The sequence below is a fragment of the Bufo gargarizans genome, chromosome 8 (assembly GCF_014858855.1).
Source record: "Bufo gargarizans isolate SCDJY-AF-19 chromosome 8, ASM1485885v1, whole genome shotgun sequence".
Taxonomy (NCBI): domain Eukaryota; kingdom Metazoa; phylum Chordata; class Amphibia; order Anura; family Bufonidae; genus Bufo; species Bufo gargarizans.
Window position 1 is genome coordinate 158279660 of NC_058087.1, and position 121896 is coordinate 158401555.

Consider the following 121896-nt stretch of genomic DNA (forward strand, 5'->3'; position numbering starts at 1 on the left):
GATGGTGGCTTCCGTCTTTTGGGTTCCAAAGTAACCAGATCTGTTATGGTACATGTCCATTACCATCTTGGCATCTCTCCGAGGCACCACTATCTGATAAAGACGCTCATAGGTGACTGGATCAAGCGTTCTTCTGAGGAGAGGCAAAGTAGCCACTGGAAAAGTAATCCAATAGTTCTCCGATAACGCTACTCTCTGCTTGTAGTTGAAGCCAGAACTCTTTCTCAACTGGAGGTGAGGGATCACTGGTCCTTGGAGCATTAGAGGCTTTGTAGGCCTGATGCTCAGTGCGTAGAGCTTCCTGCCGTGCCAATCGGGAGTAGAACATTGGCATTTCCATATATTCCCACTGATCATCTTTGGAAATTAGTTCATTCTGTGCAGGTAGCCTGGATAAGGCGTCAGCTAATTTATTTAGCTTTGCATGTCCGGTACTTGATGGTAAAGTTGAAGTTTGCCAGTCTAAAGGCCCATCTTTGTTCTAAGGCTCCCAGACGTGCAATGTTCAAATAAGCCAGTGGATTATTATAGGTAAAGATGGTGAAAGGTGTGGCCGCTAGATAATCCTTGAACTTCTCAGTTACAGCCCAGACCAAGGCCAGTTTGAAGGAGCTATAATTATGGTAATTCCTGCTCCGGTTCTCATAACAATCTGCTGGCCAAGGCGATGACTCTTTCAGTCCTGGCTTGTGTCTAGGATAGGTTTAGGAACCGTACTTTCTTACTTGCGTCTGTATAGAGACAAAAGGGTAGGCTATAGTCAGGATAGCCCAAGACTGGTGGCTCAGTGAGTTTTTCTTTAAGCAGCTGGAAAGCGATTTCTTGCTCTTTATTCCATTCTACTGGTATTTTAGCATTCTCACCGCCTTTGGCATGACCCTTCAAAAGCTCCTGGATGTACTCAGAAATTTGAGTGACGTGTGGAATAAATATCCGATAGTAACTCGCAAATTCAAGGAAGCTCTTGACCTCTTTGATGGTCTTAGTAGTGGGCCAGCTTTGTACAGCCGCTATCTTATCAGGGTCCGGTTTCACGCCTTCCGCACTCACATGTCCCAGATATTTAACTTGGGGTTTCAGCAAGTGACACTTTGAAGGTTTGACTTTCAATCCATGTTGAGCCAGAGTCTGGAATACATCTGCTAAATGCTGTAAATGGTCTTCATAAGTCTTGGAGTAGACGATCATATCATCAGTACAGATTCAAAGTTTTTGTGTCCAAGACATCTTTCATGAGTCTCTGAAATGTTCCAGGGGCGTTGCACAGCCCAAACGGAATGTCGGTGAACTCGAACAGACCCATTGGGTGAAAGTGTTTTTTTTTTCTTTATCTTCCGGTCCATGGGGACTTGCCAGTAGCCACTAGTTAGATCCAGGGTTGAGAAATAAGCAGCAGATCCTAGGGCTGCTAGAGACTCTTCAATTCGTGGCAGGGGGTACGCATCTGTCATGATCAGTGTGGGGGGGAAACTCCACACTGAACACAGGAGGGAAGGGGAACAGTAACTGGGCCTGGAAACTAAGGAAGAAAAAGGTCACCTCCTAGACAACCCTATTCCGGGCCCTACCTATCAATATGAATAGACTTTAAAGATAGTAATATTCATAAGCAGGATACCTAGGCCCTGATTTCCCTATAAGGCCCTGGAATAAGTATAGGACCAGAGACAACCCATTCCTCCCCAGATGGATGAATGGAAGTCTCTTCTCAGGCCCAGATACAACAACAGGGAATATAACAAATACAAACAAATGCAACACTTAACTTCTGTAGAGATGGAAGAACAGGAACACCAGAGTGGATATCACACCAGCTCAGCCAAACCCAAATTAAGCTATCAACCGCATAGTCAGAAGGGTGGGGTGAGACTATAAAGGTTAGAAGTGATGACAACTGAGCAACAGCTAAAAAAAGGGAAATGGTCATTACCTTATCAACACTGAATCAAGAGAAATCAAAGAGGCTGTTAGATTCGTCCACACTCAGTCAATCTCCTTGATTTCCTGACATCAGTCACCTGAGGGACCATGACAACATCCTTGTGTGTAATGTTGTTAATTTTGCGATAATCCATGCAGAAACGAATGGTTCCGTCCTTCTTCTTTACCAGGACCAAAGAGCAGCCCAGGGGCTGTGACTATCCTGGATGACATTAGCTGTCTTCATGTCCTGAATCTTCTTCATCTGATGGTATAGAGCTGGAGGCACAGGCCTATATCTTTCCTTAATTGGAGGATGAGTGCCAGTGGGAATTAGAGATGTCGCGAACATAAAATTTTCCGTTTGCGAACGGCAAATGTAAATTTCCACAAATGTTCTCGAACGGGCGAACCGCCATAGACTTTAATAGGCAGGCGAATTTTAAAACCCACAGGGACTCTTTCTGGCCACAATAGTGATGGAAAAGTTGTTTCAAGGGGACTAACACCTGGACTGTGGCATGCCGGAGAAGGATCCATGGCAAAACTCCCATGGAAAATTACGTAGTTGACGCAGAGTCGGGTTTTAATCCATAAAGGGCATAAATCACCTAACATTCCTAAATTGTTTGGAATAACGTGCTTTAAAACATCAGGTATGATGTTATATCGATCAGGTAGTGTAAGGGTTACGCCTGCTTCACAGTGACAGACTAAACTCTGACAGACCAAACTCCCTGTTTAACGCACCGCAAACAGTCCATTTGCACAACCGCAAACTCCCTATTTGCACAAGGTTGGATACCAAGCTAGCCATGTCCCATTCCTTGTCCTCACTGACGTCATTGAAGGTCTCTTCCTCCACCTAGCCACATACAACACTAAGGGTCCCTGAAAGGTGACAACAAGCCCCCTGGGACGCCTGCTGTGGTTGGTCTTCCACCTCCTCAAAGCCACCTTCCTCCTCTGACTCCTCTTCTTCAGACTCCTCTCTCTGCGTTGCCGCAGGTCCAGCAATCGATGACGAGATGGCTGCTTCTGGTGGTGATGGTGACCACAACTCTTCCTCTTCATGCTCATCTATGGCCTGATCCAGCACTCTTCGCAGGGCACGCAAAGGAAGCAGCAGCGGGTACAACATCATCATTATCACACCGTACGTCCATGTGTGTAATGCTGCCTGACTGAGACATATCCCTGTTATCTACATCCTCTGGCAATAATGGTTGCACATCACTCATTTCTTCCAACTGATGTGTAAATAACTCCTCTGAGAGATCAAGTGAAGCAGCTGTGGTGCTAGTGTTGGTGGTGGCTGCAGGCGGGCGAGTGGTAACTTAAGAGGTGCTCGAAGCTGAGCTGGAGGAGGATGGTGCGTCAAGGTTCCGAGCGGAAGCTGTAGAAGATTGGGTGTCCTGTGTTAGCTAGTCAACTATGTCCTCAAAACTTTTCGAGTTCAGGGTACGTGGCCTCTTAACACTGAGCATTATTCTAGGGCCAAAGGGAATCACAGCACCACGACTACGACGGCCCCTGCGGGGTGGCCTGCCTCTGCCTGTCATTTTTTTAGATTAGTTTAGTTGTACTATGCGTGCAAGCTACTGTGACACCAGATATGAGTGGCACTGTGCACTGGCAGTAGTTGGCAGAGTAGACGCTGCAGAAAAGTAACTGCTATTATATTACAGACGCTTGCAGAAAAGTAACTGCTATTATATTACAGTCAAAATTGTGTTGTTTTTTTTTTTAAATGCAAGCTACTGTCTGTGACACCAGATATATGAGTGGCACTGGCAGAAGTTGGCAGAGCAGACGCTGTAGGCCTAACACACATGCTTGCAGAAAAGTAACTGCTATTATGTTACAGTCAAAATTTCTATTTTTATTTTTTAAATGCAAGCTACTGTGTGTGACACCAGATATATGAGTGGCACTGACAGAAGTTGGCAGAGTAGATGCTGTAGGCCTAACACAAGCTTGCAGAAAACTAACTGCTATTATATTACAGTCAAAATTTTATTTTATTTTTTTTAATGCAAGCTACTGTGTGTGACACCAGATATATGAGTGGCACTGGCAGAAGTTGGCAGAGTAGACGCTGTAGGCCTAACACACACGCTTGCAGAAAACTAACTACTATTATATTACAGTCCAATTTATTTTTATTTTTTTATGCAAGCTACTGTGTGACACCAGATATATGAGTGGCACTGGCAGAAGTTGGCAGAGTAGACACTGTAGGCCTAACACACACGCTTGCAGAAAAGTAACTGCTATTATATTACAGTCAAAATTTTATTTTATTTTTTTAAATGCAAGCTACTGTGTGTGACACCAGAAATGAGTGGCACTGGCAGAAGTTGGCAGAGCAGGCGCTGTAGGCCTAACACACACGCTTGCAAAAAACTAACTGCTATTATATTACAATCAAAATTGTGTTTTTTGTTTTTTTAAATCCAAGCTACTGTGTGTGACACCAGATATGAGTGGCACTGGCAGAAGTTGGCAGAGTAAACGCTGTAGGCCTAACACACACGCTTGCAGAAAAGTAACTGCTATTATATTACAGTCAAAATTGTGGTGTTTTTTTTTTAAATGCAAGCTACTGTTTGTGACACCAGATATATGAGTGGCACTGGCAGAAGTTGGCAGAGCAGACGCTGTAGGCCTAACACACATGCTTGCAGAAAAGTAACTGCTATTATATTACAGTCAAAAATATATATATATTTTTTAAATGCAAGCTACTGTGTGTGACACCAGATATGAGTGGCACTGGTGGCACTGGCAGAAGTTGGCAGAGTAGACGCTGTAGGCCTAACACACACTCTTGCAGAAAAGTAACTGCTATTATATTACAGTCAAAATTGTGGTTTATTTTTTTTAATGCAAGCTACTGTGTGTGACACCAGATATGAGTGGCACTGGTGGCACTGGCTGAAGTTGACAGAGTAGATGCTGTAGGCCTAACACACACACTTGCAGAAAGGCACATAGTAGCATAGTACATAAGGCCGAAAAAAGACATTTGTCCATCCTGTTCGGCCTGTCATCCTGCAAGTTGATCCAGAGGAAGGCAAAAAACGCCTGTGAGGTAGAAGCCAATTTTCCTCACTTTAGGGGAATAAAAATTCCTTCCCGACTCCAATCAGGCAATCAGAATAAATCCCTGGATCAACGATATCTCTCTAGTAGCTATAGCCTATAATATTATTACGCTCCAGAAATACATCCAGGCCCCTCTTGAATTCCTTTATTGTACTCACCATCACCACCTCCTCAGGCAGAGAGTTCCATAGTCTTACTGCTCTTACCGTAAAGAATCCTCTTCTATGTTTGTGTACAAACCTTCTTTCCTCCAGACGCAGAGGATGTCCCCTCGTCACAGTCACCATCCTGGGAATGAATAGATGATGGGATAGATCTCTGTACTGACCCCTGATATATTTATACATATTAATTAGATCTCCTCTCAGTCGTCTTTTTTCTAAAGTGAATAACCCTAATTTTGATAATCTTTCAGGGTACTGTAGTTGCCCCATTCCAGTTATTACTTTAGTTGCCCTCCTCTGGACCCTCTCCAGCTCTGCTATGTCTGCCTTGTTTACAGGAGCCCAGAACTGTACACAGTACTCCATGTGTGGTCTGACTAATGATTTGTAAAGTGGTAGGACTATGTTCTCATCACGGGCATCTATGCCCCTTTTGATGCAACCTATTATCTTATTGGCCTTGGCAGCAGCTGCCTGACACTGGTTTTTGCAGCTTAGTTTGCTGTTTATTAAAATTCCTAGATCTTTTTCCATGTCAGTGTTACCGAGTGTTTTACCATTTAATAAGTATGGGTGACTTGCATTATTCCTTCCCATGTGCATAACCTTACATTTGTCAGTGTTACTTTCACACTAGCGTTCATAGGTCCGTTCGTGAGCTCCGTTTGAAGGAGCTCACGAGCGGACCCGAACGCCTCCGTCCAGCCCTGATGCAGTCTGAATGGAGCGGATCCGCTCAGACTGCATCAGTCTGGCGGCGTTCAGCCTCCGCTCCGCTCGCCTCCGCACGGACAGGCGGACAGCTGAACGCTGCTTGCAGCGTTCAGCTGTCCGCCTGGCCGTGCGGAGGCGAGCGGATCCGTTCAGACTTACAATGAAAGTCAATGGGAACGGATCCGTCCGTCCGCTTGAAGATGTCACCATATGGCTCAATCTTCAAGCGGATCCGTCCCCCATTGACTTTACATTGAAAGTCTGAACGGATCCGCTCAGGCTACTTTCACACTTAGAATTTTTTCTAAGTTATTAATGCAGACGGATCCGTACTGAACGGAGCCTCCGTCTGCATTAATATGATCGGATCCGTTCAGAACGGATCCGATCGAACGCTAGTGTGAAAGTAGCCTCAAACCTCATCTGCCACTTATCTGCCCAGGCCTCCAATCTATCCAGATCGCTCTGTAGTAGTATACTGTCCTCATCAGTGTTAATTACTTTACACAGTTTAGTGTCATCTGCGAAAATTGATATTTTACTATGCAAGGCTTCTACAAGATCATTAATAAATATATTGAAGAGAATAGGGCCCAATACTGACCCCTGAGGTACCCCACTAGTGACAGTGACCCAATCTGAGTATGTACCATTAATAACCACCCTCTGTTTTCTATCATTGAGCCAGTTACTTACCCACTTACAGACGTTTTCTCCCAGTCCGAGCATTCTCATTTTATATACTAACCTTTTATGTGGTACAGTGTCAAATGCTTTGGAGAAGTCAAGGTACACGACATCCATTGATTCGCTGCTGTCAAGTCTAGAACTTACCTCTTCATAGAAACTGATTAAATTTGTTTGACATGATCGATCCCTCACGAAGCTATGCTGATATGGCGTTATTTGCTTATTTCCGTTAAGATGCTCTAACATAGCATCTCTCAGAAAACCTTCAAACAGTTTACCTACAGCAGATGTTAAACTTACCGGTCTATAGTTTCCAGGCTCTGTTTTTGGACCCTTTTTGAATATTGGCACCACATTTGCTATGTGCCAATCCTGTGGGACATTCCCTGTCAATATAGAATCTGCAAATATCAGAAATAAGGGTCTGGCTATGACATTACTTAATTCCCTTAGGATACGGGGGTGTATGCCATCCGGTCCTGGCGATTTGTCTATTTTAATCTTTTTAAGTCGCTGTTGCACTTCTTCCTGGGTCAGACAGGACACTTTTAATGGGGAATTTATTTCATCATTCGGCATGTCATCTGACAGTTTATTTTCCTCAGTGAATACATTGGAGAAAAAAATATTTAACAGCTTTGCTTTCTCCTCGTCGCTCTCTGCGACTCCCCCCTCATTACTCTTTAACGGGCCGACACCTTCAGATTTATACTTTTTAACATTTATATAATTGAAGAACATTTTAGGGTTAGTTTTACTCTCTTTGGCAATTAATCTCTCGGTCTCTAGTTTGGCCGCTTTTATTTGTTTTTTACATGTTCTATTTTTTTCCTTATAGTTTTTCAGTGCTTCCGTGCTACCTTCCTGTTTTTGTGTTTTATATGCTTTCTTTTTGTCATTTATTGCTTTCTTTACAGTTCTGTTTATCCACATTGGTTTCTTTTTGTTCCTTAACCTTTTATTCCCATATGGTATGTACCTCTCACAATGAGATTTTAGGATGCTTTTAAAGATATCCCATTTTGTGGCTGTATTTTTATTTGTGAGGACTTTATCCCATTTAGTTAGGCCTATGGCCTCTCTTAGTTGGCTAAATTTCGCTTTTTTGAAGTTTGGTATTTTTGTTCCTCCCTGTAGAAACGCTCTTTTGACTTATAATTGGAAGGTTATTACTTTGTGGTCACTATTTCCCAGGTGTCCCCCAACCTGCACGTCTGTTGTTCTGTCAGGCCTATTGGTTAATACTAAGTCCAGTATGGCCGTCCCTCTAGTCGGGTCCTGAACCAGTTGGGAGAGGTAATTGTCTTTGGTTATTGCCAAGAACCTGTTTCCTTTATGAGATATACAAGTTTCAGTTTCCCAGTCTATATCTGGGTAGTTGAAGTCCCCCATAATAACCACCTCATTATGATTTGCCGCCTCGTCTATCTCGTTTAGTAGTAGATTTTCTGTGGACTCTGGTATATTAGGTGGTTTATAGTAAACTCCTATTAGTAATTTATTATTGTTTTTAGCGCCATGTATCTCTACCCACAGTGACTCCACATGTTCATGTCCCTCACTTATATCTTCCCGGGGTGTGGGCTTTAGACAGGACTTTACATAAAGGCAGACCCCTCTCCCTCTCCGGTTTTGACAATCCTTTCTAAACAGACTGTAACCTTGTACATTAACTGCCCAGTCATAGTCATCATCCAGCCACGTCTCAGTTATTCCCACTATGTCATAGTCCTCCTCACACATCACTAATTCCAGTTCACCAGTTTTATTAGCCAGGCTTCTGGCATTAGTATACATACATTTGAGAGGTTTATGTATATGTTTTACTCTAAACCTTTCCTTCTGAACTGTTCTAGTCCCTCCTTCCATTCCTCCCCCAGTCTCACTACCTTGCCCCCGGTCTCTATCTGCACTATCTTCCCATCCTATAACATAATTACCCTCCCCCCAGTCCCTAGTTTAAACACTCCTCCAACCTTCTAGCCATCTTCTTCCCCAACACAGCTGCCCCTTCCCCATTGAGGTGCAGCCCGTCTCTACGATAGAGCCTGTAGCCGATAGAGAAGTCGGCCCAGTTCTCCAGGAACCCAAACCCCTCCTTCCTACACCAGTTCTTGAGCCACTTGTTAATTTCCCTAATCTCCCGCTGCCTCTCTTGTGTGGCCCGTGGTACAGGTAGTATTTTGGAAAATACTACCTTTGAGGTCCTTGCCCTCAGCTTTTGACCTAAATCCCTGAAATCATTTTTAAGGACTCTCCACCTACCCCTAACTTTGTCATTGGTTCCGATATGGACCATGACCGCTGGATCTTCTCCAGCCCCTCCCAGTAATCTGTCAACCCGATCCGCGATGTGTCGAACTCTAGCGCCAGGAAGACAGCACGCTGTTCGGCGATCACGGTCTTTGTGACAGATTTCCCTATCTGTTCCCCTAATAATTGAGTCTCCCACTACCAGCACCTGTCTGGCCTGCCCTGCTCTCCTGGTCCCCTGCTTACCGGAGCTGGCATTCCCCTGACTGGCAGAGGAAGTGTCTGGCTGTGGCAGTGCCATCCCTGGACTGACATCCCCCTCATCTGCCAAACGTGCAAACTTGTTGGGGTGTGTCAGATCAGGGCTAGCCTCCCTAGCATTTTTCCCTCTACCCCGCTTTCTAACTGCTACCCAGCTAGCTACCTCACTTTCCTCAGCCTCCTCTCTGTCACCCTCCCCCTCATCTACCCCAAAGAGTGCTTGCTCTGTGAGAAGCAAACTCTTTTGCAAATTGTCAATGCCTCTCAGTGTTGCAACTTGCACATTTAGAGACTCGATTAGCGATTCCAAACGGGTAATTTGCTCACATCTTGAACAAAGATATGCACCCTTGAACTCCTGTTCCAGGACTGCATACATCATGCAAGATGTGCACTGGACTGCATTGTCAATTGTGCAACACATACTAAATGGGGATTACACCAGCAAAGCAAAAAATACAATATAATGTAGTACTAAGAAACTGACTAATTACAGTCCCCCACTGAAGTCCCTGAATCTAAAGTCACTTAATCTGAAGTCACACACTTACGCAACCACACTTAATCAACCACGCGTCGCGGTCAAACTCGCGTTATATATCTCCTTATATAAATAAATATAGATGCAGCTCACTACACCAGCTTGGTTTGTTTCCCCTCTGAGGGAAAAGTAACTGCTATTATATTACAGTCAAAATTTAAATTTAAATTTTCTAAATGCAAGCTACTGTGTGTGACACCAGATATGAGTGGCACTGGTGGCACTGGCAGAAGTTGGCAGAGTAGACGCTGTAGGCCTAACACACACGCTTGCAGAATAGTAACTGCTATTATATTACAGTCAAAATTGTGGTTTATTTTTTTTAAATGCAGGCTACTGTGTGTGACACCAGATATATGAGTGGCACTGGCAGAAGTTGGCACAGTAGACGCTGTAGGCCTAACACACACGCTTGCAGAAAAGTAACTGCTATTATATTACAGTCAAAATTGTGGTCTATTTTTTTTAAATGCAAGCTACTGTGTGTGACACCAGATATGAGTGGCACTGGTGGCACTGGCAGAAGTTGGCAGAGTAGACGCTGTAGGTCTAACACACACAACTTGCAGAAAAGTAACTGCTATGATATTGCAGTCAAAATTTTTATTTTTATTTTCTAAATGCAAGCTACTGTGTGTGACACCAGATATATGAGTGGCAGTGGGCAAGTGGGCACAGTATACGCTGTGAGCCTGACACACACGCTGGCAGGCAACTGCAATTAGATTACAGAGGATAAAAAAATAAAAAATAAAAAGCAGACTGATGTACTAGCCCTAAAAAGGGTTTTTTGGGGTGCTGTCATGATGCTGTCCTTACAGCAGAGATCAGATTAGTCTTTCAGGACTGGAGTGGACACTGAATACACTGGCCTAGCTATCGATTTCCCTATTAAATCAGCAGCAGCTACACTGTCCCTCCTCTCACTAAGACTGCAGCTTCCGAATGAATCTAAAATGGATGCTGTCCAGGAGGTGGGAGGGTCTGGGAGGAAGGGTATGCTGCTGATTGGCTGGAATGTGTCTGCTGACTGTGAGGTACAGGGTCAAAGTTTGCTCAATGATGACGAATAGGGGGCGGACCGAACATCGCATATGTTCGCTCGCCACGGCGAACGCGAACAAGCAATGTTCGCCGGCGAATAGTTCGGGACATCTCTAGTGGGAATAGTGTGTTTTATTAAGCTTGTTTGACCATAGTCCAAGGGGTGTTTGCTGAAGACTTGGTGGTGCTCCTTGGCTAAGTCCAACACACCTTTGAGTTGTTTGACTGAGGTCGTGGCATCTCCAATGTGTAGTTTGGCCCACCAAGGTTGTTCAGACAGATCTTTGGCTGCCTGCACTGTTTGAAGCGACTGCTGCACAGCAGCAGTAGGGAAATCCAGGACACCTTGTAGATGGACATGATTTAGACTCGCCAGTGGAGAAAATTTCTTTAGTTCCACAGTTTCATCACTTAGATGTCACGGTGGGGAGTGGGGGAAACCCCCCACCGTACAATGTAGGGAAAATAAGGTAGCAGCATAGCCTGTAAACAGGGAAAAGGGAGCTGGAAACCAACTAAGCATCCCTAAATCCTATCCCTGACCTCCTGACTGTATGATCTGCCCTCGATAGTAGGGGGGCTCATACTCTCGAACCTGGGCCCTACTGACCCTAAAGGTCCCTGCAATATGGTATCAGAATATTGAGACAACCGATTCCTCTAAGACACGGAGGAACCGGAGTCTCCATCAGGCCTAGCAACAAAGGGGAAGAAAGCAGCCAGCAGTGCATGACACGACAGGTAAGTGTCCAGTAGCAGAAAACACCACTGCCAACAGGACCAACATGGACACCTACCTGACACAGCTGCAACAGGAACTCGAGCCGTCCACGCCGCAACCACAGGGTCATTGTAATGCGCATAGGCCCAAACACACACACCAGGCAGGACCCAGCACGAACACCAAACACAGAATCTAGTAGAAACAACCTGAACCACAATGCGGCATGAACCATGGCGGCACCAGGCTGCACTGCTTATAGCTTCCCTACTGGGGAACTCCAGGGACCCCCTTCCGGAAGTTAGGACATACAAAGGATATGTCTGGCATCCATGCTGACCTGAAACACCAAAACAGGCCAGACATGAAACACCAAACCAGACATAACAACAAACCCCAAACATAAACCCACACCAAACATATAACAAGTGAGGTAGGGTAACAGCAACAGACACAAAGGGGTGACATCAGAAGACATCAGGTGACATCGGTGTCCCATAAGGAAGCCCTCAAAGACTGGGCAGATGAAATAACACCAGCTCCTCAAGACAATGAAGACAATCTAACCTCAGGCTCACAACTCTGAAAAATAAGAGCCAAGAGACCAAACCCAGCTCCACCTTGCACACACATTAACATAGTAACATAGTACATAAGGCCGAAAAAAGACATTTGTCCATCCAGTTCGGCCTGTCATGCTGCAAGTTGATCCAGAGGAAGGCAAAAAAAACCTGTGAGGTAGAAGCCAATTTTCCTCACTTTAGGGGAATAAAAATTCCTTCCCGACTCCAATCAGGCAATCAGAATAAATCCCTGGATCAACGATCTCTCTCTAGTAGCTATAGCCTGTAATATTATTACGCTCCAGAAATACATCCAGGCCCCTCTTAAATTCCTTTATTGTACTCACCATCACCACCTCCTCAGGCAGAGAGTTCCATAGTCTTACTGCTCTTACCGTAAAGAATCCTCTTCTATGTTTGTGTACAAACCTTCTTTCCTCCAGACGCAGAGGATGTCCCCTCGTCACAGTCACCGTCCTGGAAATGAATAGATGATGGGATAGATCTTTGTACTGAGCCCTGATATATTTATACATATTAATTAGATCTCCTCTCAGTCATCTTTTTTCTAAAGTGAATAACCCTTATTTTGATAATCTTTCAGGGTACTGTAGTTGCCCCATTCCAGTTATTACTTTAGTTGCCCTCCTCTGGACCCTCTCCAGCTCTGCTATGCCTGCTTTGTTCACTGGAGCCCAGAACTGTACACAGTACTCCATGTGTGGTCTGGCTAATGATTTGTAAAGTGGTAGTACTATGTTCTTATCACGGGCATCTATGCCCCTTTTGATGCAACCCATTATCTTATTGGCCTTGGCAGCAGCTGCCTGACACTGTTTTTTGCAGCTTAGTTTGCTGTTTATTACAATTCCTAGATCTTTTTCCATGTCAGTGTTACCGAGTGTTTTACCATTTAATAAGTACGGATGACTTGCATTGTTCCTTCCCATGTGCATAACTTTACATTTGTCAGTGTTAAACCTCATCTGCCACTTATCTGCCCAAGCCTCCAATCTATCCAGATCCCTCTGTAGCAGTATACTGTCCTCTTCCGTGTTAATTACTTTACATAGTTTAGTGTCATCTGCGAAAATTGATATTTTACTATGCAAGCCTTCTACAAGATCATTAATAAATATATTGAAGAGAATAGGGCCCAATACTGACCCCTGAGGTACTCCACTAGTGACAGTGACCCAATCTGAGTATTTACCATTAATAACCACCCTCTGTTTTCTATCATTGAGCCAGTTACTTACCCACTTACAGACGTTTCTCCCAGTCCGAGCATTCTCATTTTATATACTAACCTTTTATGTGGTACAGTGTCAAATGCTTTGGAGAAGTCCAGATACACGACATCCATTGATTCGCCGCTGTCAAGTCTAGAGCTTACCTCCTCATAGAAACTGATTAAATTTGTTTGACATGATCGATCCCTCACGAAGCCATGCTGATATGGTGTTATTTTCTTATTTCCGTTAAGATGCTCTAACATAGCATCTCTCAGAAAACCTTCAAACAGTTTACCTACAACAGATGTTAAACTTACCGGTCTATAGTTTCCAGGCTCTGTTTTTGGACCCTTTTTGAATATTGGCACCACATTTGCTATGCGCCAATCCTGTGGGACATTCCCTGTCAATATAGAATCTGCAAATATCAGAAATAAGGGTCTGGCTATGACATTACTTAATTCCCTTAGGATACGGGGGTGTATGCCATCCGGTCCTGGCGATTTGTCTATTTTAATCTTTTTAAGTCGCTGTTGCACTTCTTCCTGGGTCAGACAGGACACTTTTAATGGGGAATTTATTTCAACATTCGGCATGTCATCTGACAGTTTATTTTCCTCAGTGAATACATTGGAGAAAAAAATATTTAACAGCTTTGCTTTCTCCCTCATTACTCTTTAACGGGCCGACACCTTCAGATTTATACTTTTTAACATTTATATAATTGAAGAACATTTTAGGGTTAGTTTTACTCTCTTTGGCAATTAATCTCTCGGTCTCTAGTTTGGCCGCTTTTATTAGTTTTTTACATGTTCTATTTTTTTCCTTATAGTTTTTCAGTGCTTCCGTGCTACCTTCCTGTTTTAGTGTTTTATATGCTTTCTTTTTGTCATTTATTGCTTTCTTTACAGTTCTGTTTATCCACATTGGTTTCTTTTTGTTCCTTAACCTTTTATTCCCATACGGTATGTACCTCTCACAATGAGATTTTAGGATGCTTTTAAAGATATCCCATTTTGTGGCTGCATTTTTATTTGTGAGGACTTTATCCCATTTAGTTAGGCCTATGGCCTCTCTTAGTTGGCTAAATTTAGCTTTTTTGAAGTCTGGTATTTTTGTTCCTCCTTGTAGAAACGCTCTTTTGAATGATAATTGGAAGGTTATTACTTTGTGGTCACTATTTCCCAGGTGTCCCCCAACCTGCACGTCTGTTGTTCTGTCAGGCCTATTGGTTATTACTAAGTCCAGTATGGCCGTCCTGAACCAGTTGGGAGAGGTAATTGTCTTTGGTTATTGCCAAGAACCTGTTTCCTTTATGAGATATACAAGTTTCAGTTTCCCAGTCTATATCTGGGTAGTTGAAGTCCCCCATAATAACCACCTCATTATGATTTGCCGCCTCGTCTATCTCGTTTAGTAGTAGATTTTCTGTGGACTCTGGTATATTAGGTGGTTTATAGTAAACTCCTATTAGTAATTTATTATTGTTTTTAGCGCCATGTATCTCTACCCACAGTGACTCCACATGTTCATGTCCCCATACACACCAGAAATGGGAAGGGAAACATCCTTAAAGGGGAAGTGAACACGCATTTATAACAAACAACGCGTTGCCACCGGCAACCATCATGCGCGGTGAAAGTGTCACAGCAAACTACCACCAAGTCGTGACACTCCCTCCCCTCAAAGCCCTCCCCAAAACATAATAGGGAATAAAAGTGCAGATTCGGCATCAGCATGTCCCTCAAAACTGCCGCCAGCCCGCCAGGCCCCTGGCAGCCAGCCAACAAGCAGTCAGGAGAAACCGTACTGAACACCGCATCAATCTCAGACACAGTTCACACTCTGGGCAGCTGCCAGCAAGCATTCCCCAACTAGCACAAAGCCAGTACACAAAAGGAATGTTGCCAGCAATAAGCCCAAGAGCAAGGAACCACCAAGAACAGACGAGGGGACACACCAACACAAGCAATGGTTCAACAACAATGGCAACACCTGCTACCAAGAACCGCGCCATAAACGGTAACTCCCCTTTCACCCTCCGGACAATAAGCATGTGCGCCAGAAAACAGCAGGCGACACATTCTGAGCCCTCTTCCGAAGGCTATAAAACAGAGTGGCCTTTATGGGACATACTGTCACGGTGGGGAGTGGGGGAAACCCCCACCGTACAATGTGGGGAAAATAAGGTAGCAGCTAGGCCTGGAAACAAGTAAAAGGTAGCTGGAAACCAACTAAGCATCCCTAAATCCCTGACTTCCTGACTGTATGATGGTAGGGAGGCTAATGACCCTGCTGACCCTACCGGTCCCTGCAATATGGCGTCAGAAGGTAGAGACAACCGATTTCTCCAAAACACCAAACAGACCAGACATGACACACCAAACCAGACATAACAACAAACCCCAAACATAAACCCACACCAAACCTACAAGAAGTGAGGTAGGGTAACAGCAACAGACACAAAAGGGTGACATCAGGTGGCATTGATGTCCCATAAGGAGGCCCTTAAGGACTGGGCAGATGAAATAGCACCAGCTCCTCAAGACAATGAAAACAATCTAACCTCAGGCTCACAACTCAGAAAAATAAGAGCCAAGAGGCCACACCCAGCTCCACCTTGCATACACATTAACACCAGACACACCAGAAATGGGAAGGAAAAAAGCCTTAAAGGGGAAGTGCACACGCATGCATAACAAACAACACGTTGCCACCGGCAACCATCATGTGCGGCGAAAGTGTCACGACAAACTACCACCAAGCCGTGACATTAGATTGACCAAGCTCCTGGCGACTCGGACAAGAGGGTGATCCTGTAATTGCAGGGGCTCCACGAGGGCCTGATAATCCTGACCTCACACCCCAATGCAAGCTCGGCACCACATATGGGTCTCTGCTCCAGGTGGAAGTCTAATACTGTAGGTTGAGCATCGCTGATGCGGACGTGGCAGATTTCTCCCTGTCGGTTACTGAATTTTTGTTGAGCAGTTAGCACTTAAAGGGTCTGGCTTATGACACATTGAGTCGTCCTGGGTGCAGTTAGCAGGGTTTTCTTCAAGGCTTCTTGCACTTCAGTGTAAAAGTTACTGATTACATTCATCCCAAGGACAACAGATTCTTCATCGTCGTCTGGAACTTGGATCACGACTACTCCCTGGTGTAGGAGTTCGGTATCTTCGATCTGTAAGGTGGGTTCCCAATAACCTAGGACGGGTACCGTTTGGCCGCTAGTAGCTATGATGTGGATCCAGGATTCTGGGGGTTGTGTCAGTTAAGCTCCTTTCCGGCATATTTAAAATGCTGATCGGAGGATGGTAGTTACTTGAGATCTGGTGTCGATCAAAGAAGAAAACGTTACTCTGTTGATGCTAACTTTAATCACATGGCGGCCTCCCACATATCTAGGCATGAAGGCTGGATCTTTGGGACCTAGCATTCTTCCTCCTGAGGGGTGGTCCTTGGCCTCAGGGGATATTTGTTTAACTGCCAGCAATTATCTTCAGTGTGTCCATACTTCTGACAATACTGGAATTTCAGCTTTGTGGTGTGTCGGTGCCGAGGGCTTGACAACCCACTGATCAGTCGGCGTTGATCCACTCGCGGATTGGGTGGAGGACAGTCTCTTGGCGTAGTAGTCCCTCTCTGGGCCTTGGGTTGCTGTTACAGTCACTCTAGTTGTTTCCTCATCCTCTCCATATTTTCAGCTAGGAGGGCAACTTGGGCAGTCAGGGCTGCCACAGCATCTGGGACAGGTGTCTGGGCCCCACACTCTATCTGCCCGTGGGCACCGGATCGCAGTACGGGCTAGACCTTCTTATCTTCAGGTGATTCAGAGTAATGATTTACCCCCAGAATGCCAATAGCAAGCTCCTTAAAATCTTGGTACGGGATATCCGGGTGCTGGACTGACAGCATCTTCAGCTGGCGTTTGAGAGGTTCATCAAGGACACCTTCGATAAACTGATCCCTGAGGGTCTGATCTTGTCCCTCAGCTTCATGGGCATCAATCTAGATAACTGCCTGCAAAGCTTCTTGCAGGGATAGGGCAAAGTCTCTTAACAACATTGTGGGCTACTGTCGTTTCCCAATCAAACGCATCTTCAGTTCAGAGGTAGTCCTAGTGTCAAAGGTGGTACTGAGTCGGTCTAGGATCTGCTCAGCTGCTTTTCGCTCCAGCTAGGGCCAGGACTTGACCTCCCAGAGCGCAGATCCTTGTAACTGACCAATCAGGATTTCCACTTTCTGGTCCAGGGATACTGGATATAGCTAAAACGTAGCCAGCATTTTAGCACGGAATTCCCTGAGTGAATGGGATTCTCCTGCTTAACGTGGGCGCCAGTGTGCTCCAAAGTTATATGGGATGGTAAGAGGCATGATGCATGCGGCTGCCACAGGTTCAACTGATTGCTATCTTGTTCACTGTCAGACATGACTTTTTGGTATTTGCTACCAGACTAGAGAGGTAAATGTAGGCTAGATTGCCGTTTTTTGTGCGAGTTGCTATGAACAACTGCAGTGGAATTGGTGCATGGCTGCTTTAAGAGTTGCGCAGAGTTGCAGAGTTTGTGCAATTTTGGGGAGTATAATACTCTGGCAGGCAAATAACAGTCGCAACAGTCTTTAATAACTTTACTTTCCCCATTAGTACTCACTCAGATCTCTGGACGGAGTTTCTCGGGATCCTGTGCAGAGAGAATTGCATTTGCCCTTTTCTAAGATGGCCACCGCTTCACTTCCTGTAAGGGTGTCGTTGATTTCCTTTGTCTTCCCTGGTGCTGGCGTGAACTGGAGGTGAAGGAGGAGCTGAATCTGTGTTGTACTCACTCAGCCCTGATATGTCAGCAATATTAAATAGGAATGTTTTCCTTTCTGCTTGTTGCTGTTGTTCTAAGTCTGTCTTTCACTGTGATTCCAGGAACTTCTTGTCCTGCCTGGATTTTATGGCGAGCTCAGTCCCTCAGGGACGAGCGTCTGCTGTTTCTCTCTACAGCATGGCATACAGGAACCAACTAGTTCTCCTTAGACCGTACTGTCTCCTCGGAGGAGAGTGTCTAAGAGAGCTAGAAAGCCAGGTTCCACCCTCTGTAAAGTAGCCCTGCCAAGTCTGCTGCCACCTGCTGGGGAACCAGGTTATCACATGAACAATACAAATGCATAAGAAGAAATGCACACTACATGGAGGACCTGAGAATAAAGATATAAAATGAAATGGTTATTGCATATACAGACATAAGCAGGGTGTAGAAGTGGTAATGCCACTTGGGGGCGTTACACATGGAAAAAAATACATTCATGTGCATGAGCCCTAAGTTGTAATGCAATTTTCCTCTCTAGATGATGAAAGCTGACGATGGCACTCTGAGTATACTAGCCAGCGAAAGACTCTCTCTCCTTATTCTCTTGCTAACAGCTATAACCTGGCACTTTGGCTATAGGTGTCCACTTGTGAAATCCAGGATGGTGATTGTTCCTGTCCTGAACTGTGGGTGATGGGTGTCTTAACATGTTTTCCCTCACCTGCAGTGTGTAGTCTGTATACCTGTAGTGCTGATCACTCTGCCGACTTTGTATGCTATAGCTTGCAGAGCTTCTGTGGCCTGGGACCCTGCAACTCCCTGGAGTAGCGGTTCTCACAGAAGAGCTGGATCTCTAGTCCTAAAGGCCCTTAGAGCAAGAGGAGATGGACATGCTTCCTCATTCCAGGATTTCCAAGCTAACTCTCCTTCCTGACATGAAGTCGGACCAGCCCCCTCCTAGGGTAGCTCCATTCCCACTGCCACCCATATGCTATCTGCTGGTGTAACAATGCATAGTATGGCAAAAACATTACAAACTTTAAATTACAAACCCATACTTTGCAGATACCCCCAAGTCTGGGGTACTGCACCAATGGTGACATGCATGTAGACAGCAACATTATACTTCCGGTCCAGCTGGAATGAATGCGGATGAGGCAGCTCGCCACTGGCCCCAGAATGCCTGTGGTATGCAAGACTTTTTTTTTTTTTTTTTTTTACTTTTGTACCCTACCTATTCATTCTAACAGGGTTCAGAGAACCCCTTTAAGGTGTAGTAAGATTCCTACTTTGTCTATCATTGATTATTCAGAACCAGACAAAGAAGCACTAATACAAATATATAAAGGGACCCCTGTGATGATGATAATGAAAAATAAGATTTAATTAATAACTGAACTATTGAAATGGAAGAAAAGTTAAAGTGTGGCAGGAAATGCAGTAAGAAGAAAGATTTGTAACTCTCAACCTCCATCTGTGCTTGCTTATGTCAGTGGAAGCAGATGCAGACTTCCCAGCCCATATTGGTGCTGTAAATTATAAAGAACATACTGTAGCATATAATGTCCAGATTTCTACATACGTGTTAGCGTTACATGCTGAGAATTGTGCAGATGGATCCCTGTAGGCTTTATGACTCATAATCCTACATTCTCTGACAATTTCATGAGCTGCTGTGATGTGTGTTATGAACTGTAAAAGCATTGTGGTGAATGCTAATGTGACACTGTACACTATACTAGCACACAACCCATGTCATATGGATATACTGTGGCTCTTAGTATCCAAGGCATGCTTTGATTTTTTTTTTTTACATTCGTAGTCTATCAGTTACCCATAGTTGCCAACTATTTCAAATTTGCAGTGAGTGGGACAATCTCCAAATACCCCAAATTTACCAACAGAAGCATTGGTATGTATGAATTATGATGACTATTTTTGTTATACTTTCATTCATGCAGAGAGTTTACACTTGAGGCATACATTTTTTCATACTCAGCTGCATACCAAACCATATATACATGTGACTTGGACTGACAGAAGACACTCCCCATGAAATCAGACATTACAGAGTAACTAAACACACAACAATTTAAACAAGAGGAGTGAAGTCTTGCTAATGAGGTGATAGGGGTGGCACCAAAGGTGAATAAAGCATTTATGTTGTACACATAAAGTGGCCCTGGAAAAAAAAAAAAAAAAGAAAGTGGCCCCATCTTGTAGGCAGGTACAAATTGATAGAAGGTGGGCCAACACAAGTAGGTAGGGATAACAAAAGCTGATGAGGTCTAAAATACTTTAGTGCAGCACAAAATACTGTCCCAGGAGAAACAAATAGCACAGTGCAGCACAAAATACTGCCACCCTCACCACAGTATTCAACTGTATCGCTGTCCTAAGGACGGTGATACAGTTGAGTTCAGGAGGACACCTGCAGCCATTGGTCAGATAGATAAGTGTCTGATGCTCCCAGCATTAATCACTGCTGAGAGCACCAGATTGTTATGTACCCAGCCAGTGGCTGTGAGGAGGGCTCAGGTGGCCTCTTGGGTATGGGCCCACCGGGAAGTTTCCCTGTGCGGTCAATGGCAAGTTCACCCTTGGTTGTACAAATTGTCCGGCCACCCTAGAGCCTATATATACCTTTAGAAGCAATTTTTCTAGCTGTGTGACTGGTACTTTTACTTTGTGCCATCATCTAATAAACCTTATCTCTAAACTAGAGAGGTCATAAACACTTATTTAAGCCACATTGTTATCAGTAAGATAGAACTGAGCTATAGTCAGGGTTTAGGAGGTCATATAGCAGAGATAAGGAGCCTGTCAGCTCCTAGTCTGACAGAAAAGACAGAAAATCCAAAGGGTGCTATTAGAGCATTTCAACTCTGTACAGAAAAAAAGGACTCTGAATTAAACTAAACAAAGAAATACCATCACTAAGCCGCACCTCCAAAAGTAAAACATAATTTATTGAAACATATTTATTAAAAACATTGATACATGGAGCAGACCCCACTGATGGGTAAAATCATGTGCAAAATGACATCCAAAATCACCCTGGAATATACAATAATGAAGCAGGATAACAATAAAATGCCTGCAATATCCTAGGTAATATACTTATCACAAACACAGTGGTAGCACATGGAAGATCTGAAACCCTTTAGTGTGGAGAGCAAAAAATCCTCACACGTATCGCCAGTGCATAGACTAGCTTCCTCAGAGGTCCATGTGAATCTTATAGTCATCATAATTACTCTATAATTACGTAAGGCTGTGGTCAAACCTGTAAGACAATTAGTGGGGAGGGAACCAGGGAAAGGCGCCAATGGATATTACCTAGATACTCCCCGGTGCATGGTCCAAGCGCAGCTGCAAGCACCGGTGAAGACCGGCGTGTTGGAAAAGCAAGTGCGCATGCGCAAGATGGCACCCAAAACAGAAGTCGACGATGTGATGTGTTCTAAAAAGCGGGAACGCATCACAGCCCCGACGTCAAGCAGGGGCGCCAGACCGCGCCGATACATCCAATGGATCGCAAAAGGCAAGGACAGGTACTATTAGTTCAGACATGCGAATGGAGCATATGAATCCGAAAATACCTATCAGTCAACAAGCCAATTAGGAGAACTAAATTAATATCCAGACATAGTTCAGTGTTTTAAATACCATATGCAAAGTGACTACATGATCATATATCAAAAAAAATTTAGGTGAACAGAATGTGCAAATCAAGGGCCATAGTAGACCGCAGTCAAAGGAATAATTTATACATATGTACATAATAAACAAAACATGATCAAAAATAATAAACATGGAAGGCATCAAAATTTATGATGATAAAGTCAGAATAACCATCACCCTCGCATGATCCACAAACAAAACAAATTATAAATAAAAGCATAAATAAATGCATAAATAAATAAATAAGTAATGCCGTGAGTTACATTATTACCCATTGGCTAGGTTCGTACTATTATACACCCCAACCATGCCCTAAGCACCCTGCACCTATATCCTTAAATCCTAGATATTGAGTTATTATTATGAGGTAATGAACGAATGAATGAGTAAATACATATCCTCTAACTCAGAACTTCGACGACCCAGGGGATGGAGGACCATGCACCAGGGAGGAGAGGGCCAAGAAAGCAAGCGCTGGAATAGGAAAGGAGCAGCTGAACACACAAATGGACATAAGGTAAATATTTAGTTAATGATAAGAGAAGGGGGGAGAGAAGGGACATTACATGTATATACTCCATCATAATAGTAATATATAAAAATGTATTATATGTAGATCCATAAAATATTCAAGATACAAAAAATAAAGCAAATACAAAAAAGTGCCCCAATAGGGAGAGCGGCAAAAGGGGTTGTATGTGCTCCAGTAGCCAAGGGTTATTAAAGTGCTAAGTGCCATACTGTGTAAATTTACATATACACACAGACAAGGGACGGTGATAAGAGGAAACAGGACGAGAATATCCGCAGCTTAGTAAGTCCTGCATCCTTGTGTCATCAGGCCTTTTAACCAAAAAAGTGAACAAACAAATAAGAGTGAAAAAAGCAAAATAAATAATACATGGGCCTATTCAAACTAAAGGAGCCTATGTATAGAAACCAGTGAAAGTGAGTTCCTCGTTTAGACCGCCTGGGAACTGTGAACCAAGGTTAAATATCCACCTTGATTCAGAACGGAGCAACCTCTTAGAGATATGTATACCCGTAATATTGCCCCGAGCAATGTCCAACCCTACCACTCGTAGATCATCATACCTACCTTCATGGCAATCCAAAAAGTGGGTCGCCACCAATGTTAGAGATTTCTCCCCCTTGCTTCTATCTCGTGCTGCCAACCGAATGCTCGATGTGTGCTTTTGTACTCTTCCTATGTTCCTGCATAGTCTGGCCCACGTACAGTACAGACCAAAAGTTTGGACACACCTTCTCATTCAAAGAGTTTTCTTTATTTTCATCACTATGAAAATTGTAGATTCACACTGAAGGCATCAAAAGTATGAATTAACACATGTGGAATTATATACATAACAAAAATGTGTGAAACAACTGAAAATATGTTATATTCTAGGTTCTTTAAAGTAGCCACCTTTTGCTTTGATTACTGCTTTGCACACTCTTGATGAGCTTCAAGAGGTAGTCACCTGAAATGGTCTTCCAACAGTCTTGAAGGAGTTCCCAGAGATGCTTAGCACTTGTTGGCCCTTTTGCCTTCACTCTGCGGTCCAGCTCACCCCAAACCATCTCGATTGGGTTCAGGTCCGGTGACTGTGGAGGCCAGGTCATCTGGTGCAGCACCCCATCACTCTCCTTCATGGTCAAATAGCCCTTACACAGCCTGGAGGTGTGTTTGGGGTCATTGTCCTGTTGAAAAATAAATGATGGTCCAACTAAATGCAAACCGGATGGAATAGCATGCCGCTGCAAGATGCTGTGGTAGCCATGCTGGTTCAGTATGCCTTCAATTTTGAATAAATCCCCAACAGTGTCACCAGCAAAGCACACCCACAACATCACACCTCCTCCTCCATGCTTCACAGTGGGAACCAGGCATGTAGAGTCCATCCGTTCACCTTTTCTGCGCACAAAGACACAATGGTTGGAACCAAAGATCTCAAATTTGGACTCATCAGACCAAAGCACAGATTTCCACTGGTCTAATGTCCATTCCTTGTGTTCTTTAGCCCAAGCAAGTCTCTTCTGCTTGTTGCCTGTCCTTAGCAGTGGTTTCCTAGCAGATATTCTACCATGAAGGCCTGATTTACACAGTCTCCTCTTAACAGTTGTTCTAGAGATGTATCTGCTGCTAGAACTCTGTGTGGCATTGATCTGGTCTCTAATCTGAGCTGCTGTTAACCTGCGATTTCTGAGGCTGGTGACTCGGATGAACTTATCCTCCGCAGCAGAGGTGACTCTTGGTCTTCCTTTCCTGGGGCGGTCCGCATGTGAGCCAGTTTCTTTGTAGTGCTTGATGGTTTTTGTGACTGCACTTTGGGACACTTTCAAAGTTTTCCCAATTTTTCGGACTGACTGACCTTCATTTCTTAAAGCATGGATGTCAAACTCATGGCCCTCCAGATGTTGCAAAACTACAACTCCCATCATTCCCTGATAGCTGAAGTATGCCCAGGCATGATGGGAGTTGTAGTTTTGCAACAGCTGGAGGGCCACGAGTTTGACATCCCTGTCTTAAAGTAATGATGGCCACTCGTTTTTCTTTACTTAGCTGCTTTTTTCTTGCCATAATACAAATTCTAACAGTCTATTCAGTAGGACTATCAGCTGTGTGTCCACCTGACTTCTCCACAACGCAACTGATAGTCCCAACCCCATTTATAAGGCAAGAAATCCCACTTATTAAACCTGACAGGGCACACCTGTGAAGTGAAAACCATTTCAGATGACTACCTCTTGAAGCTCATCAAGAGAATGCCAAGAATATGCAAAGCAGTAATCAAAGCAAAAGGTGGCTACTTTGAAGAACCTAGAATATGACATATTTTCTGTTGTTTCACACATTTTTGTTATGTATATAATTCCACATGTGTTAATTCATAGTTTTGATGCCTTCAGTGTGAATCTACAATTTTCATAGTCATGAAAATAAAGAAAACTCTTTGAATGAGAAGGTGTGTCCAAACTTTTGGTCTGTAATGTATATCCTGTTACAGGGGCACAGAAGGGCATAGACTACATTCCTGGAACGGCAATTAACATAGTGTTTTAAATACACCCTACAGTTCTCTCCATAGGAAGTTGTCCGAATTCAACATGAATTGGCAAATATTGCAGTCCCCACAGGGATATGTACCTCTCAATGTACCACCACTTCCCGCGGTACCTCCCGGGCGTTGGAAGTGACTGCGTACTAGGGTATCTTTTAGGTTAGGCGCCCTCCGTGCTATGATCCTGGGTTCATCATCAACATGTAAAGCAAGTTTGCCATCTGACATAGCCTTTAACTAAATAGTAGATATAACGCTGCATAAGCTAGTCACCAGCCAATATCTGTAGTGCTTCTGAGTGCATGAGGTGTGGTGGATAATGTTGGATGAAGAATTTTGTTCTGAGGAATAACGTTTAATGGAGTGAATGAAGACGATTTAACTGTGATAGACCACCCTAAAAAGATGTGTTTTCTAGGGAGTGCCTAAAACTATGGATGTTGTGAATTAACTTAAAGTGTATCTGTCATTAGATTTGTACCTATGAAACTGGCTGACCTGTTGAATGTGCACTTGGCAGATGAAGATATCTGTGTTGATCTTATGTTCACATATGGCTGCATTGCTGAGAAAAATGATGTTTCCATATATGCAAGTAAGCCTCTATGGGCAACGGGGGCGTTGCCTTTACCCCCAGAGGTAAAGCAGTGTGGAGGAGGAGAGCAGAGCTGGCGGAAGTTAACCCCCGCCCATCCAGCCAATAGGAATCGATCCTGAGAGGTGATGTCACCGCCACCTCTCAGGATCTAAGGATGGTGATTGGTGGTGTATTATCACACCACCGATCACCATCCTATTACGGGTTATCAGGTCGCTGGAGACCCGAATGACCCGGAAACGCAGCAAACCGCAGGGCTGAATTGACCTGCGGTTTGCTGCGATCGCCAATATGGGGGGGAGTTCCTACTGGAATATTTCAGCAGGCACTCTGTTCCGACCACCGCCCGCCGGTGATCGGAAATACACAGAGCAGGTTTGTACGCCCTGTGTCCTTAAGGACTCGGACATCAGGGTGTTCAGGTACGCCCTGTGTCTGTAAGAGGTTAAAATAAATTGTGTGGTGCTGTGAGACCACCCCAAGTCTTAGAAAATAAATAAAAAATCCAATAAAAATGCTAGTAACAATGCCATAAAAATGCTGCAGGCTACTGTCAGCTTTAAAGGCAGGGGTGCACCTTTAATGAGGCGAGGTGAGGCATTGTGTAGAGGCCAGTGTGGGGGGGCAGCTTGTGAAAGACTTGCCTTGCCCTGACAGACAACTGGCGCCCTGCACTATATGCCCACCGCTTTTGTCCAGTTCACAGTACTGATGTGGGATCGCTGTTTCGGTCACTCCGTGTAGCTCAGGACATGTTACATGGCGCACTGCTCTATTGAGTGGAGCAGCACTACTGACCTTGCTCTCCTCTGCCTCTTACAATATAGCTGGTTCCCACTCACCATTTCAGTTTTGGCCTCAGGCAGCAGAAAGGCTAGGTGCACCCTGCTTAAAGTGGTATTCCTATCTGGGACTATTTCCGGCAGTCCCATAGAGGTGAATGGGGAGGTGGCCATGCATGCGAGGAGCGCTCGCCATTCACCACTACGGGACTTTAGCAAATAGTGAATAGAGAGCACGAGGCACACTCTTCTTTACTTGGGTGCCCCATTCTCTAGGAGTGGACCCACACCTGACATCTATGGCATATTTGTTAAGGAATATATTAATATAATGGACACTTGCTTGTCACTTACAGAATGGTGTCTGTCCGAGAGACAACCCCCAGTATGCATTCTATGACTGAAACAATTTCCAGCAAAAACTTGAAACTGTCAGAAATTCCTTTAAGTCTATCATACATATGTCTTAAACGTATTTCCTGTTTACATTCCTTCTTGCTAAAAAAACAATCATGTGAGCCCACTCCTCCCACTTATATGGAGAGTATATAATGTGAAGCCCCTAAATTAGAGTTATGCTTTGACCTTATATAGAGTGTCAGTGTTATTTCTCTCGCCGTGCATGCACATATCTATACTATCTAATTTGGAGCAGTGTATCAACCTACCTGACCATTGATCAGAACCAGAACAATTTGGCACCCAACGTGGGGCTCGAAGGGTGGATCCCCTGTTCCCATAACCCCGGAGATTAGACGTAGGAGGGGCGCACTAATAGACATCGGGATTGCTACCTGTGATATGAGGTAAGAAAACAGAGTACTTGCCTATACTGTGTCCCCTGGTGTAGCCTCTTGTCATCTGTCTGAGGAAGGGGTGCGGCGGCAGTTGGGGCGCCTCTGAGGGCACGCAAGTAAGAACCCCACAGTAAATGATGAGATTTTGATACACTGTGTTTTATTTGTTGTTCTGACGTCGTTATGACCTTGAGCACCTGTGTATAAACTACCAAGTTAAAAAATAAGGAAGCCTACCTCATTGGCCTACATCGCAGTACAAACAGAGGCGTCTGCCCGGATAGTAGAAGGGGAGGAGGTGGTCAGAACCGGTCCAAAGGTGTACTACGTGTCTGACTCAAAGAAGAACTCAGGTAGTTCATGTCATGGAACCATGAACCAGACGTACAACAAGAGATAAGTGGGAATAAGAAGGCTTTATTGAACATCAAGCTGTAAGCAAAAGTCCAAACGGATGGCTAAACCGAAGCAGGGTCTTGCGTAGCCAGAGGTCAGGAACCAGAAGGGTAGTCAGACGAAGCCAGGATCAGGAACCAGCGGGGTAGTCAGACGAAGCCAGGATCAGGAACCAGCGGGGTAGTCAGACGAGGCCAGGATCAGGAACCAGAAGCAGCAGCAGTCTTAGAAGCATGTGAACACAGGAGGACCAAGCAAGGAACTGAAGCCACAGACCTCCTATATATATGAGCTAGGCATCCAGCTCCTCCCAGTGGGAAGGAGAAGCCGCAGGGTGGGAGGCTACAAGAAACCCAGAAACCAAGATGGCCGCCAGCACATGTCAAACGAAGGAGAACAGCAAGAAGGTAAGACCATGACAGTACCTCCCCCTCAAGGGCCCCTCCTCCGCGGAGTAAAGAACGGTTTCTGAGGGAAGCGTGCGTGGAAGGCTCGGAGCAAAGCAGGAGCATGGACATCTGCGGAGGGAACCCAGGAACGCTCCTCTGGACCATAACCACGCCAATGGACCAAAAACTGCAACCGACCGCGGACCAGGCGTGAGTCCAGGATATTGCTCACCTCATATTCCTCACGATTGCCCACTTGGACCGGACGGGGCCGAGGAACCGAGGAAGTGAAACGATTACACACCAATGGCTTCAACAGGGAGACATGAAACACGTTGGAGATCCGCATGCCAGGAGGAAGCGCAAGGGCATAGGCTACCGGGTTTACCCTGCGAAGCACTCGGAAGGGACCAACAAAGCGAGGCGCCAGCTTGGGAGTGGGCACTCGAAGGTTGAGGTTGCGGGTGGACAACCATACACGGTCTCCGACCTGGTAGGAAGGAGCGGGCGCTCGTCTGCGATCAGCCTGGAGTCTCTGGCGCTGCGCAGAGACCTCAAGGGACCTCTGGATCTGTACCCAAGAAGCACGTAGGACGGAAAGGTGATCCTCCACAGCCGGAATATCCTGGGGAGAGAATACCTCCGGTAACACGGCAGGTTGGAACCCATAATTGGCCATGAAGGGAGACGTCCCAGAGGAAGAGTTCACCGCCGTGTTCCTGGCAAACTCAGCCCAAGGCAGGAGGTCAACCCAATTGTCTTGGTGATCGGAGACATAGCAACGAAGGAATTGCTCCAAGGCCTGATTGGATCGTTCTGCGGCCCCATTGGACTGAGGGTGGTAGGCCGAGGAGAAAGAGAGATGAATCCCCAACTGGGAGCAAAAGGCGCGCCAGAACCTGGACACAAACTGACTCCCCCGATCCGACACAATCTCCTTGGGCAAACCGTGCAACCGGAAGACCTCCCTGGCGAAAATCGTGGCCAACTCTTGTGCAGAGGGTAACTTCTTGAGAGGAACACAGTGGCACATTTTGGAAAACCGATCCACAATCATGAGAATGACCGTATGGCCTCGGGATGCAGGGAGGTCCACAATGAAATCCATCCCCAGGTGTGACCATGGGCGCTCCCCGGTGGCTATGGGTTGCAAAAGGCCCAACGGAAGGTGCCGAGGGGACTTACTCTGGGCACAAACGGAGCATGCCGCTACATATGCGGCGATGTTGGAACGTAGAGAAGGCCACCAGAACAGACGTGAAACAGCCCAGGACAGCTGATTATTTCCAGGATGCCCCGCGGCCTTGGAGTTATGGTAGGTTCGCAATAACCGAGTGCGCAACTCCTCAGGCACAAAACATCTGCCGTTGGGTCTCCCAGAGGGAGCACCAGATTGAGCCGCCAAAATCTGCTCACCCAGGGGAGAGGTCAGACTGGTGCGAATGGCGGCCAGGATCTGATTCGGAGGTATGACCGAAGTCGGAATCGACTCCTCCCTGGACAGCTCGGAGTACTGCCGTGATAAGGCATCCGCTCTGATGTTCTTGGAACCGGGTAGGTAGGAGACCACGTAATTAAAACGTGACAAGAACAGAGCCCATCTGGCCTGACGTGGTGTCAATCTCTTGGCCTCAGAAAGGTAGGTCAGATTCTTGTGGTCCGTCAGGATGAGAACCGGAACCACCGAACCCTCGAGCAAGTGCCTCCATTCTTTAAGGGCCTGCACGATGGCCAATAACTCCCTGTCACCAATCTGATAGTTGCACTCCGCGGAAGACAGTTTCCGGGAGTAAAACCCACAAGGAAGCAGAGGACCCTCTGGTGTTCTACACTGAGACAGAAGGGCGCCTACTCCCGTCTCAGACGCGTCCACCTCGAGGACAAAGGGCAACCCAGGGTTGGGATGCGACAGAATCGGAGCCGACACAAAGGCGGACTTTAGAGCCTCAAAAGCTCGGATGGCCTCGAGCGGCCAGACCTGGAAATTACTGCCCTTCCTGGTCAGATCCGTGAGAGGCTTGGCTAGCATAGAAAAGTCCCTGATGAACTTCCGATAATAATTGGCGAAGCCCAAAAAGCGCTGCAGGGCACGGAGACCACTGGGCTGGGGCCACTGTAAGACAGCCGAAACCTTCTCAGGATCCATGGAGAACCCCTCAGCGGAAATGATGTAACCTAAGAAGGTTACCTGGGATCGGTGAAATTCGCATTTCTCAAGCTTACCGAACAGCCTGTTCTCTCGTAACCGTTGCAACACTCGTCTGACATCCATAATGTGGGCCTCCATGGATTCAGAATATACCAAGATGTCATCCAAATAGACCACCACACACTGCTGCAACAGGTCACGGAAAACATCGTTGATGAATTCCTGGAAGACTGCGGGCGCATTGCACAACCCAAAGGGCATAACCAAGGATTCATAATGACCGGTCCTGGTGTTAAACGCGGTCTTCCACTCATCGCCCGCCTTGATCCTTACCAGGTTATATGCCGCCCTCAGGTCGAGTTTGGTAAAGACCGTGGCCCCTTTGAGGCGATCGAACAGCTCGGAAATCAAGGGTATCGGGTAAGCGTTCTTGATCGTGATGCGATTGAGACCCCTGTAATCGATGCAAGGCCTCAACTCACCGCCCTTCTTTTTCACAAAGAAAAATCCAGCCCCTGCCAGGGACGAGGATTTGCGAATGTGTCCGCGTGAAAGCGCCTCCCTCACGTACTCCTCCATGGCCTCATTCTCCGCTACCGACAGTGGATAGACTTTGCCACGAGGAGGAACGGCACCAGATTGTAACTCTATGGCACAATCGTATGGGCGGTGCGGAGGTAGGGCAACCACGCGCACCTTATCGAATACATCCCGGTACTCTTCGTATTCAGGAGGCAACAGAGAGTCCGAGGAAGTACACAGCAACTTGACAGGCCCATGGATGCAACTAGCCCCACACTGCGGTGACCACGAGAGGATCTCGGCCGATCTCCAATCGAAAGTCGGATTATGCTTCTGGAGCCAGGGGTACCCCAAGACCACCGAGTAGTGTGGAGACGAAATCACCTGGAGACAGACCGACTCTCTGTGAACGGCACCAATGGCTATCCCCACTGGAAGGGTCTCATGAGTCACGTGTGGCGGCAGAAGGGGTCTGCCGTCTATCGCCTCAAGAGCCAGTGGGGAACCTCGAGGCTGCAGAGGAATGGAATTGGCGGCAGCGAACACACTATCAATGAACAAACCACCAGCACCAGAGTCCACCAACGCCTGGGTCGTCACCGAGCCCCCGACCCAGGAGAGGACAACAGTGATCAGTGGTTTGTCAACACGGGAAACCGGGGACGAGGAGACTCCACCCAAGATCTGCCCCCGACAGGATCTCAGGTGCGAGCGTTTCCCGGACGGTTCGGACATGCCAACCGAAAATGCCCACCGAGACCACAGTACATGCATCGGCCCTCGCGTCTCCTGGAGTACCCTCTCCCCCTCGGACAGGCGAGCAAACCCCAGCTGCATGGGTTCACCCCCAGACAAGTCATCCCCAGGAGGCGTGGGAGGAGAGGGAGGCACGGGTGGGACAGCAAACGTAGGCGCCAATCTGTTAGAAGGCCTCCGCAGGCTCTCCTTAAAGGAAGGTCTCTCCCTGAGTCTGGTGTCAATCAAAATCAGGAAAGAAATAAGAGACTCGAGCTCCACTGGTAGGTCCTTAGCTGCAACCTCATCCTTCAAGGCATCCGAGAGACCATGAGAGAAAGCAGCGACCAGAGCCTCATTATTCCAGCCCACCTCTGCTGCCAGGGTACGAAACTCAATGGCGTATTCAGCTACGGATCGTGATCCCTGTCTGATGGACATAAGGAGCTTCGCAGCAGAGGCAGCACGAGCCGGCACATCGAATACCTTCCGAAGAGAAGCAACAAAACCGGAAAACTCGGCAACCACCGGATTGTTGTTCTCCCATAAAGGGCTGGCCCAGGCCAAGGCCTTGTCCGAGAGCAGCGAGATCAAGAAGCCCACCTTTGATCTCTCAGTAGGAAAGGCATGTGGCAGCAACTCGAAATAAATGCCCACCTGGTTAAGGAAACCTCGGCACTGAGTTGGCTCTCCCCCAAAGCGCTGTGGAAGGGGGGCAGAACCGGTCATACCCCGAGACACCGCAGGCGCAGCAACAGGTGTCGGGGTAGACTCTGGCGCAACAACCGGAGCGGCAGTAGGAGCGGGCCCAGGAGCGACAACCGACCCATCGGCAACGGAAGCGAAATGAGCCGTGCGTTCAAGCAGGGTTTGCAACGCCACAGCGAATCGACCCAACAGGTGATCCTGCTGATCAAGTCTGGCAATCAGCGTAGGTAGCGAGGATGGCCCTGTACCGTCAGAATTCATGGCTTGGTCCTAATGTCATGGAACCATGAACCAGACGTACAACAAGAGATAAGTGGGAATAAGAAGGCTTTATTGAACATCAAGCTGTAAGCAAAAGTCCAAACGGATGGCTAAACCGAAGCAGGGTCTTGCGTAGCCAGAGGTCAGGAACCAGAAGGGTAGTCAGACGAAGCCAGGATCAGGAACCAGCGGGGTAGTCAGACGAAGCCAGGATCAGGAACCAGCGGGGTAGTCAGACGAGGCCAGGATCAGGAACCAGAAGCAGCAGCAGTCTTAGAAGCATGTGAACACAGGAGGACCAAGCAAGGAACTGAAGCCACAGACCTCCTATATATATGAGCTAGGCATCCAGCTCCTCCCAGTGGGAAGGAGAAGCCGCAGGGTGGGAGGCTACAAGAAACCCAGAAACCAAGATGGCCGCCAGCACATGTCAAACGAAGGAGAACAGCGAGAAGGTAAGACCATGACAGTTCAGGAACACAGGGTACAAGCACAGGTTACAGACTAGACCAGGAGATATTACATTATGGGAAATGTTGAAAGTGTCCCGAATGGATGCTGCTCACCGGAGCAGTACGTGGCGGACAAGAGAGGGAAACGCTTCACAAAGTGTTAACCCAGGTTAGATAAACATTATGAGATGTGTAAAGGTGGCACTCTTTGTGTTGATACATGGAGAGCATTGTTAAATGAGAAGAAAGGTAAACTTACTGATGACAAAATAGTAAGTGCAGTGGAGGTGTGGCTTGACTGCAGCAAAAAATTTGAACGGACAGGGGGAGAACAGACATATAATGAAAAGACAGGAATGCCTGGTAACTTACCCGGGCCCGGGCAGCCACAACCTTATAATAATGGTGTCATCAAGAAGAAGGGGGGGTGGACCTGTGCCGTATGTGGGCAACAGAAATCTCCCTCCCGTGTTATGTGCCTCTCATGTGGTGTTCCATGCCCACATAGCCACATTCTTGTAGTTCCCCGGAACCTCCTCCCCACAGCTCTACGAGACACCGTCATATTCCCAGCCGAAGCCCACGGCTGGACTGTTAACCCCCGGTAACCCAGATACCATCGTCCTGCCTGTAAGCCCACAAGTTCAAGCACTCTATCCCATGATAAATCCTGATGGCACATTCAGTCTGCCACCGCAGGTTATTCAAGTGATGGTCGGGAAGAAGGAGGAGGATAGGGAAGAGGATGATGGGGATGAGAATCCAGCAGAACCTTCCCCCGTGCATACAACTTTCCCCTCTACTGCAGATATGACGGCGTTCAGATTTGACCGGGGAGGAGTGGCGGATACAGTATGAGTTACATGAGATAAAAGAACAGATGAAGAATGCGGCAGGAGAACAGTCAGAATTTTTTAGATATGCAAATGAGACAATTTTATCCAAAGCAATACCCAAGGGGCCACCTAGATATGTGTCATTAACACCAAATCAGCTGTATTCAATTGTCAGTCAGTTGCCGGACCCCGAGACCCATCCCATGCCATTTTACCGTGAATTAGATCAAATATACAAGATATATGGGTATACATGGTCAGATCTACAAAGTATAGTAGAGAACAAAACTGGACAATACTCAGGCCTCATTCTGGAGAAACTAAAGAAGCCAGAAGGTGGATATGATGACTGTACCTCCGGATCGGGGTATGACTTCATGACACAAATGGAAAAAAGGGGCGAAGGACAAGTTAGCTGACTAGTCATCCACGCTGCAAGACATGACTCAGGACAGGATGGAATCAGTGGAAAAATTTGTGCAGAGAGTGAAACACAATTAATGGGGTTCAGCGTGAACGAGCCCGTACACATGAGGCTTCTATCACGTTCCTTTGTTGAGGGTCTGAGACCAGACATCAACAAAGCACTAACCACATGTCGCCCCGAGTGGAAGGCTTTACCCATAGACATACTCGAACAAGTTGCCAAAGGACTTGAAGGGAACAAGAGAACCAGGGCGACTGTGATTGCCGTCATACCTACTATGGTTGTGGAAAACCGGGACATATAAAAAGGAACTGTTGCAGTTGACACCTCTGGCCCTCCTATCAGCGATGGCGACAGCAACAGCAGCAGGAAAGCATTCCACCGCTTCTACTAGCCAACCAATAGGACACCGGCAAGCCAGTGTCGGGAGGGGATAACACCTACATGGCGGTTCACACCCCTGCCACCCCGAGTGACACTCGATGAAGCGGGAGAAAGATTGTCATTTCTTGTAGACACTGGTGCAGCCCGCAGCGTCCTCTGTGAAACCGCCGCCCTCCCATCCTGGCTCATAAACATTCAACTACCGTGTTCGGCGTTAGAGGGGGTTGTGCAACACAACCCAATCACAAAATCCCTTTCCATCACCTCACCACATCTGCGCTTACCCAACGGCATCATGACCCAATTCATTGTTAGCCCGACTTGTCCCTTTAATCTTCTAGGGGCGGATTTCCTCCAGAAAATAAGGGCCAACATACAATTTCAGCAAGATGGAACAGTACTTTTTGGGGCACAGGGTTGTCCCGAGGAGTACTGTTCCATCTGGCTGAAATTGTTGCCTCCTAATGGCCCTCAGAACAATCAGTGACAACATTGTAACTCCACCAAACAAAGATGTGTTGAACACCATATTACCACATATCCCAGAATGCCTTTGGGCTAAGGGGCCCTAAGATATAGGACACCTGAATGTCCCTCCTGTCTTGGTGCTCCTAAAAGACCCTAACGTGCTGCCTTTCAAGGCCCAATACCCGCTGTCAATGCAACAGCAGGATGGCATTACGCAGCAGGTACGTGCCCTGTTGCAAAATGGAGCATTAGTGGAGACCACGTCTCCGTGTAACACGCCCCTGTACCCGGTACGGAAAAAGCCAGAGAGAGGTAAATCCCCGACATACAGGATGGTACAAGACTTGAGAGCAGTCAATGAGGCAACTGTATTAGAAACCCCTGTTGTACCTAATCCACACACCCTGCTGTCTGGAATTCCACCGGTTGCCAATACCTTCACTGTGATTGATCTGGCTAACACTTTCTTCTCTGTTCCTCTAAAAGAAGATTGTTAATATCTCTTCACATTCACACATGCAGGCAAGCAATACACTTGGACTGTGATACCTCAGGGAGCATAGAATAGCCCCTCATGCTTTAGCAAAGCCATGTCCTCCGTTCTCCAACCATGGCAGGCAGACAACCTGGAGGTCGAACTCCTACAATACGTGGATGACCTCCTCCTTTATGCTTCAAGCTTTCAGACATGTCTGGCCAGCTCAATCTCTCTCCTACAGTTCCTGGCCAAATCAGGCTGCAAAGTATCTCAAACCAAACTCCAATTGTGTTTACCCAAGGTAGTCTTTCTTGGCCACTGTATTGCCCAAGGTACAAACCGGATTCCAAAAAAGTTGAGACACTATACAAATCGTGAATAAAAACTGAATGCAATGATGTGGAGGTGCCAACTTCTAATATTTTATTCAGAATAGAACATAAATCACTGGACAAAAGTTTAAACTGAGAAAATGTACCATTTTAAGGGAAAAATATGTTGAATCAGAATTTCATGGTGTCAACAAATCCTAAAAAAGTTGTGACAAGGCCATTTTCACCACTGTGTGGCATCTCCCCTTCTTCTTACAACACTCAACAGACGTCTGGGGACCGAGGAGACCAGTTTCTCAAGTTTAGAAATAGGAATGCTCTCCCATTCTTGTCTAATACAGGCCTCTAACTGTTCAATTGTCTTGGGCCTTCTTTGTTGCACCTGAGGAAGATGCGCCAAATGTTCTCTATAGTTGAAAGATCTGGACTGCAGACTGGCCATTTCAGTACTCGGATCCTTTTCCTCAAGCAGCCATGATGTTGTGATTGATGCAGAATGTGGTCTGGCATTATCTTGTTGAAAAATGTAGGGTGTTCCCTGAAAGAGATGACGTCTGGATGGGAGCATATGTTGTTCTAGAACCTGAATATATTTTTCTGCATTGATGGTGCCTTTCCAGACATGCAAGCTGCCCATGCCACACTCACTCGTGCAACCCCATACCATCAGAGATGCAGGCTTCTGAGTGTTGATAACAACTTGGGTTGTCCTTGTCCTCTTTGGTCCGGATGATATGACGTCCCAGATTTCCAAAAAGAACTTCGAATCGTGACTCGTCTGACCACAGAACAGTCTTCCATTTTGCCACACTCCATTTTAAATGATCCCTGGCCCAGTGAAAACACCTGAGCTTGTTGATCTTGCTTAGAAATGGCTTCTTCTTTGCACTGTAGAGTTTCAGCTGGCAACAGCGGATGGCACGGTGGATTGTGTTAACTGACAATGGTTTCTGGAAGTATTCCTGAGCCCATTCTGTGATTTCCTTTACAGTAGCATTCCTGTTTGTGGTGCAGTGTCGTTTAAGGGCCCGGAGATCACGGGCATCCAGTATGGTTTTACGGCCTTGACCCTTACGCACAGAGATTGTTCCAGATACTCTGAATCTTCGGATGATGTTATGAACAGTTGATGATAATAGATGCAAAGTTTTTGCAATTTTTCGCTGGGTAACACCTTTCTGATATTGCTCCACTATCTTTCTGCGCAACATTGTGGTAATTGGTGATCCTCTACCCATCTTGGCTTCTGAGAGACACTGCCACTCTGAGAAGCTCTTTTTATACCCAATCATGTTGCCAATTGACCTAATTAGTGTTAATTGGTCTTCCAGCTCTTCGTTATGCTCAAATTTACTTTTTCCAGCCTCTTATTGCTACTTGTCCCAACTTTTTGGGGATTTGTTGACACAGTGAAAATTTGAATCAACGTATTTTTCCTTTAAAATTATACATTTACTCGGATTAAACATTTGATCTGTCATCTACGTTCTGTTACAAATAAAATATTGACATTTGCCATCTCCACATCATTGCATTCAGTTTTTATTCACAATTTGTTTAGTGTCCCAACTTTTTCGGAATCCGGTTTGTAGTAAACACCTGACGGATTCCAGGAAAAAGGTGGTTTCAAACATACGGATACCAGACACTCCACACCAATTGCAGACCTTCTTAGGCCTCATTTCCTACTGGCGACCCTGGATCCCCGATGCATCAGTGCTGATGCAGCCCCTATATGACTGTATTCCCCAGAATGTAACCTCTCCGTTCCAGTTAACAAGGGAGGCTAATGAGTCCTTTGACAAGTTGAAGACAGCAATTGCAACTGCTCTGGCCCTTGGGATTCCTAACTACAGCCTTCCATTCAGGCTGTATGTCATGGAACGTCAAGGTCACACTACTAGAGTTCTTACCAAACTCATGGTGGACGCAACAGACCGCTGGGCTACTACTCTAAGTGCCTTGACCCTGTAGCCAGAGCTGCCCCTTCCTTTTGTCAGAGCTGTCCATGCTGCCAGCTCTCTCTTGGATGTCACATCTGACATTGTGCTTGGGCACCCCCTCACTATTTTGGCTCCGCATGACACCTCTGCCATCCTCCAGCAGACACAACCCAAACACCTCATTGCACAACGCCACCTCTGGCTGCAGTGTAGTCTGCTCCTGCCAGATAATGTCACCATTCAGAAGTGTCACATCCTTAACCCTGCTACACTCCTTCCTCTTCCAAAGGGGAAGTATACTAGAGATTCAGGAGAAGCTTCTGAAGATTTTATTGATCTGCATGCTGAAGAAGATCTTCAGGAAGAAGAACTATGGACCTCAACTGACTCTCTTTACCAGGAACAGGATCATGATTGCATCACAAAGATGGAAGCTGAAGTAGGGACACCACCATCGGTCCAAGACACTCCTCTGACAAACCCTCATTGGATTCTCTTTGTGGACGGCTCAAGGTACACCTATGACAAAGGGAAATTCCATACAGGCATGGCAGTTACTAGTGAGCATGAAGTGCTGTGTGCAAGACAATTGCGCCCAGACCAGTCAGCACAGGAGGCTGAACTCTTTGCCCTCACTGAAGCCTGCCTCATGGCAAAAGATTCCACCGCTAATATCTACACGGATTCCAGATATGCCTTTGGAGTGGTTCATGACTTTGGACTAATATGGAAGGCATGGGATTACATCACAGCCGCAGGAACCCCAATCAAAAATGCCTCAGCAATAGCGGCCCTAATGGCAGCAGTACTCCTGCCCACTCAAGTGGCAGTGATCAAGGTAAAGGCCCATACACAAACTGACACTCCTGAGGCCAGAGGAAATGCCCTAGCTCAGTGGTGGTGAACCTCTTCGAAACCGAGTGCCCAAACTGCAACCAAAAACCCACTTATTTATCGCAAAGTGCCAACATAGCAATTTCATATATCTTCCATGTACTTTATCATTTAGCTATAATAACCTGCCTACATTCAATGTGCTGCCTGTGCTGTTCATAGCATGTCCTGCACTGATGAATGGCAGGAAAAGTCTAAGGCATATTGGTACACCATAGACTTTCTCCATGGTGCGGGTGCCCACAGAGAGGGCTCTGAGTGCCGCCTTTGGCACCCGTGCCATAGGTTCGCCATCACTGCCCTAGCTGATCAAACAGACGAAGAGAGCAGCAATGGAGGAGGAAGGAGCCCAGACAGATCAGATCCTGAAGTACAAGAAGATCTGGAGCAAGAGGAAGTCACATGGGACCTACTGAAACAAATGCAGAAACAGGCCACTCTCAGGGAAAAGTTGGTTGAAAGAGTCAGCCCTCGAAGAAGAATCCGGACTCTGGACAGAGTATGCCTACCCAGAACTCTCTATTTCCTAATAGCCGCAATAGCTCATGGGCCCACCCACCAATCCAAAACCATCATGAAAGAGTTAATTGATAAAATATGCGTGGCCCCAGGCATCACCCCCATCCTGGTGAGACATATTCAAATATGCCTCATCTGCGCAGAGTGTAATCAGGTAGAACCGAGCCCACGCCCTGAAAATGTCTCCCAGAGGCCTTATATCTCTTTCAGAGCATACAAATCGACCACATCCAGATGCCAATGAGCCAAGGGTTTCAATATGTGCTGGTAGTGATAGACTTGTTCTCTGGGTGGCCAGAAGCCTACCCTGTCCGAAATCAGACAGCACTACTACTGATAAAAAAAATGATGCAGGAGCTTGTCTGTAGGTTCGGAGTCATTGAGAGTGATCAGGGCCCAGCATTCACTGCCAGATTAACCCAAGAAGGCTGGGAAATGGTAGGGTCGCACCTGGCGTATCACACCCCCTACAGGCCCCAAAACAGCAGCAAAGTTGAAAAATTGAACGGGGTGTTGAAGTAAAAAATGTTGAAGATGACCAGGGAGACAGGGCTCAATTGGGTTCAGTGCTTGCCTATAGCACTCTTATCAGTTAGGCACACACCAAGGCCTCCACACAAACTGTCACCATACGATATCCTATTTGGGACAGGGCCTAGAATAGTAACATAGTATATAAGGCCGAAAAAATACATTTGTCCATTCAGTTCGGCCTGTTATCCTGCAAATTGATCCAGGGGAGGGCAAAAAAAACAACAACTGTGAGGTACCAGCCAATTTTCCCCACTCCAATAAGGCAATTAGAATAACTCCCTGGATCAACAACCCCTCTCTAGTAGCTGTAGCCTGTAATATTATTACACTCCAGAAATTCATCCAAGCCCCTCGTGAATTATTTTATTGTACTCACCATCACTACCTCCTCAGGCAGAGTTACATAGTCTCACTGCGCTTACCGTAAAGAATCCTTTTCCATGTTTGTGTACAAACCCTCTTTCCTCCAGACGCAGAGGGTGTCACAGTCCTGGGGATAAATAGATGATGGGAGAGATCTCTGTACTGTCCCCTGATATATTTATACATAGTAATTAGATCTCCCCTCAGTCGTCTTTTTTCTAAAGTGAATACCCTAATGTTGATAATCTTTCAAGGTACTGTAGTTGCCCCATTCCAGTTATTACTTTAGTTGCCCTCCTTTGAACCCTCTCCAGCTCTGCTATTTCTGCCTTGTTCACAGGAGCCCAGAACTGTACACAGTACACAATGTGTGGTCTGACTAATGATTTGTAAAGTGGTAGGACTATGTTTATGCCCCTTTTGATTAGGGATCGACCGATTATCGGTTTTACCGATATTATCGGCCGATATTAGGATTTTGACCACTATCGGTATCGGCATGTATCTTGCCGATATTCCGATAGCGTATGGGGAACACAGATCGCGCTGCTCACAGCGCTCTCCGTGTTCCCTAAGCAGCACAGGGGAGAAGGAAGCAGTATCTCCCTCCCCCCTGTGCTGCTGCTGCCGCCAATGAGAGGAAGGAGGACAAGAGAAGGGGAGGGGTAACGGCCACTGCGCCACCAATGAAGAGAAATCTCTCATTCATTCAAATTGAACAGGAGGTGGGAGCTGGCTGCAGAATCACATAGCCGGCTCCCGACCTCTATGAGCAATAGCTGCGATCTGCGGTAGTTAACCCCTCAGGTGCCACGGATCGCAGCTACCGCTCATAGAGGTCAGGAGCCGGCTATGTGATTCTGCAGCCAGCTCCCGCCTCCTGTTCAATTTTAATAAATTAGAGATTTATCATCATTGGTGGCGCAGTGCGCCCCCCGGTATTAATCATTGGTGGAGCAGTGCGCCCCCCACCCCCACATTAAAAACATTGGTGGCACAGTGCGCCCCCCCACCCAAGCCCCCCCAGTATTAATTATTGGTGGCAGTGGCCACAGGATCCCCTCTCCCCTGCTCCTCCGATCGGAGCCCCAGCAGTGTAATCCTGGGGCTCCGATCGGTTACCATGGCAGCCAGGACGCTATTGAAGCCCTGGATGCCATGGTAAGCTCCATGCTGCTGTGTGCACAGAGCACTGAGCAGCAAGGACAGTGTGAGCTCCTATTCACCCTGATAGAGATCTATCAGGGTGACTAGGACAAGGGTTCTAGTCCCTAAGGGGGCTAAAAGTTAGTAAAAAAAAACTAACTAAAAAAAAGTTAAAAAAAGAAATAAAAATATTATTAAAAATATTAAGCATAAATGAAAAAGAAAGATTGACCCAAAAAAACTACACATTAACAATAAACATTAATTTTCAGCAGATTTGTGTAGGAATTTTTAATTTTTTTTTCAATAATGAAAATTCCCAGAATATTAGTATAAATTATCGGCTATTGGCCTGAAAGTTCACAAATTATCGGTATCGGCCCTAAAAAATCAATATAGGTCGATCCCTACTTTTGATGCAACCCATTATCTTACTGGCCTTGGCAGCAGCTGCCTGACACTGGTTTTTACTGCTTAGTTTGCTATTTATTAAAATTCCTAGGTCCTTTTCCATGTCAGTGTAACCCACTGTTTTACCATTTAATATATACGGGTGATTTGCATTATTCCTTCCCATGTGCATAACCTTACATTTGTCAGTGTTAAACCTAATCTTCCACTTCTCTGCCCATGCCTCCAATCTATCCAGATCCATCTGTAGCTGTATAGTGTCCTCTTCAGTGTTAATTACTTTACACGGTTTAGTGTCATCTGCAAAAATTGATATTTTACTGTGCATAAATATATTGAAGGGAATAGGGCCTAATACTGACCCCTGAGATACTTCGCTAGTGAGAGTGACCCTCTGTTTTCTATCATTGAGCCAGTTACTTACCCACATACAGACATTTTCTCCCAGTCCAAGCATTCTAATTTTATATACTAACCTTTTATGCAGTACAGTGTCAAATGCTTTGGAGAAGTCCAGATATACGGCATCCATTGATTCGCCGCTGTCAAGTCTACAGGGAGTGCAGAATTATTAGGCAAGTTGTATTTTTGAGGATTAATTTTATTATTGAACAACAACCATGTTCTCAATGAACCCAAAAACTCATTAATATCAAAGCTGAATATTTTTGGAAGTAGTTTTTAGTTTGTTTTTAGTTTTAGCTATTTTAGGGGGATATCTGTGTGTGCAGGTGACTATTACTGTGCATAATTATTAGGCAACTTAACAAAAAACAAATATATACCCATTTCAATTATTTATTTTCACCAGTGAAACCAATATAACATCTCAACATTCACAAATATACATTTCTGACATTCAAAAACAAAACAAAAACAAATCAGTGACCAATATAGCCACCTTTCTTTGCAAGGACACTCAAAAGCCTGCCATCCATGGATTCTGTCAGTGTTTTGATCTGTTCACCATCAACATTGCGTGCAGCAGCAACCACAGCCTCCCAGACACTGTTCAGAGAGGTGTACTGTTTTCCCTCCTTGTAAATCTCACATTTGATGATGGACCACAGGTTCTCAATGGGGTTCAGATCAGGTGAACAAGGAGGCCATGTCATTAGATTTTCTTCTTTTATACCCTTTCTTGCCAGCCACGCTGTGGAGTACTTGGACGCGTGTGATGGAGCATTGTCCTGCAGGAAAATCATGTTTTTCTTGAAGGATGCAGACTTCTTTCTGTACCACTGCTTGAAGAAGGTGTCTTCCAGAAACTGGCAGTAGGACTGGGAGTTGAGCTTGACTCCATCCTCAACCCGAAAAGGCCCCACAAGCTCATCTTTGATGATACCAGCCCAAACCAGTACTCCACCTCCACCTTGCTGGCGTCTGAGTCGGACTGGAGCTCTCTGCCCTTTACCAATCCAGCCACGGGCCCATCCATCTGGCCCATCAAGACTCACTCTCATTTCATCAGTCCATAAAACCTTAGAAAAATCAGTCTTGAGATATTTCTTGGCCCAGTCTTGACATTTCAGCTTGTGTGTCTTGTTCAGTGGTGGTCGTCTTTCAGCCTTTCTTACCTTGGCCATGTCTCTGAGTATTGCACACCTTGTGCTTTTGGGCACTCCAGTGATGTTGCAGCTCTGAAATATGGCCAAACTGGTGGCAAGTGGCATCTTGGCAGAAGAAAGCTTGACTTTTCTCAGTTCATGGGCAGTTATTTTGCGCCTTGGTTTTTCCACACGCTTCTTGCGACCCTGTTGACTATTTTGAATGAAACGCTTGATTGTTCGATGATCACGCTTCAGAAGCTTTGCAATTTTAAGAGTGCTGCATCCCTCTGCAAGATATCTCACTATTTTTGACTTTTCTGAGCCTGTCAAGTCCTTCTTTTGACCCATTTTGCCAAAGGAAAGGAAGTTGCCTAATAATTATGCACACCTGATATAGGGTGTTGATGTCATTAGACCACACCCCTTTTCATTACAGAGATGCACATCACCTAATATGCTTAATTGGTAGTAGGCTTTCGAGCCTATACAGCTTAGAGTAAGACAACATGCATAAAGAGGATGATGTGGTCAAAATACTAATTTGCCTAATAATTCTGCACTCCCTGTAGAACTTACCTCCTCATAGAAACTGATTAAAATAGTTTGACATGACCGATCCCTCATGAAGCCATGTTGATATGATGTTATTTGCTTGTTTTCATTGAGATCCTCCAAGATAGCATCTCTTAGAAAACCTTCAAACAGTTTACCCACAATAGATGTTAAACTTACCGGCCTATAGTTTCCGGGGTCTGTTTTTGCACCCTTTTTGAATATTGGCACCACATTTGCTATGCACCAATCCTTTGCAACACTCCCTGTCAGTATAGAGTCTGTAAATATCAGAAATAAAGGTCTGGCAATGACATTACTTAATTCTCTTAGGATACAGGAGTGTAAGCCATCTGGTCCTGACGATTTGCCTATTTTAATCGGAACAGTATTTCCCGCAACAGTTGCAAATGCACTATGAATCTGTTGCCAAATATGTGATAGCTCTGAGTAATGTGCATTTTTTTTTCAAAAATGAAAATTCCCAGAATATTGGTATAAATTATCGGCTATTGGCCTGAAAGTTCAACTTCACAGGGAGGTACTGCTCCTCTTACAGCAACCTGTCCACTGAAACAAAGAATCAGAGGGTATTTTGGGGGGACATCTATTGGATCTGTAGAGACGGAAAAATAAGAACTAGGTTAGAAGGCAATTGGTCCAGTGAATGCGCCCTAGCGAAAGCCATAATGCCCCTTCATATACTAGAAGATGACCCCACAGTTAGAGGGTATACTCAAAAAACCTATTTAGGGAGATTTAGTCTCCCCACAGACTAGCTTTGACCCACATGTGTATACAGACACAATAGGAGTCCCAAGGGGGGTCCCCAACGAGTTTAAGGCCAGAGATCAGGTGGTAGCTGGATTTGAATCCCTACTCCCAATAGTAACAATCAACAAGAACGTTGACTGGATAAACTAAATATAATCAGCAAAGATTTTTAAACTACATCCGTGATGCCCTAAAAGGAATTGCAGAACAGTTAAAGGCTACTTCTGCTGTGGCCTTTCAGAACAGGATGGCCCTAGATATGATCCTAGCTGAGACTGGGGGAATTTGCAAAATGATTGGGGAAACTTGCTGCACCTACATCCCAGATAACATTAGCCCCAAAGGGAAGGTAACTGAAGCAATAAACAAGCTTACTAACCACTCACAGGAATTAAAACATAACTTAGGGATAACAGAACCATGGGTTTTAGAAAGAATGTTAATAGCAGCACAATGAAAAAATGAAACCTTTCTTGTGGTGGTGCCAGCAGTGTTGGGAGCCAGTCTGAAGATTCCGCTTGGATGCGTCATATATGTCAAAAAACCACAGCACTCACTTGTCTTCAATTATGCAGGATTTATTCACCAACAAAAATGCGATGTTTCGACCGTCATGGTCTTTCTATCTCAAGCAACAGAGAAAGACCATGACGGTCGAAACGTTGCATTTTTGTTAGTGAATAAATCCTGCATAATTGAAGACAAGTGAGTGATGTTGGTTTTTGACATATATGACAGAACCATGGGTTTGGTACTTTGGATGGTTAAAAAATTGTAAATCTTTCCTCACTCAGATAAGTATGTTGATAGTCTTGATGCTAATATTAATGTCAGTAGTATTATGTTGCATTGTACCGTGTCCGAAAAATATGTGAAAAAATTGTGACTTCAACTACTGAACAGCCCATCATGCTGCTATATGGTGAAGAAGAAATGGAAACCAAAGAATTCAACACAAGTTCTCCCACCAGTTACTATGTCGTACCGAGATAGGGAAAAATGAATCCCAGGCTATCATAAGTCCGATTAACCAGGAGTCTACTCAAAAGGGGTAGGTTGTCGCCACTGTGGGTGAAGAGGATTGCGAATGGTATTCCCAGGGGTTCACTAGGCAGGGAAAGTTCTACAATCAAGAATCCAAGGGAGGACTGTTATGGAATATAATGGACACTTGCTTGTCACTTACAAAATGGTGTCTGTCCGAGAGACAACCCCCAGTATGCATTCTATGATTGAAACTATTTGCAGCAAAAACTTGAAACTGTCAGGAATTCCTGAGTCTATCATACATAAGCCTTAAACTTATTTCCTGTTTACATTCCTTCTTGCTAAAAGACCAATCCCGTGAGCCCACTCCTCCCACTTATATGGAGGGTATATAATGTGAAGCCCCCACCTAATAAATTAGAGTTATGCTTTGCCCTTATATAGAGTGTCAGTGTTATTTCTCTCGCCGTGCATGCACATATCTATATAATTTGGAGCAGTGTATCAACCTACCTGACCATTGATCAGAACCAGAACATATTCTATCCACATGTGGCCAATGTCTGAGATGGCCCAATGTCTAGGCTGAATTGACACCGTCAGGGCCCATTCACGCGATTCTCCATTTTGCGGAATGGAACATCTGGCCCATAAAAGAACAGTCCTATCCTTGTGCGCAGTGGCGGATTACAATAGGGACGTTCGGGTCGGCAGCCCCGGGCCCAGCACCGCTGGGGGGCCCAACGCTGACCCGAACGCCCACATACTGCGGCGGGGCACGGGAGCGCATAGCTCCCTGTCCCGTCGCCGATCACCGGCATTCACCGCATAGGCCTCAGGCCACAAGGCCTGAGGCCTATGCGGTAGTGAAATCCCGGCGCAGGCGTGCGTGATGACATCATCGCGTGCCTGTGCCGGGACGCAGCACTGTGACGCGCCTGACTCATCCCGCCCGCCTTCCTCTGCGAGCAAGCGCCTGGCCCTGGACATAGGTGAGTATTTATTTTTTCATTTTTTGTTCATTTTTTATTTTTTTATTTCATTTGCCTACTTTGGGGGGGGGGGGGGGGACACAGGAGGACCTATTAGGGAAGATAAATCGATTACATGGGGGGGAATGTGGGGGCTGTATGGGGCCAAATTATTATAGGAGGGAATACTATGTGGGGGCAAATTACTAGATGGGGCAGTGTGGGGGCAAATTATTATGAGGGAATACTATGTGGGGGCAAATTACTAGATGGGGCAGTGTGGGGGCAAATTATTATGAGGGAATACTATGTGGGGGCAAATTACTAGATGGGGCAGTGTGGGGGAAACTATTGTGTGGGGGCAAATTATTATGGGAGGGACTACTATGTGGGGGCAAATTTCTATCTGGGGGTAGTGTGGGGGAAACTATTGTGTGGGGGTAATTGCTATGTGGGGACTATGTGGGGGCAAATTACTATGTGGGGAAAACTATTGTGTGGGGGCAGTGTGGGGTAATTGCTATGTGGGGACAGTGTGGGGTAATTTCTATGTGGGGACAGTGTGGGGTAATTTCTGTGTGGGGTAATTGCTATGTGGAGGCAAATTACTATGTGGGGCAAATTACTATGTGGGGCAAATTACTATGTGGGGGCAGTGTGGGGAAAACTATTGTGCGGGGGCAAATTATTATGAGAGGGAATACTATGTGGGGACAAATTACTATGTGGGGGCAAATTATTATGAGAGGGACTACTATGTGGGGGCAAATTACTAGATGGGGCAGTGTGGGGAAATTGCTATGTGGGGGCAAATTACTATGTGGGGGAAACTATTGTGTGGGGGAAATTGCAATGTGGGGACAGTGTGGGGTAATTTCTGTGTGGGGTAATTTCTATGTGGGGACAGTATGGGGTAATTGCTATGTGGGAAAATTGCTATGTGGGGGCAGTGTGGTGGAAATTACTATGTGGGGGCAGTGTGGTGGAAATTACTATGTGGGGGCAGTGTGGTGGAAATTACTATGTGGGGGCAGTGTGGGGCAAATTACTATGTGGGGGCAGTGTGGGGCAAATTACTATGTGGGGGCAGTGTGGGGCAAATTACTATGTGGGGGCAGTGTGGGGCAAATTACTGTGTGGGGGCAAACTACTATATGGGGGCAGTTTGGGGGCAAATTACTATAGGGGGATTACTATGTGGGGGCAGTGTGGTGGAAATTACTATATGGGGGTGTTGCTATTGGGGAGGCACTATAGGGGCAATTCTATTATTTCTGGGGACACTATACAGGGATTATTGCCTGGAGCACAATAGAGGGTGGTATTATTACTGGGGGTCTCTAGGGGACATTATAGCTGCTGTGGACACTATAGGGACATTTGGGGTAATTTATCAAACTGGTGTAAAGCAGAACTGGCTTAGTTGCCCATAGCAGCCAATCAGATTCCACCTTTCATATTTGACAGCTCTTTTGGAAATCCAGTTCTACTTTACACCAGTTTGATAAATTACCCCAATTATATCTTTCAGGGTCACTATTTTTTCAGCAGTATAGTTCCTGGGGCATTGGGGAGCACAACGGGCACAGTATTGGGGGTGGCAGGATGACACTGTGGGGACACCAGGATGAGGAGGTTGATGGAAAAATTGAGGAATCTAACGTGTCTGTGTTACAAACTGTAGAGACGAGATGCAGCTAAAAGAATTTGCCATGGTGGTCTGGGTCAAATGGAGGAGAAGAGGAAAGAGAAGGTCTACATGACAGGAGATGTCACTGGATGTAACAGGTATGTGGTGCTGTATTCTCCTCCATGTCTTTTTTATTACAATTATATGTATTTTAAATTTGACGACCAAATTTTTCAGTTTAGGACCCAATTTGGGTATTTTTTTTTTGTCTGAAGATGTCATATGGCCTAAGAAGAGACTGTGGCGCTCATAAAGCACCGCAGCCTCTTCATACAAAAAAAAAAAAAAACTAAACTAAAATGGGGGGGGGGGCCCAAGTTGGGGAGACAGCCCCGGGCCTATCATGCACTTAATCCGCCCCTGCTTGTGCGTAATGTGGACAATAATTGGACATGTTCTATATTTTTGCTTATGCCACAGAACGGACATACGGATATTTGCGGCCTCATAGAAGTGAATGGGGCTGCATCCGACCAGCAAAAAAATGCGTATGTGATGCGGACAAAAAATACCTTTGTGTGCATGAGTCTGTGGTGCATGGTCGCCCATACACATTGATAAGTCTCCCTGACATACCTATGCTTTCAGTAATAAGTCTATGTACGTGTATTGGCACACACATTTGGTTGCCTGGGTCCCCCAGCACTGGGTGTATGTGACCAAGCAGTGGGACCCCGGAATGTGAGGGCTTCCCCTGTAGGACTTTGTACAGGACCGGAGCTCTGACTTCTGCCGCTGCTCCGGTTCCCGCCTCTTTCACCTCAGCCGTGTCCCGCCCCGTGTACTAGGACCCTGGTAATGCAGGTGACTGAGGCTGTAGGATGCGGCTCGTCACTTCTGGGGGTGACCAGCCGTGATGACATGAGGGGGTGGTGTGCTGATGTCATAGGGGGAGGAGGACAGGAAAAGCCCTGAGGGACAGTTTTCTTCCGAGACAGTTTCGGAGCTGACTGCGAGTTGTTTCCTGCGCTCTGCTCCCAGGTTAGTGAATGCGGACACTCCTGTGTAATGGCGTGTATCGGTGCGGGGTTATACATGCCACTTGCGTAAAGTTCAGACTGTGAGGAGGCTGCCGCCCTTACCGCTGGGATCCTGCCGGTGTGTGGTGTGGAGCAGGTGCCCGACTATTGGAAGTTCTGAGGGCTGGAGCCGGGTCTGTGCAGTATGGCTGTGGGGTGACTTCTTGTGTAGTATGGACTGGTGGGTGGATGTGTTATTGTGGCCTCTAGGATGCGGGTGACCCCCACCATATATCCATGGTGGAGGCTGCACAGTGTTCCCGTCCTCTTCCGTGTGTCTGCTTACCTCCTCGTCCCACTCAGCGCGTCCGCTCGCCCTTCCCGTCCTCGTCCCACTCAGCGCGTCCGCTCGCCCTTCCCGTCCTCGTCCCACTCAGCGCGTCCGCTCGCCCTTCCCGTCCTCGTCCCACTCAGCGCGTCCGCTCGCCCTTCCTGTCCTCGTCCCACTCAGCGCGTCCGCTCGCCCTTCCCGTCCTCGTCCCACTCAGCGCGTCCGCTCGCCCTTTCCCGTCCTCGTCCCACTCAGCGCGTCCGCTCGCCCTTTCCCGTCCTCGTCCCACTCAGCGCGTCCGCTCGCCCTTTCCCGTCCTCGTCCCACTCAGCGCGTCCGCTCGCCCTTTCCCGTCCTCGTCCCACTCAGCGCGTCCGCTCGCCCTTTCCCGTCCTCGTCCCACTCAGCGCGTCCGCTCGCCCTTTCCCGTCCTCGTCCCACTCAGCGCGTCCGCTCGCCCTTTCCCGTCCTCGTCCCACTCAGCGCGTCCGCTCGCCCTTTCCCGTCCTCGTCCCACTCAGCGCGTCCGCTCGCCCTTCCCGTCCTCGTCCCACTCAGCGCGTCCGCTCGCCCTTCCCTCCTCCACGGGTCAATAATGGAATTCTAAGATACTCTGAACTTAAAAACACAAGTTTGCTGAACACTAGGCATAAGCATTTGATCTGCGAGATCTGACCACTGGGGCCCTACTGATCAAGAGAACAGGGGCCCGTGCCTCCGTATGAAAAGAGTTGGCAGGTCCAGCAGTCGCACCATTCATTCTCATTAGGACTATCAGAGATAGCCCGGTCGGCGCAGGCGCAGTGAGGGAAGGACGCTCGGCGGCTGCTGGCTTCCTCACTGCAGACACGGCCGGCGGGAGGAGAGCAGCGCTGCCCTGGCCCTGTCAATCAAGAGAAGAAGGGTGTGAAAAGAGGCGGGCAAACTGAGCCTCTAGGAGCAGGTGCAATGCCCCCTCCCCCCTGCTCCTATAGGCTTGTTGTTTTTTTTTCAATAAAGGCTTCAGGCAGTGAGATGGCACTAATATAGTTATGTTCAGCTCACATTAGCACCTCACTAGTATCAGACAGCTTAATACCCATTTTTCAGGTGATAGAAACCCTTTAAAGGGAGCTATGTAGCTGGGCTAAGCCCACCACAGCGGGGGCGCTCTTACTCAGCTGCGACACTCTCTGGCTAATACAGGGGTTCCAAGTAAGACAAGCCTTTTAATTGGGGGATTAATGCAGGTAATAAAGAGCTAAATAATAGCTCACACTTTTTCTGCAGTAGAGATCAGTAATATGGTTATTATGCAGTAACCACTAGAGTTGCATCGGGTATCAAAGTATCAAATCGCAATCGATAGTTTTAGACCTGGATCGATATGATACTGGTTTTACTATTTAACGATACACGGCTGCGCTGCCTAGTATGAGTTAGAGAACATGGCACGCGTCGCTCTCAGCATTTAGCATGTTTTCTTCAGCAGAACAGTGTAGAAGGAGGCAGTCCCTCCCTCCCTTCCCACTGTGGCCACTCTGCCACCAATGAAGATGATACTGGGGGGATGGGGCATACTGCGCCACCAATGACTATAGTTATTACATACCCGACACCCTGTCTCAGTGCAGCCTACTCCAGAATAATTATAGTCATTGGTGGCGCAGTGCGCCCCTCCAACTTCAGTATCCCAGTATTAACCCCTTAACGCAAAATACCCTGCATGTACGGCAGGGGATGCTGTGCCAGAACGCATTCCTCCGTACATGCACGGCGGGCTGTGCCCGCCCGATCACTGCAGGGGTCCGCCAGTCCCTGGTAGCCGGGCCCCTACTGTATCCGCCGACATCGCTGTTTACAGTGATGCTGGCGGATTAACCCCTTCTATGCCGTGGTCAGTGCTGACCGCGACATTGAAGTGGTATGCGGCGGGTGAAGGAGCACATCAGGTCCCCGCGCTGCTGTGCGCGGGGACCCGATGTGTGACAAGGCAGCCTAATGCTGTGCAGAGGCTGCCCAATGCCTTGCATGGCATCGGGACCTGCCTTCTACGGGTGCCGAGAAAATCCAGCCCCAGGCTGGGTCTCCTAGGTAACCTGTTAGTGTATGACTCTGTGTAATACACTAACAGGCAATGCATTACAATACAGATGTATTGTAATGCATTGCAGAGGGGATCAGACCCCCAAAAGTTCTGACCCAGAGTGGGACAGATATAAAGTTTAATATATTTTTTTTAAAGTGTTTTTAATAAAAAAAAAAAGAAAAAAATGATTTTATAATAAAAAATAGAGAAAACAAAACAAGAAAAAAACACATATATTAAGTATCGCCGCATCCGTAACGACCTGACAACATAGAACTATCGCCCCAAAAAAAACAAAAAAAAACCTATGGCTCTCAGACTATGGGTACACTAAAACATGATTTATTTTTTTGTTTCAAAAATGCTTTTATTGTGTTAAATGTAAAAAACAAAAAAAAATACATATTAGGTATTGCCGCGTCCGTAACAACATGCTCTATAAAAATACCACATGACCTAACCCCACAGGTGAACACCGTAAAAATATTAACCACTTCAACCCCCCTAGCTGAAACCCCCTTAATGACCAGGCCACTTTTTACACTTCTGCACTACACTACTTTCACCGTTTATTGCTCGGTCAGGCAACTTACCACCCAAATGAATTTTACCTCCTTTTCTTCTCACTAATAGACCTTTCATTTGTGGTATTTCATTGCTGCTGACATTTTTTACTTTTTTTGTTATTAATCGAAATTTAACGATTTTTTTTTTTGCAAAAAAATGACACATTTCACTTTCAGTTGTAAAATTTTGCCAAAAAACGACATCCATATATTAATTTTTCGCTAAATTTCTTGTTCTACATGTCTTTGATAAAAAAATAAATAAAATGTTTGGGTCAAAAACAAAATGGTTTGGGTAAAAGTTATAGCGTTTACAAACTATGGTACAAAAATGTGAATTTCCACTTTTTGAAGCAGCTCTGACATTCTGAGCACCTGTCATGTTTCCTGAGGTTCTACAATGCCCAGACAGTAGAAAAACCCCACAAATGACCCCATTTCAGAAAGTAGACACCCTAAGGTATTCGCTGATGGGCAAAGTGAGTTCATAGAACTTTTATATTTTTTGTCACAAGTTAGCGGAAAATGATGATGATTTTTTATTTTATTTTATTTTTTCTTACAAAGCCTCATATTCCACTAACTTGTGACAAAAAATAAAAACTTCCATGAACTCACTATGCCCATCACAAAATACCTTGGGGTGTCTTCTTTCCAAAATGGGGTCACTTGTGGGGTAGTTTTACTGCCCTGGCATTAGGGTTGGGCGATATACCGGTATCACGATATACCGCGGTATTAAAAAAACGGCGATATGGCGATATCGCCGTTTCCTAAAGACCGCGGTATTTTGTGACGTCATCAAAGAGGTCAGCGCACATTGAGCGCTGACCTCTTCTAAACGTGCGTCCGCCCGCTTCTACCAACTCGCCTTCAGGAACTGACTGATCACTTACCGCCCGCCCCTGCACCTTGCTCTTCCTCTCGCTCCTGGCCTGCCTCCTTCTTGCTCCGCCTCCCTTAGTCAAGTCTCCACCCACCATCTGACATAATCACCGTCGTCACCCACCAGTGCCGGGCGCCGTGTGAGTACTGTGTGAGTACTGTCTCTGGAGAGACTTTTCCTGCGGCTGCTTCACTAGTGCGTTCTGTCTGATGACAAAGTTATAAACTTACTACTTCCCGCAGCGGCCGCCCCGGCTCTCCCTCCTCCTCGCTCCCATAAGACCTTAATATAACGCTCCTTGTGGTCCCCCCATACAGTGCAACGCCTCCTTGTGGCCCCCCATACAGTGCAACGCCTCCTTGTGGCACCCCATACAGTGCAACGCCTCCTTGTGGCCCCCCATACAGTGCAACGCCTCCTTGTGGCCCCCCATACAGTGCAACGCCTCCTTGTGGCCCCCCATACAGTGCAACGCCTCCTTGTGGCCCCCCATACAGTGCAACGCCTCCTTGTGGCCCCCCATACAGTGCAACGCCTCCTTGTGGCCCCCCATACAGTGCAACGCCTCCTTGTGGCCCCCCATACAGTGCAACGCCTCCTTGTGGCCCCCCATACAGTGCAACGCCTCCTTGTGGCCCCCCATACAGTGCAACGCCTCCTTGTGGCCCCCCATACAGTGTAACGCCTCCTTGTGGCCCCCCATACAGTGTAACGCCTCCTTGTGGCCCCCCATACAGTGTAACGCCTCCTTGTGGCCCCCCATACAGTGTAACGCCTCCTTGTGGCCCCCCATACAGTGTAACGCCTCCTTGTGGCCCCCCATACAGTGTAACGCCTCCTTGTGGCCCACCATACAGTGTAACGCCACCTTGTGGCCCCCCATACAGTGTAACGTCTCCTTGTGGCTGCCCCCATACAGTGCAACGTCTCCTTGTGGCTGCCCCCATACAGTATAACGTCTCCTTGTGGCTGCCCCCATACAGTATAACGTCTCCTTGTGGCTGCCCCCATACAGTATAACGTCTCCTTGTGGCCCCCCATACAGTATAACGTCTCCTTGTGGCCCCCCATACAGTATAACGTCTCCTTGTGGCCCCCCATACAGTGTAACGCCTCCTTGTGGCCCCCAATACAGTGTAACGCCTCCTTGTGGCCCCCAATACAGTGTAACGCCTCCTTGTGGCCCCCTATACAGTGCAACGCCTCCTTGTGGCCCCCTATACAGTGCAACGCCTCCTTGTGGCCCCCTATACAGTGCAACGCCTCCTTGTGGCCCCCATACAGTGCAACGTCTCCTTGTGGCCCCCCATACAGTATAACGCCTCCTTGTGGCCCCCCATACAGTATAACGCCTCCTTGTGGCCCCCCATACAGTATAACGTCTCCTTGTGGCTGCCCCCATACAGTGCAACGTCTCCTTGTGGCCCCCCATACAGTATAACGTCTCCTTGTGGCCCCCCATACAGTATAACGTCTCCTTGTGGCCCCCCATACAGTATAACGTCTCCTTGTGGCCCCCCATACAGTATAACGTCTCCTTGTGGCCCCCCATACAGTATAACGTCTCCTTGTGGCCCCCCATACAGTATAACGTCTCCTTGTGGCCCCCCATACAGTATAACGTCTCCTTGTGGCCCCCCATACAGTATAACGTCTCCTTGTGTTTTTTTTTCTTTTAAACGGGTATTTATCGCGATATATATCGTTATCGCGATAAATTTTTTAATATCGTTATCGTCTGAATATTTTTGATATCGTCCAACCCTACCTGGCATTTTAGGGGCCCATATGCGTGAGAAGTAGTTTGCAATCAAAATCTGTAAAAAATGACCAGTGAAATCCGAAAGGTGCTCTTTGGAATGTGTGCCCCTTTGCCCACCTAGGCTGCAATAAAGTGTCACACATGTGGTATCGCCGTACTCAGGAGAAGTTGGGGAATGTGTTTTGGGGTGTCATTTTACATATACCCATGCTGGGTGAGAGAAATATCTTGGTCAAATGCCAACTTTGTATAAAATAATGGGAAATGTTGTCTTTTGCCAAGATATTTCTCTCACCCAGCATGGGTATATGTAAAATGACACCCCAAAACACATTCCCCAACTTCTCCTGAGTACGGCGATACCACATGTGTGCCAATTTTTTTTTTTGCAGCCTAGATGCGCAAAGGTGTCCAAATTCCTTTTAGGAGGGCATTTTTAGACATTTGGATCCCAGACTTCTTCTCACGCTTTAGGGCCCCTAAAAAGCCAGGGCAGTATAAATACCCCACATGTGACCCCATTTTGGAAAGAAGACACCCCGAGGTATTCAATGAGGGGCCTGGCAAGTTCATAGAATTTTTTATTTTTTTTGGGCATAAGTTAGCGGAAATTGATTTTTTTTTTTTATTGTTTTTTTTCTCACAAAGTCTCACTTTCCGCTAACTTGGGACAAAAATTTCAATCTTTCATGGACTCAATATGCCCCTCAGCGAATACCTTGGGGTGTCTTCTTTCCAAAATGGGGTCATTTGTGGGGTGTTTGTACTGCCCTGGCATTTGAGGGTCTCCGCAATCATTACATGTATGGCCAGCATTAGGAGTTTCTGCTATTCTCCTTATATTGAGCATACAGGTAATGAGATTTTTTTTCCGTTCAGCCTTTGGGCTGAAAGAAAAAAATGAACGGCACAGATTTCTTCATTCGCATCGATCAATGTGGATGAAAAAATCTCTGCCAAAAAAAAAAAAAGAGGGGAAAGGCGTCTGCCAGGACATAGGAGCTCCGTCCAACATCCATACCCACTTAGCTCGTATGCCCTGGCAAACCCGATTTCTCCATTCACATCAATCGATGTGGATGAATAAATCATTGCCGGGATTTATATATATATTTTTTTTTATATACAAAGTGTTTGCCAAAGCATAGGAACACCGCCACCTCCTCGGCTCATATGCCTCGGCAAACGTATCTTTTACTGCAGAGGAGAAATCTCGTCTTGCAGCGCCGCATACACCGACTTGTGTGTAATCTGACAGCAGCGCAATGCTTCTGTCAGAATGCACATCAGTGCTGCAGCTAGTCGATCGGTTGGTCCACCTAGATATAAACTTTAACTTTTTGAACTGAACGTTAACCTTTTTGCTTACTGGTGATTTTTTTTTTTTTGTTGCAAATCGCCCAAAGATGTGGCGAAGTGCATTATGCACTTTGTCCCAGGTGAAAGGAGAGGTTTGCAGCAGCTCTGTGTGTAAATGGGCCCTAATAGCCCTGTGTGCCTGTCCTGGTGAGATGTGATCCCTATGCTAGGTGTACCTGTGTGTGGTACTTCCGGAAACACTCCCCTAAGCATAGGGCAGGGTGGTCAGGGCAGTCAGGACAGAAATAGCGGGTGTCACGCCTTATTCCACTCCTGCTACAGACACGACATCTTTTTCGGGGTGACGGTTGGGTTGAGGTACCAGCAACGACATTGGGGAAATGTCGCTCGTTTAGATGGCTAACTACACTGGTGGATGGGGCCACGGAACCTCCTGGGTACAGGAGGATCTCGATGATCTCTTCCTGAAATTTGAGGAAGGATCGTGTTCTCCCAGCCTTACTGTAGAGAACAAAACTATTATACAGAGCCAATTGAATTAAATATACAGACGCCTTCTTATACCAGCGTCTGGTGCGGCGGGACACTAAATACGGAGACAACATCTGGTCATTGAAGTCCACCCCTCCCATGTGAAGGTTATAGTCGTGGACTGAGAGGGGCTTTTCAATGACACGGGTTGCTCGCTCAATTTGGATTGTCGTGTCTGCGTGAATGGAGGAGAGCATGTAAACGTCACGCTTGTCTCTCCATTTCACCGCGAGCAGTTGTTCGTTACACAAGGCAGCCCTCTCCCCCCTTGCAAGACGGGTGCTAACGAGCCGTTGGGGGAAGCCCGCGCGACTAGTTCGCGCTGTGCCACAGCAGCCAATCTGTTCTAGTAACAAATGCCTGAAGAGGGCCACACTTGTGTAGAAATTGTCCACATAAAGATGGTACCCCTTGCCGAATAAGGGTGACACCAAGTCCCAGACGGTCTTCCCATTGCTCCCCAGGTAGTCGGGGCAACCGACCGGCTCCAGGGTCTGATCTTTTCCCTCATAGATCCGAAATTTGTGGGTATAGCCTGTGGCCCTTTCACAGAGCTTATACAATTTGACCCCATACCGGGCGCGCTTGCTTGGGATGTATTGTTTGAAGCCAAGGCGCCCGGTAAAATGTATTAGGGACTCGTCTACGCAGATGTTTTGCTCAGGGGTATACAAATCTGCAAATTTCTGGTTGAAGTGGTTTATGAGGGGCCGAATTTTGTGGAGCCGGTCAAAAGCTGGGTGGCCTCTGGGACGGGAGGTGGTGTTGTCGCTAAAGTGCAGGAAACGCAGGATGGTCTGAAATCGTGTCCTGGACATAGCAGCAGAGAACATGGGCATGTGATGAATTGGGTTCGTGGACCAATATGACCGCAATTCATGCTTTTTAGTTAGACCCATGTTGAGGAGAAGGCCCAGAAAAATTTTAATTTCGGAAGCTGGGCATAAAAGCTTCCCGGGTTGGCGGTTGTAAATTGTGTGGCATACCGATTTGTTTCTGCCACAACTAAGTCCAAGAGCTCCGCAGTCAAGAACAGCTCAAAAAATCCCAGGGCCGAACCGATCTGAGCTGTCTCAATCCGAACTCCAGACTGGGCGGTGAAAGGGGGAACTACAGGTGCGGCTGAAGTTGGGGACTGCCAATCAGGGTTTGCCAGCACCTCAGGGATTCTAGGGGGTCTCCGGGCCCGTCTTTGCGGTGGCTGCGACGGGGTAACTAATGCACGTGCCACCGTACCAGCTTCAACTGCCCTTATGGTGCTCGCCACTTCACCATGTTGTACGGCAGTGCTGGTACTAGGTCCAGGATGGGCTGCGCTGCTGGTGTATGCCTCACCACGTAATCCGACAGCGCCAGCCCCACTCTGCTGCCCTTGAAGCGGATCCTGCGCAACCTGTGGTCTAGCGACATGGGGTCGGGTACGCCTGGTGCTATCAGGGATCTCAACCTCCTCGTCTGAACTTTGAGTCAGACTGCCACTGCTTTCTACAGGTTCATATTCTGACCCGCTAGATTCATCAGATGAGGGTTCCCATTCCTCATCCGACTGGGTCAGAAGCCTGTAGGCCTCTTCAGAAGAATACCCCCTGTTTGACATTTGGGCAACTAAATTTAGGGGTATTCCCTGAGACTACCCAAGAAAAAAAGCAAGCCTGTCTTACAAATGGGAGGCTAGCGAAGTACCGGAGGCCGCTGCGGTTGATAAAAAATATCAAAACAGATTTTTTTATCGCCGCAGCGCTTGTGAAGTGAATGTGCAGTGATCAAAAAAAAAAAATTTTTTGGTCACTGCGGCGGGGCGGGCGTGGGTGAACGCACGTGTGGGCGACCGATTAGGCCTGATCGGGCAAACACTGCGTTTTGGGTGGAGGGCGAACTAAAGTGACACTAATACTATTATAGATCTGACTGTGATCAGTTTTGATCACTTGCAGATACTATAAAAGTACAAATGCTGATTAGCGATACGCTAATCAGCGAATAAGTGACTGCAGTGCGGTGGGCTGGGCGCTAACCGATCGCTAAACTACCTAACCAAGGGGCCCAAACTATCCCTAAAACCTAACAGTCAATACCAGTGAAAAAAAAAAAGTGACAGTTTACACTGATCACTTTTTTCCCTTTCACTAGTGATTGACAGGGGCAAGAAGGGGTGATCAAGGGGTTAATTGGGGTGCAGGGGGGTGATCTGGGGCTAAAGTGTGCTGTTTGGTGTACTCACTGTGAAGCCTGCTTCTCTGCTGGAACCAACCGACCAAGAGGAGCAGGGAAGCCATTTAACACATCATATTTACTAATATGATGTGTTATATGGCTTCTGATTCGACATTTTAAAAATCGCCAGCCCGCCAGCCACGATCATTGGCTGGCATGCTGGTGACGAAATGGTTCTTGTTCATTTGCCGGCCCGCCATGCGCATGCGCGGGCCGGCTCAGTCCAAAATCTCGCGTCCCGCGAGATGGCGCACAGATGCGTCCAGGAGAAATAAATCAACCTCCTCCCGGACGCATCCGTGCGTTACATGGTCGGGAGGCGGTTAAATGACGTCACCTCACATCACAAAACGTGTAATAGCAAGCGATCAAAACGTCATACGCACCCCAAAATTGTACTAATCAAAATCTCATCCCTCAAAAATGATATACTACCTAAGACAATCGCCCCAAAAAAAAAAAAAAACTGGCTCTGACTATTGAGATACTAAAACATGATTTATTAATTTTTTGTTTCAAAAATATTAGTGTATAAAAAAAAAAAAAAAGTATACATATTAGGTATTGCCGCGTCCGTAACAACCTTCTCTATAAAAATATCACATGATTTAACCCCTCAGGTGAACACCGTAAAAAAATTAAAATGGTGTCAAAAAGTGTAATGCCAAGCGATCAAAAAGTCACAAGCACCCCAAATTGTACCAATCAAACCGTCATCTCATCCCGCAAAAATTGAGCCCCTACCTAAGACAATTGCTCAAAAAATAAACTATGGCTCTCAGAATATGGAGACACTAAAACATGATTTTTTATTTTTTTTTGAAATGCTGTTATTGTGTATAACTTAAATAAAAAAAATAAAAAAAAAAGTATACATATTAGGTATTGCCACGTCTGTAAGGCCGGCTCTATAAAAATATCACATGACCTAAGCCCCCAGGTGAACACCGTAAAAATAAAAATGGCATCAAAAAGCAATTTTTTTGTCGCCTTACATCACAAAAAGTGTAATACTAAGTGATCAAAAAGTCATATGTACCCTAAAATAGTACCACTCAAACCGTCATCTCACACAGAAAAAAATGAGCCCCTACCAAAGACAATCGCCCAAAGAAGAAAAAAAATCTATGGCTTTTAAAATATGGAGACACAAAAAAAATATTTTTTTTTTTTTTATTTTTTTTTTAAAAATGCTTTACTATGTAAAACTGAAACAAACAACAAAAAAAGTCATATTTGTTAATGTCGCGTCCGTAACAACCTGCTCTATAAAAATAGCTCATGATCTAACCTGTCAGTTGAACGTTGTAAATAACAAAAATAAAAAGTGCCATAACAGCAATTTTTTTTTTTTTTTGTTGTTACCTTGCCTCACAAAAAGTGTAATATAGAGCAACCAAAAATCATATGTACCCTAAAATAGTACCAACAAAACTGCCACCTTATCCCGTAGTTTCCAAAATGGGGTCATATTTTGGGAGTTTTTTTACTCTAGGGGTGCATCAGGGAGGCTTCAAATGTGACATGGCAAGTTAAAATTATTCCAGTGAAATCTTCACCCCAAAAACCATATAGCATTCCTTTCCTTCTGCGCCCTGCCGTGTGCCTGTACAGCAGTTTACGACCACGTATTGGGTGTTTCTTTAAACTACAGAATCAGGGCAATAATTATTGCGTTTTGTTTGGCTGTTAACCCTGTTGCTTTGTTAGCGGAAAAAAAAATGATTAAAATGGAAAATCTGCCAAAAAAGTGAAATTCTGAAATTTCATCTCCATTAATTCTTGTGGAACACCTAAAGGGTTAACAACATTTGTAAAATCAGTTTTGAATACCTTGAGGGGTGTAGTTTCTAAAATGGAGGTGCTTTCTATTATGTAAGCCTCACAAAGTGACTTCAGACCTGAACTGGTCCTTAGGCTACATGCACATGACTGTTCCGTGTTTTTTTTTTTTTTTTTGCGGATAGGATGCGGACCCATTCATTTCAATGGGTCCGCAAAAAATGCGGACAGCACACCATGTCCGTTCCGTAGCCCCGGAAAAAAAATAGAACGTGTCCTATTCTTGTCCGTTTTTGAAAAAAAATTGATGGCATACGGATGTCATCCTTTTGGCGGACCGCAAAACACGTGTGTGTGTGTGTGTGTGTGTGTGCGTGTGCGTGGCCTTAAAAAGTGGGTTTTGGAAATTTTCTGAAAAATTTCAATATTTGCCTTTAAACTAAAAAATAAAATGGCATTCACAAAATGATTCAAACATGAAGTAGACATATGGGGAACTGGTTACGAGTGTATTACTGTAGTACAGCGGCGGCATGAAGCGCACGGCGTCATAGCAACCAGTGACGCCGTACGCTCCTGCTCGCAGCCGGAATCCAGGCCGGGTTACCACAGACCGCTCACGGCCGTGTGCATTCGGCCTAATGCTGTGTAATAAAGTATAAACCATTTCTGTACAACTTATAGATGTTGAACGTTTGTAGGAAAATATTTCACGTTCTGCAAATGCTGATTTCTCTGTACAAAGGGAAAGATAAGCTATCACTTATTAATCCGTAAAAAGGGAAATTGCAACGTGGTTATAGCAGCAATAAACCACAAACTGAACGCACAAGAACATGACCATGTCCATGCAGATCTTTCTTATTTCCCCTACGCCCATGACAGAACCCTTGAGAGACCGCCTCCATCATCAGGACAGGAAACAGAAACTTTTGTGGAGAGCTCATAAGGAGGGGCTCTGCCCCTATAGCCCCAGTTCCTGTCTTAAGGATAGGACATGCGGTGGAGAGCTTAAAGCATTAGGCTGCAGGAGCCTAGCGTAAGTTTACCAGTGTGGGTTACCTGGTGCGGCATAAAACTCCACTAGGAGCCGCCTGCCAAGTCTGGTGCAGCATCCTTCTGGGTCTCTGACTTTGGTTTGTCAAGCTGGTGTTTCGGTGCACAGACGGGAGTTACTGTGAGGTAGCCCCGGCACGCTGGATCCTCTTGGCAGTGTCTTGGAGGTCCTGGGCCTATACCTTTCTGCTTCCGGTAGCCTTACAGAAGCTAGGGGAGATTTCCTTCTTTTGTAAGCATGCTCCGTGCTTGAACCGGAAGATGCGGGTCGTGACTTCCAGTATTTGGAATGCAGGTTGGTTCCGGTTACCAGCGTTCCGGAAGGGAAGCTGGTACATCCTCCCCATAAAGGCCGCATTTGGTACGCCGGCAGGGACCCGTCCTGGGGTGTTTCACCTCCTTATCGTGTGCGCTCAGAAGGATCCCAGCAAGCCTGCAAGCATCCGCAGGGGCATATGGACGCTCTATCCGGAGACATGGAAGAAGACAGCTGTCAGCGCGCTGGTGTACAGGATGGCCATAATGGCAGACTGGTATTCCTGGTGGGGTAAGGGGGTCAATCCCCACCTTTTTGTATTCCTCCCTGTTGTGCCTAATGGGGTATATTTTCTTATTTTGTTTTAGAATACTAAAGAGGCACCTAGGAAAGCCACTGCTAAAATTAAAGGAAGAGAGTGTGCAGAAAAAAAAGCTTGTTTCTTCCTGGTCTAAAATGTTATGTCAGCATTGTGCTAATAAGGTGGTAGAGGAGGAATCCCCACCATTACTTCAGAGCATCAAAGAGATTGTCAAATCTGAAGTCTCTGATCTGATTCTATCAAAATGTTTAAGAAGTGCCTACCTTCCTCTGCTACGGGCAAGCAAGGTCATTCTAATATCATATCTGATAGTGAATCTTCTGAGGAGAATGAGCAAGGGGAGATCCTAGATAGTTTAAGTTCTTCCTCGGATGAAGAATCCTCAGGTAGACCTTTATTCTCCCCTGAGGGTATGGCTTCCCTACTTAAAGCTATTAGAACCACGATGAAGGTGGATGAATCCAGAGAACAAAAGTCAGTTCAAGAGAGAATGTTTGGGGATCTGGGTCACAAAAGATCTAGAGCTTTTCCGTTAAATGAAAATTTAAAGCATTTAATTCAGAAAGAATGGAAGAAACCGGATAAGAAGTTTTTTATTTCCAGAAGTGTAAAGAGAAAATATTCTTTTGATGAGGGCGAGTCATCCTGTTGGGAAAGGCCTTCTAAACTAGATGCCCCTATTGCGAAAATTTCAGAAATCTGCTTTGCCTTTTGAGGATCTTGGCGCTTTAAAAGACCCGATGGATAGACTGGCTGAGCTGTACCTTTAAAAAGGTTTGGGAGGCCTCTACTCAGGCCTTTAAAGGGAACCTGTCACCAGTTTTATGGTGTCCTAACTAAGAGCAACATAAATAAGTGACTGATTCGCTTAGCAAAATGCTGGGTTACTTTTTTTAATTGACCCAGTCAATATGCCAACATTTTGTATTGAAAAATTCCAGCTCATAATGATGAGTCATGAATATTCATGAGCTCCTGACTCTCCCCGCCCACCTGTTGCTGAATGACAGTTTGTTTCCATATGAATCAGCAGCAGATGGGCAGGGGAGTGGCTATAGCTCTGAATTAAATATACGCTGGACTCGAATCGGCTCATTGGCATGCAGCATCTTTGTGTGTATATTATGAGGTAACCATCTGTCACACCAGTAAGTGAATACATCTAAGGTACTTTTTAGTAGTTAATGATTGTATATAATTAAATTATAATCAAATATCCACATGACAGGTTCCCTTTAAGCCTAATAAAGCCACTACCTCCACTGCCAGGTCATTGAAATTGTGGCTTCAGGATTTATAATCCCACATCCAGAATAAGACCTCTTAGGGACCAGCTCCTAGTTTGTTTTCCCCACAATACTTAAAGCGGTAGACTTTTTTTCAGATGCATTGGCCGATGCATTAAGATTAAATACCAGATCCGCTGCTCTTTCCAATTCAGCTAGAAGAGCGATTTGGCTGAAAGGATGGTCTGGGGACACAAGTTAAAAAAGCAAACTTTGTTCTATCCCATGTCTGGGATAATTTCTGTTCGGTTTAGTTCTGGATGACCTCTTGGAAAAAGCCTCTGATAATAAGAAGGGTTTTCCCGTATCTAATCCCCCTAGGAATCAGCAGTTTTTTCCCAAAAGATTTGAAGTTTCGATAAATCGAATAAACACCAAAACAGGTGGGGAGAAAACAAGGGTAGAAGGGATAGAGGTTTCCTCTTTAATTCCCAGTCCTTTTCAGGCCCCAAGTCTAGTCAACAATGACGGTTAGTCATCTCCCCACATGATAGTATCTATTTTTTTTTTTTGGGCTTGGGGAAAAATTTCTGCAAGCCCCTGGATAAATGGTATCATGAAAGACTGTTTTTGTCTAGAGTTTATCTCTCCCCCACCAGAAAGGCTAAAATTTACAAGTTTGACTCAAACTTCAGCAAAAGACCTAGCACTGAAGGAGGAAGTGTTTTCCCTTTTTAAAGAAAAATGTCCTAGTTCCCGTCCCAGACTCAGAAAAAGGAAGAAGGTTTTATTCTTCCCTTTTTCGCATACCCAATCTGGACAGTTCCTTCAGAATGATCATAAATCTGAAAGACTTAAATCAATACCTCGTCTACAAAAAATTCTGAATGGAGTCCGTATAGTCGGCAATAAAGCATCTTTCAAAGGACTGTGTTATGGCCACCTTAGACATAAAGGACGCTTACTACCATGTCCCTTATTCATGCTGATTTCCGAACATACCTCAGAGTAGCTGTGTCTATGGAAGGTCAGGTGCATCATCTACAGTACAGAGCTCTTCCATTTGGAATTTCCCAGGCTCTGAGGCCTTTTACAAAGTTAATGGCAGAGGTCATGGCCCACATAAAGGAAAAATACATTCTCGTTATACCTTAATTAGACGACCTCCTGATAGTAGCAGAATCTGTGGAACTTCTATACTCTCGTCTGCTGAAAGTGGTAAACATTTTAATAAATCTCGGATGGCACAAAAACTTTGAAAAATCCAACTTAACCCCTTCCCAACAGTGTTTCTTTCTAGGGTTTATCCTAGATTCAGTAAATCTATGGTGCATCCTCCCTCAGCACAAAATAGACAGATTAAGAGAAGACGTGCGAGTCTTGATGGCCTCAAAAAAATCGAACTATCAGGCAGGGGATGGCAGTTCTTGGCAGAATGACCTCCACAATACTAGCAGTAGGTTGGTCCCTGTTTCGCTCCAGGACGCTTCAGTGGCAGATCCTAAAAGAATAGCAAGGATCGTTGTCCCCGCTGGATACCCCTCTTCCCCTTACCCCACAGGTGATACAGTCCTTAAACTGGTGGCTACAGCCTTTAAAAACTGTCTCAGGGCCTCCCCTGGATTCCGCAAGAATAAGTAACCATAACCACGGATGACGGTCCAACCGTATGGGGGGCATTCTGTCAGTACGGGGTGCTGCAGGGAGTTTGGAGTCTAACAGAAAGCCAGGATTCCCAAAATGTCTGAGAACTAAGAGCTTTTCTGCCCAGATTAAAGGGAATAGGAGTAAAGATATTATCAGACAATGCTACGGTGGTCTCCTACCTAAACAGACAAGGAGGGACAAGGTCAGAGCTTCTTATGTCCTTAACCACGGAAACTTTCTATTTAATCATTCCTTTTAACAAAGCAGTACACCTGAAAGGAACAGAAAACAAGGTCGCAGATTACCTAAGCAGAAACCATTTGGATCAAGGAGAATGGTGCCTGAATCAGGAGGCCTTCAAGCAGATAGTTCACCTTTGGGGTCATCCTCAGACCTTTTTTTTTCGCAACCAAGCAAAACAGAAAATGCAGTCTCTACTTTTCTCTGAATCCAAGAGATTCGCTTCAAGTATAGACCCCTTCTGCCTTCCTTGGCTGAATCAACTTCTGTATGCCTTTCCTCCTCTAAAACTTCTTCAAAGGGTATTGCAGAAACTGATGCAGGAACAGATGAGGCGTATTCTAATGGCACCCTTCTGTCCAAGAAGGACTTGGTTCTCTTGGCTAAGAAACCTATCCCTGACAGATCCTTGAAATCTTCCGGACAGGCAGGATCTGTTATTCCAGGGACCTGTCTATCATCCAGAAGTAAGGAACCTTCACTTGGCAGCTTGGCATTTGAGGGGGAAATATTAGAAAATAGAGGTCTATCCAAAGAGGTAATTTCCACCCTTTTATCCTGTTGTAAGGAGGTAATCTCCACTATTTATCTTAGAGTATGGAAGACTTTCTTAAGGTTTTCTGGGGCTCCCGTTGATCTTTTGAGTCCTTCCCCTATGCCTAAGGTTCTGGAATTCCTTCAAGAAGGCCTCGATAAAAACCTTAGGCTTAGCACCCTTAAGGTACAGGTCTCTGCTTTGAGTGCCTTTTTTTGATTGCCCTATTGCCACTCAATCTTGGATTAGGAGATTTTCTAAAGCGGTTAGTAGGATTAAGCCTGTAATCAGGTCTTCTGTTCCCCCGTGGGATCTGAATCTAGTCCTGTCTAGGTTGATGGAGCCTCCTTTTGAACCACTGCAGGATTTACCCATTAAAATACATTTTAAAACTGCCTTCTTGGTGGCCATCACCTCTGCTAGAAGGGTGGGTGAGATTTCGGCCTTTTCAGCTTCCCCTCCCTATACTAACATCCTGGAGGATAGGGTGCTTCTTAAACCAGACCCAGCGTTTCTGCCTAAAGTGGTCTCTCTCTTTCATAGGTCCCATGATATTGTTCTCCTATCTTTATGTCAATCCCCTAAGAATGAGAAAGAGAAAATAAACTACATTGTCTAGATGTCAAAAGATGCCTGTCACATTAGGCTAGTTTCACACTAGCGTTCGGCTGTCCGCTCGTGAGCTCCGTTTGAAGGGGCTCACAAGCGGACCCGAACGCTTCCGTCCAGCCCTGATGCAGTCTGAATGGATGCGGATCCGCTCAGACTGCATCAGTCTGGCGGCGTTCAGCCTCCGCTCAGCAGGCGGACACCTGAACGCTGCTTGCAGCGTTCGGGTGTCCGCCTGGCCGTGCGGAGGCATGCGGATCCGTCCAGACTTACAATGTAAGTCAATGGGGACGGATCCGTTTGAAGATGCCACAATATGGCTCAATCTTCAAACAGATCCGTCCCCCATTGACTTTCAATGTAAAAGTCTGGACGGATCCGCTCAGGCTAATTTCACTCTTAGCCATTTTTTGACAATATAATGCAGACGGATCCGTTCTGAACGGAGCCACCGTCTGCATTAATATGAGCGGATCCGTTCAGAACGCTAGTGTGAAAGTAGCCTTATTTAAATGTCACCAGTCAATGGAGAAAATCCTCCAGACTGTTTGTACAACTTGGGGGGGAAAAATAGGGGTATAGTTACATCCAGGACTCTAGCCAGGTGGATAGTAGGTGCTGTCCTTTTGGCCTATTTCTCAGCAGGGCAGGATTCCACTTTTTAGGTTTCGGTGCTCATTCAACCAGATCAGTTTCTGTTTCATGGGCAGAAAGGGCTAATGCATCTTTAGAACAGATCTGTAGGGCTGCCAAGTTAGATTTAGACTCTAATGATCGTCTTTCCTTCGGAAGGTATTACAAGCGGCGGTCATCTTGTGCCCAAGTGATGTTTGTGTTAATTTGCTCTGCAAATGGACCCTTTGAAGTCAAGGGGGCAGCGGTCTTGATGGTAGAAGTCAAGCTTGCTGCGCCCCAGTCCCATCTCTTCACTCATGATGGACTTCTCTGTGCTGAGGGTAACAGACATGATGGTCCTAAGATCCAGCGACGTCTGGCACAGAGGTGTCCATCAACTGTGAAGAGGTGGCATTGGGGCGCTGCAAGCTTGACTGCTGCCCCTTCCCTTCAGTCGGTTTGCATAGAGTGCGAGGGGGGGGGATAAAGTGTCCATCAGACAACTAAACACAAATATTATTGGGGCACATGCTACTAAAACTGTGAGGCACTCTGGGGGGTTGGGGGCCATTATGGTGGTGACAGGTTCCCTGTAAAAGCATCGCTAATGCCTTAACCGTGTACTGATTTAATATCATCATATATCACACACTGTATACTCTCCTGCATGGTATAGTATATCCGTATGTTATCAGCAGCGTTTGTTTCCTCAGCAGTCAGCACATTGATTCTCGCCTTCCTGTCTCCTGTGAAAACACATCTGTCGTGTTTGTAGTTTCTTGTGGATGGCTGCTCTGGCCCCCTGTAGACAGCTGTTCACAAGAGATGACGTATGTGTATATGGTCTGCAAGGTTGTAGGGAGCGCAGAGCCTTGACTTCTGTCAATGCCTGGCACTTGTCGTCTTTGACATTTACAGGGAATGTCTTCCTCCTCCACTCTGCAAACAGAATGTTTTTGTTCATGCTCTTCATGTCATTGAAAGTTGACAAGGTATGCTGTTCTGGAGAGAGGCAATGATAACCTGCAAAAAGTTCCACATTTGGCCTCCTGCACTTGATTGAATTTTGGCCCATTCTTGTCTGTTTTGCGAACAACAATAGCCAGTGAAGGGAGTGAGGAAATATGGACGGTATCCATATTTTGCATATCTGCAGTTTGCAAAACAAATATGGTTGTGTGCACGAGGCCTTACTTTTTATGTGATGTTGCCTTTTGTAAAATGGCAGCATGTCCTCTTCAATACAGTCATGTAAAACATCAGAATTTTTCTGCTTCCTCAGCGCTTGCTTACACCCTAGAAATAGAGCGGTGTGGTGGGAGCGGGTCCTTTAAAACGTAGAAATTTTATATTTAAGGGCTCGCTCACACGACCGTGCCGTTTTTTTGTGGTCCGTAAATTGCGGATCCACAAAAAACTGATGCCGCCCGTGTGCCTTCTGGAATTTGCAGAACGGAACAGGAGGCCCATTATAGAAACGCCTATTCTTGTATGCAAAACGGACAATAGGACATGCCTCATAATTTTTGCTTGGCCACGGAACGGAGCAACAGATACAAACAGCACACGGAGTGCTGTCCGCATCTTTTGTGGACCCATTGAAATGAATGTTTCCATATAAGGAATGCCAAATACGGTCCACTCCTCCGTCTAGATTGCCAGGGCTAGACATCTTTTCTTGACCTAAAGGTCTTGTATGTCCTTACAGGGGCACAAAGTGTAAAAAAAATAAATTGCCACCACTTTTCGCACTGTATGTTGTAGTCCCACCCCCAGCTACCATGACCTATACATCCCATATATAAAAATGACTTTTATGGAAAGGGGACGTACTAGAAAAATAAATATTTAGGTTGCTCAGTGTGCTATTAACCCGTAGAGGACCAGTGCTGTACATGTCACTGACAGCCGGGCCCCTGCTGCATATGCTGGCATCAGTGAAAACAGCAATGCCGGCGTATTAACCCCTTGTATGCCGCTGCATGCAGAGGGTTCGGGTGCCCTCCGCATCTCCATCGGGTCCCTGCTCTGCAGTGACAGGGACCCGATGGCTATGGAAGGCATCGGGCTACCTTCTCTGCCATCGGGGCTTGCCTTCTATGGAAGTCTGTGAGATCCAGCCCTTAGGCTGGGTCTCACAGGCAGGCTGTCAGCATAAAAGCTGACAGCCAATGCATTACAATACAGGTTGTATTGTAATGCATTGCAGAGGGGACCAGACCCCAGAAGTTGAAGTCCCTTTCCCCCCCCCCCCCCAAAAAAAAAGAAAAAAAAGAAAGCCCCTTTCTCAAAATAAAACACCTAAAATTGTAAAAAATAATATAATAAATAATAATAAAGAAACAGGCACATTGGGTATTGCTGCATCCATAACAAAACTGTGCTAAAACAAAACACCAAGTGATCATAAAGGCGTATGCCCCCCAAAATAGTACCAGTCACCTCATCCTGCAAAAAATGAGCCCCCACATAAAACAATCGGGAAAAAAAAAAATGGCGAGTTTTCCACGCGGGAGCAATGCCTGATGTGAATGCATTGCACCCGCACTGAATCCTGACCCATTAATTTCAATGGGGCTGTGTACATGAGCGTTGTTTTTCACGCATCACTTGTGCGTTGCTCGAAAATCGCAGCAGGTTCTATATTCTGTGTTTTTCACGCAACGCAGGCCCCATAGAAATGCTTGCGATTTTCACGCAGCCCCATTCAAGTGAGGATGCGGTGCGATTTCCACCCATGGTTGCTAAGAGATGATGTTAGTAAATAGGGATGAGCAGCCCCGGATCCCATTAAAGTCAATTCACTGTATTTTTTTCCTTCTAACATGGTTATGAGGGAAAATAATAGCATTCTTAATACAGAATGCTAACTAAAATGTACATTGAGGGGTTAAAAAATAAACTCGCCTCATCCACTTGATCGCGCAGCCGATATAGTCTTCTTTCTTCGGGACCTGCAAAAGGACCTTCGATGACGTTATCTCAGGTCCTGCTGAATGAAGATAGAAGGCCCTTGTTACCGGAAAAAAATGGATTCAAATGGAAAATCTACAATAAAAGTGAAATTCTGAATCTACATTTTCCTTAAATTCTTGTGGAAGGGTTAACAAAGTTTGTAAAAATCAGTTTTGAATACCTTGAGGGGTGTAGTTTCTAAAATAGGGCCATTTATGGGTGGTTTCTGTTATGTAAGCCCCACAAAGTGACTTCAGACCTTTGCTTTTAAGCCTTCTAACGTCCCCAAAAAATAAAATGGCATTCACAAAATGATCCAAACATGTAGTCGTCATATGGGGAATGTAAAGTAATAACTATTATATGAGGTATCACTATTTGTTTTAAAAGCAGGAAAATTGAAATGTGGAAAGTTGCACATTTTTCCCTTTTTTTTGTTTGTTTGGGGGGGTGGGGGTAAATTTGGGATTTAAAAAAAAAATGCAAATGAAAAATATTGACCACTTTAATGAAGTACAATCTCAGAATGGCCTGGATAAGTAAAAGCGTTCCAAAGTTATTACCACATAAAGTGACACATGTAAAATTTACCCAAAACGGCCTGGTCCTTAAAGGGGTTTCTATCATCAGAAATTCTGTTATGTAGCTGACTGACATCTAGCGATGTGCTAATGTCAGCAGTACAGAACAGCGTGCTTTATACTTTTGTCCCTGTCGCTGTTCTCCTAAAAATAAACCCACACTTTTTAAATATGCTATGAGTCTCTAGGTGCTATGAGGGCGTTGATTCAGCACCCAGAGGTTCGGTCTACTAACCATTTATCCCGCTCAGGTCCTCCGTTTAGCCCGCCCCGCTCCTCTTGAGTGATGTCCGAATTAGCTGGATCTCTGAAGAAATCCTGCGCCTGCGCCATTTACTTCTGGATTCGGCGCAGTGAGTGAAGGACGTGCTCCTGGTGTTGGCTTCCTCACTGCGTCTGCGCTGAGTGAGGCCGGCACCAGGAGCGCGTCCTTCACTCGCTGCGCCTGTGCCGAATACAGAAGTGGACAAGGCTCGTACAGGACTGTATGACAGGTCCTAGGCTGCACATTATTTCACTTCACATTAGTGCTGTTGCATTGCCTCTACCGTACTTCAGGACTTGTTCTCACATGTAGCCAATCTGAAGCTGAGATGTGGGGGGAGAATTCTTAAAATGAATTGAAACTGAGGGAGATTTAGCAAAACTGGTTCCCATAGCACCAATCATCCACCTTTCATTTTTCGGAGCTTCCTTGGAAAATGAAAGGTGGAATCTGATTGGTTGCTGTGGGCAACTAAGCCAGTTTTCCTTTATAACAGTTTTAATAAATCTCCCCTCATATCAACCAATCACAGCACGGCTTTTATTTTATAATGTGCACTTGAAAAATGAAAGCTGTGCTGTGATTGGTTGCTGTGGATAACAAAAAATTTTCTCATTTATACAGTTTCATAAATCTGCCTAATAGTATCTTTGTTAGGGTTGGTTCGCACCACGTTTAGCCCTCGGCTAGGCTTTCCATGGGAGATGTACCAACAAAAAGAACTGTATTCAAACGTATACCTCAATAGCTCCATCCACTTTAACCCTTTCCTGCCACTCCAGAGTAAAATTATGACAGCGGTGGGGCGGTTTAAAGATGTTTTAAACAGCAGGCACCTGGACCTAATGTATACGATTGACAATAACGTCGATTGCATAAATTTAACCCCTCAGATGCTGTGGTAAAATGTTATTGTGGCATAAGGGAGGTCAAAAACTGGGAGCGTGCGCTCCTGATTGTGCACCGGCTCCCCCTAGCGAATATCAGGGGAGCCGGATTTAGTTCCTCGGCTGCCTCTGTACTTCTGAGGGATGCGAGGCTGCCGCACATCAGGTCATATGGAGAGACTGCCTGTGGCAGGGCTCCATATAGAACACAGTGTAATCTTAGACACTGAATGATTGATTGCTTGTTAAAGAGGACCTTTCACTTGTATAAACTATGTGAACTGAGTATGCTGCCATATAGAGCGGCGCCCGGGGATCTCACTGCACTTACTATTATCCCCGGGCGCCGCTCTGTTCTCCCGTTATAGGCTCCGGTACCTTTGCTCCTTAAGTTATAGTAGGCGGGTCTTCCCTTGTCCTGTGGGCGTCTCCTTCTCCTAGGCTGCAGCGCTGGGAGAAAAAAACCTCCCAGGCTGTGCGCTGTGATTGGCCAGCGCTGCAGCCTAGGAGAAGGAGATGCCCACAGGACAAGGGAAGACCCGCCTATTATAACTTAAGGAGCAAAGGTACCGGAGCCTATAAAGGGAGAACGGAGCGGCGCCCGGGGATAATAGTAAGTGCGGTGAGATCCCCGGGCGCTGCCCTATATGGCAGCATACTCAGTTCACATAGTTTATACAAGTGAAAGGTCCTCTTTTTAAAGTTCCCTAGGGGAACTATTAAAAAGTTTTAAAAAATTCAAATACATAAACTATTTAAAAAGCAAAAAACATTCCCGCTTCCCTCTACATTGTATGCAACCGTAATTGGTGCCATTAGAAAGTACAACTTGTCCCGCAAAACAAGCCCTCTCTGTGAAAACAAAAAAAAGTTATGGCTCTCGGAAGGCTGGGAGTAAAACAATGAAAAAAACAAAAACAGAAAGTTGCCTAGTCCTGAAAGGGTTAATGAGGAAAGCAGAGCCTGAATGGACCCCATGTGACCTGCTTTCTGTTAGTCTGTTGGGGTTATTTATTAAACTGATGTAAAGTAGAGCTGGCTTAGTTGCCCATAGCAACCAATCAGATTCCACCTTTCATTTTTAAAAGCTCCTTTGGAAAATGAAAGGTGGAATCTGACTGGTTGCTATGGGCAACTAAGCCAGTTCTACTTTACATCAGTCTAATAAATGACCCCCATGTCTTTTTCTGACGGACATATGATGTGTGTTATCACAGGTTATAGTGATCTAATGCTGCTGGACCTTGGATTTACCAGTGATCTGCTCACAGAAGCTTTCTGGCAATGCATCATGTCCTCCCTACTTGCTGCACTCCCCCATCAGACAGTGGAAAAATTCTAACATTTAGCAGGAAGGTAATAGAAAAGTTAAGTCCTGCTGTGGAAAATATCTTCCAAAATGTTTATACAGTATTTCATTGGTGACATCTGTAGATATGGAGATGCTAGTTTTTCTTCCTGATATATGGCAGGATTCGTCAGTCTCCTCGGCACTTGATGGGGATCCTGCTGACTATTCAGGATGGTTATCAGAAGCAGAAAGTAAAGCTTGGACGCAGCATGTATTATTTAGCAGAGAATTCTGTCTCACTTACCCTGGGATTATTTACTCTACGATGTCCCTGCGGTCTTGGTATCCAGGTAGCTGTAGTTCTATATATTTCCCTGTCTACAGCTGATGTAACACTATCAATAATAATAGTAAAACAACACCAGGGAGGTGATCATTACCGTAATCTCTAGTGTCACTATTGTTCTAGACTGAACTGGTAAGATGGTGGCTCATCATAAGTGTTTCTGGTTAGCCAGAATCCTACTCCACACTGATGATGGCAACACCCCAAAACAGCTGTCTGTGGATAGATAACTGTTTTCGGTTTTCCCCGTCACATCCTTAAGGCTTGTAAAAGAGCGGGATCTTGGCATAGGGGCCACTTAATATGGTGGATCTGGTGATCTCTGTAATGAGGACATCCTTCCTTTGAGGAATATCTGGCTTTCACTGTGTTGGAGACCTATAACTGGGGCTCCACAGTTATTTTGCATTATAAGAGTTTGTACTGGCTCTGGCTTCTATCTGCCATCACCCTATGAGTATTACCGCCCAGGACGCAGAGGCATGTAGACAGTGCTTTCAGATACAATTGTAAATCTATTGTAAAAATTGAAATGGAATTTGAAAATTGACCATGAAGCAATTGATTGACAAAAAAGTAACAATGTATATAATGGTCGCCTTCAATTGCTTGGGGGACTTTCGTCTGTGAAAACGGCCAACATAGGACATGTCCTTTTTTTGTGACTGCTGTTTTTTATGTGATTTGGCCAAAAGACTCCAATGGTTCTGAAAACGGGCGTGTGACTGTAGACATATACTTCATAGTAGTTTTATGAGGCAGTTGGCTATTTTGTGTTTGATATTCCAAACTAGCAGAGTTCAGCTTTTGGAATCTTGCAGTAAATGATTATTGACGGCCATCTGGGATTTTGATGTGAAACTGGCTCACAAGGGATCTCATTGTAAGCTGGGGGTAGGATTAGGAATGTTACATTGACGCAGTGTGTTTTTATAATGGATTCCAGTGACTCATAGGTGACGTCATACCACTGTGCAACAATGATTTTGCTACTGAGAGAAAAACTTGATTTATACTAAAATGAGCGCGCTGATTCCAAATATGAACTCTGAATTTGCCTGACACGTCTAGATTTTAAGTTATACATGCAAAGCCTATTCAGTTATAATATTAATGCATTATACTGGAGATAATCCAATGGACATGTCCAGATCTGTTCGGATGCACTCAGGCTGATGTCAGCAGTAAGTACCGTATTTTTCGCCCTGTAAGACGCACTGGCCCATAAGACGCACCTAGGTTTTTGAGGAGGAAAATAACCAAAAAAATATTTTTAACCAAAAGGTGTGCTTTTGGTGGGTTTGAACTAATGGCGGTCTGTGCATGACACTATTATGGGGGATCTGTGGATGATGCACTGTTATGGGGTGGGGGATTTGTGGATGGCACTGTTATGGGGGGAGCTGTGGATGGCATTATGATGGTAGGGGGGAATCTGTGGATGGCACTGTTATGGGGTGGTGGATCTTTGGATGACACTGCTATATGTGTCATCCACAGATTCCCCCCCCCCATAACAGTCCCATCCACAGATCCCTCCCCCATCATAATGCCATCCACAGCCCCCCCCCCCTCCCCCCCCCCCCATCATTATCCCATCCACAGAGTCCTAGGGAGAGGCTGTAGTAGGCGGGGAGAGCGGCAGGGCCGTGCAGGCACTGTACTCTGGCTCTGCTGCTCAGTATGTACTGTATTATACGTAGTGTTACTCATCATATCTAAACTGAATAATGATGCCCTCCCCCTGCTCCCCATGTGTACCGTACTTACCGGTACACATGTCACGCTCCTGTAGTAAGCACTAGCAGGCACAAAAACTGCTTTTGTTTGGTTGATTCTCTGCATATTTACCGGGTACCCACTGGATCTCTCCTGGACCCCATTGGTAGTCAATTGGATCCGGCGGGCAAGCGACATTATTTGGCAGTGCCAGATCCAGAGTTTTTTTGTTTGTTTTTTCCTATAACACAGCAAGGGTTTACAGAAAAACTATTTGATTACCCTGATTCTACAGCTTACAGAAACGCCCCACATGTAGCCTGCTGTATGGGTACATGGCAGGGCTCAGAAGGGCTGGTGCGCCATATGTTACATTTGAAAAGACCCTGAGGTACTCCTTCAGTAGAAAATAAAGTGTCCCATTTTGGGGTACTTTCACACTTGCAGCAGGACGGATCCGACAGGCTGTTCACCCTGTCGGATCCGTCCTTCCGCTATTTTGCCGTGCCGCTGCTCCGTCCCCATTGACTATAATGGGGACGGGGCGGAGCTCCGGCACAGTATGGCAGTTAGCTGTGAGAGGCCGCCAGACTAAAAAGTCAGACATGCAGGACTTTTAGTCTGGCGGCCTTTCGCCATGCACTGCCGTACTGCGCCGGAGCTCCGCCCCCGCCCCCATTATAGTCAATAGTGACGGAGCGGCGGTCCGGGGGCACGGCGAAATAGCGGAAGGACGGATCCGACAGGGTGTCAGCCTGTCGGATCCGTCCTGCCGCAAGTGTGAAAGTACCCTTAGAAACTACAAGGAATTTAGTTTTTTTTTTTCAAGTGGTATATTAAATGCTTTGAACAGGTGTTTCATAGAATTTAGAAACTTGACCATGAAAATAAAAAATTACATTTTGTACAATAAAATGTTGCTTTAGCCCCAGATTTTTCATTTTCACAAAGGGTAACAGGAGAAAGGGCATCTCACAATTGGTAACCCATTTTATCTTGAATATGACCAACCTGCATATGGGGTGGTAAACTGCTGTATGGGCACACCACAACATTCAGAAGGGAAGGAGCCATTTGGCTTTTTGAGGGCAGATTTCACTGGAATGGTTCGCTGTGCCATGTCACATTTGCAGAGCCCCTGAGATTCCAGTACTATGTAAAACCCCAAAAAGTTCCCCATTTTGGAAACTGGTTTTGGTATAATGATTTCGTTGACCACATAGGTGCTTCATAAAAAAATTTAAGATTGGGACATGAAATTAAAAATTACATTGTATTTCAGTGTAGTTTTAGCCACAATTATTTCATTTTCACAAGCGGTAATAGGAGAAAAGGGACACCAAATGTTGCTACATAATTTTCCCCTGGTATGACAATAGCCCCTATGTGGTTATAAACTGCTGTTTGGGCACACTACAGGGTTCAGAAGAGAGGGAGCATCATGAGCCATGGGTTACAGTGCCAGTGTGACGTACATTGTAAAGTAAATTGTATAGATATTTAGTGAAATGTAATATGTAATTGTAGAGTGGCAGAGCAATAACAATAACAAAATGTCAAGCCAGTGGCGGAGGACAAGTAAGACCTAATGTAACTGAGCGAGATGTCATTCCTAGATTTGATATGTGGAAACGTGATCAGGAAGCATTAGATGGAAGCGGAGGTCTGCAGTCATTATACATGTTTTGCAGTTTAGAAACATCCATACTTTATGAAGATAAATTCACATGATTTAGTTTGACTGATATGTTTAACCCCTTAATGACTGGGCAATTTTCAGTGTTTTACTCCCAGCCTTCCCAAAATCTTCTAATGGCACCATTTACGGTTGCATACAATGTAGTGGAAAGCTGATGGGGTGGAATTATAAAAAAATAAAGTCCACCACAGTTTTATGGGTTTTGTTTTTACAGCATTTCCTATGTGGTAAACCTGTTACTTTTATTCTCGGAGTCGGTACGATTACAAGGATACCACATATGTATATATTGGGTTTTTTTGTTTGCGTTTTAATACTGAAAAAAAAAAAACTTGGGGAAAATAAATGTGCCCCATATTTTTTAAGACTGGTGTTTTAGACGCCACTCTTAATAAAGCCCCATAGCTGGCGGTAGATGCACCAAAGTTATGAAGAGGCACAGGCCTCTCCATAACTTCTGCGCATCCAGCGCCAGTTCTAAATGTAAGACAGATTCTGAAATATTCTTCAGAATCTGAATAGTAAATGACCCCCTATTTTTATTTTTTGTATCCTCATAATATGACCCCCCCCATAACTTTGGACCACGGCATCAGAGGGGTTAAATGTATACAATCGACGTTTTCATCAATCACATAGGCCTCTTTAACATGGGCGTCCCGGATTTGCTCCGGATGCGTCACGCGTGCATTGCGGGAAACCCGCGCGAGTGCGCACACAATTTCAGTCAGTTTTGACTGTGATTGCGTTGTTCAGTTTTTATTGCGTGTGCGCAATGCGTTTTGCACGTGCGTGATAAAAAACTGAATGTGGTACCCAGACCCGAACCGTGACTTCTTCACTGAAGTTCGGGTTTGGGTTAGCTGTTCTGTAGATTTTATTTTTTTCCCTTTATAACATGGTTATAAGGGAAAATAATAGCACTCTTAATACAGAATGCTTACTAAAATGTCGATTGAGTGGTTAAAAAAATAAATGAACTCCCCTTATCCACTTGTTTGCACAGCCGGCATCGTCTTCTTTCTTCTTTCAGGACCTGCAAAAGGACCTTTGACATAATCGCGCTTACCACTTCTTCCTTCTCCACTGTGCTGCTGAGGGAACATGGCGCGCACACTGAGGGCAGCGTGCTCAATGTTCTCTGATACTAGGCTGTGCAGTAGCTGTAAAAGGCGAATCCCGGAATTGAATCGATAACGGTACAAAAGTATCGATTAGGTACAAGAGCTGACAGTGCGACCTATAACTGGTTTCTTCAAACGTCTGGTAACATGGAGAGGGAAGCGGATAACAATTCTTGAGTGATCACTCAAGTCTTTCTAAAGCCTCATTCACACGTCCGTGTCCACGCTCAAATCCGTGAGCAGGTGGTCAGTGAAGCTGTCCGTGAAGGATCCGTGCTATGTCCGTGTGTGTGTTTTTTGCCGTCCATGTTGGATGAGTGTTTCACTGATGCTGCACAGCTGAAAAATAACTTTCAAAGCATCTCTTAATGATCCGTGGCATCCGTGTTGCATCTGTGGTTTTTCACTGACCCATAGACTATAATGAACGTGATGGATCTGTGAACATGGACAAAATAGAGCATGCTTCTGTGCTAAAACCTCTGACCCACGGACCGTGCAAAAACACTGATGTCTGAATACACACATTAAAATGAGTGGGGACGTGTGCTGTCCGTGTGAATGAGGCTTAACTGGCATGTGTGCTACAGAGGTCATGCATTGGGTATTCCAGGATTTTAATATTAATGGATCAGGATAGGCCATCTATCTGATCGGCCGGGATCTGACACTCTGCACCCCCACCAAGCAACTGTTCTTTAGCTCCAGCTATCCGTTGAATAGGAGCAGTGCTGCAGTAACTAGCTCTGTCCAGTACATAGTGAAAGGAGTGGTGTAATTCCAGCATCAGTTTCCAGCAAATGATCGGCAAGGGTGCAGGGTGTCAGCCCTCCTCCGATTAAAATAGTGATGGTGTATCCTGAGAATAGGATATCAATATTAACCACTTCAGAACCTCTGTTGTACATGCACTCACCCCTCAAATGCCACAACATCTGAGCGGTGCCTGGACAGCTTTCCTGTGCCGACATCAAGGGAGCCACATGTTCATCACCTAGGGGGACTATAGCAAAGATCATTCCTCTAGCCACATCCCAAAATGCCAGTACTATTAAAATTTATAGGTATTTATTCTATACGTTGAATGTCATAATGGAGGAAAAAAATCTAAATGGCCAATTCGCCTTTTTTTTGTTGCTTCACCTCTCAACACAATTTGAATAAAAAGTGATTCAAATGTCATATATGCTCCAAAATGGTATCGGTCAAAACTACAGATCACCCCACAAAAATGAGCACCCACACAGCTCCTTAGATGTAAATATAAAAAAGTTATAGGGTGGGAGAATATGGCAGAAAGGCCAGTTTTACTGCATAGGGAAAACCTTAAAAACGCCATAAAACTGTGGTGGAATTGCATATTTTTTTTCCAATTCCCACTACATCATATGCAATATTAGATGGCGCCATTAGAAAGTACAACTTGTCCTGCAAAAAAAGTAAGCCCTCCGACAGCTATGTGAATGGGAAAAAAATGTATTCAAGTTTTGGGAGGTAAAAAAAAAACAAAAATGCGAAAACTGAAAATAGCAGGGTCCCCAAGTGTTAAAATCATGGAATATTCTGTTTAATATCAAGCAGTTTTACCCCTTTGCATAACATTGTTCTTTTGTCATAAGCTTATGCCCTCATGTCAGGGAAACCTGCATGGTGGCCACCATACTCCTTACGTGTGAGGGGTCTTCAACCTCACACGGCACCAAGCAATGGAAGCTGCTCCTTCCTGGCAGACGAGCCCGCTGATGAGCACAGACAATGGGAGAGCAAAAATATGGACACCCCACCTGATCGTTGAGTTTAGGTGTCTCAGTGATATCCCTTGCAAGCTGAAGATTACATTGCTGTGTGACTGATTTATTGGCAGCACCTTGGCTCATACTGAATAGCTCAGGGAGTTCAGATATGGCAGTGTCCTAGAATGACCTCCTATACTACAAGCTGAGGGAGTGCATGTGTATGTGGAGGTGGCTGGAATAGCTCTGGGCCAAGCAAGCATTTGGCTGACAACTATTGGAGATGTATGGTCACCTTAAGTGCTGTAGTGAAATGGAAGCATCTAGGAGTGACAGCCGCTCCACCATGAAAGCTCAGAGTTTACAAGTTTGGACATTCCCATGAAACAGTAAGCATTCCACCCTTCCTCCTCCACCCTGAGCTTCCTGCATCTGAATACAGACTTTTGTGTTCTTTACTTCATATGTGAGTGGCTTATGCCGGAGTACCCCAGTGTACCCTACAGACCTCTCCGGTGCTGAGCACTGGGCATCATTATTTATCCACAAATCTGTGCAGAAACGTTGTCTCAGCTTGCCTTACTTCATTATCACTATGGACTCTTCTGCTTGATCATGAAGTGGGAGTAAAGTCTTAAAGAAATGCCACCACTACAGAGTGCCTTAAAGGGAACCTGTCACCGGGATTTGGGGTATAGAGCTGATCACATGGATTGCTAGATGGCCAGTAGCACATCCGCAATATCCAGTCCCCATAGCTCTGTGTGCTTTTATTGTGTAAAAAAAAACAATTTGATACATATGCAAATTAACCGGAGATGAGTCAGAGCTTGAAAATATGACTCTTCTCTGGTCACACAAGTAAGATATGACTCTTATGGTAATTTGCATATGTATTAAATATTTTTTTTTACACAATAAAAGCACACAGAGCTATGGGGACTGGATATTGCGGATGTGCTAGCGGCCATCTAGCAACCCATTTCCTCAGCTCTATACACAAAATCCCGGTGACAGGTTCCCTTTAAAGGGGTTATCCAACCCCTATTATTATCTCTCCAATGCCTGGGCTCCTGGTACACAATATACTTACCTGCTCTCCGGCACCCGCGGCACTTCGGATGCCTGCATGGCCGCCGCTTTGTCACCCGCGATGCTAGGGAGGCTCGTCCCCGTCACGACCTGCTATTGACTGCTCCCCGGATGTTTTTTGGCCAAACACCTCTTCAGCTGTTGCTCCCAAACTCCCACATAAACGTGCACCCAAGCATACATGCATTCTCAATTGGGAAAGAGGAGTAATCAGCTGTCCGACACCTTTGGTGGTGGATTATCTTTCTTTAAAGGTTTGTTTACCCTAGAAGCTGACAGCCACCATGGTCTTAATGTGTGGCCCATTAAAAATAAAAAAAAAACACACTCCACTGTCTGCAGTCCCCCCATCACCACACCCATGCCTTTTCCCCAGCTGCTTCAGAGTTTCTGGAGATACAAGAAGTGGCTTGGTCCTATGACCTCTGCGGCCAATCGTAGGCCTCAGCAGTCACAGCTGCTTGGAACAATACGTCACTACTGTGACCTCTGGTTCCATGTTCTCCCAACACATAAGTGCTGTACAGGCCGGAGCATCAGTGCTCTTCTCAAGCCTGGCATAGATGTGTGTGGTGGGCCCCCTGGTAAAATCAGTAGCAGTAGAGGCTTTAGCACAGGGGCACAGGCGGAGCAGCCATGTGCTATGTGAGCTCCTGCCCTGCGCTCTCTCTGCTCTGCTAATGGCCTGTACCATGAGGTATGCAGGCCACTAGCAGAGCGGAACCAGCACAAGGCAGGAGCTCACATGGCTGCTCTGCTAAAGCCTCAAATGCTATAGATGTTACCAGGGAGCCGGCCACACACACCTATGCCAGGCTTGAGAAGAGCAGCGCTGGTACAGGCAGAGCAGTGACGCCCAGTGCGGACATAGGGGGATCGGTACTTCGGCTTGCAATGTGTGAAAGTCACCTGAACATCAGGTGCCTATTTCACTAGCAAAAGTTAAATGAAATAATGAAAGTGTATTACAAAAATAATTTCCCTGACATTTAGAATAGATTTGATTAAAGTGTATTTAAAGGTTTAGGCACACTTTTTAAAGAGAAATTCCAAATATGCATATTACAGTGGTCCCTCAAGTTACATTATTAGTCGCCAATATAGAGAAAAGGGCATACAACATTGGTGAGTGCCGCCCTTTGCATCTTTTTGTTATTACGATATTAGTCAGTTCTGGGACGACCATTGTACATAGAGTCCATAACTCGATAGAAAAGCAGTAATTGGTTCCAAAACCCCCAAATGCCCTCTCAAGATGAGAGGATTCAAGAAAAACAAGATTTTTTTTTTGAGATTTAAGAAAAACAATCAGATAACTAATCCAGATAAAGCAAGTCCTTGCATATAACAGTCAGGACTAGATGCTGGAGGCTGTAAATCACTTTCTATGATTCTATGTATAGCGCACAATGTACCAGAAAAATGTAAATGTAGCCGCCCTCACCTGGTACAAGACAGAGGACAGAAATCGTGTAGTACCGCACTGTACTGTAAAGAGGTGCTACTAGACAACCAGTACAAGGGTTTTACCAGAGAAATATCCATACTGAGTCTGAGTCATTGTATGTTATGATGGTCCAGGAAAGACCATTGTATATTGAGAACATTGTATCTGGAGGGAGCACTCAACTTTTGTAGCAGTAGAATTTGGGGAACTTCTTTTCCAGTTTCTGACCTTGTATATGCCAGCTGTAGGGACGTCTCTACAGTTTCTTGCTGGTAACATGCTTCAGCTGCTGCAGAGAATGCACGTTCCAGTCATTTCTGCTGATAAAATGTGACAGTGGTTGTTAAAACCGTGTAGGATCCAAATAACTGAGCCACAAATGTGCTGACATAAAAACTACCCACCAGAACTAAGCTGACTGTAGTGTAAAACTGTAACACATCATTGACTACCAACACTCCTAGTGAAATGAAGGAAACATTAGCCGGAGTAACTGTGACCTTTTATCTAAATGTGTCACCGGCCAATACCGGGGTCCCATAGGGACCAAATTGTCAGCGATGTGTAGACAGTTTTCAATTGCTCAAAGTTAGATACAGAAAACCTTTTCACTTTGACTTTTGGCCTGTTCACCAGTTATTCTCATTTCCATTGTGGAAATAGAAAGCGCCTGGGGATAGCGGTACAAACATGCCTTATGTGGAGCTTTTACTAATCGGAGTAGTGTGAAGGGGTTAAACAATAAATAAATGGCAAGAAAGAGTTATGACTTTCAAAGACACTATGTGTGTGTATGTATGTATGTATGTGTGTGTGTGTGTGTGTGTGTGTGTGTGTGTATATATATATATATATATAACACATACACACTACCTTTTTTTTGTTTTTTAAGTGGTGAGAGAATAAATGATTTTGGGCTTGAACTGGTTAAAAGGGGTTTTCTGTGAGTCCATTGTATAGCGGCTGTGCTTGGTAATGCAGCTCAGTCCCATTCTACTGGGATCTACTCCTCGGCCATGTGACCAATAAAGGTCTCATCAGTCGGCCTAGAAAAAGCAGAGAGAAGGCCGCGGCGCTCACAGGAGCACTGCTGTCTTCTCAAACAGCTGATCGGTGGAGTTCCCAGGTGTCAGACCCCCACCGATCTAATACTGATGACCTATCCAGAGGATAGTAAATAAGTGTAGAACAGCACCCACTGGCCTAGTCGACCTGTCCGGAATGCAACAGCCAAACCACGACCGCGGATCCACAGCAGTCCACAGATAAGCAATCCAACAGGCAATGGCAGCATCTCCAGATATTTCCTTTATTCTTCGTACTCACAGAATAGTGTACAAAAAGAGCAACAAATGCAACATTTCGACTATAACAAAGCATGCTTGACAAAGGCTATGTTATAGCCGAAACGTTGCATTTGTTGCTACGAAGAATAAAGGAAATTTCTGGAGATGCTGCCATTGCCTGCTGGTTGGTTGCCTATCCAGAGTACAAAAAAAATCATAAAAACCTCTTTAATCGAATAATTGATTAAAAAAATAAGTTTAATAAGTTTGCAAATCTATTATCTGGTGTCATGGGGGTGGTACTAAAGCCTCCTCAGTAAGCACGAGTGCTCCTTGCTGATTGATGTCCCATCTATCCCCACCCTCCTTGCATCTGATGTCAGTGCTAGTGGCTCTGAAGTATAATACTTGCAATGTATCTTCCCTTCTGCAGAACAGTAAGCCACCTGCATACATCTCTGCTTCATTGACTTTCACTATCTTGGCCAGCTATTTGACACGCCTTTTGTTTTGATGCTGATAGGGGTGAGATTACCAATGGGAAAGAATCCCATAAAGTTCCCATAATTCCCCTTTCGCATGCATTGGCCTGCTTGCCCTTTCATTAAGATTTGTAAAGTAGTGCCATAATTACTTCCTGTCCACTATTCATTTGCTCACTGACTCTGCATTATCTGCTGCCCAGCTAGGGTGGTTTCGGGTATAGAATTTTCGATACCCAATCGATACTTTTGTCTGGTATCGACCTCAATACCGGGATTTGCCTTTTTTCGATACTAGACTTTGCTATTGTGCAGTCTAATATCGGGGCTCTCCGTGTTCTCCTCAGCAGCACAGGGGAGAAGGAAGCACTCCCTCCCTCCTATGCCGCTCCTGCCACCAATGAGGATAGAGGTGCGGGTGCAGTGCGCCACCAATGAAAGTAAACGTTTAATACAAATCCAGGAGGCGGGTACTGGCGGGGAGCTGCAATAAGCTTCAGTTAACCTCTCAGGTGCCGCACCCGCCTCCTGTATTAAATGTTAATTATTATTGGTGACGCAGTGCGCCCTCTCCCCCCCACTGCCCAGTATTATAATCATTGGTGGCAGTGGTCACAGAGTCCCCTCTGGCTCCTCCTCATTGGTGGCGCAGCTTCTGATCGGAGCCCCAGCAGTGTAATCCTGGGGCTCCGATTGGTTACCATGGCAGCCAGGACGCTACTGAAGCCCTGGCTGCCATGGTAACATCCCTGCTGCTGTGTGCACTATGCACAGGGCAGCAGGGAGAGTGTGAAGTCCTATTCACCCTAATAGAGATCTATCAGGGTGAATAGGACAAGGGATTAAAAGATCCCAGGTTCTGGCCCCTAAAAGTAAAAAAAATAAAATAAATGCTGCCAACAATGAGAAGAGAGGGGCGGAGGAGGGGCGGGCACACTGCGCCACCAATTATACGACTTTTCCTATACAGAGCGGCTTGCAGCGATGTCCCAGCACTTACCATTATTCCTGGGCGCCGCTCCGTTCGCCCGCTGTGCCCCATTAGTGTCTCCTCTCCTGCTCCACATGCTAATTACTATCGGAGCAATGGGGAGGACACATCAGCTTCTCGTTCCTTCTCCCTGTAATCTGAGCAATGGGGAGGAGACATCAGCTTCTCTAGTGGGCGTTCCTTCTCCCTGTGCTGCGATTGGACAGTGCTACAGCCAGGGAGAAGGAACGAGAAGCTGATGTGTCCTCCCCATTGCTCCTATAGTAATTAGCATGTAGAGCAGGAGAGGAGACAGTAATGGGGCACAGCGGGCGAACTGAGCGGGGAGATCCCTGGGCGCTGCTCTGTGTGTACTAAAAGTCTGGACCCATATAAAATAGTCAGTCTTTAACTGACAATAATCGAAGCCCCCAGCAGTGTAAGCCTGGGGCTCCGATCGGTTACCATGGCAGCCAGGACGCTCCTGAAGCCCTGGCTGCCATGGTAACATCCCTGATGCTGTGTGCACAGAGCATTAGATACAGTGTGAAGTCCTATTCACGCTAATAGAGCGCTATCAGGGTGAATAGGACAAGGGATGAAAAAAATCCCAGGTTCTAGCCCCTAAGGGAGGAAATGGTTGTTAAATAAAAAGTGCAAAAAAACAAACAAAAAAAAAAAAAAAACCCACAAAAATAACAGAAAAAAAAACCTGCGCGATTCGCCATTTTTTAAAATGCGGAATTCACATGGCTTTTTTGGTTTATTTTTTCGTGTGGTATCGAATGGTATTGAGTATCACAATACTTTTTTTTTTATTTTTTGTATCGAAACCGAATAAAAAATTTGGTATCTCAACAACTCTATTCTTAATACAGAATGCTAAGTAAATTAGGGATGGAGGGGTTAACAAAATAAAATAAAAATTAAACTCACCTCATCCACTTGTTCGTGCAGCCCGGCTCGTCGTCTTTCTTCTTAATTGAGGACCTGGGAGGAAAAGGACCTTTGGTGATGTCACTGCACTCATCACATGGTCCATCACCATGGTGATGGACCATGTGATGAGCGCTGTGACGTCACCAAAGGTCCTTTTCCTCCCAGTTCATCAAAGAAGAAGAAAGACGAGAAGCCGGATGAGGTGAGTTTAATTTTTTTTTTTTTAACCAACCTCCATCCCTAATTTACTTGGCATTCTGTATTAAGAATGCTATTATTTTCCCTTTATAACCATGGTATAAGGGAAAATAATAAAATCTAAAAACCGATCCCAAACCCGAACTTCTGGGTACCAAACATGCCGATTTTTCTCATGCATGTGCAAAACGCATTAAAACGCTTTGCACTAGCGTGGAAAAAATAAAATAAAAACTGCAATTCGCCTTTTTTTTGTTTAGTTTTTTTGTCACCTTGTTGCCCCAAAAAATAGGATCGGGCTGTTCTATTATGGGCCGGACCTTCCATAAAATGTGGAATGCATGCGGCTTTTTTTTGTGTGTTTTTGCGTGGTATCGAGTATCGCAGTATTTTTTTTATGGTATCGAAACCGAATCATGGTATTTTTTTATGGTATCGAATTAACCCTATACCCAGCATGTGAAACACAACTTTTCCAGAGCTAAGAAGGTAGAGGCATGTGATGTGGAGATCTGCTGTGAAGATAAGAAGCAGACTACAGGGGAGAAGAGAGATGTATCATTGTTTTCCATTAACTCCTTATGGCTACATTTTTTTACACTCTCTGAAAACCCCTTCAGATGATTTAAAATGACATACATGCGTGTACAATACTCGTAACACATTCATACCTGTCAATGGTTTTCATTAATTTCTACTTCCAGACTGTCCTGTTGATCTGAGATTTGATATGACCTTTTGGGGGTAAGTTGTGTGACTGCGGGCAGTGTCGGACTGGGATACCTAGGGCCCACCAGTAAAATTAACTCTGGGGGCCCACTGCTTACACAGAGGCAGACAGCAGCAGGACGCTACAGGATGATTGATTATGGGGGTCTCTGCTACAACTTCAAAAAGTGGGTCCCAGAGAAGAGAGGTATCCTGTGAAGAGAGGTATCCTCTCTTCTCTGGGACCCACTTTTTGAAGTTGTAGCAGAGACCCCCATAATCAATCATCCTGTAGCGTCCTGCTGCTGTCTGCCTCTGTGTAAGCAGTGGGCCCCCAGAGTTAATTTTACTGGTGGGCCCTAGGTATCCCAGTCCGACACTGCCCGCAGTCACACAACTTACCCCCAAAAGGTCATATCAAATCTCAGATCAACAGGACAGTCTGGAAGTAGAAATTAATGAAAACCATTGACAGGTATGAATGTGTTACGAGTATTGTACACGCATGTATGTCATTTTAAATCATCTGAAGGGGTTTTCAGAGAGTGTAAAAAAATTAGATACAAAAAAATCCCAGGTTCTAGCCCCTAAGGGAGGAAATGGTTGTTAAATAAAAAGTGCAAAAAAAAACAACCCACAAAAATAACAGAAAAAAAAACCTGCGCGATTCGCCATTTTTTAAAATGCGGAATTCACATGGCTTTTTTGGTTTATTTTTTCGCGTGGTATCGAATGGTATTGAGTATCACAATACTTTTTTTTTTTTTGTATCGAAACCGAATAAAAAATTTGGTATCTCAACAACTCTATTCTTAATACAGAATGCTAAGTAAATTAGGGATGGAGGGGTTAACAAAATAAAATTAAAAATTAAACTCACCTCATCCACTTGTTCGTGCAGCCCGGCTCGTCGTCTTTCTTCTTAATTGAGGACCTGGGAGGAAAAGGACCTTTGGTGATGTCACTGCACTCATCACATGGTCCATCACCATGGTAATGGACCATGTGATGAGCGCTGTGACGTCACCAAAGGTCCTTTTCCTCCCAGTTCATCAAAGAAGAAGAAAGACGAGAAGCCGGATGAGGTGAGTTTAATATTTTTTTTTTTTTTAACCAACCTCCATCCCTAATTTACTTGGCATTCTGTATTAAGAATGCTATTATTTTCCCTTTATAACCATGGTATAAGGGAAAATAATAAAATCTAAAAACCGATCCCAAACCCGAACTTCTGGGTACCAAACATGCCGATTTTTCTCATGCATGTGCAAAACGCATTAAAACGCTTTGCACTAGCGTGGAAAAAATAAAATAAAAACTGCAATTCGCCTCAAACCAAAAAAGCCATGTGAATTCCGCATTTTAAAAAATGGCGAATCGCGCAGGTTTTTTTTTCTGTTATTTTTGTGGGTTGTTTTTTTTTGTTTTTTTTTTTGCACTTTTTATTTAACAACCATTTCCTCCCTTAGGGGCTAGAACCTGGGATTTTTTTTGTATCTAATTTTTTTACACTCTCTGAAAACCCCTTCAGATGATTTAAAATGACATACATGCGTGTACAATACTCGTAACACATTCATACCTGTCAATGGTTTTCATTAATTTCTACTTCCAGACTGTCCTGTTGATCTGTCCTGTTGGCTGGTATGCCTTTATTTCTAGAGGCCAGCTTAACCTTCCGATGCGTCTATAATAATAAACTGGATAGTGTACTCCATTTATTTTATTTTTTTAATATTGATATAGGTTATTTGAGGTGCTGGTGGACTGGTGGAAATATATTATTGAGGCAACTAAGGTATTTTTTCGTATCTGTAAGGTTAGATAGAACATATTCAGTTTTATTTCACTGTACACAATTTTTTTTTTTTATGTGTTTGGGATGGAAACTGTCCCAATTGAGGTATCTTGAGTGGTCAATTGGCTTCTGTATCTTGATGGTTCTGTATCTTCATCCATGGCTGCTACGATAGTTTCCTCTAGTAGGGGTGTTCTGCCGAAAGTCTATAGCGGAAGTGACGTGGTGCGCTGCACAAGCGCACTTCCGCAAATCATTGGAATCATTGTCTTAAAGTGACAGTCACCTGCAGTAAAATACAGCATCTACATTAATTTGTACGCTCGCCACGCATCGGGCTCGGACTCGCTGCGCTCGACATTTAGTAAAACTAACTCCATGCCGCCATTGATAGTAAAGAAGGAAATGGATGGTAAAGAAAGAGACTATCCATCTCTTTCTTTACCATCCATTTCCTTCTTTACTATCAATGGCGGCATAGAGTCAGCTTTACTAAATGCCGAGCGCAGCGAGGCCGAGCCCGATGGGTGGCGAGCGTACAAATTAATGTAGATTAATGAGCGCTAGGGAGGGGGGCTGGCGGCGGAGCTGTATTTTTAATGGAGATGACTGTCACTTTAAGAAATTTATACCCTTAAGTGTGTGCACGCGCGGTGTGCGAACTACTGCAGTGGAGGCTACAGGAATGCCTCGCTGAAGTACGCTTGTGCGCTTGCGCAGCGCCCCACTTCACTTCCGCTATAGACTTTCGGCAAGCTATAGAGATTTGGCAGAACAGGGGACCTATCGCTGACCTCTTATTGAGAGACATTTCTCAACCTATTTACGCTACTCATGTGGTATAAATAAGTTACAAATTATGGTGCCTGTTATGTGTGTGCAATAATTTTAGACTTTTTAAGCTTCTTGGCGTTTTTTTTCTGAAGATGTGAGAAAAGGGGTGGGACTTAGCAGGAGATGCTTTATGTGCAGTATTATATCATGCCTGATAGAGACCTAAGTCATCCCGAACTCCGGCTGCTTGTTATCTACTCAGTTAGCCATTAAACAGTATCAACAACTGGGGGTTTTAAATTTTTAGCTTTTTTTTTCTATCTACTGGTTAACATGATGCAAAGAGATTTTAGGACAGAATTATGTTAATTGTATCTTCATTTTCTTGTAATAAATATTATTTTAGCCTGCAGTAATTAAACTTGAGTTAGAAAATCCAACTAAGTTTGACCGTGAATGCTCTCATTCACACTAAAATGGGAAACGGGTAAAAAGTTTGACTATTTTTGGCATTTCTTTGTTAATGAGCGGTAAAAGTAGATGTTAGGACCTGAACTAAAAGCTGTCTGGTGAGGAGTTACAAACCTATGAATAGGCTGCATTGTCTGCTTGCTCGTGTGCTTTAATACCAGGCTTTCAGTCCATAAAGATTAGTTTTGAATTTATGGAAATTCATGTTGATTGTTTCATTAGAATCGTTAAAGGGGTTGTGCCAAGCTTATAAGTTATACCCTATACATCCACAGGATTGGGGATAACGAGCTGATTGCTTGCTATCTCCAGCGCTCCCATAGGGAATGAATGGAGCGGCAGTGCACGTGCACTACCTGCCATTCCATCAGAAGGTGGGGAATGGACCTTCTAAGGATCAGTGGGGAATCCAGTGGTTGAACCCCCAGCGTTGGTTATTCCCTATCCTATGGATAAGGAATCCTTTATAAACTTGGCACAACCCCTTTTAAAGAGGGCCTTTCACCGATCCTGACATTGTGAACTAAGTATACAGACATGGAGAGCGGCACCCGGGCATCTCACTGCACTTACTATTATGCCTGGGCACCGCTCCGTTCTCCCGCTATGCCCTCTGGTATCTTCGGTCTCTAAGTTATAGTAGGCGGAGATTTCAGTCACTAAGTTATAGTAGGCGGAGTTTGTCCTTGTTCTGCTGTAGCTCTGGCCAATCGCAGCGCAGAGCTCACAGCCTGGGAGGTTATTTTCTCCCAGGCTTTGAGCTCTGCGATGCGATTGGCCAGCGCTAAAGCAGACTCCGCCTACTATAACTTATTGATCGAAGATACCGGAGGGCATAGCGGGAGAACGGAGCGGCGCCCAGGGATAATAGTAAGTGCAGTGAGATTCCCGGGCGCCGCTCTCCATGTCTGTATTCTTAGTTCACAATGTCAGGATCGGTGAAAGGTCCTCTTTAAGGTCCAGAATTTGCATGGCGCTCCTTTATTTGGAACTATAAGGTAGTGTCAAACACGTGTTCTTTGCTTTTTTTTTTTTGTTAAAGCTGTCCCCCTGACTTTTAGTATATTATTGGGTCCATTGTGTTTATTTCATTTTTAAAAGAAATATAGCTCTAGGTTATAATATAGGAAAAAAGCATGAAAAAAAGGAAGCATAAGGGTATATCGGGACTTGAAGAAATCTCATTCTGAATGAATGGAACTGATTTTCAGTCACAGAAACGTCTGTAACAAATCTGCTGTGTGAATGTATTCTTATAAATGGACAGGGGGTGTTGAATTTTTTAACTTTTTATAAAAAATATAAACTTTACAAATAGTATTGATTGGTTAAGAAATCCTGCTGTTTTCGAGTCCACAGCTTCTGTGTGGACCTATATGCAGTCATCAAGCACTTCCAGCAGGTCAGGTATTCTTTCATCTATAAGGTATCAGTAGTATAAGACATCAGATGGACCACGGCCTCTTGATAGCAGGAAACCGGACCTTTTGTTTCTCCTTTATCAGTGGTGTTGAAGTCTTGCTAGAGTTTCAGCTAGGGTTGGACAATTGATCAAATTAATTTGATTAATTTACCTTTCTGACATTTATCACAGTTGTGAAATTGATATTAACTCCGTGCCTGCAGGCGGTGCTAATATTGGGCAGCGGGACCCTGGCTGATGGCTGGACTCCTGCTGGAACAGCTAGGTTCAGAGAAAACGCTGAAGATGTCCTTGAAGAATCCGTGTGTTCGCCTTTTACCCTTCATATGTCATCTGTATTTCATGGACACTGCCAGGCTGAAAATTTGTTTCCAGAGAATCTCTCAGCAACAATCTGTGAAATCCACTGGCCAAGCATGGATGGCACCTGTGCTGTGTCCGTGGTTTCGTAGACTAAGGCCTCTTTCACACGGGCGTCAGTTTTTTTGCCCGGCTAAGAGCCGGGTGCGTTGCGGGAAAATGCGCGATTTTCCCGCGCGAGTGCAAAACATTGTCATGCGTTGCACTCGCGTGAGAAAAATCGCGCTTGTTTGGTACCCAAACCCGAACTTCTTCATAGAAGCTCGGGCTTGGGATTGATGTTCTGAAGATTGTATTATTTTCCCTTATAACATGGTTATAAGGGAAAATAATAGCATTCTGACTACAGAATGCATAGTAAACCAGCGCTAGAGGGGTTAAAAAAAAATAATAATAATTTAACTCACCTTAGTACACTTGATCGCGAAGACCGGCATCTCCTTGTCTCTCCTCTGCGCTGAGCGGCTGAACAGGACCTGTAGTGAGCTGCTCCATTAAATACAGGTTAAGGACCTTCGATGACGTCACTCCGGTCATCACATGGTACGTCACATGATCTTTTACCATGGTGATTCACCATGGTAAAAGACCGTGTGATGACCGGAGTGACGTCATCGAAGGTCCTTAAGCGATATTTAATGGAGCAGCTCAGCCCAGGTCCTGTTCAGCCGCTCAGCGCAGAGGAGACACAAGGAGATGCCAGCTTCGCGATCAAGTGGACTAAGGTGAGTTAAATTATTTTTATTTATTTTTTTAAACCCCTCTAGCGCTGGTTTGCTATGCATTCTGTATTCAGAATGCTATTATTTTCCCTTATAACCATGTTATAAGGGAAAATAATAATGATCGGGTCTCCATCCCGATCGTCTCCTAGCAACCGTGCGTGCAAATCGCATGGCATCCGCACTTGCTTGCGGATGCCATCCGATTCTCACACACCCCATTCATTTCTATGGGGCCTGCGTCACGTCGAAATCGGACAATATAGAGCATGCTGCGATTTCAACTGAACGCACAAGTGATGCGTTAAAGACAACGCTCATGTGCACAGCCCCATATAAATGAATGGGTCAGGATTTAGTGCGGGTGCCATACGTTCGCCGCACGGAAAAATCGCCCGTGTGAAAGGGGCCTAATATGTGTGTGAGGGAACTGTAATCGTGGACAAAGATAGGACATGCTTCTGTGGTGTAACCACGGACCTGCGGTCTGTGGAAAACCACTGTTGTGTGAACACAAACGCTAAAGCCAATGGGTGCAATGGATATGTGCCCTGTCCATGGAGACATGTGATAGAGACCTTAATAATCCTCTAATATTTACATAGGGGAAACTTAGACCAGGCTGTCTGAAGATGCATCAGATGGATCACAGTGGCTCATGCTGTGTGGTCATAACATCACCTATTGGTTGAAAATCAAAACTTCCAACTCACCGACATTCACTTCGAGGCGGTTTCTGAGGCACAGATCCGGCCTGACCACTTTTTTGCCTCCAAGAATACAATGAATCCAGCATTCAAATAAAACCACATTTCTCTTTACTTGCAAACATAAAAAAATCACAGTGACCTCAATCATTCACAAGCCCCACTAAAAGAATTGCTCACGTGCTAATTTTATTTAAATACCGGATTATCGTATTCTTGAAATTGCCTATTTTGTGACAAAATGTTTGACACTTATTTTTGCATCTTACCCGTTCTTGCTCAGGCCCCATCGAGCAAGCCTCAAAAAGTGTGTAAAACACTTAATAAATGGGTTCTTAGTGCGTTAGTAAACCTGTCCTGTTGATAGGCACTTCTGTATTGTCCACCATTCACCAAGGAGTTTGCAGCCGGTACATTCACACATTTTTCTTCAGTATGGACTTTGCCACAGATCCCACACCCAAAAACCACTCCTAAAACACCTGCAATTCCATTAAATTAAATGAGGGAGCTGCTTATTAAAGGGATTCTGTCACCAGTTTTTTGCCCCTCCATTTAAAAATATGGTTATGTTCAGGGAGCTTTAGTGATTCCTAATGTGGTCTTATAACAGAAATCTGTAGGCTCATTTTGTCTAAAAAACGTTATAACTAACCTATCATTCATCCAACTAAGGTGCCCAAGTGGATGCTCATGTCTTCCAGATGCCGCCCGCACCCGCCGCCTTTCGTGCCCTGCTCCTCCTTTTCTGACATCAGCGCTGCCTTAGAATCCTTTGTTACGCCTCCGGCTCTCCCTCACTCCCCCCTCCTTCTTCTCTAACATCTCGCGCGTGCGCACAGGCTGGCACCAGTGTTCAGGTCATCGGGAGGTTGAGCGAAGTGCCGGCGCATGCGCACTTCGCTCCATGAAGCCGAACGGAGAAGTCCACACGGGCGCATCAGGCACAGGCCTGTGCGCACGTTCGGTGGGTGCGGGCGGCATCTGGAAGACATGAGCATCCACTTGGGCACCTTAGTTGGATGAATGATAGGTTAGTTATAACGTTTTTTAGACAAAATGAGCCTACAGATTTCTGTTATAAGACCACATTAGGAATCACTAAAGCTCCCTGAACATAACCATATTTTTAAATGGAGGGGCAAAAAACTGGTGACAGAATCCCTTTAAGGCATATGGTGTATTTTTCCTTTTTTCTTTTTTTTCTTTTTCTCCTAAAAATCACTGTGGAAAAAAGTGCCATGTCCTTTCTTGACAGAATCCACATCCAGAGCTCTCATAAATATGAGCAAGGTGAAAAACCTTGTCAAAACTGCATCAAAAAAGTGTGAAAAACAGCATCCTAAACCCCAAGAGAAATCCTGAAGCAGATTCCACATCAGGTTTTTTTTTTTCAGCACAGAAAATACTCTATGTGAATAAGGCCTCTTGCCCACGACCGTATGCCCTCTGACATACGGTCCGTGAGCGGCCCATATGTCCCGAAGCGGCATTGATCGTGTGCACGGGAGTACACAGCAACTATTGTCCCGCACTCGTATAATCTCATTAGAGCAGGACAATGCTGTGTCTCCCGTGCGCACGATCAAGCTGCTTCGGGACATATGGGCCGCTCACTGACCGTATGTCTCGGAGGGCATACGGTTGTGGTTAGTTTCCAGCCTGACTTGTGCTCCTGCTTCTTTGAGCAGTAAGGTATAAGGTGACCTGTAAAGGTTATGTATGGGTGTGTATGCATTACTTCCCCGTACACAGGACTGACTGACAGATAATAATGCATCTGCTCAAGCTCTCTCGGTAAGCCTGATTTCCTACAAAAAAGGATGTCTCCATGTGCTTGGATTGTATTCTCCTGGCTCTGCACTTTCTAGGACAATGGATCGCCCTGCCGCAGTGACACTTTATTTGTTGTGTCATTAGTTTAATTGACGGCTGTTCATGAAATGTGCCAATCAGCATTTGGCTCTGTGGGGCTCGTGTTACATTTTGGACGTAGCTACTGTAACTTCATAGAAAGGATGATAGCCCATTCCTCCCATTCCCGCCACACCGTCTATTCCTTGATCTGCCCAGACGGCTATATCCAACAGGCTTCCAATGCCAAATACATCTGCAGAAATATATGTAACTATGGGCCTTATTCTTTATACAAATGATTAGTTTTCAGGAGAGCTGGAATTGTCCCCAGGGGGCTTTGCTCTAATTTAGGATTGCACTTACTGTTAGTACTTCTGTTAATAAGACTCCACTAAGGGGGCATTACAGGTCTCCTGACCTGGTGTTTGTGTCCGTATGTAATTGTGTTTCCTATATTATAACTATGTATATAAATAATTACTTTACAGTATATAAAAATATATAGTAGTATATAATTATGGCGAGTGCAAGTATTGTACAAAAACGGGCAACAGGCGGGGATGGGGATAAGCCTTCCTACTGTCATCCATAATGCTAGGGAGGCTCATCAGTCAGCTTCCCCCCCCCTCCCCAGCGAGCCAGGTAAGTAGATTCAGTGTGAGGGGCCCGGCATATGGGGGAACATTTGTTAGTCTCGGCTAACCCCTTTAATTGTGGATCCTTACTCTGGAAACAAAGGAATTGGTTAGGTTCTCCTGTCGTTCATGCAGGCACCACCGATCATGGCTTCTGGGCAGCAGATCATGTTGCTCAGAAACTATGATTCTGTTTGAGGACAAGGGATTGCTGTAGCAATCCCTTGTCCTCACACAGTGAAGGAGATTGCTACATGTAAATGCAGCTTTCTCATCTGTGTTGTTGGGGGACACAGGCTTGACCATGGGTATATAGGTAATGTTATCCAGCTCACCTGGTCGGCATGTAATATCCCGTGTGCACCGAGTCAAGCCAGCAAGTTCCTGGGCGTAGACAAAGTGAAATAGAAAAAACTATTCCGGCACCTATTTTTCTTCCCATAAAATCTTCCTCTTTAGGCCTCATGCACACAACCGTTGTGTGCATCCGTGGCCGTTGTGCCGTTTTCCGTTTTTTTTCGCTGGACCCATTGACTTTCAATGGGTCCGTGGAAAAATCGGAAAATGCACCGTTTTGCAGCCGAGGCCGTGATCCGTGTATCCTGTCCGTCAAAAAAATATGACCTGTCCTATTTTTTTGACGGACAACGGTTCACGGACCCATTCAAGTCAATGGGTCCGTGAAAGAACACTGATGCACACAAGATTGGCATCCGTGGCCGTAGGTTGCTTTCATACAGACGGATCCGAAGATCCGTCTGCATAAAAGCTTTTTCTGATCTAAGTTTTCACTTCGTGAAAACTCATTTCCGACAGTATATTCTAACACAGAAGCGTTCCCATGGTGATGGGGACGCTTCTAGTTAGAATACACTGCAAACTTTGTACAAGACTGCCCCCTGCTGCCTGGCAGCACCCGATCTCTTACAGGGGGATATGATAGCACAATTAACCCCTTCAGGTGCGGCACCTAAAGGGGTTAATTGTACTATCATATTCCCCTGTAAGAGATCAGGGCTGCCAGGCAGCAGGGGGCAGACCCCCCCCCCCCTCCCCAGTTTGAATATCGTTGGTGGCACAGTGTGCGCCCACCATCGCCCCCCCTCCCTCCCTCTATTGTAATAAATCGTTGGTGGCACAGTGTGCCCCCACCATCGCCCCCCCCCCCTCCCTCTATTGTATTAAATCGTTGGTGGCACAGTGTGCCAACCACCATCGGCCCCCCTCCCTCCCTCTATTGTATTAAATCGTTGGTGGCACAGTGTGCCAACCACCATCGCCCCCCCTCCCTCTATAGCAGTAACATTGGTGGCAGTGTGCGGTCTCCCATTCCCCCCCCCCCCCATCATTGGTGGCAGCGGAGTTCCGATCGGAGTCCCAGTTTAATCGCTGGGGCTCCGATCGGTAACCATGGCAACCAGGAAGCTACTGCAGCCCTGGTTGCCATGGTTACTTAGCAATAGTACAACAGTAGAAGATTCATACTTACCTGCTTGCTGCTGCGATGTCTGTGTCCGGCCGGGAGCTCCTCCTACTGGTAAGTGACAGTTCTTTAGCAATGCGCCGCACAGACCTTTCACTTACCAGTAGGAGGAGCTCCCGGCCGGTCACAGACATCGCAGCAGCAAGCAGGTAAGTATGAATCTTCTACTGTTGTACTATTGCTAAGTAACCATGGCAACCAGGGCTGCAGTAGCGTCCTGGTTGCCATGGTTACCGATCGGAGCCCCAGCGATTAAACTGGGACTCCGATCGGAACTCCGCTGCCACCAATGATGGGGAGGGGGGGGGGGGGTGGGAATGGGAGGCCGCACACTGCCACCAATGTTACTGCTATAGAGGGGGGGGGGGGGCGATGGTGGTTGGCACACTGTGCCACCAACGATTTAATACAATAGAGGGAGGTAGGGGGGCCGATGGTGGTTGGCACACTGTGCCACCAACGATTTAATACAATAGAGGGAGGGAGGGGGGGGCGATGGTGGGGGCACACTGTGCCACCAACAATATTCAAACTGGGGAGGGGGGGGGGCTGCCCCCTGCTGCCTGGCAGCCCTGATCTCTTACAGGGGAATATGATAGTACAATTAACCCCTTTAGGTGCCGCACCTGAAGGGGTATTGTGCTATCATATCCCCCTGTAAGAGATCGGGTGCTGCCAGGCAGCAGGGGGCAGTCTTGTACAAAGTTTGTAGTGTATTCTAACCTGAAGCGTCCCCCTCACCATGGGAACGCCTCTGTGTTAGAATATACTGTCGGATCTGAGGTTCACGAAGTAGCTCATATCCGACAGTATATTCTAACATAGAGGCGTTCCCATGGTGATGGGGACGCTTCAAGTTAAAATATACCATCGGATTGGAGAAAACTCCAATCCGATGGTATAAAAGAACTCCAGACTTTACATTGAAAGTCAATGGGGACGGATCCGTTTGAAATGGCACCATATTGTGTCAACATTAGGGGTGCACCGAAATTTCGGCGGCCGAAAATGCACCTAATCTGTTTCTGCCGATATTTTTACATATCGGCCGGAAATAGCGGGGAGGAACTGGGAGGAGGAGCTGGGGGCCGGTGCGTTCACTGTGCTCCGGCCCCCAGCTCCAGTAGTTATAAAATGTTGTACAATTAATAAGCATTCTATTCACGAGGCCCCCCTCTGCAGTATTACATTCAATACAGCCACTTCCTACTCACAGGGCTGTGCTGGCCGGCCGGGCAGACGAGCGGCAGCGTCACGACTGACGTCACATGCCTGCGCCGCCTCCTTCATTCAGAAAGTAGGCCGGGCACATGACGTCAGTCGTGACGCTGCCGCTCCTCTCCACAGCCCTGTGAGTAGGAAGTGGCTGTATTGAATGTAATACTGCAGAGGGGGGCCTCGTGAATAGAATGCTTATTAATTGTACAACATTTTATAACTACTGGAGCTGGGGGCCGGAGCACAGTGAACGCACCGGCCCCCAGCTCCTCCTCCCAGTCCCTCCCCGCTATTTTCTATTAATTGTACAATGGGGGGGGGGGGGGGAGCTGTGGATGGCACTGTTATGGGGTGGGGGTCTGTGGATGGCACTGTTATGAGGTGGGTGGGGGTCTGTGGATGGCACTGTTATGGGGTGGGTGGGGGTCTGTGGATGGCACTGTTATGGGGTGGGTGGGGGTCTGTGGATGGCACTGTTATGGGGTGGGTGGGGGTCTGTGGATGGCACTGTTATGAGGTGGGGGGGTCTATGGATGGCACTGTTATGGGGTGGGTGGGGGTCTGTGGATGGCACTGTTATGAGGTGGGGGGGTCTGTGGATGGCACTGTTATGGGGTGGGTGGGGGTCTGTGGATGGCACTGTTATGGGGTGGGTGGGGGTCTGTGGATGGCACTGTTATGGGGTGGGTGGGGGTCTGTGGATGGCACGGTTATGGGGTGGGTGGGGGTCTGTGGATGGCACTGTTATGGGGTGGGTGGGGGTCTGTGGATGGCACTGTTATGGGGTGGGTGGGGGTCTGTGGATGGCACTGTTATGAGGTGGGGGGGGTCTGTGGATGGCACTGTTATGGGGTGGGTGGGGGTCTGTGGATGGCACTGTTATGGGGTGGGTGGGGGTCTGTGGATGGCACTGTTATGAGGTGGGGGGGTCTGTGGATGGCACTGTTATGAGGTGGGGGGGTCTGTGGATGGCACTGTTATGGGGTGGGGGGTCTTTTAAAAGTATTTGGGCAAAAAGGCAGTTTCGGTCAAGGGGTATCCTGAATTTTCGGTTTCGGACCAGAATTTTCATTTCGGTGCACCCCTAGTCAACATCAAACGGATCCGTCCCCATTGACTTGCATTGTAATTCAGGACGGATCCGTTTGGCTCCGCACGGCCAGGCGGACACCAAAACGACTTTTTTTTCATGTCCGTGGATCCTCCAAAAATCAAAGAAGACCCACGGAGGAAAAAACGGTCACGGATCACGGACCCACGGACCCCGTTTTTGCGGACCGTGAAAAAAAACTGTCGTGTGCATGAGGCCTTAGGCTACTTTCACACTTGCGTTTGATCGGATCCGTTCTGAACAGATCCGATCATATTAATGCAGACGGAGGCTCCGTTCAGTACGGATCCGTCTGCATTAATAACTTAGAAAAATTTCTAAGTGCGAAAGTAGCCTGAGCGGATCCGTTCAGACTTTCAATGTAAAGTCAATGGGGGACGGAGCCGCTTGAAGATTGCGCCATATGGTGACATCTTCAAGCGGATCCGTTCCCATTGACTTACATTGTAAGTCTGGACGGATCCGCACGCCTCCGCACGGCCAGGCGGACAGCTGAACGCTGCAAGCAGCGTTCAGCTGTCCGCCTGGCCGTGCGGAGGCGAGCGGAGCGGAGGCTGAACGCCGCCAGACTGATGCAGTCTGAGCGGATCCGCATCCATTCAGACTGCATCAGGGCTGGACGGAGGCGTTCTGCTCCGCTCGTGAGCTCCTTCAAACGGAGCTCACGAGCGGACAGCAGAACGCTAGTGTGAAAGTAGCCTTATTCAATCATATCATATGCGGAACAGTATCACAAACAAGCTGTTTATGCGTTTCGGAGACCTTCTCCTTAGTCGTTGACCATGGGTATAGCTGTTGCCACTAGGAGACGGACACTAAGCACAGAGGTGTGAGCTCTTCCCTTCAGCTATACCCTTTCTACAGGGACTACGCTAAATCAGTTCGTGCAAAAGCAGTAGGAGAAGCAAGACAAAACCGGAAACCAAACTATGTACAGACCCAGAACCACGCAGGCCACAAAAGGCCCGTAAACGCGAGAACGGAAGAGAAACTGTTTTTACGGTAAGTACAAAAATCTAGTTTTCTCATCCGTGTCATTGGGGGACACAGGCTTGACCGTTGGACATACAGGGAAGCCCAGAAGGGTGAGCAAAACAAGAAACCCTCCTGCCAATCAGAGAACCACCATCTGCAAAACTCTACGCCCCAGAGAAGCGTCAGAAGATGCAAAGGTGTGTACCCTGTAAAACTTGGAAAAAGTATGCAAAGACCACCAGGTAGCCGCCTTGCATACCTGCAGGGCCGAAGCCCCATGATGCACTGCCCAAGAGGCCCCCATTGCCCAAGCAGAATGAGCAGTAACCCGGAAGGGTGGGGCCCGGTCACTGACGCAGTACGCTTCCACAATAGCCGAACAAATCCATCGGGAAATGGAAGTTTTAGACGCTGCAAGCCCTCGTCTCGGCCCCTTTGGAATGATGAACAGGGAATCCGTCCACCAGAAAGATGACGTCTGGGACAGATAGATGCGACAGACTTGTACCAAATCCAGAGTATGGAGCGACTGCTCATGAGGATGAGACGGGTCAGGACAAAATGAAGGGAGAATGATCTCTTCATTGAGATGGAATGCCGACACAACCTTCAGAAGGAAGGACTGAACAGGGCGAAGGACTACTTTGTCCTGATGGAGGATCGGGAAAGGCGACTGACAGGAAAGAGCCGTGAGTTCCGGGAGGACCTCTTGTCGCAGGGACTAATCTTCCACCCGAATTTAGGGTTGCTACATCTAATGGCATGGCTGTTGAAGCCTCCGTACTAAGAGCTTGGGGTTTCTTAGATGCTGTTGTCCCAAAGTGATCGCCCAATGAATGGAAGAGAAAAAGATTTTATGTTAAGTACAAAAATCTAGTTTCCTCCTTCACTGAAAGAAGCCAACTGTCAAAGGAACGCTTCCTTTCCGACAATCGACTGCAGAATCGTCCTGGGTAAATTCACCTTTATATGAATGGATATGATAATCATAATTAATGTCTGTGGAAACTTGTTTTTAGAGGCTCCTCTTGTCATACTCAAAAATACTAAGGTAGCTCTCAACAAAGAATACAACTATCTTTCAATCATAAAGAGAAAAAGTAGTTTGTAGAGAATGAATGTGGATTTATCATGGTCAGAGCAGTTCTTGAAAATGCAGGCAATGAGACGTTGTAGATAAAGCCGATTAGTGCTATGTTTTGTTGTTTTTCTGCCACTATGAATGATGCATGTAATAGTCAGAAATGTTTATTTCATTAGCTCCTGCTGGCCTTGAATAGCACATGATGGATCTTTTGTACACGTAACCTTTAAGAACGTGTTGAATGAAGCCCATGCATATATCCTGTCTTTGTTCTATGTGTTTCAGATAAGAAGCAGAAATGTCATCTGACTCAACCTCCCCTGTTACTGCCACATCCAGTGAGTCGCCAGTATCTCCTCAATCTCCAGAGTCTCCAAAGACCCTTAACTTACCAGGCCCTCGACGAGTGAGAGATCGTTCTCCATCTCCTATGAGACACCTCGTACCTAGTCCACTCCCCACTAGACGTACAAGAACGTTTTCTGCGTGAGTCTGAAAAAATTCTTCTTTTAATCTTCAGAAAGCTGTTTAGGTCAATAACAGCCATCAGCTTTATATGTCTGCAGGTTAATGAGCTACATAAACGCCAAAATCAATTGGGCACGGCCTTGTGGTAAATGGGAGCATTACAAAATAATTGATGGTTAAAACTGTGGCAAGGCCCTAAAGTTGATTATCCTTCCAGAGGGATGGACAAAAAAAAATCGCATCTCTTGCTTCATATATGAGGGAAAAACTAATTTCTTACTCTTTTCATTAAAGGGTTTGCCCCTGAGCATGATGGGGGATAAGTGATTGTCGGGCTTCGTCCACTGGATGTAGTGGCAGTTGCGTATGTCCACTGCTGCTCTGTTCAACTTTATGGGGTCCGCCAGAGATGAAAGGGTTCAGCGCTCAGCTATCTCCAGCAGGCCCAAAGAGGTGAATGGAATAGCAGTGGACATGTGTGACCACTACTCCATTCAGACTGAACACGGGATCCCTATTCTCGTGGTTGGCAGAAGCCACACATGTCAGATCCAGTTAATGGATGAATTGGGTTGGTGCAGATTTATAAGATTGCTTATAGAAAGCTGAGAAATACTGAGGACAATTAGATTGAATCACCCTGTGACATCTCAGAGGATTCCTCAGACATCCACTGAGATCAATCAGCAGCGCATATAACCTGTAACTCTTAGTATTATTTGGGGAAGGGCTTCTGGGTCCATTATAAACTAATTCACAACATGGCAGACCAATCCTAGTCTCACTGCTCTTACAGCAATGGATGTCCCTTTCTTGGTAATAGGCCGAGGTACTGTATGAAAATGTAATTAGACAGATTTCTCTACAGTTCATTCATATTTAATTAGATCACCCATTAACTACTGGTAAATCTTCCCAAACAGTGTCTTTTGTCTGGATTGTGCAGTACTTTCTTTAACCCCTTGAACATTGTCGCACATACTATATTCTTATTCTTACTTCTGAACCCTTTTTTTTTTTTTTTTTAACCTTTGCTGGTATATTTTACTTATTCAATCTATTTCCCAGGAAGTATATACTGTGACTGGAACTGTTGCCTCAAATGGCTCTGTTTCAAAGTCTCTATAGTTATTTTACTATATTTTTCCTTTGAAAATGTATTTAAGGCTGAAGATCTTAGGTTATTAAAGATATAAAGGGGTTTTCCAAGATTTTAATTCTTATGACCTATCTTCTGGATAGGTCATCGGTATCTAGTGGTGGTGGGGGGGGGTCTGACGCCCGGGACCTCCGCCGATCAGCTGCTTGAGAAGGCATCGCCACTCACATTTGTGCCGTGGTCTTCTCGCAGCTTTCCCTAGGCCAGTGACGACACATTCCTGTCTTGTGGCCTTGGAGCAGCTTTAAACCAGTTTTGGAGGTGACCGACTCTCTTTTACCCCTTTTTATGATCAGCAATTTTTTCAGTTTTTGACTCTGTGTTTAAGCAGCTGTAACTTTTTTTGTTTTTTCATTGACATGGCTGTATAAGCAGGGCTGTGGAGCTGGTAAGCAAATTTTTTACTTCAACCATTTTACCACATTCCGAATAATTTAGTAGTAACAAATTTTATGTACTGTAGTAAAATGGTGTGTAATCATGCAGGGGCGTAACTAGAAGTGACTGGGCCCCACAGCAAATATTTGTAAGGGCCCCTCCAGCGCTCTTCGTACCTCCCTCCTCCTGTGTAAACTCCACTCCTTTGGCACAGTGTAGCGGTATACTGTATATTGTGTGGCACAGTGTAGCGGTATACTGTACATCGTGTGGCACAGTGTAGCGGTATACTGTATATCGTGTGGCACAGTGTAGGCTATATGTGTATAACATAAACATATTTCATATGAATACTTAGTTACTTGGCCCTTGGGGATCTCGGACACCACTTCCACACTTGGCCGAGGGCTCGGCGGAGCTGATGTTGTGCTTTATCCTAATGAGAAAGATTTCATAATAAGGATTTGGAGAAGGGGCAGAGGGATAGCAGAGCAGGGAGAGGCTGGTGCTGCTACTAGGGGGTCATACCATGGGGGAGTAATACATTTTTTCCAGGACAACACCTTTAAATGCTGTCTACCTGTTCTGTCCAGTACTTCTGAGATGACTGCAGGCATTCCCAGCGGTGAACATCCACCTCTGGTCTTCACTACTGAGCATGTGCAGCACAGTTTCAGGAATTGTAACTAAGGGCCTTGTAGCAGCATAAAGATACCTAGTATAAGGCCTCTTTCACACTAGCATTACGAATGAGTCAGTTTCTGTTCAGGGAAGTCTGTTGCAAGCAAGTTAAATCAATTTTATCTGCGATTGTGTTCAGTTATGATTTTTGTGTCCGTTTTTCAAGCTTTTTTTCACACGCGTAAGGCTACTTTCACACTAGCGTTCGGGTGTCCGCTTGTGAGCTCCGTTTGAAGGGGCTCATAAGCGGCCCCGAACGCATCCGTCCAGCCCTAATGCATTCTGAGTGGACGCGGATCCGCTCAGAATGCATCAGTCTGGCAGCGTCGCTCAGCAAGCGGACACCTGAACGCTGCTTGCAGCGTTCGGGTGTCCGCCTGGCCGTGCGGAGGCAAACTGATCCGTCCAGACTTACAATGTAAGTCAATGGGGACGGATCCGTTTGAATATGACACACATTGACTTTCAATGTAAAGTCTGGACAGATCTGTCTGAGGCTACTTTCACACTTAGAATTTTTTTTACAATATAATGCAGACGGATCCGTTCTGAACGGATCCACCGTCTGCATTATATGAGCGGATCCATCTCAGACGGATCCGCTCTGAACGCAAGTGTGAAAGTAGCCTTAAGAAAAATTGAAGAATAACACTCATCTCCTAGCAACCATCAGTGAAATATGCATTGCGTCCTTCTGTTTTTCAAGCAAGCCCCTCTATGGATGTAAGGCTGTGTGAAAAAAAAAAATTTTCCTTAACACACAAAGATAATTCGTGAGAAACAACGCTTATGTACACAGACCCACTGAAATGAATGGGTCAGGATTCAGTCCGGATGCTTTGTGGTCACTACATGGAAAAATCGCTCTTGTGATATTAGCTTATATTATAAGGACAGGTGAGAACACAGCAGAGGTGAGATAATGTACTTTGTAAATTATGTACATATTTTGTGTTCCAAATATAGAAAGATACCTTTTTTATAAGTGTTTTTTTCTTTTTCTTTTTGTGTTTTTACTTTTACATAAGGCTACTTTCACACTAGCGTTCGGGGCTCCGCTTGTGAGTTCCGTTTGAAGGCTCTCACAAGAGGCCCCGAACGGATCCCTCCAGCCCTAATGCATTCTGAGTGGATGTGGATCCGCTCAGAATGCATCAGTCTGGCACCCTTTGTCCTCCGCTCCGCTCAGCAGACGGACACCCGAACGCTGCTTGCAGCGTTCGGGTGTCCGCCTGGCCGTGCGGAGGCAAACGGATCCGTCCAGACTTACAGTGTAAGTCAATGGGGATGGATCCGTTTGAAGTTGACACAATATGGCTCAATTTTCAAACGGATCCGTCCCCCATTGACTTTCAATGTCAAGTCTGGACGGATCCGTCTGAGCAACTTTCACACTTTTTTCTAAACTATAATGCAGACGGATCCGTTCTGAACGGATCCCATCGTCTGCATTATAGGAGCGGATCCGTCTGTGCAGACACCAGACGGATCCGTTTTGAACGCAAGTGTGAAAGTAGGCTAAGGTACACATGTTCTGTCGTCTTACACGTTCACACAGTGTGCAGTCTGACATTCAGCATAAACTATTCCTGTCTTTCAAATAAGAGGACGGTTCTTTGTAGTCTAACTTGTTTATTGGTAAAACATGATTATTTGATTAGTAAAACCTATAAGAATGCAAATAACATGAATAAGTATATAGCATAGCAGGTACTGTAACACTGAAGCACATAGTAAAATGTAGGCCTAACATAGGACTTCATGTCTAACACTTAACAGTTATAACAACTTCCCTGAGTAACAATGATAACTAGCTGAACAGCTCTGCATAACATAATTTCCCTGAAACAAAGATAGATCTCTAACCAGATATGCGTTACCAGGATAGTGGAGTTTAAGGAGGAGATATGCAGAAGGACAGCTCTGCTGATGTGCCCTGGAGACTACAGACTTCTCTTTCCCAGGATGCCTTGCAATAACCCACAATGCAATAGTCTTTGCAACAAGAAAAACAAAGTGTAATATAATTTAACACCGTTAGATGGTGCTATAACCACACTAATCACTACAGAAATACTAAAACTCTGGCAGATGTGATCTGTAATGATTTTCTCTAAGGCCTCATGCACGCGACCGTTGTTTTGGTCCGCATCCGTTGCTCCGTTCCGTGGCCCCGCAAAAAGAAATATAACCTGTCCTATTCTTGTCCGTTTTGCGGACAAGAATAGGCAGTTATATCAATGGCTGTCCGTGCCGTTCCGCAAATTGTGGAACACACACGGACGCCATCCGCGTTTTGCGGATCCGCAATTTGCAATCTGCAAAGCACACAATGGTCGTGTGCATGATTCCTTACCCTGCTGGGCAGAACAAACACAATAGCTTTTTATTGTTTATTACTTTAGAATGTTTTTAAATGATTACATGTTTTTATAACCCCATTAACCCCTTCTACCCGGGCCAGTTTTCACCTTCCTGTCCAGATGATAATTTTTTGCAAATCTGACATGTCTCACTTAATGTGGTAATAACTTTGGAACGCTTTTATTTATCCAAGCCATTCTGAGATTGTTTTCTCGTGACACATTGTACTTCATGAACTTCGACTTCCACTAAATGCGTCAATATATTTAACCGTTATGAAAAAATCCCAAATTTACCAAAAGTTTCTCTGTGATTTAAAACAAAGTGATACCTCAGAATATTTACTACTTAAAATTCCCCATATGTCTACTTTATGTTTGCATCATTTTGTAAATGTCATTTTATTTTTTTAGGACGTTAGAGGGCTTTTAGAAGCAATTCTTAAAATGTTTAGGATTTCCAAAACCCACTTTTTAAGGACCAGTTCAGGTCTGAAGTCATGTTGTCGGGCTTACATAATAGAAACCCCCCATAAATTACCCCAGAGCAGGTTGTTACGGACACAGCGATATGTAACGTATCTACTTTTTTCATTTATTTCACTTTAACACAATAATAGCATTTTTGAAGCAACAAAAAAATCATATTTTAGTGTCTCCATTGTCTAAGAGTCTTTTTTTTGGGGGCGATAGTCTTAGGTAGGGTCTCATTTTTTGTGGGTTGAGGTGTTTTATTTGTACCATTTTGGGAGCATAAGTCTTTTTGATTGTTTGGTGTTGCAATTTTTGTGATGTAAGGTGACATCAAAACTGTGCCAAAAAAGCTAATTTTTTTTTTCTTTACCGTGAAACCCCAAAAATGATGATTTAGTGTCTCCATATTCTGAGAGCTATAGTTTTTCATTTTTGGGGTGATTGTCTTATGTAGGGGCTCTTTTTTTGCGGGATGAGGTGACAGTTTAAGGGCTCTTTCACACTTGCGTTCTTTTCTTCCGGCATAGAGTTCCGTCGTCGGGGCTCTATGCTGGAAGAATCCTGATCAGGATTATCCCCATGCATTCTGAATGGAGTGAAATCCGTTCAGGATGCATTAGGATGTCTTCAGTTCCAGAACGGAACGTTTTTTGGGCGGAGAAAATACCGCAGCATGCAGCGCTTTTTGCTCCGGCCAAAAATCCTAAAGACTTGCCGCAAGGCCGGATCCGGAATTGATGCCCATTGAAAGGCATTTGATCCGGATCCGGCCTTAAGCTAAACATCGTTTCGGCGCATTACCGGATCCGACGTTTAGCTTTTTCTGAATCGTTACCATGGCTGCCGGGACGCTAAAGTCCTGGCAGCCATGGTAAAGTGTAGTGGGGAGCGGGGGAGCAGTATACTTACCGTCCGTGCGGCTCCCGGGGCGCTCCAGAGTGACGTCAGGGCGCCCCACGTGCATGGATGATGTGATCATATGGCACGTCATCCATGCGCATGGGGCGCTCTGACGTCATTCTGGAGCGCCCCGGGAGCCGCACGGACGGTAAGTATACTGCTCCGCCACTCCCCGCTACTACTATGGCAACCAGGACTTTAATAGCGTCCTGGCTGCCATAGTAACACTGAAAGCATTTTGAAGACAGATCCGTCTTCAAATGCTTACAGTACACTTGCGTTTTTCCGGATCCGGCGTGTAATTCCGGCAAGTGGAGTACACGCCGGATCCGGACAACGTAAGTGTGAAAGAGGCCTTATTGGTACCATTTTTGGGGGGCATACGACTTTTTGATCACTTGGTGTTGCACTTTTTGTGATGTAAGGTGACAAACAAAAATGGCTTTTTTAAAAACTTTATTTTTTATACGGTGTTTATCGGACGGGGGGTGGATCACGTGATATATTTATAGAGACGGTCGTTATGGATGCGGCAATACCTAATATGTGTGTGTGTTCTATATATTTTTATTTTTTTTATATATAAAATCAAGGGAAAGGGGCGTTTTTTTCTTTTTTTACTTGAAACGTTTTTTTTTGTTTTTTTTTTACTTTATTTCTGTCCCACTCTGGGACTTTACTTTTGGGGTTCTGATCCCCTATGAAATGCATTACAATACATCTGTATTGTAATGCATTGCCTGTTAGTGTATGACTCTGTATGACACTTTTTTTTCCACTTTATTTTACTTTTTATATTTGTCCCACTTTGGGACTTCACCTTTTCAGAGTTTTATCCCTGTTTCAATTCAGTTCAATACATTCTGTATTGTACTGAATTGAACTGTTGGCCTCTCACACAGTGGGATGCTGACAGTTGCCTAGAAGACCCAGTGCTCTGGCTGGAACTCCTGGGCTTCTGCAGGCTGGCAGCTCTGATGCCTGCGTAAGGCATCGGGGCTGTTATAGCAACCATCGACCCCCTGCCAGCGCAGCGCGCGGGGGGGGCGATGGAGTCAGAGGGAGCGCCCTCCCTCTGTATACCCCCCCACGTGCCGCGGTCAGCGCTGACCGCCACACGTGAAAGGGTTAATCCACCCGCATCACCGCACACGGCAATGCCGGCGGATGCAGCAGGGGCCCGGCTATCACTAACAGCCGGGCCCATGCTGTGGATTGGGCCCATGCTGTGGATTGTGCACCCGCCCGATCCCATCACGTACATGCACGTGAGGATGCGGGAAGGGGTTAGGGAATTACTGTTTTACAAAACTTTGTCTGTACAATGTATTATCACACTTCTGTACGCAGATACATTATGCTGTATGGGTACATTTATCATTTGCTGTTGTTTTTGTGTCAGTTTTAAGTCTATATTTGCTTGCGCCAAGTATATGAAAATGTGTACCTTAACCCCTTAATTACCAACCTGTTTTGGGCTTTACTGACCAAGTTTTTTTTTTTTTTCTTTTTTCTTCTTCATTGTTGCCTTCCACAAGCTATAATAGCCTGTGAAAATACATGAGATCGGAAAATCCAGATAACATACAGACAGAATAAACAGGGGAGACAAACTAATGACAAACTGTGTGGAAAAGAGGGGATGGCTAGGAGGGTTTCTTCCAGGATGGCGGACATAGGAGATAACATTTACCTAGGCATTAGTACCATATACCAGTATGTGGTCATCAACAAAAAAACCCCCACAGGGAATCATACAGAGAATAGTAAGCAGTGAAGCCCAGACTGGTATCCATACGAGTCACAAGAGACGGTCGCAGAGAGAATAGCCCGACCAAGGAGTCCACATCTCAAAAAAAAAAAAAAACGGTCACGACGATCTGTAGTAATGGAAGTCCAGTCTGCATGTGAAACTTTTTTAAGACAAAAAAGACACGTATGATTCGATAACTGTGCCCCTATGTCTTTTTATGTCACAGATTGTGGTTATGGCAACACTAGCATGCCTTAAAGGTAATGTGTCATGAGAAAATTACCTATTGTTTAAATCATGTTTTTGTGTTTAACATTTAAAAAAAAGTTTTGATGAAGTTATTTTTAATTTTCCATATCAGTATCTATATTTTTTTTTAAATCATAAAATACTGCAGTTTTCGCACTGGCCACTAAGCCTAAAGGTGCATTTACACCAACAGATTATCTGACCAATTTCTGTCCAATCGGGGCAATAGTTGGTTTTAGGGGTGGGCGATATGGCCTAAAATCTATATTGCGATATCATTTTAAGCATGTGCGATATATATCGCGATATAGTGTTTTCTATATTTGGGGGGGCGTGTTTAAATTTTTATTTTTTTTACTTTTTATTTTACATCCGTGCATTAGGACCGCCTAATGCACGGATGCGTCCTGGAGGCGGTCGATTCATTCCTCCTGGACCCATCTGTGCGTCATCTCGCGAGACGCGAGATTTCCTGTGAACGCGCGCACACAGGTGCGCGCGTTCACAGAATCGGAAAGTAAGCAAGTGGATCTCCAGCCTGCCAGCGGCGATCGTTCGCTGGCAGGCTGGAGATGCGATTTTTTTTTTAACCCCTAACAGGTATATTAGACGCTGTTTTGATAAACAGCGTCTAATATACCTGCTACCTGGTCCTCTGGTGGTCCCTTTTGCTTGGATCGACCACCAGAGGACACGGGTAGCTCAGTAAAGTAGCACCAAACACCACTACACTACACTACACCCCCCCCCGTCACTTATTAACCCCTTATTAACCCCTGATCACCCCCCTGTCATTGATCACCCCCCCTGTAAGGCTCCATTCAGACGTCTGTATGATTTTTTACGGATCCACGGATACATGGATCGGATCCGCAAAACACATACGGACGTCTGAATGGAGCCTGACAGGGGGGTGATCACCCATATAGACTCCCTGATCACCCCCTGTCATTGATCACCCCCCTGTTATTGATCACCCCCCTGTAAGGCTCCATTCAGACGTCCGTATGTGTTTTACGGATCCACGGATACATGGATCGGATCCGCAAAACACATACGGACGTCTGAATGGAGCCTTACAGGGGGGTGATCAATGACAGGGGGGTGATCACCCCATATAGACTCCCTGATCACCCCCCTGTCATTGATCACCCCCCTGTAAGGCTCCATTCAGAATTTTTTTGGGCCCGTTAGCAGAAATTGTAAGAAAAAAAAAAAACAACAAAGTCTCATATTCCACTAACTTGTGTCAAAAAATAAAATCTCACATGAACTCACCGTACCCTTCACGGAATCCAAATGCGTAAATTCTTTTTAGACATTTATATTCCAGACTTCTTCTCACGCTTTAGGGCCCCTAAAATGCCAGGGCAGTATAAATACCCCACATGTGACCCCATTTCGGAAAGAAGACACCCCAAGGTATTTCGTGAGGGGCATATTGAGTCCATGAAAGATTGAAATTTTTGTCCCAAGTTAGCGGAAAGGGAGACTTTGTGAGAAAATGCAGAAATAAATCAATTTCCGCTAACTTGTGCAAAAAAAAAAAATAATTTCTATGAACTGGCCATGCCCCTCATTGAATACCTTGGGGTGTCTTCTTTCCAAAATGGGGTCACATGTGGGGTATTTATACTGCCCTGGCATTTTAGGGGCTCGAAAGCGTGAGAAGAAGTCTGGGATTCAAATGTCTAAAAATGCCCTCCTAAAAGGAATGTGTGCCCCTTTGCCCACCTAGGCTGCAAAAAAGTGTCGCACATGTGGTATCGCCGTACTCAGGAGAAGTTGGGGAATGTGTTTTGGGGTGTCATTTTACATATACCCATGCTGGGTGAGATAAATATCTTGGTCAAATGCCAACTTTGTATAAAAAAAAATGGGAAAAGTTGTCTTTTGCCAAGATATTTCTCTCACCCAGCATGGGTATATGTAAAATGACACCCCAAAACACATTCCCCAACTTCTCCTGAGTACGGTGATACCACATGTGTGACACTTTTTTGCAGCCTAGGTGGGCAAAGGGGCACACATTCCAAAGAGCACCTTTCGGATTTCACCGGTCATTTTTTACAGATTTTGATTTCAAACTACTTTTGGGCCCCTAAAATGCCAGGGCACTAACTACCGCACAAGTGACCCCATTTTGGAAAGAAGACACCCCAAGGTAGTTCATGGAAGTTTTTATTTTTTGTCACAAGTTAGTGGAAAAAAATAAATAAATAAATCATCATTTTCCGCTAACTTGTGACAAAAAATAAAAAGTTCTATGAACTCACTATGCCCATCAGTGAATACCTTAGGGTGTCTACTTTCCGTAGTGGGGTATTTGTACTGTCTGGCCATTGTAGAACCTCAGGAAACATGACAGGTGCTCAGAAAGTCAGAGCTGCTTCAAAAAGCAGAAATTCACATTTTTGTACCATAGTTTGTAAACGCTATAACTTTGACCCAAACCATTATTTTTTACCCAAACATATTTTTTTTTTTATCAAAGACATGTAGAACAATAAATTTAGAGAAAATTTTATATATGGATGTCGTTTCTTTTGAAAAATATTACAACTGAAAGTGAAAAATGTCATTTTTTGTCAAAAATTGGTTACATTTCGATTAATAACAAAAAATGTCAGCAGCAATGAAATACCACCAAATGAAAGCTCTATTAGTGAGAAGAAAAGGAGGTAAAATTAATTTGGGTGGTAAGTTGCATGACCGAGCAATAAACTGTGAAAGTAGTGTAGTGCAGAAGTGTAAAAAGTGGCCTGGTCATTAAGGGTGTTTCAGCTAGGGGGGCTGAAGTGGTTAATAACTATTAGCCTCCTTAAGGGCTAGAACCCTTGTCATATTCACCCTAATAGAGCTCCATTAGGGTGAATAGGACCTCACACTCTCCCTGCTGCCCTGTGCATAGTACACACAACAGCAGGGAGCTGAGTCCCTCCCCTAAACGGTGCCATCCACAGATCCCCCTCCCCTAAACGGTGCCATCCACAGATCCCCCCCCCCTTAAACGGTGCCATCCACAGATCCCCCTCCCCTAAACGGTGCCATCCACAGATCCCCCCCCCTCCCCTAAACGGTGCCATCCACAGATCCCCCCCCTCCCCTAAACGGTGCCATCCACAGATCCCCCCCCCCTTCCCTAAACGGTGCCATCCACAGATCCCCCCCCCCTCCCCTAAACGGTGCCATTCACAGATCCTCCCCCCCTCTCCCCTAAACTGTGCCATCCACAGATCCCCCCCCTCCCCTAAACGGTGCCGCCACAGATCCCCTCCCCTAAACGGTGCCTCCACAGATCCCCCTCCCCTAAACGGTGCCATCCAAAGATCCCCCCCCCCCCCAGCGCGGGGCTGTGGAGTCGGTAGATAAATGCTCCGACTCCGCCGTTTTTGGTTCTTCCAACGCATCTGTATTTAATATGCAAATGTATTTTATACATTCCTTGAAGGAAAGAAAGGCAACATACAGCTGTTCCACCAAGTTCTTCTAAGCAGAGCTAGCTAGTTGGGCAGAAGCTGCTGCCTTCTCCTTTGTGTGCTGATCTTCTGCTGAAGATAGGGCAGTGGGAGGATCCAGGAAGGGGCAGGGGAAGGGGCATTTATTTTAAAACATGATTTCCCTAGTAGAATCCCATAGTCATGTTTAACTGCTCCCCGACCGCCTAACGCACGGATGCGTCCTGGCGGCGGTCGATTAATTCCTCCTAGACTCATCTGTGCGTCATCTCGCGAGACGTGAAATTTCCTGTGAACGCACGCACACAGGCGTGCACGTTCACAGGATCGGAAGGTAAGCGAGTGGATCTGCAGCCTGCCAGCGGCAATGTGTTTTGGGGTGTCATTTTACATATACCCATGCTGGGTGAGATAAATATCTTGGTCAAATGCCAACTTTGTATAAAAAAATTGGAAAAGTTGTCTTTTGCCGAGATATTTCTCTCACCCAGCATAGGTATATGTAAAATGACACCCCAGAACACATTCCCCAACTTCTCCTGAGTTCGGCGATACCACATGTGTGACACTTTTTTGCAGCCTAGGTGGGCAAAGGGGCCCACATTCCAAAGAGCACCTTTAGGATTTCACAGGCCGTTTTTTTACAGATTTTGATTTCAAACTACTTTGCACGCATTTGGGCCCCTAAAATGCCAGGGCAGTATAACTACCCCACAAGTGACCCCATTTTGGAAAGAAGACGCCCCAAGGTATTTCATGATGGGCATAGTGAGTTCATGGAAGTTTTTTATTTTTTGTCACAAGTTAGTGGAATATGAGACTTTTTGTAAGGAAAAAAAATAAAAAATAAAAATTCATCATTTTCCGCTAACTTGTGACAAAAAATAAAAAGTTCTATGAACTCACTATGCCAATCAGCGAATACCTTAGGGTGTCTACTTTCCGAAATGGGGTTATTTGTGGGGGTTTTCTACTGTCTGGGCATTGTAGAACCTCAGGAAACATGACAGATGCTCAGAAAGTCAGAGCTGCTTCAAAAAGCGGAAATTCATATTTTTGTACCATAGTTTGTAAACGCTATAACTTTTACCCAAACCATTTTTTTTTTTTTTTTTTGCGGTAACGTGACGCACTGCATGCATTATGCTTTATTCTTACAGTAGAGAAGTTTTTAAAGGGAATCTGTCACCTGCTTTTAGCATTTTAAGCTTTCAACTTTGCCATGTTTTTTTTAAATCAAAGACATGTAGAACAATAAATTTAGAGAAAAATTTATATATAGATGTCGTTTTTTTTTAGAAAAATGTTACAACTGAAAGTGAAAAATGTCATTTCTTTTCAAAAAATTTCATAAAATTTTGATTAATAACAAAAAAAGTAAATACCACCAAATGAAAGCTCTATTATAGTGTGAAGAAAAGGAGGTAAAATTCATTTGGGTGGTAAGTTGTATGACCGAGCAATAAATGATGAAAGTAGTGTAGTGCAGAATTGTAAAAAGTGGTCTGGTCATTAAGGGTGTTTAAGCTAGGGGGGTTGAAGTGGTTAAAGTTTAAGCTAACAATCTGAATTTACAAGTATTTATAGCATTAGCTGAATGACAGCAGTTTTTCAAATGGTTTACAGCTTCTGTCTTGAACTATTGACTATCCATTCCCTTCACTTATACAAGTCTCTCTAGTCCTGCAAAAAACATTTACTTAATCAGTTATCAGTGAGAGGCTAGGTTAACCATGGGAATTGCGTTCCCTGTAACAGCGGAACACAACACAATGGAAAATATAAGTATTGCCGCTCCTTAAAGAGGACCTTTCACCTGGAAAAACATTGCTAATGAAGCTCCAAGGTGCCCAGAGGGGCATTTCCCCCCCCCCCCCCCTCTGGAGCCCAGTGACGCCCCCCTGCAGTGCCCAGCCCGCTTTAATTTGAAGCCCAAGAACGCCTCCTGATCCTGAAATAACCTCCCACAGCCCTGGCAAACGGTTCCGCCCCATCGCCACGTCATCTTCTATAAATTCTTCAATAAATGCCCTGTTCTTCTTCCTGTCGGTCGCCAGAAATCTCGCGCAGGCGCAGTACCGCCTTTGCGATAATCAAGCTCCTGAGGTCAACAGCCTCAAAAGTCTCATTGGGCATGCGCCGAGCCCAATGACATAATCTGAGCACTGTTGCCTCAGGAGCTTGATGATCATGCAGGCGGTACCGCGCCTGCGCAAGATTTCTGGTGGCCGACAGGAAGAACAGGGCATTTCTTGAAAGTAGAAGATGACGTGGCGAGGGGGCGGAGCCGTTTGCCGGAGCTGTGGGAGGTTATTTCAGGATCAGGAGGCGTTCTTGGGCTTTAAATAAAGGCGGACTGGGCACTGCAGGGGGGCGTCACTGGGCTCCAGAGAGGAAAATAAACGCCCCCCCCTGGGCACCTTGGAGCTTCATTAGCATATCAGAAAAATATATTTTTAATCAAAATGACAAAACAAAATAAAGTAAGAAGACCACTAGGAAATAAGGTACTTTATTGAACATGGCAATGATGAAAGCTTAAAATGCTAAAAGCAGGTGACAGATTCCCTTTAATTATAACTCTTTGTGAATTGGGACATTTTTCTAAAAAAAATTTTTTTATTCCAATTTAAATTTAGTAGGAGTCGGAATCGGTTCATTTTTGCCAACTCCGACTCCAGGTACCCCAAATTTCCTCTGACTCGGACTCCTCAACTCCGACTCCACAGCCCTGCTTCTGCGATATCTTTCCTGAGTTACTTTGGCTACTTCGGAGCTCCTGTCTGTAGGGTGATTATTTCCCAGCTTTTGTAACTAAATGGTTAACCTCTCTGCTGTGGACGCAGATGTATAGGACCCAACAGATTCTTTTGCAGCCCCCAGAAAGAAAGGAAAAGCGCAGTGCTGCTGATTTTGTCATGGTCACAATGCTGTTTTATAATAAAAAAATAAAAGTGTTAAAGCACAGAAATGGCAGTTCCATGCATCTGATCCGGAGCCCTAAACGCCTTGTGTAGTCATGGGGCCAGATTTCTCATGACTCTGACAGCTCACTCCACTTTCACATACATATGGCTAAAGTCAGATTTATGATCGGCCCTTTAAGACTGTAATAAATGTGGTTTGACGGTAGCAGATTATCCGTCAGTAAGCAGCTTTACAAAAGTCGCACGTTTTTACGAAAAAGTCGCATGTTCTATTAAAAAGTCGCATAAGATAAGCATGGTCCTCACTGGAGTGAAATTGCTCATTTTTTGCGACTTTTTTAATAGTCGCAATAGTAAATCTGTCTAGAGATTCATTTACATAAGAAAACACGCCCACTTTCAGAAAACTGGCGAGCATAGTGCAGAGCCAATAAAAGTCGCACATTTTTGCGCAGTTTAAGCGATTGCGCAAAAATTTGTGACTTTTTCACTCCATTATTCTGACTTGATCTAATGATAAATCTGGCCCATAGTGGCTGCCTGCACTAGGGGAGGTTATTACTAGGCAGTGAGCCCCGCTGAATATTCGACCACTGGTTTCCAATTTGAAAGAAACCCCTTTGGCTCCATTCACAACCCTGTAAAAAACAATACGCTGCAGTTCTTTTCAATGGACCTTTGTGAGACTTGGGGTCTGTTCACACGTCCGTAGAATGGGTCCGGATTAATTCCGCAATTCTGCAGAAGAGGTGCAGACCCATTCATTCTCAATGGGGATGGAAAGAATGCAGACGGCACACATTGTGCTGTCCACATCCGCATTTCCGGTCCGCGGCTCCCGAAAAAAATAGAACATGTCCTATTCTGGTCCACAATAGTGGAAAAGAATAGGCATTTCTATAGGGGTGCCGGCCCTGTGTATTGCAGATCTGCAATACACTACGGACGTGTGAATGGACCCTTATAGTGGTGACAAAGGGGTTATAGCGCTCTGTAGCGTCTTTTTTTTCAGCCACTAGTATTTTAGAAAATAGGTGAGCTCCCTTAGGGTCCATTTACACTACCATATTTTCGTCCACATCTGATCCGCACCCGTTGATTTCAACAAGGCCACAAAACAGTGTGTGCTGCCCACATCTGTATGTCCATTCTGTGGCCCTGAAAAAGAAATACAACCTGTCCTATTCATGTCTGTATTGTGGGCAAGAATAGGGATTTATTACATAGTGCAGGACCTGCTGAAAGGGAAGATGCAGGATGCACATAGCCGGAATCCGTGTGTTTGCGTGTGAATGGAGCCTAAGGCTGTTATTTTTGGATGGGCTATTGAAGTAAATGGAGGGCATGCATAGCCCACCTGTCCAGGCAGATCCCAGACCACATTCTTGAGACTGGAGTGAGTGTCAGAGGCAGGTCCCGCACCTATCGGACATGATGGAGCAATGTTTTTGAGGCGTCATGTACATCTGACATGTTGTACGATGGATCCAGGTGGCAGCTGATAGACATCATTCATTGAGATTTCCATCACTTTTAGCTGTACCTGGAAAATTTAATTCTGCGGTCATCCTAAATTCTCTTTTTTCCCACAGAACTGCACGCGCTTCTGAAGGACCGTTGTACAAAGGAGTATGCAAATCCTTCTCCCGTTCTAAAGGACATGGCTTCTTAATACCTGAAGATGGCGGGCCGGATCTCTTTGTACACATTTCTGAGTAAGTGTAATAACTGTCTGTCCTCCATAAGAAAACCTGGCCATGGATCATCTGAGCACATTCAGGGGCATGTACAGAATACAGAGCGTTGCACTTGACACCCCTATGCTTTATCTTTCATCTTCTAAAAGCATCATGGGAAATTAGATTTTTAAAGCTTGTTCCACTTCAGTGCCAGTTATTGCATTACCATTCATTATTGGCTTTGGCCTTGCTGACTATTTTAAGATTGATAGCTCCACTTTAAATCCTGCAGGGCCGGGGAAGCAAAAGGCCATTATATCAGTCTAACAATGGATCCACATGAATTATTTATAGGGTCATAAACCTCCACTTGTTTTATGGTAATTGTCATCATTTCTCAGTTGTATTTTTTTATGTGGTTGGAGTTTTTTTTTTCACAATACATTCATGTGGTAAACTGTAGTGTATATGCAGAATGATGTGCATCTACAGAATCAATAACCAAGTCTTATCTATTATCGCTGACTAGACAAAGTGCACTCAGAAGTAGACCAGTGGGTGAAATGGCAATCCTTGGCAGGCGTTTATTTAAGATATAACTTTTATTCCAAGTTATTAGAATTGGCCAAAAAGCAATTCTGTGCTGAAGAAGGGATTTCTGAGACCACAAGAAAAAATGAGCAGAAGACCAGGAATGTTATAAAAATCAAAAGAAGATGCAGCACTGACCTGCACAATCTCCTGCACTTACAGCGCAACTTGTGGTGCACCCAACTATGAACTGCTCAGCGACTCCATGTGACTGCCCATCACTGGCCTCAGTCGTCACTTGAAGTAATAGTGAGTCGTCGCTGCAGAGAGCAGGTATTACTCATTTTTTTTAATAACATTCCGTGCCTTCAGCTCATTATTTTATTTTTTTTGTGGAGATGTCAAAAAAAATAACAAAAAATAAAAACAGTGCCATGCCTGTGCACAGGTTGTGTGGTATTATGCTCAGCCCTATTCACTGCAGTGAAGCTGAGATGCAATACCAGACATTAAACCAATGGGTAGGTGTGCCAGTGTTACTAGTCGTGGAACCTAACCATACCGGCATTTATTAACCGTGGTGAAGACCCTGCAGATCCCCCTCACCCATCAATGAATTTATATATTTTTGCCTACTCCGTTTTAAATGATCATCACATATATAATGTGATCACTAAAAAACTGAGGGTACTATCTCTCCTTATGGAGAGTGCCTACTTAGTCTTATAGGCCATGCAGTGCTCTAGGAAAAGGTTAATAGCTCTCTTTACAAATTTGCTTTCTTTTAATAGTTTGAATGCATGTAATGTATAGTAGTCACTCCATAGAAGGGGTATTTTGGCAGGTTTATGCATAGTCTTCTCATCTGGCCCTGTCAATCAAAAGAGAAGTTGGAGGAGCAAGGTTGCACTTAAAGGGCATCTGTCAGCAGATTTGTACCAATGAAACTGTCTGACCTGTTACATGTGCGCTTGGCAGCTGAAGGCTTCTGTGTTGGTCCTATGTTCATATGTGCCCGCATTGCTGAGAAAAGTTTTAATATATGAAAATGAGCCTCTAGGAGCAATGGGGGTGTTGCGGTTACACCTAGAGGCTCTGCTCTCTCTGCAACTGCCGTGTCCTTTAAACTTTTGACTCTCACAGGATCAGGCAGTGTAAAAGTGATCACTCCTATGTATACTGGTAACGCCCCCGTTGCTCCTAGAGGCTCATTTGCATATAATAAAACATCATTTTTCTCAGCCATGTGGACACATATGAACATGGGACCAACACAGATATCTTAAGCTGTCAAGCACACATGTAACAGGTCAGCCAGTTTCATAGGTCCAGAATGAAGCAATCGGTCACTAAGTTAAAAGGTATCATTACAGTCAGCTGAACTAGTCCTACAAGGCCTTGTGCTGGTTCAATAGTGAAATTCCTGGTGACAGATTCCCTTAAAAACAAAACAAAAAGTTCTTTTTTTGCCTTCACAGTATTGAAGGAGAATATGTCCCTGTAGAAGGTGATGAAGTCACTTACAGAATTTGCACCATTCCTCCGAAACATGAGAAGAAACAAGCTGTGGAAGTTGTGATAACTCATTTAACTCCGGGAACAAAGCACGAGACGTGGTCTGGACACATCATCACTTCTTAGATCCATATAGTCAGCATCGAGTTGTTCTGTTTGTTTTTTTATTTTACTGTTGTCTGAAAACATTCTTTACTACGGCTTATCACTATCACTTATAAATCTTCCCACCGTGGATGCATTGGATTCTACGTTTTATCGTTGCCTTATTTCCCATAGATGTCTATTGTCCAGAATTAATAAATTGGTCTCGGGGTTGTAATCCGCGCCCTCCTGGGATATCAGAAATTACCCATCAGATTCAATCCACATAGTTAATTTCTCCCAAAACTAGTCTGGTTCAAATGTTTCTCCCTCGCACCGTGTGGTATTCTGTTGCAGACTTTAGGCTACATTCCCATGACTGTGAAAAAAAAAACAGCCATCACACAACCATTTAAGGCTACTTTCACACTTGCATTGTGCGGTCTGGTTATGGGATCCGGCACAGGATCTCAAAACCACAGCACAATGCTTCAGTTTTGTCCTCATTCATTGTCAATGGGGACAAAACTGAACAAACAGGAATGGAGGGTGCCAGAATGCATTCTGTTCCGGTTTGTTGCGTTCCTATGCCGGATACAAAATCGCTGCAAGCAGCGTTTCTGTGTGCGGCCTGGGAAACTGAAGAAGCTATATCAATTTTTTTCGGACACGAAAAAAACTGATCTGCGCCCATTGACTTACAGTGTGTAATGTACAGAACAAAAATTTGAAAAATGTTGTCTCTGTCCAATATATATAGACCTAACTGTATCTGCTGTTAAAAAAATATGAAATGTACAGTTTTGTCCATTTTTACGGACAGGCAGACCCCATACAATTGAAGGAGACCGTTTAACAGACTGTCTTGCAGCTTTTTAATTGCTGAAAGTAGCTTTAGTCATCAGGCCAATTTCACACAGCTTTAGTCAGGTCAATATTTTGCATTAGTATTTGTAAGCTACAGATAATGGAAAGATTTGCACCTCTTCTGTGTTCTAGACCCACTCCTGGTATTGGCCTCCACCCATTATTGCTAAATACTGACCAAAATGCACAAATCTGAAAGTGGCCTGATATAGTAATATCTAAGGCCAGGGACTTACCGTAAGTGATGGAAAATCCAACAGAAGAATCCGCTGCAGGTTTTATGGTGGAAAAATTCAGCAGATTTCACTCTTCATTGGAAAGGGTGAAACCCGCAAGAGAAATCTGACATGCTGCAGATTTAAAATCCACAATACCAAAGGTTTTCTGCAGGTTCTTTTTTACGCAGCAAGTGGATGAGAATTCAGAAGTTCTCTTCTGAATGGTACTGTTACTGTACAACGCTGCAGATTTGCCGCTCGTAAATCCGCAGCTAATCAGTCACATGACCCCAGCCTAAGGCTTCATCAGCAGTTCCATCATGAAAATGACAGACACCATGATGAAACTGAACCTGATTATCAGTCAGTGGGGTTTGCTAGGCCCCCCAACTGCATTACTGTTTCAATTTGGAATGGAAACCATAACTGTAGTGTGAACACAGCCTAACTGACAATGTTTTGTCTTCAATAAATTACATTTTCTGTAAGTCTACTTTAACACTAGTGTTTTGGCTTTCCGTTTGTGAGATCCATTTAGGGCTCTCGCAAGCGGTCCGAAACAGATCAATTTTGCGCTAATGCATTCTGAAAGGAAAAGGATGCGCTCAGAATGCATCAGTTTGCCTCCGTTCCGCTTTGGAGGCGGACACCAAAACACTGCTTGCAGCATTTTTGTGTCCGTCTGACGAAACTGAGCCAAACGTTTTCTATGACTCAATCTGGCACAATAGAAAACAGATCCGTCCTCCATTGAATTTCAATGGAGTTCATGACTCATCCATCTTAGCTATGTTAAAGATAATACAAACGGATCCGTTCTGAACGGATGCAGACTGTTGTATTATCTGAACGGATCCGCACAAAACACGAGTGTGAAAGTAGCCTAAGAAAGGTCTATAAATATAATGATTTGGAGGTTTTTTTTTTAGTTAAAATGTCTGAACTGGGATGTTAATAGTTTTATCTTACACTCAATGTTCAGTAACAGAGTGAGACTTGCAAACGCATTCTTGTGTCTAATAATCCACTACAGTGTTTCCCCAGGTGATGGCCAGCACAGATGAGCAATGTGTAGTGCTGGGTAACCTTTTTAGGTTAAATAATTTTTATTTATTTTTTC

General features: G+C 45.3%; 1 protein-coding gene across 1 annotated transcript; it reads left to right on the top strand.

The window, feature by feature from the left end:
* The first annotated feature begins 48636 nt into the window (after positions 1-48636).
* Positions 48637-119858, top strand: CARHSP1 (calcium regulated heat stable protein 1). The gene is made up of 4 exons (XM_044303625.1): positions 48637-48788; positions 101358-101558; positions 117475-117597; positions 119571-119858. Exons 2-4 carry the CDS (start codon positions 101371-101373, stop codon positions 119731-119733), a joined length of 474 nt encoding a protein of 157 aa, XP_044159560.1. The 5' UTR covers positions 48637-48788; positions 101358-101370; the 3' UTR covers positions 119734-119858.
* The last annotated feature ends 2038 nt before the right edge of the window (positions 119859-121896 follow it).

Bases quoted from the DNA above. Each gene is read 5' to 3' on its own strand.
- CARHSP1 (XM_044303625.1), top strand. From the start codon at position 101,371: ATGTCATCTGACTCAACCTCCCCTGTTACTGCCACATCCAGTGAGTCG. The intron at 101,559-117,474 runs GTGAGTCTGAAA...TTTTTCCCACAG, and splicing joins CGTACAAGAACGTTTTCTGC to AACTGCACGCGCTTCTGAAG. The intron at 117,598-119,570 runs GTAAGTGTAATA...TTGCCTTCACAG, and splicing joins CTCTTTGTACACATTTCTGA to TATTGAAGGAGAATATGTCC.